Raw genomic sequence first — 144,179 nt, forward strand, 5'->3', positions numbered from 1 at the left:
TAATCAATTTCATTATTGGAAGAAGTTGAGAAAAACAGAGAACATGCAGATCTCATGTCTTTTGTGACGCGTGTCTTGATAATTTAGTGTCTGTTATCTTGGAAGAGAAATTTTTTTGTCTGTTCACAATTGAAGAAGTAGCTATGTGGTGTATCCTTTGTTGAGGTGGCAAGGTCGCCTGCTGGTTCACACTTGTGTGGATTTCCATGTTTTCCTGTACCTGTGCTGGTTGTCTCCATGTTCTCTGGTTCCCTCCTACGTTGCAAGCGTGCAAGGTTAGTTGAAGACTCTAAATTGTCTTTGGCTGCGAATGTGAGTGAGTAAGTGTGTGTGTGCTTGTTTATCCCCTGCGGTTGGCTGGCGGCCAGTCCTGGGTGTATCTCGCCTCTCGCCCAAAGTTGGCTGGGATAGGCTGCAGAGCACCTGCAACCCCACTGAGAATAAACAAGTAAGAGAATGGGTGGATTATTCTTTAACTTGAGACCAGTGCGACCAAATGCAGTCAATTATACTCACAAAGATTCCCAGCCAAAACAGAGTGACTCATCACTTTCAATTGTACATCTTTTGAAGAGGGCCGAGTGTAAACCATTCTCCAAATACATAATCTGCCCATTCATCCATCCATCCATCCATCCAGTTTCTGTACTGCTTATAAAAACCCACGCAGACATGAGGAGAGCATGCAAATTCTGCACAGGATTCAAACCCACAACCTATGAACTGTGATGCGCGCATGCTAGAGTCGTGGCAGAGTGCTCCTCAGGCTTATCATTAATTCAAGTGACAGTGTGTAATAGTTCACCACTAAATGTTGCACGCATTTGGAAACATTCACATTACAGTGGCTTAGACAGACCACACTTCACAAGCCTAACACCAATTTTTAATTTGCGTGAGCGAACGAGCATCTCGGCGAGCGACGATGATTTGGCAGCCGGCGTGAAGCCTGGCGAGCGACGCCGAAAGACAACGAAATCAGGATTTAGCTGGAACAGCTAACAAGAGTGGCTAGCGGGAGTGAGTCGGAGTCACGGGCTGCGGTGGCTAACAAGATTGAGCGTCATGTGCGACGAAGCTGCGTTTTCCCGGCAAAGCAGAGACCGCTTCTGGATGGGGGAAACAAAAAACAAGTGTCCGTCCTGACTGCTGTCTGAGTGTTCGACTCCGTTGAGTGCTACATCCGTCTTGTGTCTGCTACACAAGCACCACCCATGCTAACTACATTCAGGAAGTTGTCCTTTGGGCATCCGTATCAGCAAGATGGCGGAGAAACATGCCAGCCTCTTGTAAGGTGAGGCTACAGCCATGTAATAAAATTTGTGATTAGACCCATGATTATGTTATAAAATGTACCATTGATGTGAAAGAACTCATTTTTGTTTGCATATTATTGAATATATATATATATATATATATATATATATATATATATATATTTAATTGAATGAATTATTAGTTCACCAGTAGATGGCACTAAAGGTTACACACAGTCACTTTAAAATGTCACACTCATGCCTTTGGAAAAAAAAGGCAGCTCAAAAGGATCTTTGATTTTTTTTTTTAATACATCACAGCACGCAGTGATGTTGATTGTGTAGTCCAGTTTATGTGTGGAAGCGTCTGCATTCTGTAATTCATTTCTCTCAATGCACTAATTGATTGATTGTTTGTTTTTTTCAAATTTCATTATGATAATTGGAAAATGTGTGTATTTTAACGTAAAGTAACACTATAAAAAAGTTCAAGTCCTAATTCACTTCATCACCCCCATCCATGCTTGTGAACAACTTTGTGGATACTCCTTTTGTACCCAATCATGACACTCACCTGTTTCCACTTTACCTGTTCATCTGTGGAATGTGTTCTTTTTATAATACTGTATTCATGATTTTTGAAATATATTTTTGTTCTGAAATGTACTTCACAATAAGCAAGCAGTAAACGTCTGGTGCGCCGCACATGATGATGAGAAAAATCAACGTATGCTTTGTGCGCGCACACGTATGAAGTATGTGTGCGACGTGTGCGTTTGTCTAAACGTGAATGACAAGTTGGCAGCACAAGTGGATTTCTGACCTAATCATGTGCAGGTGGATGATCAACCCAAAGAAAGAATGGCTTTGTCATCATCTCACGTGCTTCCTGGAAACAAGTCCCTCCTCTATCCTCTATGCTTTCCCTCCTGATGCGCACCTGAAGCCACAGCCAAAGTTTTGTCCTTAGAGATTGTTTGTCTGATCGGGAGTAATGATGATGGCATTGATAAGATCTCAAACAAATTCTTTATCAAAGGGTTTCCTGTTGCACTTGTAATCTTTTCTCAATCGGGGCCTTGTTAGCTTCTACGTTGTTTGCTTGAGCAGGATTTATTTGGCAGTATTGTTAATGGGGCGATTTTTGGCTGGTGCGGCTCCAGGTATCGTACGGGGGCTGCAGGTGGTGTGGACCGGCGCTCCGATGTTCTGTTCCTTTTTAATCCCAGATGACATTGCAAAATCCCCAAACTCACTGCCCCTATATATGAGTCGAGCGCATATCATGTGTCAAACTCAAGGAAGAAGGAGCTCCACTGTTTTACGCTAAGCCGAAAACTATAGCACCTTATAGTTTGTCAATTTAAGCAGTCTGCTGACTCGTCAATGAGTCAGTCCTTATATTGCTTCATCACCACTGAATTTTAAAACATTTTAATGTGCATAAATCACTACAATCTTTTTTTATTCCCCCCAGGAGTCTCTTAGCTAACTTGGCTGTCATTGCACTGGAGAACAATGGTTTCCCAGTGCTCCTGGCCAGAAATAGTCTGAAGCTGACCGATGGCGAACATATTTCCCAGTAGCAGGTGTCGAAGTCCGTCAGTGCCTGATCCTCGCCGTGCCTGTAAATGAAAGAGCCGCCTCGTCCAGGTGCAGCAGCGCCTCCTTGGCCCTCTCGGGTTTCCCCTTGGTGCCGGACAAAAACTTTACGTGCAACAAAGAGCGACCATGCATGTTAGTTCAAAAAAAAATTTTTTTTTTTTGCGACATAACGAAAGCATTAGGCCGATTGGTGAACCTGCCGTTAAATGATTCTTTCACAGTGTCAGTCAGAATAGAATAGGCATAATAAGCTTTGCTGTATTGGATCTTGTATTAGCAACTGTTGTTTATCAAATGAATTGTCCCGTGAGTTTGCGCACATCCACAAGGTGACCATAAATGACAGCGTTAGTTTTATGTTCATGTTTTGACAAAGAATAATTAAAAACCATTAAAGCCAGTGCAGCGCAGTACTATTACAAATTGGGCTCCAACTGTTGCAGTCGGAACAAAACCCCGAAGCTAAAGAGAGTTTGAACAGGGCGAAGCGCTCGCGTTCTAAGTATAATGAGCTCTCTGATGCGCCATATATTTGCCAGAGAAATCAAGCCAATTTGTGGAAATGGTGGCCCGGGGTTGCAAGAATACAGAGTGGCTTGTAAAGATGAGTGATATCTGGCACAGCATGAAGAGAACGAGAGGTGTGCTGCCTGGTGCTTAGCTCAAATGAAAGCTCTGATTAGTGGAGCAAAGATCAAAATGACAGAGCGGTGGAGGCTTCAGCTGGGCCTTTGTTATTGATAAGTCTGTCATCTCTGCTGATATTGGAGCAGTAATGGCAGCTGATGATTAGGCCACTCCTGAGCTATTAACTACATTTCTTATCCTTTTACTGGGGCCCGAGAGGGCCGCTTTGGGAGACAAAGACCTCCATTATGAAGCTCCCTTCTTAAACGACGTACACCTGATCTAAAAGGCGCAACTGTTAGGACTTTCGGCCGCGGCCAAACAAGTCCGGGATGAGTCAGAGGTCGCCGGTTTGAAATGAAGGGCTTCTGAGTGAGTAAGCTGCTGAAAGAGGCCTGCGAGAAAATGACAGAAAATTGCCTGTTTTGTCAACATTTCATCAGAAGATTGACAGAAAGCTGAACCTCGGCCTCTCTCTCCCACTCTTTCACAGGGCTCAGGAGATTGAGTGGCCGAATTGACCGGCAAACAAATCTCCTCTTTATTTCTTTCTCGCTTTCTCTTTCCTGCTCTTGACATGACATTCAATTATGATCCTTTCAATGATCCACTGTAGAGTATATGGCTGAAGTTACAGTACATGTGATCAACATATTGTGGATGAGTTCCCCCCCCCCCCAGAGTACTCTGGAACATTGACTGAGACGAACAAAATTGGATATTATAAGGGATGTGGAGAACAACATCCCCTTTTAAAATGACATGCTTACCTTAAAAATGAGACAATGATAAATCATTCAGAGATTTTTTTTTCCGATATGTGTCGCTCAACTAAAAAGCAAAACAAAAACAACACATTTCAATGTAAAGCGAGACAGTGTCTTCGCGTTTATCTTGTTGTATTTGATTTTTTATTTACTTCATGAGATTTTTCCAGTTTGTTTTAGGCAAATCTCCTCCAGACTCATCTCAATGTCTCCGGCTTCAGCTCTGCTCAGCCTTTGGCTTTACCCAACAAAGGCCGACAGGAATCCAAGACTTGTTGCTTTAGCCCCCACTGGCTGCAGGCAAAGCATCTTTCATTAACGTCTAAAACCTCAAGAATGAGATGCTGTCCTTCCGATAAGATCTGGTAATGCAGTAACGTGGAATTATGGAAGAAGAAGAAGAAAATTGCCATTTTGTTTATAAACACCTGTGATCTCCCATGAAAGCCCCCCGTTCCGCGGGTTGGGTGAGTCCCTGGAGAGGAGAGGGCCTTGGAACCCAATCCATCCTGCAGAGATTTTCATGCTGAAGGCCTGACTTGATGGAGGTCAGGCCTGAGAACCACACAGTCATCTTCTGTGCCTGAAAGAAAGATCGATTCATCAGTTTGTGGCCAGCAAATGCTTACAGGTCAATACAAAACCTTTATGAAACATTGTTACACCATTTCATGAGTTTACCTTATACTTTGGGAAATTCTAGAGCTGCAGAGAGAATATATGGCTTGTTCCTATGTACGAGTTCCCACCACTACCTTTTGAGAGCTGTTTGTTTATAGTAAAACATGTCAGAAACAACAGAATTATATGGCATTCTGACATGTTGAAGAATTTGTATAGTGCTTCGCTGATAAACTGAGGTCAACTTTTGAATACTCCACATCGAGGAAAGAATGCAGGTGTTCAGCTTGCAGCAATGGCCTAAGGAGGGGAGAAAAAACAAAACAAAAAAATGTTCTTTGCTTCTCTGCCTCCTTCCTCCCACAACACTGAGCACACGCAAAGCTGTTTTAATGGCAGTTGTGCTTTGTAATTGTGTCTTGTAAAAATTGACGATCATTCTGTCAAAGAATTACCAACGGGGAGGTAAGACAAGGCTTTCCTCATTTTATGTTACTTAGAATATAAATAAGCTACAACGGGATTTTAAATGGGGATATTTGGATCGCCAGCTCAATATATTGCTACACTCTTTTGCAAAAATATTGGACCAGTGGGGCCGATTCTTTTCTGTTTGTTGTAGACATTTGGGTCAAGAAATGAACATTTCAGCGTTTATTTCCAGGTATTTACATCTGGCTCAGATATATGACGAGACATAACAGTGAAGGCTTCTGGGACACGCTTGTACAGCTTCATCAGTGAACAAAAGAAATATTTGAAAGGAAGCAAAAACATTTTTGCAACGAGTTTCTGCATGGGTGAACCTCAACTGAGGGGGTACAATTTAAAAATAATGCGTTCTTCCACGGTGTGTATCAGATTTAGTTGTAAATATCTGCAAATGAAGGCTGAAATGTTGACCTCAATTCATATTCATCTTGTGATGTAAAACCCAAATACTTTCAGTCTACAACAAAAACAAAGTAACTGGCCTTCCTTTTGCAATACTTTTTGAGAGGAGTATATTGCAGTGCTAATCTCAGGGAAGTATCAACATCGCTCACACAAATAGCAAGAAGAAAGTCTTGTGGTGACAGAACTCGAGTGCCTTTTGTCTCCTCTGGCTACTTTCTTCACCAGCTCTTGAAATTTGAAAGTGTTTGGCAAGCAGTCTGCGGCAGATTCTCTTGAGGAAGCCGGGAGCTAATGACGGTCAATAGTGCTGTCCGTGTTCTGACATGGACATTAGAGATATGCATATTTAATAGTGTGTTCATGTTGCTGCAAAATTCATTTCCAAATAACATGCCTCTCACCAAAATGGGATTGCTAACTTACATTCACATATACATGTGGAGTGGTCTACATATACATATATATATATATATATATATAGGTGTCAGGCAATTACAAATTTTAATCATAATTAATTGCATGACTTCAATAGTTAACTCACGATTAATTTCTATTCTAAATCTACAATAAAATGTACAGAAAATGTTTTTTTTCTGTTTTCATACTCTTCATAATCTTGTTAACATAAAAGTCTAAAAAAAAAAAAGTTAAACTAATAGAATATGAATAATGAATGTGGCTGCATCTTTTAGTCATTGCTACAGTAATTTGTTTTAAAGTTATTTAAAACAGCATGCACAGTTTTATTGAGGTTGATAAATTGTGTATCATTATGTATATACATTTACAAGAATGCTTAGTAATTGTTGAAAGAAAAACAACAGCCTAAATTGAAAAACTTACTTCATGTATTGTTGGCGTCAGGCGGAATCCCAATACCTCCAAAATCATCACTTTTGGGGAGACCCTCAAAACAGCATTATTATTGCATCGTCAGAGATGAAGCGTTTTTCAACACTGAAATTGGTCAATAATTTGTAATAATAACAACCACACGTGTGGATTGACCACAAATTTGAAATACTAAAAGGTGACTGACATAGGAGGCGTCGACCTGACGCCAGTATATAAAGTAACACAAACCGTATACGATACATTAAACAAACAGTTTCTGGCAAAAAAAAAAAAACAAAAAAAAAACAAGGTTTGAGTTCAACACAATATTTTGGAGGCTGGGAGACAGTAATTCAATTAGACAGGAATCCTCGCTGTTTCTTCAGGTCAAAGTTATCCATGTTAATCAGGAGAGACCGGAGACATATAAGCTGCTGGTTTCCTGCTGGGCCTCTTCTGTCTGTGTGCACAGTAACGAGGGTTTGCTTTTAATATGAAAAGCTGTGTCAATACAAACTCACTGTCATGCATTTGCAACTTGAACAAATCGTTACCTGAAAACGTTCAATGTCTACTTACTGTAAAGTGACAGTGTGTAATCCTTAGCGCCATCCCGTGGCGAATAATGAATTCAATTTAAAAACACATTATATATATATAAAGAAAAAAAGTTATATCACATAATTGTAACTAATTTGATATTTCATTCCTGCCTGGATGCCCACAGGACAACTTCGCTAAGGTTAGCCCTGGTGGTGCTTGCATCGAGTGTCGGACCGGATGGGTCGACCGCCAGTTGAGGCCTGCAGGTGGTCGTCCTTGAGTCTCTTTGTAAACAAACAGGTTAGTGCAGTTTCTTTCTGTGTCTAGTTTGGCATCAACACTGACACAATGCTTCAATCATATGTTCTTCTGTTGTTGTGTTTATATATACACACACATATATTAGGGGTGTTAAAAATTGATTTGGCAATATATTGCACTATTACAGCGAGCAATTCTTGCATCGATTCAATAGGCAGCCGAATCGATTTCCATTTTTTGATGTAAAAATATTCCACAAAACGTCTTACTTACCTCGCTCTGATCTGAACATTAACGAACTCAAGTCGTGTGCGCTGTATGTGCATGTGTATACATGTGATACGAAAGCCAATGCAAAAGCAAGCAGTCCAGTGTGCGTATCTCGTCCTCGTCTTGTCTTGGAATGCGCTCTTGACTGTATTTCTTCTGCCGTCGCTTTCGAGCTGCGGTGGTCCTGCGGCACCAGTCATGTGTCCACAGACACGCTGACTGAGCTCGGCCGGGCTCAGGTATCTCCACTAACCTCCCCTTTGTCCTGCTGTAAAAGAGCCCCTTTTGTCTGCTGTTTTCTGCAGGTCATTGTGAGGAGCGCCTCTTAGTGTCAGCTTTAATTCACACTTGTAACCTTAGCCGCGATGCCTCGCAACGATCCGCGCCGCCTGCCCGGCCCGGCCCGGCCCGGCCCGGCTCTCGGTTGGTCCTCGGAGAGCTGAAGCTGCATTACACCCGAACATGACTGCACCCAAGGGATGACTTTACAAGTTTGTTGCTTAAATATTTAAATAGGCCGTTAATTGACATCCGTCCGACCTTACCCAGAGCACCATTTTGTGAACGTAAGGGAAATTTCTGATGTGAGTCCATTTTTCATGAACTCAGTTAAAATATTTATGCCGGGGTAGAATGGGACAAAAAAAAAAAAAAGGGAGGGGTTATTACAATTTGTAAAGTGGTGAATAGAAAACATAATTCAGAAATTACATTGAAAGTAAAATATTGTAACTTCCTGGACAATTTTCGCAACACTAAAGTATTGAAAGTTACAAATGATCGCAGTTCCATCTTATTTCTTTTGGGTTCAATTTACATTTATTTCATATCTTAAAGGTTACATTTTTATAATGTAATCCAAAAGCCTTTCTCACAGCCGCAGCTGTCCCAAAGCCTCATAGTCATGCAAAAAGGCTGCTCTTCCAACTAAATAAATATTAGCTGCAACCAATCAATGGATTATTATTCGCAAGATTATTTAGCACAAGTGATCAGAGGATGGTAAAATGCTGATGTCACTCAAAGCCGCCATGAAGGCCAAAACTGATAAATCTGGTTAAAAAAAAAAAAAAAAAAAAGTACAGGCATTACTAATAGTATGTATGTATCATGAGCCTGCACTGGGAAGATTACATTAACATGGCAACATATAGAAGCTGAAATCTGATTGGGCCAAAAAAAATAAAAAATTATACACATTAGTTGAAACTGGACAGCCAGGAGAATGGCTATGAAATAAGGATTCAAGACTATTGAGATACATGAATGCAAAGTGTCTCAGTTCCTTGTTCAAACTGTCTACATCATTAAACATGGAATATAACATTTTTAACATTCCTAACTATCATACAAGTGTCAGAATGTAACTGCTGTATAGTCCGGTACAACTTCAAAATAATTGTGAACGCTTCCTTTGACGGTGTAATGCATTCAGTCACCTTACGTCAGTTATTGTAGTAATGTAAATTTAGATATGTGGCTTCAGTAAATATAGTAGCCAAAAATATGAGTAAAATTCCATTCGATATGACTTGAGGGGCGTTCCTCAAGGCTCACCTGTCACCTTTGATCTAGTCACTTCAATGTGAGGCCTATCAAGATGCACACGAAAGAGCCCGATTGTTGCACAGGTGCGCCTTGGACTGGTTACGATAAAACCCTCTGATGTAAAGTTCAGTCATACCACACATGCCAGAGGTTTTGGCGTGCGCGAGCTCACGGGCAGGAATGCCCACCTGAGGCCAGTAACCAGCTCATTTCATCATCATAAGCCTTCAACATTGTTTCCAAGAATTTGGCGGAACATCCAACAGGCCTCACGTGCAAAATGTCGGCGATGGGCTCAAGCCAGACACTTGCGGGTCACAAGGAAGTCACAAGTCGTTTGGGTTTGAGCAAGGTAAGTCATCTCAAGTCATGTGATAAGTCAAGTCCCAAGTCAAATCATGTTATTATTGCGCTCTGATCCACATGATCTGGTCTTCATGATAAATAAACACCAATAAGGTCAAATGATCATTTTATTGGACACTTGTATGTGCGGGTTTGTCTAACATTTGCTTTTTACAGCTTGCATTTCGCCGGCATCGGGCCGAAACATCATAAATCACAGTTTGGTAAATTTCACATTTTTCAAAAATCTATACTGTTAGTCAACACATGTGTTTATTTACTTTTTATTTGTTCTTACAAATTAATGACCAATATGAATTGTTGAAAATGGTTCTCTTTAGCAAAGGGTTTGACCTTGAATTAACAACTCGTGAGCTCGCATCCCAACATGTTATATCACATCATAATTAATGATATAAAATGAAAAAGAGTCAAGTAGTTCAAATCAAGTCCCAAGTCAAACACCCAAGTCAAGTCTCAAATGTTTTTTCACAAGTCAACAAACGACTGAGCCGAGTGGACCCGAGTCCAGTTCGTTACGCTCACATCCCCATTTCTGCCCAATTAATAAATGTAAACAAGTACAACCACACAACACAGCAGGTTTATTTCCCTGACAAGTTGTCTGAGATCAGCCAACCGGTCGAGAAGCGTTTCTTTAAATTGAACTGAACATTTTACAAGTCAATCATGATCAGAACATGACTTACCTGCCAGCTGGACTCATTATTTCACAAAATGGTTGCTGCTACTAGAGTTCTTTCTGTCATCAATTAAAAACAAGACATGACATTATACAGAAATGAAGGATGGTCTATCGATATGTTCTATACTGTATTTAATTGTACTCAATGGTGCAATCTATGTTCGGTCCCAAGTGCACAACAAACATGCAAGTGTATATTATCAAGATAACAGTTGGGGGAAAAAATACAGAGGTAATAATGTAATATTAAATGCAAATGTACTCTCAAACAATGTCAGAAGACACAGCAGTCGCGACAGGGGGTTCACTGTACATACAGGAAGTCAATCAAATCCTATGACAACTCCCCTTTTATCATTATGGGCTGCTTGTCTTGTGGAATGGAAGTTTGAGCTCGTCTCGGACCAGTTCCCCTCCTCAACTCACATTCTCCGGGTGAACCCGTGTCCCGGGGCCAGTTGGGCGGCACAGTCTCATGTCTCACAGTTCACAGTCCTCACAGTTCACTGGGCCCTTTAAAGTCAGCGCACCCACCAGGGGCCCTCTGGACTACAAATACCACAAACAACGGCTTTCTGTCCGAGACGCACACTTGCATGCCCACGCGGGCACGCGCACACCAACTCTTAACAGCCTATTTATCCCGGATAGAATAGAAAGACAATAGCAAGAACAAAGATATCACATGCATCAGTTGTTGGAAAGCAAGGGACTCGAATTTTGGACTCGACTGGCCTATTGAGTTCTAATGTTAATCTTCTTTTCAGTGGCATTTTTTCTTTTCTTTTTTTTTATTTAAGAAAAGTGATACATTCTCAAGTAGTTATGGGAGGGAAGTGTCAGAGAGGGGATCCGTTTTCAGACATGGCACACTCCGGTGAACATACTCACAAGATCAAAGCAGCCTCTTTGCCTACCGCAGCGCATCCCCAACACATCTGACAAAGTGTCCCCATTGTGTGACCCTGACCCATTACTGATAATGGATTGCCTCCAGAAACAACACCTGGTAACCCCACAGCACCCGGCCCCGCCAGAAGAGTTCTTCACCCTGAGATTGGTGCAAAAAAAACAAACAAACAAACAAAACAGTTGGGTCAAAAATAACCCAAATTAGGTCAAAAATGGACTAACCTGACTTTTTGAGTTATTTAAGCCAAAATCCATCCATCCATTTTCTTAAACCGCTTACTCCTCACAAGGGTCTCAGATTTAAGCCAAAATGTTGTGTCACATTCAATTAGAAACACAGCATCCACATTTTTGAGGTTGTTTTGTGGTTTATTTATTTGACCCAACTTTTCAGGTTAATAAAGTAAACAAAATGAATTGGCCCAAAAATGAACCGACCCAACTTTGAGTTACGAATATAAACCAACAAGTTGGGTCATGTTAAATGAATAACCCACAAAGCAGCCCAATTTTGGGGTTGGTTTGTGGGTTATTCATTCAACCCACTTTTTTGGGGTTAATTGAATAACCCAGTTGAATTGGTTCAAATATGAACTGAGCCAACTTTTTGACTTATTTAACCCAAAGAGTTGGGCCAAATTAAATTAATAACCCACAAAGCAGCGTCATTTTGGGGTTGTTCATTTGACCCAACTTTTTGGGTTAATTGAATGACCCAATTAAATTGGGTCAAATATGAACTGACCCAACTTTGTGCCTTATTTAACCCAAAGACTTGGTTTGAATGAATAGCCCACAAAACAACCTCCTTTTTGGGGTCGTTTTGTGTGTTGTTCATTTGACCCAACTTATGAGGTTAATTGAATGACTATACAAAAACTAAAGTTGGTTCCTTGTTAACCCAGTGTGGTTAACTCTTTTTACAGTGCACCTTCATGACAAAATTCCAGAAGCTTCATTTTCCATCCATTGCCACCTTTACGTAACAAGCTTTGATAATGTTGTACAAGGATAAGCCATGACATTACTTAACCATTCTTTAAATGTTTATTGGGGATTAGTCAAAGGGTGATTTTTCTGTCATGTGGGTGGGGCCTTTCTTCAGACTTTCAGTGTGGAGACTCACGCTAGACCATACACATCAACATTTACGCACACACACCAGCTCTTCTACTCCGCCACGTCAATTGCCTCAGGCGTGTTCTCAGCTCCTCCCTCCTTATAATTACTTGAGTGATCAAGGTTAGAGCAGTAGTAAAGCGCTCTAACCTTTTAGCCTTATGCGAACTCTCCCATTAGTTCACCTCGGAAGCCGATTGTTGGCGTCAAGCGTTGTCGCCCGGGACAAGCCATCGAGTCGGTCTTGGCATGAAACTCGGAGACGGGTCCGAGCGACCCCCATGTGACTCAGACGCTGCATCAGAGACAGGGGAAGCGCGAGGGGGTGAAAAATGCGGCGTGAGCAAGCGCAGACCCCCGCCTGCGCTTACAGAAACACGACGGACTCCCACAACGCACCCCGCCATTATGCCGGCCCCAAGGGCTCCTCCAGACAGCTCAGGAATTCAGGAGCGGGATCGGACTGGGTCTACAGCTGGGAGGAGAATTTCTACCAGCCTCCATTTCACGCTCTTATTGTCTGGGCCTTCCGTCCCAGTCTGGCTCCCTTGTCTTCCCAGCTCAATGTTTTGATATTGTTTTTGCTGAAGGGCAAAGTTCACACGGGTTGTGACATCTGAGTTTGACGGGAAATGAATTGCAAACAGTGATCATAATAGAGGTGAGAATTTGGGCCACGGCTGACTCGGGCAGACAAATATTGAGCTAAATATTGCCTTTGGTTATGAGCAACATTGCTAATCATATTGCTCTCCCTCCACAGTGATGAGCAATAATCATTACATTGAATAAGTACGTGATTAGTTTTCTGGCTGTAAACGTTACTAAGCAACACCACCAAAGAGTTTTCAAACATTTTCAGATGTTACTGTTGCCAGTGCGAGCCCTCAGTGGAGGCATTGGCCTGCTAAATGATTGGTCCAGGGGACTGTTGCCTTTTTACACGCGGATTCTGTTTGTGGAGTGCAGTACTGCAATTATTTTCGAGGGGGCAGTGTTGAACTGAGCGAAACAGACTCGTCTCCCGGAGACGCTTCACTCAAGGCAAATGAGGCGATTAACTTATATATATATACATACATACATATATATATATATATATATATATATATATATATATATATATATATATATATATATATATAAACCGATTTTATTTAGCTAAGCAACACAACCGGTTCAGTAGAGAGACCAAACCTTTTTTTTTGTAAGCCAATCATCTATTTGAAAACCAGGACATTTCTTGAATTCAAATATAAAACTTACAATTTTCTAAAATTCTGTATTTTATTAGTTCCATAAACACACATGAAATAACATGGTTAAAAAAAACACCTCCAAGCAGTGGAGTTTACACGTGATTTAAAATAGATACTGGATGGAGGACAAAAAGCAAATAGTGAATACAAATAAATGTCACGGCTTAATCTGAGAAATCAGCCTGGCAACAGCCCAGACAAAGTGAAAGGAGCGTTCACAGCTGAGGCCATGCTGTTACTATCACGTACACTTTGGGGCAACATGATGGACAGATGAGATGGACAGATATTAGCAGTGGGGGTGAAACGGGCCTGGGATGCAGATGAGCGTTGTCAGAGCTGGTGTGGTGAGAGGAGCAGGCTTTGTGACATGTTAAGAGTGGGTGGACACAGGCAGGGGTGTCGGTGGCGGGGGCGTTCATATCCAGGGAGACTGGGCGAGCGGCAGTATGCAGGTGGTGGCTGGCTGGTGCTTCCTCAGCTGGGCCCGCCGCCAGCTTGGCCCCCGGGTGCCCTGCATTGAATTCAGCCCTTTGTGCTGCCCCCAGGGAGGGCGGACAAATTCACGTCTCATCATACACGGAGATAGCAACGATACACGCTAATGACTCAGCTGCAATTTTAGCGCTGTCTCTTTAGTGACACAAAACAACTTATATCATGTGGCTCAATCAGCAAATATATCCCCCTTTGTTGATATAGTCATCAAAATTATTAGATTGTTACACATGACTCAATCATCATTTTTGGTAATGAGATTTAATTTCAATACTTCTTAGGAAATTCCATTAATTTCCCTTTGAGTCCAGATGGGAGGATCACCCTGATTCATTTCAGTTAGACATTTTTTTTTTTTTTGGTAACACTATTGCTAACGTTGCTCATTAGCGAATTGCTTGGTCTCATAAAGAGCTGTTCAATATGCAGAGTGCCATAAAAAACACTTTTGTTAGCATCTAGCCCTGTACAAATAATATTGAGGTACTTAAATAACATTAACATTTTAATTTGTTGCCCATCCATTCAGTCCATGTTTAATTATTTACCAGAACATCTTGGATGTAATTATGGTGAATTTGTAAAATATGTTTTCTCCTTTTGGCATGACACATGGAACAACAATAAAACATCCTTCATGAATGTATTTTTTTTTTGTGTTTATATACACAAATGACAACAACAACATAATAATAATAATAATAATAATAATAATAATAATAATAATAATAATAATAATAATGTTTTGGGGACGTCAGTGGGGGTTTGTTGGTTTTAAGCTTGTTTGTTATATTTTCTCTTTGTCTCTGAATATATGTTTTTTTTTTGTGTGAACTTGTGGGATCCATGGAATAAATAATAATAATAATAATAATGATAACAATAATAATAATAATAATAATAATAATAATAAATCCTTACTAGCCGTCCTCTTGATCATTATGTATTTCCAGTGGAATGTAGGTGAGGCCAGGTTGCCAACCTACTTGGATGTAGGTGCAAGAGAGGACAAGCTGTAATGAGAAGCAGCAGCAGCGAGGTGGCTCTAGGGAAGGGTCACATGGGTTAACTATCAAAGATGAGTGCAAACCTATCCCTGTGGAAAAGAGGCAGAAGAAAACATCACCTAGCACATGCTAAGCTCCCCAAACTGGGAGTTCTTGAGCCTAATTAATCCAAGACACCGTAGCCCTCCCAAACAAATTTTGTCTGGTTCACTCCTTGGAGAAGTAAAGGCTAACACACGGACATGTCGTTTTTGTTAGCTTGATGTAATTGTTGTATGTTCAAACTGTGTTTGATTTGTATGATTTGGAAACGTCTCGAGATTTCATTGGTTGATTATACTTCATCACTGTGAAAATTATGGTTTCATCCAAACAGAACAGAAGCGTTTGTGGATTATTTTTTTTATTTTTTTTTGCAAAACAGTCTATTGTAGCAGTATATTGGTTACAAAAAAAATACCTTTTTCCAATTGACAAAATCCTGAATATTCTACCGAGCATATAATTTCTAAATTTGTTGTCATGTAAAGTATTCTGTTTTCCAAACTTGGAAATAAAACCTAATATATATATACATCTTACACTATAACAGCAATGTGAGCGCAATGCCTGTTTTCTTCACACAGACAGCACACAACCTCAGGCAAAGTTTTGAGTTGTGAGACAGTCATTAGCGATGTGAATGTTTTTGCAGATTTGGAATGGAACAGTCGACATAATCTAAGCAAACTTTAAATAACATGCCAGCCAATAACTTTCTATTGTTGTGGATGAGAGTGTTGCATGCACTGCAATCACTGTCTTAAACATGCAATTGAACCTAATTCCCTTTTACCTTTGCAGAAAGTTTCTGATTGACAAGCACGTGTCATAGCAACACATTAGCTTCCCTCCACTTGTTGAAACAAAGCTTTTAGTGGTAATGGCCTTCCAGCCCACAGTTTCTTTGGCATGGGAGGCTCACACTACATTATTGAGCAGTCACTTTTCCACTGACAATTTGTGTACATGCAGCAACAAACCCATTGCCAAATTGCATATCAAAAAAATCCAAGACAAAAGCGATGAAAAGGAAAGAAAACGCCCCTGCAAGAAGAACAAGTAAGAGGGCAGGTCAACACGCAAGTCTACCAGCTTTTGTTTTCGGGAACATGCTGCTATTATGTTGCACTTGCCTCAGAGGAAACAAAGCAGTCTGTTCAGACATGTGCGATGCTTTCTTGCACTTTCTCTAATATCGAAGAAAAATAGCAGAACACACACGGAGATAATCCACCAATTTGCTTTGTATGATGCAATCCATTGCAGATGTGAAAACACTGGAAAACGCTCTGGAGCGAGATGTTGGGCCCACTAACCGTCTGAGGGAAGTTTTTGAACCACCTGCCGAGATTATTAATGCGTCAAAGTATCCAGCTATAACTCAAGCTACCAGACATCATATTAATCTAATCACAAACACTAAAGATGGCTGGCACCTGTCCCAGCAGGTAGTAAAAAGCTGCGGCATCCTGGCCTACTTTGCATATTTATATCTTAACTTTATTGCAACCAGCATGGTCTATTAATAATGCTCTCTCCAATTGCTAGAGTGACACAAAGAACTTACAATTCCAGCCCTTGTGTGTTTCTCATTCGGGCATACAGTTTGCGTTGCAGTCACCCCAATCAAAACACTACTCATATTCCAAAATACTACTCAAAAGTGAATTAAAAAAAAACAAAAAACAAAACTTTTAGAACCATAAAAATAGGCGTTCAATAGTTGCTTTCTTGAGGAATATTTGCTTCTTACATATTCAAGTGAGGCTAAATTTGGAGTTCATGCAAAACGTATAGAGACAAATATGATCAGAATTTGTCCACATTTGACAGAAAGGAACAACTCAGACATCCTAGACTATTTTACAAATGTCTGAAAAGAAAAGATCTCATGTGAATCAGCACAAATGAGATACTGCATTCTCTTCATTCACTTGAAAGTCATCGTGTCACGTCAGTATGTGGAGCATGCAGATGATTTGGCTCCAGATTTTTAACTTTTGTATTTTTTTCCTTTACAAATCTCGGATCCCATTGAAGTGGCATCGTCTGGATGATCTCATGGTTTCAAGGCAACTTTACAAAAATGTCAAGAGGAGACATGTACCTTAGACGGGCAGGCCACAGGCAAATGCTTCTGGCTGGTTTTGTGCTGTGTGCAGTGGCAGCTCTTTGTCAGGGCTTGCTTTTTGAACTGCTCCCTAAAAATTCATGAAAAGAAAATCAGGTCATGGCTCATCATTATGCTTGTTTTTTTCTGTTATTAGAAAAAAAAAAGGAAGCAATATTTCTATGTCTACTTGAATTTTCATGATATTGAAATGAACAGCAATACTATCAAAATTTTGTGTCCTTTGCTGCCAATCATTATGCGAGTTGCTGCCACAGGCATGTCCTTTTTAGTGGTTCTTCTTGTTGTGCTCTTAAATTTTAGTGTAGTTATTTTTGTGTTTTTACCCACAAGAAGGTTTGCTCAAATTCCACTCTTTTTGTGCAATATGTTACTAGTGACAATATTTTTCACTCTGTTGCTATCATCATTGGTTATTTGAAAAGCTGTCCTCTGTAATAGATTTTTTTTTTTTAATCACACAGCCATCTCTGTCAAAATCAGCTAATTTAATAACGAAAGCAAATGTATACACAACATGATGAATTTGGCTATGTGCTGCGTCGTATAACAGAGTTTCACTTATTCAACTGCGAGGTCCCGCTCTGTGGCGCAGCGCTCAACGCCACGCAGCGTCATGTCTGGCTTGTCAGCAGAGGAAGTCGACAAGAGAACTTTCAGTGAGGCAGGCGCAGCAAGCGCGATGACATATACGAGGGCAGGGGTGATGAACGTGTGAACTCAGATACCGCCATACCATCTTGGGAGTCAGCCAGGGGAGAAAGCCAGGGGCAGTACCTTGACTTTGAGATTCAGGAGCCATATTCAGACACGCTGCCGTGAAGGTCTGACTTCACCTCGCAGGAGATCACAGTAACTCGAGCCCGGCGCGCGGCCGCACGTGCTGATTTGCACAGCAGAAAGAAAACGCACCGGCTGGGATGAAGGAAGAGCCGAGGCAGGGATTAAGCGAGTTATTCGTCTTTTCAAAAGCACGTCTGTGTTCTTCAGTGGTGGCTCCACCTAAGTGGCTGACTGTAATTTAATCAATATTTACCTCTAATGGCCATTCTGGGAGGTCATGACCTTTGGTGTGACTAGCCATCAGCGATGCAAATGTGTTTTTGTAAAGTATGCACCTTTTCATGGGGGCATGACAGAAAATAATTGCGAAGCACTGCCATAGTGGAAGGAGTCAGAGATTTGCACTTTCAAGGAAGTGCAATCATGTTTATGAATTTGTGTCAAGAAAAAAAAAAAAAAAAAAGTAAAAAATGTATTGCACATCCTGTGTCGTGAACATAGAGCTTCAATAACACTGTCAAAACAGACACGTGGATGGCAGCACAATTTATTAACAAAGATCATTTTAAATGTTGCTTTGCCATTATAACATTAATAGTTAAACATGTCAAAAGAAAAAAATGATTTATTGCATTCAAGAATTCATTTTAAAATATATTTATGTTAAATGATGTTAGATGAAAGACGGTCTTTTTAAATATTTCAATTAAAAACAATTAATCAATAAAAGACTCATTATTTGTTTTGTCAAAAAGGTTGTTTTTAGATTTTTATTAAAAAAAAACTAACTTTATTGTAAATTGTCCCTGTTTAAAAATGCACTTCCAAATAAGAAGCAAAACTTGGTGTAATTTTTATTTGAAGTGGGGTTGTTATTATTTGATGAATGTAACTGTTCAAGTAGCTAATTGTAATCTCATTTTATATTGAAAATCAAGTGTGTGCGTGGAGGGGTCTGATTAATAAAATGCTCCAACATCAAACGTGAATCCACTGTGTATTTGTATGTACAGTAGCTGTATTAGCAGCACAAACACCAACAAGGGTAAATAAACACACTCTAATGTAGTTACTATGGTTCTCATGAATGATACCATACGAGGGGTATTTTCAGTAGAGCGATACATTTGAAGTCACATATTTTGTAACTATATTAGCAGCGACCTCCTGAAATGTGCCAACAAGGCACCGCACAACAAATACGAAGTCCATGAATAACTCACCATAATGCTAATCAAGAGTCACTCGCCGCAAATTGTGATGACGAGATAGCCTTGTGTGGGAATCCCCCATCACCGTAAATCCATATTTCAAGTGGGGCTCCTGTGAATGCAGCTTTCCTTTTCATTTTGGTCATACATAGGCTCTTGTGTTGTCTCACTCTGCCTTTTCCGTGTTACTTATTTTGCTAGCTTGAGATTTAATATCAGCATTAGCATCTTGACATGCGTCAAGAGTCCGTTAGAGACGGTTGAAGCAGAGTAAATCTGGTTGCATTTCAAAATAAAATACTTTTTTTTTTTTGGCCTAGGATAAACCGGAAGTACTGTCATTTTTCAATTGTGTTTTTATTCTTTCAACTGTGGCCCAAAGTCTGGATGGTTGGGGACCACTGTTTTATAGCCTAATGTTGAATTCAAGCTCAGACATTCACTGATAAAGTCAGTCAGTCAAAACAAATTGCTGATCGAATGTGTTGCAGAACCACTCAGTTAAAACAAATAAATACATGAAGAAAATGTAGTTGCAGCATATTATCGCTTCTTCAAACCAATATGTTTTGACTTTAAAGGTCATACTGTCTTTTCTGGACCAACCATTTCATCTTGAAACGCATCGTCATTCAATACGGAAAAGGGACAATGGCCTTCCTTGCACTGTCAACATTTAACCTCGCCAGGAACTGCAATATTGTAAAAGAGCAAATCTCTTGCCAAATTGCCCCACAGTTAATAATTAAACCATGACATTTAGGCCAGACACCAAAAATCCATATGGTGAAATTTACTAACCTTTCGGAGGCTGTTCATGTGCCGTTTATTTGGGCCGCTCTAGTCTTCATAATAAAACTGTCAAAAACACACTAAAAGGCCAGGCTGTGCACAAAGAATGATTGTCTGCTGTTAACTGGAGGGGAGCATGCGGCTAATCAATGGGCTTCAAATCAAAGCGTTATTTTAAGGGGCTTCATCTCGAGGGGAAGTGGCCAGAGCATCACGGCTGATGAATGATATTCATATGTAGCATTATGGATTATTAATTGTCCTGATGAACCGATGATGATCTAGGTGCTCGCTACAATCAAAAAAGGTCAATCGGGGCCGAGCGGCACTGACCCCTGTCTTCAAAAAAATATCATTATCATGTTCGCTGCGGGTCACCTCGGAGGTCAAATGTGACACAAAGGTCGTTAAATGATCTCAGAGCAATTGGTCCGCTCTAAGTACGGCATCAATAGTCCACTTTGAAGATTTATAGCGTTATAAAGGCCTGTATGGAATTCTTTAGATTGTGTCTAATTTATATTAACAAATGAACATGCGACATGACAGATAACTTGTAAGACACGACTTTAAGGAAAGGGGTCAAGCTTAATTTTCCAAGAAGTAATATCTTTAATAGATCAGTGATGTTCACAAGAAAGCTGCATCGAACTCATCGAGGGTACATTGTAAACAAGGCAAACATGACAGGAAGTGGGCCAAATAGAGAATTCCCAACAGTTTGACTTCGATGTTGACTTTCAGATTTACTGTCCACGCTTAACTTGCCGTGTACACTGATGCTGATTTATCAGCCTCACAGATGACTTCTGTCAAAACCTGCAGGGCTTAAATATACAGCTGAGGGCTCACCTTGTCCTTTTCAGTATCCCGTGTTTGTAGGAGTTGCTGCGGACAGCAACGTTGCTCTGAAGTCATTCCCGTGTTTCCTCTCCTCTTCATCCAGACGAGAAACGGGGAGTTAGTGTGTTTCTAACGGGAAAAAGACTTCAAAAGATTCTCTTTTTATATGCAAACCTGTTTTAGCAAGAGGAGTAACACATAAAAGTGGATCCTTATTGACTTGATCACTTGTAAATTGTCAGAGTAACCTGAACTGCACTCTGAACTCGTCCAACTCTTGTCGACAACATGGCTGCCTTTATCTCGCTCACTGACAGCTTTAATACTGCAGTGTCCTTGGACCAAAGCACGTCCATGCATCACGCAAAGACAAACATTCGAACGCCAAAAGGTAACTGGAGAGGAGGTACAATTGTTATGTGTTAGCTGTGTGTTAAGTTGTTGATTCAAATCTGCAGCTTTTCATCATGCAAAGATGTGATTTAGTCGTGGTAGGGTGAGCAGATTTTTTTTAATTAAAAACTAAGGGTTAAAAAAAAGATAGAAAAAAATACTAAATAATATAATTGGCATATTTCTTTCAATCCAGTGTTTTTTTTTATTTTCTTTTTTTTTTAAACTCTTAGTTGGTCACGGTGTTAATGTCTAGGTTGACAGTTCAACAAGCCAACATGCTCACCATTGTCCAACCTTTTTTTTTTGCTCAGTCCAAGAAACTATTGGAACCCGGCTGTGCCATTTATCTTGCGCCGGTCCCGCATTGTAACGCTGGAAATATGCCGCCAGAAGAGCTCAGCTTTTGCAGTAGTAGGACTATGTTTCCCATGAGTGTTAGACACGGGCGTAGGAAGTAGATAAAGTTGCGCCTGTTCCCGATTAGATGCGGATGAGGTTGAGAACGCAAACGTGAACGTGAAAGTAAATTGGAAGGGATTCAACAGTTCAATCGTATGAATCTCTATGACACCTGTGTGAGTGGCATACACATGGCAAAAAAAACCTTTGTAATATGGGGACAAAATGATGGGGTTGGAGAAATCTGCTGGCATACGGGACCCAAGTTCAAAAACAGGGACTATTTTGGCCAAAAGGAGACATCTGGTCACCTTCATCTGTGGGCATTTGAGAATCATGTCATATATTAAATGAGCACAGTGCTGCTCTGTAAACACACAGTTTCCCCCCCATGTAGCCTACTACATTTGATTCAATTTTTTTTAAATACGTTATGCAGTAGTTTCAGCAGAGAAAAGGTTAGGTTTAGCTTCTCAAACTTGAACACATAATCCTCAAGGGATTGTAAGATAGGTGGAAGGGGCGGGACTTGGATTCCAACATCAAGAAAGGCTCCTAGAGGTTAGAAGTGCTGGCTTGTGTTAGACCCTAAGGTCATCATTCCTTCAACTCGTGCCCCTGGCATCACCTTCCTGCTTCACTTCAAACACCCTGGCTACATTCCTGGACCATGTACCAATAAGCACTAATAATGCAGAAAAATGAAAACCAAAACAGATGGGCTCCAATAGTGAGGGGGATTACTGAGCCACTATCCGGGGCTCTATCTGCACCCTGGGCAACCGAGAGGTGAATCCCACACCAACTTTTCTCAGGACAGGGAAAGAGCTTGGCGAGAGGTTAAATCATGGCAACATATCAAATAAATGTGTGCAAAGAAGTTCAAGTTGGTTTTTTTGGTCCTCAGCACGGTGGGATAAATATTGGAATGCACCTCCTTTATTTTCACTTAATACAAGATTTTTTTTCGATTTTTTTTTCATGACAAGTCAAAATGGGCTCATGTTCTGGGTGAACCTGTGCTCCTCATGTACATTATATCCTACAAACAATGCCTCATGCGGAGGCGGCAGCGGCGTGTCGGACTCCGCCAATAAAGCTGCAAAGACGCTCATGGACACTTGGCTGAACGCTCCTTTTTCTGGTCAAACCAAACTATAGCCTGTCATGGCATTACACACCAGCCCTCAAGGCACAAAGAATATGTGTCAGCGGCTGGTTAAATATCTCCCTTTAACAATTAACCACACAGCATGGAAAATGCCCAATGAAAACAGCCGAAAGCTCCCCCTTGCTCCCACTGGGGACTCACTGTGAACTCCCGTGAACTCTCTGAAATCATGAGAGCTTTAGACTGTATCGAGCCGGAAAATATATTTTGGGCTATTTGCAGCAATTGCAATGCTGAAAAATATTCGCTTATATTGTGTGAATACCAAATACTGTAGAGACTTTTGACAAATGGAAGTGTTGCTTGCTTTTGTTGTTCTGCTCATGCAGTGACTTACATGAAATGAACATGACAATAATAACAAATCACCAGAGACAAGCTTCCCATAAGTCTGGTAAGAAAATCCAACTCCTGGTGCAAATGGACCACAAACCTCTAATTGTGTTTCGGGTAGAACATTTCAGGATTTTGACTATCTAGTGAAAATATTGTCGCTAGGCTCATTTCCTATGCGGCGGTTCCAGGACAGCAGAAGAGTAAACGTGTGAAGAGTTTACAGAAGGGCGGCTCTTAACTCTGCGCGAGTTCGTGCGCGTGTGCATCTGAGGCTGCAGCTCGGGTTTCAGCTCCACTGTTTTCATATTGAGACCACACTTACCTCAACCTCTGAGAGGCTCCTTTGGCTGATTCACACCCAACGAGCAGGCAGTGACGTTGATTATGGTCACTCATTGGCTCTACTGTTTGTCAGAATGGAAGCTCAGGGAACAGGAGGTGAGGGGAAAACATCTTAATCAGGATTGCATGTGGCGGTACAAAGGAGCAATTCACTGCACCCTGGTTGAAATTGACTTTCAAAAAGGATTTTTTATTCACTTTTATATATCAAAACGGATTATGTACAAGCTATGAAGGGTAAAACATATTTAAGAACATTTTAGAGAAAGACGCTCATCTCGTTCTGAATGCTGTCAAAGCAAGTTAGTCTAAGTCGAGTCTATACAAGGTAAGTTGCAAAATCCACCTGTTTTTATCCGTGTCAGAGGGCGGCCATTTTGCCACTGGCTGTCGACTGAACATGACATCACCGTAGGCAACGACCAATCACGCCCTGTGTAACTGTGATGTCATTTCCAGTTGTTACCAAGTGACAAAATGGCCACCCCTTATCATGAATAAACTGGGTGGATTTTGCTGCTTAATTCAGAATCCACAAACGTATCACAATACCGTGTTTAGAGTAGTGCAGCATATTATTCGAGCATATTATTGGAAAGACATTTTTTTGGGTTGCCTTCCCTTTTAAATTGAAATTCGGCCTTTTGAGATTTGGATTTGTAAGATGTTGTTTTTCAAATAATGCATTATACCTTTTTTTTCTGACCAAAATATGAAAGTACAGATGTTGGCAACTTTTTGTCTTTATAGTGTCAAAATATTACTGAGTGCTGTACGTTTATGAGCCAACACTTCTAGCTCACACTGGGTGGTTGATTTAGTTAAATGTTTGGCTTCTCCCACAACACCCGACTACCTGGGTGAAAGTTCATCTGCCCAACATGGCCAAGGACAGATTCATCCAATTGTACAGTCTATGTAATGCAAACACATCGTCTTTAGTGTAGCGTCATCCATGTTTACTGTGCACGCAGCCTTTGTTAGATGTATTTACTCAGTGTTTTGCATCTTTACATGCTTGCCTATGAACATAGACAAACTTTGTAGGAACTGGTCCATCGCCAGAAAGAGGTGCAAAGTAACTTGCAGTTGGCAAATGAATATTAACATGATTCATTTGTCCCTATGAGGAAAGTAATGAACAGGAAAGGTCACAAAAAGTGCTCAGATTCTGTACTTAAGCAAAAGAACAGATACTTGTGTAGGCTTTTAGAGGTAGACTCAATTTAATTCAACTTAGCTTTGGATTAACTTAATTCAATCGTGTGTTACCAATTGAAGCAATTTTTGAAAGTTTTTTGAGAGCTCAGTATTGTTTATTCGGAAGTCTTATCGATTCAACACATCATCATTGCTCTTTTTTGTGTGTGTGTGCATGTGCATGTGTATGCGCGTTTGTGTGTATGCGTATGTGCGTGTGAGTTTGTGTTCAGTTCACCCGAAACCTCATAAAAATTCCAAATCCTTCACCTTAATCGGATACTTCAGAGTCCCGCCAGAGTCTTGAAGTTGTCAGGAGACCAGAGGATGGATCAAAGGAAAGAAAGATGAGGCAAAGTGAAATCCGGCACCAACCAGACACCACCTTCCACCCACAAGGTTACAAAACCAGAATTTTTCACCAACCCCAGAAACCTCTAAATTCCAACAGATTAGGGAGATCTCAAGAGACCAGAGGAAAAACTAAATAAAGGAAGGAAAGCACAGACGCCAGCCTCCACTGATTCAGCGACTCGTGGGAGCAATTTTTTAAAGTTGGTCAACAATTCAATTTGTAATCTTAAATTGGTTCAACAATTCTCTTTTTTTCGAGTGTAGGGTGAAAAAGTATTAATATTAATAGTAAACTATTTTGATAAAATAAGGTTTAGAAAGTATGTTTTCAAATGAAGAGAGTAAAAGTGAAAGATTAAAGTTAAAATGTACTCAAGGACCGTAAAACAGACGTGTTCTCCAATATTTCCCACCACTGACAAACATGGCGCCTCTGGGGACGCTCACCTTGCGCTGTTACACGTGAAGAGATTTTGTAACCTGGCAGTCAGCTTGATAGTGCTGGAATGCTTCAACGTGTTGACGACGTCACACGCTCCCTTTGCTCGGGGTCGTCCTTTCGCACTGAATAAATGATGACTGCAGAGTTTTGTGAGTCTGTGTGATCATGTGACTGCTCAGACTGCGGACGGAAGCCGACACGAGCGCGGTGACGAGTTGTCAACGAGATGCAGGATGAAAGCGCGTCCCAGGTGGCACTTGCAAGGAGCCGCCATGCAGACAAAGCCTGAGGTTTACGAGGTTTACGCTCCGCTGTGCTACAGACACTCCTTCTTCTACTTTTACAGGAGTAGACCTTTTTTTTTTTCCCCCTCATTTGTTTATTATGAATTCAATCCTGTTTCCTGTTTTTGGTGTGGCCAGGCAACATTTGTGTATACAGTGTGTGCATGTGTTAAAGTACTGCATGTATTAGGCCTGGAACGGTTCACTAAATCTTCGGTTCGGTTTTCGGTTTTGTGCTGATGGTTTTCGGTTCAGTTCGGTATGCAGTGACTTCAAAAAATAAAATAAAAAATCTAATATATCATGGAGTTAATAAAGTGTATATTATTCACAGCTAATTAATTAATTAATTAATTAATTAATTTATGTATTTATTATTATTATTACTATTATTCTTATTCTTATTATTATACATACTATGTATGCATGTGTGGCCTGTCCAGTGACTATCAACACTGACCGAAGAGGCTAGCTATATTAGATATAAATTATGAGAAATCTGTTATATTAGATAGATTTAAAAATAAGAATGTTTTTGAAGCGAATAATATATCAGTTGATTATGTCGTTACGAATCACTGTGAGATGTATTTTTGAACTGAACCGTGATGCTACGTAGATTTCACTTTTAACTGAACTGGCAATTGGTGAAAAAATGTTTTTGGTCCTTAGCTGGGTTATCCTCACAGTTGTATATTTTATAATTGTACTTTCAAAACTCTGTGGTAAGTACAAAACCATGAATTAATTGATGTAGATGTCAGACTTCTGGATGTAAACAATGTTTTCATACGATAGCATGTGCGCTTTATGTGAAAACGGGTGCTCCTTCATTTTTGTGCCGTTGCAAGTGTACTTCGCCGTGTCTGGGAATTTGGCAGACCCTATTGCGTCATGCTGGGCATTTTTCTTTTGCATGCTCCTGGTACACCTGAGAATTTGGTGACTGAAAGCAGACTAGACTAGTTGATTGTTTCTCTTAGAGACAAGGATGATCAGGGTGGAAGGTGGTCTCCAAGAAGCCACTTCATTGATCTGTCATCTCCATGACCAACTTCACATCATGCGCCCGATGAATCGAAGTAGGCCATGTTCACGCCCACAATGGCGGTCAACAGCCATTTGTAACTGGGCCAAGCTATGATCCAGCCGGCCTCCATACAGTTAGATAGCTGGCGGAAAATATAGAGCCTTGAACCTCTTAAAGTTAAAGAAGGAAGCAAAGTTTTCCATGACACATTTCTCATGTTTTTATTATTACGGCTGAGGATTTTAACAACGTTAAAAAAAAAAGAAAAAAGAGTTAACTTCTTTTTAAACTTGTATGGCAGTTATGGCCATGGTGGTAAAGCGGTTCTTATTCAGTTACACTGTGAATGCTGTCTGTCTGTCTGTCTCCATACGTGCCTTGTGATTTACTGGCGACCAGTCCAGAGAGGAAAAATTCAGCTGCAACTGAGAAAATAGAAGTATGGATGGTAGTTCTGAATGATACAATACAGTACAGTATAATTTCTTCTTTCCAACCTCTATGAAGAGTAGAACAATTAATTACTATCGTTATTGTCACTCTTATCATAACTCCTCTATTTCCATCTACTTCCTGATAATGTTTGTTTCTGTTTCCAGTGTCCACATAGTGGCATAAGTAGCAAGCTTTCTCATAAACAGGAGACCGATGTCCTCATCTAGCTTCGAGGAGAGTGAATCATATAAGCCTGCTGTCAGTTTTCAAATCTGTGGGTGCTTATGGTGTATTATCTGTTGAGAAGGATTTGTGCATCGCTCAACGATTTATCTCATTTGACAGAAATGAATCAACCTCCTTCAGCAATTATGACACACAAGAAACACGAAATTTTCAATTCGGTACTCTGAATAAGGCAATTTGTTCAACATCATCAGGAGAAAGACATTGTTTATTCATCAAACCAGTCAACTTTGGTCAATTAGCAATTTTAACATTTTGAGAATGCACATGTGACAACGACGACAAAGACTTTATGGTCTGTACGAAATAAATAGCACATTGCTCATTTACAGCTTGGCTGGGGGAAAAAAAAGAAAAAAAAGGTTAATCTTCATATTAAAATGGCACACAGAGAAGTTGTGAAACTTGTGAACTCACTAATTGCTCAACAACAAAAAAGTTCTCCTTTTTAAATAAAGCTTTTCATTTTTAATATGTACCTTCAAGAGCCTGTTATAGTTAAATAAATAGAATGTTTTCCATTTTTAACATGCACATCCAATTTGCCTCGGAAAAGTATTTACATTTCACTGATCTGACTAGTCCACCATATTCTCCACTTTTATTTTTTATTTTTTAGTCCTCTTAACGCTTCTTTCTCACCACAAACTCTCAAACATATGAATGTACAGTCACGCTTGCAGACATGCTGCACCTATTTACTATTAACACAATATCTAGTACCTATCCATAGTGATCAAAAAGCTAGCGGTAAACATTGTCAACAATGTAGTGTTAAGAAGAAACAAATCCAAACACCACATCTTAACTGTGGGGGGGACGAATTAGAAAAGTTTTGTTCACAATTGATCATGTCATGCACTGTATAAATTGACACTTCTATTTGGTTTGAGAGCGTGTCAGCGGCTTTTTTAATAACTACGTGTGAAAAAAAAAAAAAAAGAGTAATACAGTATCTCCTGTTAGGGATAAGCCATCCTACTGAATGGTTTCTAACAAAAATGCTTTCTTTTTGTCCCAGGAGTCTTCACTGTCCTACAAGGGGTTTTGCAATCTCGGAGTACGCGTCCACACATAACCGGGACGCTTTCTTCTGTCGTGTCCGTGCTTGTGTACAGACCGGGCTTTAGGTAGAGATGCGAAGTTTGTTCTGTGCTGTTTTTCCTTTCTTTTCTCTCTCCTTTCATGATGCAAAATATGAATTTTGCATGGAGTAAAGGCGGTCGATTGGGTTTCCCACGCGGGCCTGCATGGAGTTGACTTCCGATGACGCCATGAAGCAGTCACTTAGGCTGGTTAAAGATGTGTCACTGTCTATGTCGTGGAATGCAGAATCGTTACCTGCGTGCAAAAAAAAAAAAAAAAAAAAAAGTACAGAAATCTGTCACCGCTAAGAAGCAGAAGGGAAGAAGCAACAAACGCAAAATCAATGTAATCTTGCGACTGACGATAGCGTTGGGAAATTATCATTACTAATCGTCACTACGAGAAATTGCGTTTTTGTGTCATCACAATTGTGAAAAGGGTTTCCTCAGATATCATCAAAGCTCACTTTTTGCTGCCCTCGCTGGGACAATTGCGCTCGGTGAGGGCGCATGTAAACAAGGGGCGTCCTCCGAAAAGATCTGGCTAATAGCAACTGTTTACGCCTTTCATAAAACCTCAACATGTTATTTCTCTAAAGGGAATAGTTAACTTTATTACACTCTGGATCTTAATGATAGTGCACAAAATGGGGACAGTGTTTTGAGACGTATCTTTTAATGCCTTGCCAATATTGTTCTTTTCCCCAAACCGAAGAAGAGTGATGAGAGCGGGGATTTCGCTTCTTACGATCAAGAAGAACTAAATGGAGGCAAATTATAAGGAAGTTATGAACTTGAGGAAATTGTCCCTCTGGGCTTTGTTGAGGACATCACTCCGAAAAGTGTTATTCCAGTAACATCCTGTGGATTAAAACTTGATTGACTGATCTGTTCCCACTCCTCTCGTTTGCAATTTAATGTCTTTGCAAAATCTGCGAGCAGTTGCGCTCGCTTCCTGATGCGCCGGCAGATACGAGCCCCGGTCTTTGTTTGCGCCTCCTCGCACGTCTTTTTAACCGCCAACATCACCGGCGACGGGTTGTCTCACAACTTGGGGGCAGAGATCTGGAAACCGCATGATGGCCAAAACACAAACACGTACGCGTACGCTCGTGTTATCTCACGTGGGAGGAGAAACTGCCGGCGCTCAAGTCAGGTTGCTGCGGCTTGAAAATATGTTCGGAGCCGCGAGGTTGATCAAGGGGGGAGGAGGTGAGCGAGTTACTGGATGCTCACCATATGGGTTCATGTGATCCCCGGGCATCTGTGGGGGGGTGAGCCCCTGCTGGAAGGGGTCCGTGCTGTAGCCGTTCTGATCCATGGCGACCAGCTGCTGCTGTGGCGGAGGCAGAGGCGTGAACGAGCTCATCATCCCCTCCATTCGATTTGACATCACTTCTGCGAGAAAGTGAACACGCGTGAGGGCAAAATTGATAAATGTTACATGAAGATGGCCTTGAACAGGAAATGAAATGATGTATTGATTCAAGATTACCAGTATATACTTACTGTGCCTTTTTTTAGAGGCACTCATTGGAATTATTTGGGTTTTTTTTCTCCCTAATTCAATATTTCATTTTTTATACTGTAGTAAATGTTTACATTTTTTGTATACTTTACATAATATTACAATATCTATATATTTGAAATTACTTTTAATAATAATATTTTCCTTATTACATCATTCTAGTATTTTTGGGGTGTCTACCCGATATCACCCATGATAGAGGACTTTTATGATGGGGAGAGTGGAGGACTTTGCCCCCCCAAGAAAAAAACCCCGTCTATTTGATACAGTTTTTGATACATGGGGTGTGAAATGATTCAAGGTTGGTTTGATTTGAAAGTGGAACGATTCGATTCAGTTGGAATCAGTAGGATTCATTCAGATACGGTACGGCTCAGAGGGTATGATGCAAGGACATGTTTTTGTCGTTTTACATACGTTTGAATGAATTTCGGTCATGTAAAATGTGCCATTTCCTTCCAAGACATATCTCTCCAATAAAAGATGGTTCGATACATGCCTTGATATATTTCAAAGTGGAACAATTCAATTTGGTTTGGTTCAATACACGCATGTTTAAAAAAAAAAAATCGTTTCAAACCGGTTTTGTTACATCCCTAATAAATAGGCCTACATGAATGAATGAATAAATAAATAAATACATATAATATTGGGATGTTGCTAACAAAAAATGCATTGATCTTTTTCCTTTATTTCTTGATTTTTTTACATTGACAACATTCAGGCCCGTTATTTGTCTGTCATTAAAGCTGCAGAACTCTGTGATGATTTATTTAGCCATACTACTGATACTAATGAAATGAAAAAAAAAAAAAAAAAAAAAAAAGGTTCCGTTCTTGTGAGATAGTGACAACCTCCAAATTCCTAACCGGCCGGCATGCCTTTTGTTAGTGTTACCGTGGAAACCTCCTGAAACTCAGTCGGCCACAGCCCCATGTTGCTTATTCAAACACTGTTGTTAGCAAAGTGACTGATGAAGACACATCTCAAGTCCAGTCAAGAAATGCCATCAATTTCATTTCAAAATACGTATAACAACTTTTCAATGACTTTTGCTGTGGTGTTGTTCGCACTTGAGCAATTGAAGACCAAATTTTTTCTCGAGTCAATTAAAGCTAATTGTGAATGGGAAAGAAACATAAGGGGAAGATCATTTTCAATTCAGTGCTTCAATGATATTTTAGTGCCACTTTAGTGCGTCAATGTTATATGATCATCATGTCTTGACTTGCTCACATAAAACACATCCCGCATGTAATATCTCTGTTATAAGGATATGATTCAAATGTCAAATTTCAAGAGATGGAAATGTTTATCATTCTTTTCTTCATTAGAAAGATTGGAACTTATAGTGTTGTGTGTAATGTGTGGAGTGTAGTGTGACTCAAGATATTATATGGCATAATCCATACACACACTTATGTGCTGTTGATTATGTTTATTGAAGAGAATATGAATAATCTATATTATATGATATTATATGATATTATATTATGAAGGAAAAACATAAGATATGTTTTCTTTGTTGACACAAAATGTTGAATGAGATTTTGTATTTTATTTTTATTTTTTTTTAAAGTAGATGTGGAGCAGTTGAGAGTGAAAGCTCGTCGTGTGTACTCAGCCTCTACCTTGCCCAAGTCTCTGTGAATTCTGTTGTTCTTGTTGCTGCTGCTGTCTTCTGGCCAACTTCTTCATCTAAACGAAAGAGTCAAAGTTGTGAGGAACTCCCAAAACTAACATGCGCCCTTGAATTTACAAAAGGACGCTTCACGCTCTTCACCCTGGCGTGAACTGCACGGAATCTCTATCGCACTGCTTTTCATTGTCAAGTATCAAAGGATTTCAGCAGATAGTCATCGGCCCGAGGGAGGGCGTAGACATTTAGTGCATCAGTGCGCTAGATTTGCAACATGAAGTGATATTTCTTTTTCGTTTTGCAGTCGTGAAAGGAATGCAGTGATAACTTTAACACGCATAGTTTTGGTGATTTATTCTCCGGGCTCTTTCTGTAAATTGACGATGGAAAAGGGCTGTTTAGGATGTACGCAAATTGGTTCGTTTTTCCGCACCTTGGCTCTCTGGTTCTGGAACCACACCTGGACCACCCGGACACTGAGTCCCGTCTCCGCAGCCAACGTCTCCCTCACCTGAAGACAGGGATTTGATTTGGAGCATCAAGAAGGATATATAAAATATGCTATTTGATGCTTTTCTACATGTATCGCACCAGCTTCAAAACTCAACGGGTTAAAACGAGACTTGAAGTCTACTGCAGCTTACTTGACTCTCGACTAGGCCAAAAATAGTGGATGTTATTGTCGCTGTGATGCAAAAGCATCTCCACATACCTTCCTGCAAGGTTTTGATGACACCTCAAAGGAGGCCTTGAAGGCTCGTCTCTGCTGAGTGGTCAAAATGGTCCGTGGTCGTTTGGGTCTCCTGGGATCCTTGCTGTCGTCCCCTTTTCCCGGGCCTCCGACACCTCCTTTCTCAGGCTTGATGTCCAATTCCTCATCGTCACTTTTTTCTGCAAAAAGATGTTTGAATCATCAGTTTGTGTCTGAACTAACGACACACTTTTGGCAGTGACAGCCTACTGATGAATGTAGTTTGGTTCTTCACTCGTTCGGGAGATTCACAAACCACCGCAAATGCATAATCAAAGGAGAAACATGTGTTTTGAGTCCGGCTATCAATTAGTTTCAAAAGAAAACTGCCACATGCATGATTGCACTCACAGAAGTCGGCATGCGCTTGCTTGGACTGCACGGTGAAGTACGTACATTTGTCAGTGAACTGGACAACGTGTCACTTCTAACATATTGCCCTCAGCTTTAGCTGATTTGCACAAAATCAATCTCCGATAAGAATACGATGTTATGTGTAACAAAGGCGATGCTTGAACATGTGGGGAATGCATCTTGGAAAACGGTGGTTCCTAACCTTGTTTGAGTACTGAACCCCACCAGTCTCCATTCACGAACCCTTCTTTATTAAAAAAATCAAATATGCAGTGTAGGAAGCCGACTCCCATCACTCAACTGCATATTTATTTAGAACACTTTAAAACAACAACTGTTGTTTTCGTAAGATGGACCCCAGGGGATACAATGAAAACAACAGAGCCCCAGAATTGAACCCTGTGGAACATCGTTTGTTCCATTATACATGTTGCACATATTCGTCCGACCACTTTCTTTTTTTTGCTTGACATAGTTAGTATGAACGGAATACAATCATTACAGAAATCACAACAGTCACAAGTTGACTACCGTGCAGCACAGGTCAAGATTGTCGCGTGATCAACTGCAGCCAATGACGCATCATAACGAATCCTATTAATCGAGTGTGTTTCTTGACCGCCGCCGAAACCATGAAACTGACTAACTGAACCCAAGCTAAGAACTAAATGTTCTATAATGAAGCATTCAAAAAAAAGCTTCATACCTGAACATATTGCTATATTTTTATTGTTGTCATGTTGGAGGGTGTCGGAGGCAGGACCCAAATGCAGGGGGGGGGGGGGGGGGGCAACAAAAACAGGGCAAGGCAGGGATACAAGTAAAAAGGGGATTTCATTCAGAAAAAAAGGTAAACAAGGTACTATGGCAAAACACAATTAACAAGGTCAAAAACAAACTATAGCGACAAAAACACAAGGGCAGCAAGGGATGGCATGGACAACAACGGCTAACTAAATCCACATGGACACCTGGGCAAGACACAAGAGGCTTGGGGAGCTGATTGGTCAACACACTGGGAAGGGAAGACACACTCAGGCGGACGTGCTTCCACATAACGAGACAAGAGACAAGGAATACGTGACAAATAAGCAAAAGAAAACAAAATCCCATCCCCACAAAATCAAAACAGGACAATTGTCAAGTGTTAGAAATGTGACAAAAACAGAAAACTAAAACTCTGCTATGAACACATTTGTAATCGAATTGTACCTTTTTGTTCCAAAATGCAACAATTTTAAAACCCAATTTAAATTCAATGAATTTAACCAAAATACGAATCAAGATTATTATTTTTTCCACATATGATGTCTTTGCGTCTGGTTCTAATATGTAACTAACTACATTTGCCCACTGCAAATATATATTCTGGTGTCTATCACATAGTGAGGTTAACCTCTGCTCTGCTCGTGTCAACATTTTCTCCATCTTGAAATGTGGAGACATGCACAAAAGCCTGCGCGATGCGAGCGAACAAGGACGAGGCAGAGCAAATATTCCCACAAGTTGACAAAAGTTGACATAGGCACAGATGTATTTGACAAATTTTGTGCATGTTGAAATGTGAGCCAGATGGTAGTGAAGAGGGAGACTTGGCCGGATGCCTCATTGTGCGAGGAGGCCATAGGCGAGGAACACTCCAGCTGATAAGAGTGGAGATGCAGGCGCTCTGCAGAAAGGCCCCAAATCCTTCTGTCACTCACTATGATACAGTCATTTTTCATTCTTTCCAGCACCGCAGCCTGCCCACGCATGGAGAGCCGTTCGAACAAGACGGGCTTGGCTGAGTCCACTTCTGATCCACTTCCTACTGTATCATAAACTTGTGCTCCCTGCTCCAATTAGAAAGCTACAAAAACAACAGATCAAGTCATGCTGGATTGCTTTCACAGCAAATTATGTCTGTTAAATTGCAGCTGGATAAAAGATTCTTTTTTTTCTTTGTTTTTCATTTTTGTATGTCTTGACCTGCGCAATCCAACACAAGATTGTGACTGTTTTGTAGCGACTATGGATTTTCTCAAAACTTTTGTGGCGGTGTTGACATGCATGCGAAAAGAAACAAAAAATGCATTTAATGCAGCTCAAATTAAGGAGCACATTCATTTTTGTTTGGAATGGATCAATATACTATATTATATATTACCTATAACTGTCAGAGCACATATTTGATATACTACAGTTAAGTATATACAAACAAAAAGGAAACCAGAGAATGACGAATGAATTAAAGATTCAGAATTAAAATTTGCTATGTAGCAAAAGGCAACCAAAATATTGGAAACTTCAAATTGTAACCATACTAATTTAAACAATGTTAAGTCAATATCAGTGGCCCCAAAAAAACTGCCTCCTCCTACAAATGTAAACATAAAATGTTAAACTATATGTAAGGCTCTAAATAATTATTTTCTTCGCGGAGCAATTTTGTGAATCAGCGAGTTTCTAATTTTGTCGAACTATTTCATTTTATGTTCCCCCCCCCTCAGGTTAAACCGAGGGACCTGGAGCAGGGGTTTATTTCAACAATAACTACATGACAAAATAAAGCAACTGAATGTATTTGTTCAATTCACATTGTGTATTAGCCGCAATCTCCACTTGCTCGTTGGTGCGGCGCAAGTCGAAACTCGATCCTTGACCGCACACGTGTCCAGCCTGCGTGTCCTCCTCATTCTCACTTTTGCTATTCAATGTGTTTTGATTAGGTGCAAAATGCAACATTTTTCCTGGCAAACTGTACTGCGAAACACTTATTTCAAGCCTTTTATATTTTGCTTGATGCTACTAGATTTGTGAGCATCCTTAATGTTGTGGCCAGCGTGCGTGTGTATATATAGCATGTGAACACCACTTGACTCCGGTTGGGACCTCTGAGCTGGCTATCACCGCAATGGCACAGCACGCACATGACCCGACACCTCGGCGTCATGTGATGATCGCACCAGGGTGCCGTTGTCACTCCGCTGCGAGAGGACGCGCAGATGGAGCTCACCTGAGTCTGAGTCATCCGGGCTGACCGAGCTGAGCAAGTCCTTCTCCCTCTCGTAGTCGACCTTGCACAGCAGCTGACCCTCCTTCAGGACAAACTCGTCACCCTTTCGCAGCTGGCGCTCGCACACGCAGCAGGAGAAGCAGTTGAGGTGGTAGACGCACTCCAGGGCTCGCATCACAAACTCTGTCGGGGTGATCTTTTCCATGCACCCGCTGCATTTGGTTGCAAACAACCTATGGATACAAAAAAAAAAAAAAAAAAAAAACGATTTTTTTTTTTTTTTCCCCTCCAAAATTCTGGTATATCAAATCATTACAGTATTTATCAACAATGTTATATGACTTTTTCTCTTTCTTTTTTTTAATCACCATATGTAGTTAATGTCCCTGTCCATGAAACCTTGTAGAGGGGAGGCTCATACATACCATTAAATATTGTTATAGATCTGGAAAAGATTTCAGATTTTTTTTTCTCGTTACTAGTTACACAACCCGGAATTTGGATATAATTATTTTAGATACCCTTTAAATCTGTTTATAAGTATAGGAGTTCAACACACAATTGGTATGTTTGATTATAAGTTATTGATTCATCTAAAGTGCTGCAACTGTCAATGCCTCAACAACTGGGCGTCGTTGAAGGTGTTCCAATTCAAGTTTTTCGTTGCATTTGGCCTTGGAGAAGGTCCGCGTTCACCCGATTGTTTTTGTTGTCGATCCTGTAGCTTTTCTTAAGAGGCTTGTGGGTTTGATAGACATGGAAATGGTGCTTCAGCACAAAGGATGGTGCCTTCGTGTCACTCTGACCAAGAGAATTCATAAGGACCCTATATACTGGTAAATGTAATAAAAAAAATAAATAAAAGAGGCCAAAGAGTAATGACCCCAAACCTTGAATGATTGTCATCAAGATTTTACAACGAGATTCGATGTTTGTTTGATCCCAACAAAATTGCAAATGTGTCAGATAACATATCAGAGTCCATAATTCATCGCCGCCTGCCGGGGGTGTCGCATCTTATCTAACTTGCGTCTCTGTGCTGGCCTCAGTCGTCCAATACCGCCATCTTCTTTTGTGGTCATTCAGCAAGATGTTTGCATTGTTTTATTGGTGACTGTGAGTCGTTTCATTTGTGCTCGCTTGTTCAGATGAAGCCACCTAAAAAAAATGAAGCCAGGAGGCAGCGAGCGCGCTTGATGCGGTCCAGCCGCAAAGCCGGATTTATTAGCGGCTTCTTTGTTTGTCCTGGTCGGGAAGACAGCTGGCAGCCGCCTATCTATTTGCGGTGAACGTCTATTTCATTGTGCGACGACGGGAGGCAACGAGAGGACTATTTAACATCGTCGACTGTTTCGGGGAAGGGATGAGCGACGGTGATGAATATAACGTGTAAATATGAGAAGAGCGTTTTGTCATGGTAATTTTGTTCTTGGTGCTGATTGAGTGCTGATAGGCTGCGTGTGTTTGTCCGCGTTAACACGTGTGCAAGCCGCACCGGGCAGCTGTATGCATGCTGGAAACAAATGCGGTTTCTATTGTTGTCGATACGCAGACTCTTTTCAAATGATTGCATCACCATCGCTCAATGGAACAAGCTTCTTATGTTATCTTAATTATACATCAGCAATTGATTGGCTATTTTAGATCAATTATAATCCAAATCATCTGTATTTGTCGGTGCACTGTATAGAACTTGTTTATATTATGAACCTTTCAGCCTTCACACAGGAGCAATCTACACCTAGCAACTGTAGCAAGGTTCGTAAAATCCTATAATCTTTCATTTATTACAATAAGTTAAGAAGATTATTATTCAGCTATGGAACAACCTCAAGAATAAGCCCATAAAAAAAAATGTAGGCACGCTTCTGAAGTGACCTGCCAACCTGGATATAACTTCTCAACAAACCACCATGTTTGTCCGCTAGAGAAAAAGGATTTAAAAAAAACATATCTAAAAAAAAAAAAAAAATTAAAGCATAATCTCAACCTGATAAACGGAATATTCGGGAACTAGCTTGACATTTTTGGAAGGATTAGTGAGTTACATGCTGGGATCAGTGGAAAGAAGTGATGAATCTCTCAAGACAAGTTCCCAGCTCGAATGTTTAGCTAATGATTGACGGCTTAGGCGAAGAAAGAGGAGCGAAAAGTTGAGGAAATGACTTGTTAGCGCGGTTTTGATACGTCCAGGATTCCGCATCCACCTACAGCCGCTCTCTCAAATCTTCTCATCTCGATGAAAACATTCTCATTCAGCCCCCCTTTTCCTTTCTTCTCTTCCGTGCAGCGAGTCTAATCTTGTAAGCCATTATTTTTCTATTTCCCCTCTCTGTCACTTTGCATTATTTTTGCTGCTGTAATTCCTATTCGTCCCTTCTGGAATCTTCCTGTCCCGCTTTGTCCTGGAGCCTAATCCGGACTTTCTGCCTGTTTTCAGGCCCCGGTCCCCATTCTCGGCGGGCTTCAGATGGAATAGCCACGCATGACGCCCCTTCTATGGCAACCACACCTCCACAGGAAGGCAACGGCGACTTTTCGGATGGGCAGAGAGGCCCTTTGAGAATCTGGCAGCAGAAGTAAATCCTTCTCTAAGGAACAAGGAGAATTAGCAGGGAGCAGTGGACTAGGGATTTAACCCTACCCCTCTCCTTTGAAAGGCACAGTCAGGCCCACTCCTGCGGCTCGCCACAATCAAACAGAAGAGGAGAGGGGAGGTGGCAGTGGGGAGAGCAGAACACAAACTCCCTGAATGACACAAGCGGCGGATTGTGGAGGAGCCTAATCCCACTTTAATACCTTTCCAAGTTCAGCTGCTCAAGAATGCTCTTTAAAACAACACCGCTGTGTGAGCAGTGAAGGTTGACCGGGAGGAGGCACGCCATTCAACCTCCCCGACATTACCTGATTAGTGGTTTGAGGTCCGGGCCACTGGGCCAACGTGCCGACGGGAGCGAGCGCACAGGACATAAAAATGATTTCACGTCGACAAGAAGCAGAACTGCGGTCACGTGACATACTGGGATGCCCCGCTTCAAAATAGAAGAGATTAGCTCAAAGTAGCCTTTCCGAATATATGGCTGCGGCCATTTTTATTCGTCGGCTGCCGGTGTTATCATTTATTGTTTACTCTAATTCATGAGCATTCGTTCAGGCAGAACATTTCGTTTGGCTCTTCATAATCATGAGGGCTATATATATTCTGCAAGTACACGCTAAAAAGATTTGGGTCAAAAAAACAAACAAACTTTAATTGGGTCAAGAATGGACCGACCCAACTTTCGGAGTTATTTAACCTTAAAAGGTTGCGTCAAATGCAATTAATAATCCACAAAAGAGTCAACGTTTTGGGTTGTTTTTCTGGGTTATTCATTTGGCTTAATTGAATAACCGGATTGAATTGGGTCAAAAAAATGAACCAACCCAACTTTTTTAGTTATATACCCCAAACATTTGGGTAGAATTTAATAATAACCCAGAGAGCATTGAATAATCCAATAGAATTGTGTCAAAAATGAAGCAACCCAACTTTGTGGGTCAAATTAACCTACAAAGCAACCCAAGTTTTTTTTTTAGGTTGTGTGTTGTGGGTTATTCATTTGACCCAAGATTTTGGGTTAATTAAATAATACAATTGTTTCAATTCCAAAATGAAACGACCCAACTTTTTGTGTTTTTTTTTACCATTATTTTTGAGTTATTTAACCCCAAAAGTTGGGTTTAATTAAATTTTTTTTACCCAATTTGGGTTATTTTTGACCCAACTGTTTTCAAAGCGTAGAATAAGTCATAATGTTGTGGAGCCTGGTGAGGATGGATGGATGGATGGATGGATGGATGGATGGATGGATGGATGGATGGATGGGTGGCCAGCCACTATATGTTGGTGTTACAGCAATAAATGATATATTTTGTATAAAATTGCTTGTGAAATTCTGTCCTAACCTGACTATGGCGACCTTCTTTGTAATAAGGACATGGTAGTTATTAAATGATTTTTAAAGACTTAACTCCAGTGTATATTTTCTGGTTGGAAAAAGGCGTATGTATATTTATTTCCAAGCTGTTGAAGTCTCTCAAACTGCCAAATAATTGTTCTTTTTGTCCGCGATTGCGTCATATTCAACCTCGAGCTGGCCGCGCATTTGCCTGCGTAACACGACTCCAAATGTCGCAGCGAGGACCACCAGCGTCAACGATTCCCATCCCGCCTTCGTTCTTCCTCCTCCCACACCTGAGCGCGCGGATCAGGGGATGAGCGCCTCTGCGGATCAATGCAAGCATCTCAAGCAGAGAGCTGTCAATATTTACCTCGGCGTCCCCGACGGACTCATAAATGAAAGAAAAAGTCCCGATCTCAGCACATAGCTCGCTCCCAGCGGACTCGTCACGTCCTTCTTTTTAATCCTGTGTCCACATACCTGTAATCCCTCGTCTGCTCTTTCTCAATTTATCTGCGATTGGGTTCATCGACTCTGACAGATGATCACGCTGGCGGTAAGGCGCTGTTTTGAGTAAATATAAAAAAAGACACAGCCGAGAGCAAAAAGTATTATATAGGAGAGAAGGCCATCAGGGAGCAGCACTTATTTTGTCTGATGAACACTTCAGGCTGGCCAAGTGCAGCTGAGAGACTTCAGCATCTTCTTCCCCCTTTTTACAGGCACTCTGGAGAACTATGCGCTCTCCCTTTGAACAGATTATAGGCAACTTAAAGTGTGACAACATCTTAAGCTCTCACCACATGCTGCCAATGATTTCCCTTCCACAGACATTACATTTAATGCTTCTGCTGCAGTGATAACCATCAGGAGGACTGGGCAGGATGAAAGCAAGTGAGAAGCAGAAAGAAAGAAGAAGGGAGACGGCGGGTGGCATGCTGAGCTGATCATGCTACATTTAGCAACACGTGCGACGCGCTCGGATTTTGCTGACCGGTGCTGCCGGAAATACCAAAACGGTTTCGGGAACAATACAAGCTCGGCCTCTTATGTCAGCGACTCTCATCCGAGCCTGAGGGGGAGAAGGATTATCCCGGCAGCAGCTGTAAACTATTACTTTTAAGATTGTTTTGGCTAGGCAACCTGCGGCCGCGCCAATCATGCTGGGGTGCGACATGATGACCGTGCGATCGCTCACAACAAGGTCTCGGGACAGGATGGGTGACACGCCATCAGTAGTCCACTAACATTTCTTCTTCTTTTTTTTGGTTCCATTTTGATAAAGCTAAATTTATGGACCGCTAACAGATTATTTTGATAACTTGTTAGGCACATAAGAACATTTGAGAAATAGAAAAAGCGGATGGACATGTTTTGAAAAAAAAAGAAAAAAAAGAAAATCCATCCATCCATCCATCCATCCATCCATTTTCTTGACCGCTTACTCCTCACAAGGGTCGCGGGGGGTGCTGGCGCCTATCTCAGCTGGCTCTGGTCAGTAGGCGGGGGACACCCTGGACTGGTTGCCAACCAATCGCAGAAAAAGAAAATCATTATTATTTTGTCAACAGTTGTCTGTGAATAGTTCCAATGTGCATGCGTGTTCGGTGTTGAGTCTCAGCATGTGTATGAACGGGGACTTTTTCCCCCCTACAACTTCCAGTTCCGGTTTTATCCTTCAGAAAACACAAATTAAGTTATCGTGGAGAGTGAATGGGAAAATTATATATTTTAAAAGAACGTTGAAGCTGAGCCACGATTGTTTGTACCTGAGCCCTGAGCAGCTGTTATGTCATTTTCAGTCGACAACAAGTAGCAAAATGGCCGCCCCCTTGTGATGGATAACAATGGGTGGATTTTGCTGCATATTCCACAAACGCAAAATTAATCTGAACACCGTGTTCAGACTAGTAAGGCTCCATAGAACATATTATTGGAAAGAAAGAAAGAAGGAAAACCTGTCCTCATGAATGTCCCACAAAAACTGATACGCTATTGTTGAAATATCTCATCGGCTGACCTTGTTTTATATTATCAGCATTTCTCTTTGGACTATAGATTCATGGAGAGTAATGAAGCCAAATAAAAAGTGCCATCCTTCTGCTCCCAAGGGCGAGCTCCAGTCAGCTCTAAAAGCTGCTTAATCACCATCCCATGCTTACAACATTAGCATAATAATGGCCTTTAAATTGAGGCTCTTTGTTTTTTAATTAAACTCCCAGCAGGTAAAAGTAAAACACATTAACCAGAGATGTGTGCACCGTTAATGGCCCAATGGTGCCTTCTTCATCACGCGGCTCCGGCCACGAGGTTCCGCTCGCTCCCCTCCCCGGAGCGCAGCGCAGCGCCGGCTGCCTCCAAAGCTCGCCGGGGAGGACTGAGACCACCCGATTGCACTTGGCGTGGCCAAGATAATAGCGGAGACGCGTCGGAAGCGTCGGTGCGCGCGTCTGCGCCTGCCTTGCGTCCAGCAGGGAGAACACTTAAGGAAAAAAAACAAAAACAAAAAAACTGCTCAACGGATCTCAACTGAATCTGCAAAAACACACGGCTAACAGTTAGTTTGGAGCCAAGTGTTTTCCAGCATCATCTATCCCACAAGTGTGCTGGTGTGAAAATAAATATGGCCGCTTGAATTCTACGGCAGCATGAGCTCCCATATTGAGGAATGCGCAGCTCCTGAGACGGGCCAAGCGGACATCGCTGTCTGATATCTGCGCATGGACACTGCACAGCTGCACAAAGAAATCCGAAACCTCGATTCATTCTTCAAATGATGTCACTTTGGCGAGTGCGCTTTTCGGACGACACGAAGGCCCCGCCTAAAACATGCAAATAGCTCGCATGTAACAGGGTTCATCACGTCAAGAGGCTCCGAAAGCCGAGAATTGCATTGCAGCATCGAGTGAGCGGCTGATTCTCATTCACATGTATCTGCTAATGAGCCTGAAGGGAAAACGGGATCTCTCTCTCTCTCTTCTCTTTCTCCCTCTCCCTCTCTGAGGGTGGAAATAATCCTGCTCCCAGCCACACAGGTAGAACAAAGCTGACAGAGTGAAAGGGACAGTGTAGTGGGCAGCAGAGGAGGCTAAGTACACATCTAAATACAAGAGTAAGCAGACAGGCACATAGGATGCTGTTTGGACAGCTGGCGTTCCCGAGTATCTGAAATGTGTGGAACATCACATTTAAGCTCTTGGTTTTTTTGTTTTTTGTTTTTTTTCACCGCCTTGGAACAAACTGCATCACAGGAAATTATGAGTTTTTCAAAAAGAAAACATTAGCCCTACACTTCAACTAAACTACAGGTGGTCGTAGTAGTAATAGTAGTAATACTTACTACTATTACTACTACTAATAATAATGGATGGGAGATCAGTATCAGGTCAATAAGCAGCCTTATTTTAAGGTATCGGTTTACGCGACAGAAGCCCTCTTGTGGCTATTTTACGAAACGAGAAAGTAGAATAATAGAATAGAAATTTGACATTCATTTCATGCAATTTATAAGGAAGACATTCTTAATTGGGATATAATATATAATAGGTATTTCATTACAATTATTTGTCATCGGTTTTTTTTTTGGGGGGGGGGGGGGGGGATTTTTTGTATCAAAAGTATCGGAACTTGGCATCAGTAACTACTCAGGAGTCCTTGTGTACTGGTATCAGTCAGAAAAAAAAGTTGTGCCAAACATCCATAATAATAATAATAATAATAATAATAATAATAATAATAATAATAATAATAATAAAACAATCATCATCATCATCACCACCAACATTATCAAAAAACAACAATAATAATCAAGGATGGGTGAGTACTGATTCCAGGTACCGTTATCAGGCCAATACACGTCATTATTTCAAGGCATCAGTTTTGAGTATCTTATGGCCATTTTATGATCAAAATCTAGAAATTAGTATTGCCATTAATTTCAATTTTAAAGAAAACATGCTATATTCTAATATATAATAAGTCCGTTTTTAACATGATCTGTCAGTGTGGGGGAAATTTTATGCATGAAAAATACTTGTGGTTGTCGGTACTTGGTATCGGTATTGGTGACTACTCAAGAGGTGAGTACTCATACTGGCATCAGTTCAAAATAAAGTGACATCGAACATCCCTGAGAATAACAATAATAATAATAATAATAATAAAGAATAATAAATGATCATGAATATGTATAAAAAGAGGTCACAAGATATTTCTAAGCACATGTGCAGGCAGTGGCGATGTATTTTTCATCCTGATTTTTTGTCTTTGTCCTCCTCTTCCCAACTAATATGCATCAGCTAACAATTGAGGGCTCGGCCTGCTTGACGAGCCACTGGGAGCAATTGCAGCTTCTGAAAGAGCCGGAGAGCACAGAGAGTGATGGCTACAATAAGGCTAATGGCTATCACATGTTATAGAGCTCCAACTGACTATAACTGCACACAGGAAACATGGTTCCCCCTTGTGCAACTTTCTGCAAATTCTGCCTTTACAACACAAGAGAGGCGTTGATTTATCTGCACGTTTCTTTTGATGTTGTAGCTCGCAGTGCCTTATACGAGAGGTGTTTAATATTTTGGCCACACCAGGATCTTTAAATACATCTTCTGGAGTACAAATGCAGCTTCAGAAAGCCCGGGCAGAAAGAATTCATTATTATCGATCAGACTTAAAACAACTACAGAGAGAAACATGAGCGGAATTGTTTTAGTGTCATGAACTAATACAAAGTATTTTAATTGTATTCACTTGTAGTATCTAAATGCTTAGAATTTACACTGAATAGTTTCAATATCTAAAGTCAAATTTAGTTTGTCCACATTTTAAAGAAGAAAAACAAAGCCTTCCATATTGTTTACGATAATAAATAAACTTCCCGATTCAGTGTCGGAATGGTTCAAAAACAACATTTAGATTGGAGGGCTTTATAATTACTATTGACCCGGAGGTTCTGTGTATAAGAAATAAAACAAACAGTAATATGAGGGGTTCTAAAGCACAAGTCTGCAAATATGCAAAGACAGGGTCTGGTGGAGAGCATCACGCTTTGGCTTCTTTTCTTCGCTCCTAATCTGGGGGTCGACGCAATATTAAGACGGCTTTGGAGCCACTTGTGACCCAGCTGTGCACTAATGAAAAATTCCACAGTGCTGCGTAGAGGCCAATGGAGCTTGACCCCTTTTCCACCACGAACCAGGCAACGTCCATCTTGAGGAGTTTACCAGTGCTGGACGATACTGGATTAATCGGTATCAAAGAAGAATGGGAGACAATCTGGGAAAAGGCTGTGAAAAGCCCCGATGCTGCCCCCCCTCTTTCAAACTTGTGTTCTTCGGGCCTATTGGCGGAAAGTGAAGTGTTTGACCAGGTTTTAATGGGCTGGGATGATCTGGAGATCATTGTGAGGGACACGAAGGATTGTGTGAGGGGGGCTCTCTTGTTTATTTAACACAGATTCAGCCTAAAACCAAAATTAGTTTGAAGAGACTGCATGTGAGGCAACCAGGAATGAGATGTTGCTCACAAGATCAGTGTTTGAATGCGTGCGATCTCGCTGCCCTTCATCCTACACAACTGCAAAGTTTATTGGTTGCTGCAATCGTACGCAGTCGAGTGAGCAGCCACTGAGGAATCGATTCCATGTACAGCATCCTCACATGGCTCAAGAAGTAGAACTAATGTTGAATTGTACAATGCTCAACATAAATTACATTGAAAAGTTTGCATTTGTGAGGAAACATTTCATATTCTTTTTTTCTCTTTTGTATTTTTTTTTTGATAACTCACCTGCATTTATATTTTTTAACTACTAATGGACTTATTTTCACAGTTAAATTATTTTGTTGGCAAAAGTACATTTTGCGTGTGCACATTCATAAATACAAAAAAATTGTTAACATTTGGGAAAGTATAGTATAGTATAGAAAATAAATTCTAAAAGCACGAAATGTTTTGATGCCATCTGGCCTTTCCCCTTTATTTTATTTTCCAGTCAATTATATTATATTGAAACACAAAACCACACAGATAATATCTACATTTGGAAATCATAGGTCAGATTTGTTTTAATTGAATTTTAATACTGGGTAAAAAAAAAAAAAATGAAGGATTTTGCAAAATTGTAGCATTTGATAGGTAAACATGAGCTGTTATCTACTCAAGAATCGATGAATACATTTCCAAAAATCCCAACATCAAATTCAGTTCTAAATAGACAAAACAATTTCAGCATCAAAGTCATCTTTCACCAATCTGGCCACACACTCTAAAAGGCGTCCGATGAAATCCCCGAGGGAACGGCAATATATATTGCAAGTTGCGAGCTGGAGGCACACGCAAGGGGATCGCAAATGAAAAATAAACAGTTGTTGAAAGACCCGATGCTTTAAGACCCGGGACTGGGGATTAACGTTCAGATTAGCATTCAATTAATATATTTGAATTTCTGATCAGCAATCCTCTTCAAAGCACAAAATCCCAAGATTAGCAGGTGTTATGCTGAAAAGATGTGTTTTTATTTTGTTAGAACCTCGCTACACTAGCCAAACAAATATGTGTGAAGAGCTGACGTGGATGTATGGCCGTAACCATGACGACCGAATGGTAGTTAGGAGCCTTGGAGAAGTGTTGGAATGTGTCAAACGGACACACACACGCAGACACAAAACCAAAAACCTGCTGTTTCACTCAAGAGTATCAGACACATTATTAAGACCACCTACAAGGTCCAGGGGTTTGGAAAGGTTTTTCTCTATCATTATAACAAGTTGTTTTGAATATACGCACAATTTAATGTGATCTAATATAAGAACACTGTGATATCCACATATCCAAAATATTATAAGTGCAGGTCGTCAAGGAAAAAATAAAAATGTGAAGTCATTTCCCATTTAATAGGGTCAACTCAAACTTTTTTTTTTTTTTTTTTAGTTCATCAGATGGTGCTGGTGGCAGTTAATGTATCATTTCCTCTAGTTTAGTCGTCCATTCCATCTTGCATGAGTCAGTATGTTTTTCATGTTTTGCATGTGAAGTGTTTTTTATTTTTTATGGTTATGATTTGAAACATGTTTCCCAAATCTTTCACTCTTAGGGCCTTATTTACTAAAGGTTAGCGCCGGCAAAAACGGGCACAACTTGATTGTGCACACAACCAGATGTGGAAGCTGAACCGAGCGCAACCAGGATTATGCCTGCAAAATGTGCTAAATTGCCAAGCAGCTCATTTTGGGAGGAGTATATGTGGAGAGATGAATTAAGATCGCACATCATGTGATTTATCAAACCCGAGGCGAACCGTGCTGGCTGATTTTGTATTTTGAAATAGTTTGAAAGGCAGATGCAAACCAGGTGCAAATCGGTGCCACAGTAATCTAAGCAAAATCGAAAGTGGGGAGAACTTTTCAGCTCTAACTAAAATGAAAAAAAAAAAAAGCCCAACATTCAACAATTTTGGAGCTTCTGAAGGATTGACAAGGAGGAAGTCACAAGAAGGAGTCATGCCACATCAACAATGACAAAAAATTGAGGTGAAATATGCAAAATGGGCACAATCACACATACTTGCTCGTTTGCTTTTGCTTTATCCACTAATACTTCCAATCCTATTGCTTCAAACTTTCTTTTAAGTTTGGGATGCCCTCCAAATTGTTCCATAGTGACAAAAACCCTCTTAAAAATATATAGAATAAAATAATACAGGGTACGGACTGTCAAGATATTTCATGTGTAAAATCATCACCATGGAGACAGCAAGCCTGGCTGTGGTCCTGCTTGTCGACAGTTCCATAAATCCATATCCATCCATGCCAGCTGAAAACACCAAAATATTTCGTTTCGACAAGGCTTTTTTTTGTTTTGTTTTGTTTTGTTGAGTGGCTGTTAAATGGCAACGGCTGTTCACCGGTGACTGAAATTTGGAATCGCAACAAAACCACTGGCCGATTTTTGGGCACCCAGCAAAAGTGCTTTTTTGACAGCAGTTCAGTCAGCTTGATTAAGCTGCGACACGCTGCGTACGCCGGCATATCTTAGTGAAAACGTATGCGGCAAAAAAGTTGGTCACTGTCAGGGTTACCTGTTTGACATCTATTAAACACAACACAAAAAGGAGAGAAGACTCAGTTCAGGGCTCGCGAGGAGAGAGGAGAGAAAATGACTGATACAATTCACTCCTGCACTCTCTGAAGATTCCTCTCCTCACCCTCTCGATTTAGTTGCTTTTCCACGCCCTTTCCTCAGGTGTTACATGGGTGTTCCAACGCTAAAAATGCTAATTATATACATGATTGACATTTAAATCAATAAAAAAAAAATAATACGATTGACATTTCACAGCGTGTACTGTACACACACAACCAAGATTTGTCTCCCTTTAAGATATTTGCTCAAACGGGATTGTGTTTTCACATTTTTCTGTTGCGTCTGAAAGGTGAAACACCTTCTTGATCAAACCGGCTAAAATTTCTGTGAAACTATTTTGCTTGTCTTGTCTTAAAGTACTCAAGCATGCATTTTGGCCTTAAGCAAGTCTTAGACAGAAGTTGGCTGCTGCCCTCCCTGTTATTTCTCTTGACTTTCTTTCACAAACCCCGACCGCCCGACACCGCCGATCACACAAACACGTCCACACCAAAGAGAGCACCTCTCTGTCATGTGTTTGGCGGTGTGTAAAATCTCATCTCTCCAGCTGGGAGAGAACAGGTTTGACAAAATTCTCTCTCCTCCACGTGGAGCCTCGGAGGCAAAGAATGGAACGGCAGAAGCATGGTACGGCACGTCTGCTCTCCGCAAACCAACTGACAATGTTTCTGCGTGGCCCCGCGGCGCTGACTTGGAGTCAGCTCAGTTGTCTTAGCGCGGTTCTTGAAATGACTGCATTATGACCCCGGCACAGCTGGGGTTGTTTTTTTTTTTCTTTCGCACCTTTGCTTCAAAAGCTACAGACTCTCTTATACTAAGGTTTGAAAAAAAAAGAAGTGTTTTCATGTCACAATTTGCGAGTCAAAATAAGCATTGTAAACACAATAGCAAAACGGAGAATCACAGATTTTGAAGTTCTTACGATAACTGAAGGGTACATACGGTTCCAAAAAGCTCAACGTTAACGTGACACGTGGCGCTTGACCGCTAACATCACCTACACGTGGGTTCCACTTACGCCACGCTAGCTAGCTAGCTAGCAACAAGGTTCGGCTGGCTGCTGAACAGTTTGTGTAGTCACTCCTACTCTTCGGTACTCATGAATGCAGGAATATTTTATTTCGGCAACAAATCAATTAATAACCAAAAAAGGAATAGGCTGACGCACCAGGCTTATTTTTGCCTATCCCTATACATCACGTCCATGGCGGCAAATAAGCTACACTTTTGATAACACTGTTATTTGTTTGCACAATTCGGTCCTGAAGTTTGATTTTGACTTTTGCGTTCTACATAATACATATTTTGCATTACAGTAGAGCACTTTGTTTTTTTTTTTTTTTAAATTAATTTAGCTTGGCTATACAACCCATCCAGAAATACTAAATGTGAACTGAAATATAAATTTGTGTTTGAAACCCCCACTTAATTCTATACCGTTAGCGTGAAGGGATGCAGTTTATACCGTGATATGAATTTTGAGCCCTACTTTTAATTAATCTCTCAAGAGGAGTCTAAACCACTCAGGGAAGCTTGGAAGAGCCGTGACCTCAAACCCATGAAATGCCTTTCAAATTATTCTGAGAACATCAGCTTCCTCGAACTTCACAAACGTTCCTCTGGATGACAAAAGTCAAACAAAACAAACTAAAATCTTTACAGCTGCAAAACTACAAACTCCATCTCTTTCTCCATTTTCACTTTTTGTCGTTGCACAGGCCTTGCAATACTTTGGTCTATATCGTATATATGAGGCATAGTTTAACGGCGTGATATGAATTTTAAAGCGAGGGCAGCAGCTGTAGTTATGCATATTGAGCTGCAAAGAAGGACAATGTAAGTCTCCCTTCCACTCATTGTTCACGTTATCGGGCTGATATGGATCCTTATTTGTCTTCAGATGCGATGACAAAGTCTCCCACCGTGGCGCCACCCCTGTCCGGCCCTCTCGGCGAGGAAAAAGCTTTTCATTCACGCACGCATTTGACACCCTCTTTGGAGCCACGCGCGTCTTTGTGTGCTGGAGAGGAGCCCATTCTCTATGGCTGTCTGAAAAAGCAGCTGTTTCTATAATGCTGTGGCAGCACTTTATGTTGCAGCATGATAAATGAAGGGGAAGGAGGAGAGCTGCAGCTGAAACACACACAAGCAGAAACAATAGCATAGGCGTGTCTTTGCATCGCAAGGATATGTCACTTCTCTGCGCGCGCACGCACTTTCGACCAGTGTTGCTACAGTTACACTAAATAAGTGACTTCATTACTTTCCTAATTACTTGCTTTAAAAAGTAATTTAATTACTTTCGTAATTACTTACTTTAAAAAGTAACTTAATGACTTTATTAATTACCTGCTTTAAAAAGTAACTTACTTTACTTTTTACTTGCATTAAATAGTAACTTAGCTACTTTTTCAGATTACTTGAATTTAAAAGTAACTAAATTAGATTACAAGTTACTTTCATAGCTACAGTGAACAAATAAACAACCCTGCTTGACATAAAAGTGACATTTAGTTTTGCCACTGAATTGGAAGTGCATTGTTAACAGTGCCATTTAACATTTGTTTTTGTTTTTTGTTATTGTTATTAAGAATAAAATCTAAGAAACCTTTTTGGTTACTTATTTAAATGGACTTTATTCCATTAAAAAAAATATTTCTAGACTTCACTTAACACAAATATATTTAATACTTGACATATAACTATTAAGATGAGACTTAAAACACGCCACTACTGTTGGAGCAGTTCGAACATGGAGAGGCAGACTGTTCCACGTTGGTCTCTACAGGTTAGACTCCCACAGCTCACTAAAAGCTAAAGCTTATGAGTGCGTGTTGCTGCCCGGGCGGCTGCGGGGGGGCTAAATAGATGAACACGGGCCACCAGCTCCAGTGCAGACCCAGGGGAGCGAGAGGTTGAGGTGGCTGTCCCACCGGGACCTGTCGCTCCTCTGTCCTCAGGGCAGTCATCTTCCTTTCCAGCACCAACCTAATGACACAGCCCGAGGCCGAGTCACCCCCGACGGGCCGCCGCTCGCCTCCCAGCTTCTCTCTTCCCCTTGTCCGACCCAGGTGCCTGTCAGAGGGGTGTCTGTTCCGCAACTGGCGTAGCCGTCCGCATAAAGGCGGCAGTCCTCCTCCTCCTCCTCCTCCTCCTCCCTCCCGCCGTCGCCTCCTCCCAATGGCCCCGGGCTCTGCCTTTCATTTTGAAGTGGCGCGGGCCAGCTCCGCGGCAGCCTGAGCCGTCCGCCTGCAGCCTCCGCCATTGTTTTGCCTCAGAGAAAGACTATTATTTCAACTCAATTTACTGTGAGTAAACACTGAATGATAAGGCGGCCTGTCCAATCCCTCACGCGCACGCAGACACGCACACGCGCGCGCCTCGGTGATCCCCCTCCCCGACGACCGTGGGCTGTAATATACACGGCCAACAAATCACTGCTCACAGGCCATTGCTATCAGCGGCTTGAGAATGGAGCTCACTAATTCACTTTCCAACACTGAGCGCCGGACAGGCCTCATGTGTTGGAGAATATGGTGCCACCACCAAGTGGCATTTAAAGGGCTTGTGGCCCTATGGTGGACTGTTGTAAATTGTACGCAAACACATTTTTAACACATGTGCGGTCATTGTAATATGCAAATCAGCAAACCGTGATTCCAGTTACAGGCTCTTGGCTCAGATTCAGTGCAGTGTCATCAATGAGAGATTTGTTTTTTTTTTTTTTTTTCTGAGACAAAGGATTAGTGACTCACAGCAACACATTGTAGCCAGGTGTATGATTTCTAGCATGCCTTCTTGTGGCTGAACCAAGCAAATGAAAGACTGTAGCAAGATTGTTGCTATTCTTTCCAAAAGATGAAGCCTGTGCTAATTTTGTTTGCAACACAAACTATGCCTCTTTTTTTTTCTTTTTTGCCGTGAGAAGCTGTGCTATGTCATAATAATACCGAATTATCAGCCCTCTTTAAATAGCTGTCGTTTGCACCGTTGCCGCCTTATAAGCTAATGTAATTATTCGGTGCCTACTTGATCTTAGGTAGAAAGAGGCTGACACAGTAGCGCACACTAATGTGATAAAAGCTTTGCATATCACGGCTTGATTCAAGGATTCTAAAGGTGAGTGTTTATGACAAGCTAATAATGCCTCGTGCAGCAAGCTGGCCTGTGGATTGGTTAGTTAAGGTATGATGGATGAGGGCAAGCCTAACCTTATTTCCAATAAAGTCTCTTCATTTCTAGAGCTGAGGATAATGAATTTGATGTAATTAGGCCATCACTCGTCTAATTAAGAATGGGAGAAACCTGACCCCGTGTGCTGACTTTAAGTGGACAGTACAGTCATGACATATGTACACTAACCATTTAAAAAAACAAAAAACAAACAGCCATCACATTAGCAAACATTTGCGCTTATCATCTTTCACAACATAAGCAGCAAAAACATTTGCAAAGAATGTGTATATTGCATGAAATAAATAAGGGCCACCGACCCCATTAAGATACAATTTAAGCAGCTATAATGATTCAATGAAAGCAGTGATTCATCATCCGATTATGAATGTAGCTTGTAGTGCTCGTATGCATTATTGGAAATGGGCTAGCTCCTCTCAGTCCTTCTGCTCCTCACACTGCCTCGCTAATCTCTTTAAAGGCCGAGGAGATCCGGAAAACGGCACCCACCGATTCCCTCTCCGTGCGTCCCCTCACAGGCTTGACACCTCTCATTATAACTGCAACTTTTCCACCTTGGAGGAAAACTCTCGAAACTCGATCACTGTGGCAGCCCCAGGTGTTGTATTTGTCATCCCGCGACTAACTGGACACACTCGCAAGCCCATGTAGGATATTTCTTTTTCACCGTTAGATATGGCGACCGACTGTGATCTACCTCAGGCTGTGTTAACAAATGCGGACGGCTGGAAAAAATGTCAAATCAGCCATTATTACTGCACATACTCGCAGGACTTACAATACTTATCATTGCCAGTTCATCTTATTATGCTCCTTGAAAGCTGGAGAAAAAAAACAACAACACAACTCGTAGATGCTTAGGTAGCATACACACCACGTATCCAATTACCTGTAATACACAGTTGAGTTTATCTCACTCCCAGTCATTATCTAAATTGCCGACATATTATTAAAGCACCTGCTTGAGACATGTGTATCTTTTTCTCTCCTAATAGAGCCCAAAGGGAGTGTTGTTTTGGATGCAAGCCTCTGTAGAGTGCAAAGGAATGGGCTTTGCAACCATTTTCCAAAACAGAGGCATGCGAGAGCGCACAACAACTCGCCATTATGCACCCAACAAAAACGTATCTGTCATGAAACAGTGAGCGGTACAATCGGGAGATTAATTATGTGTTTGTAGAAAAAAAAAAAAAAGAGCTCACCCCTCAGTCAGAGCGGTGCCTTATTACATTACCTTGGCCTCTGGAGGAGGCCAATTGACTTTGGAGGCTCATATAGCTCCTGCGCAATCAGCTACCCGCACGGCAAAATCTACGCTGATTGAGAGCAGTGACAACGATTCAAGGTGTGCCGCATTTACTGCTTTGCCGCAATTCCCGCAGCATCAAATCAAAGCGCTGAGGTTAAATGCATCATTTGGCTGCAACATGGCAGTCAATTAATGTTTTGGATCGGATTGGATTTGTTTACGCTAGGCAGACAAAAAGGTTAGCTTTGGGCTAAGGAGTATAATTATCAAAATGCATTCGATTTGAAATTAAACCGATCTGACAAGCACTTAAAAATAAGACTAAATGAGTCAGTCATCCACAAAGAATAAAGAAAAAAAAAAGTGCAACACGTTTACGTCAGCTAGGGCAAACGGTCACTACAGCCAGTAATAAGTTCAGAAATAAATCATCACAATCTTATTTTAAAAAAAAAACAAGAAAACAACAATAACGGTGCATTCATAATGAACAGTCGCCCATCCTCGCTGCTTTATGCTGTTCAAGACGTAGCGACACAAGCTCGGTGCTCCTCACGCCACACCAGCTATAGTAGCTAGCGCAAGCTTCAACTTGCTAGTGCAGTTGCATACATAAGTCACTTCTCAGTCAGTAATCATCGTGTCAATGCTGGCAAATAACGTAAGTATTATTCTCATGAAGGGAGGACGAGACGTAAACAGAAGGAGAAAACATGCTAATTGCGAAGCTAAAATTGACGTATAAATGTGAAAAACGGAAATAAGTGGGGGTTTTTTTTTTCACAAAACTTTTCAGTAAATAGCCACATTATACAAGGACATTAGTCACCTATACACATCTCCACACAGCCAAAAACCGTATCTCCTTCCTTAATCACAACATATTCACCTTTACAAACCGTAACTGACACTAACATTGTCACGATTAACAAAAGCAAAACCCCTCCCTCCAAAAATAATAAAAGTACAATGAAATAAAACATTCTAGTTTTGAACCAGGATGTTTTTTTTTCAGTTTTTTTTCTTTTCAACATTATGGTTTCTTCTCTGCTTTTCAAATTCAAGTTTTCTATTTTCCCTAAATGCATAACTTCAAATATAAGTGGAATCTTTGTTTTCAACACCACTTCAATAACGGTTTGTATTCCTGTCAAGTACTGATTCATCAGAAGGCAAAAATAGAAGTGATGCGACAAGACCTCCAACATTCAGTTTCTCCATTTTAACAAGGGCATCACAGCAAGTAAATAAAGATGATATATTCTTTTCTACTTTTAAAAAAAAAGACAACAGTTAATTATTACAGGCAGATTTGTTTTCCCTCCAGACGCTCGTTTTTTTCCAGTCGTCTGCTTGGTAGCCATGCATATTTAATGATTAGCCCAAATTGATCCAAGTCCCAAGACCGCCGCAACACACAGAAGCCGAAGCGAAGGCCGATCGCTGCTTGCATCATTCAAATCAAGTCCGTGCAAGTGAGACAAGCTCATGACACCGGCCACTCCTCGGAGAGCCATATATGCAATTGCAGCACGGCTGAAAATGTCTCATCCATAGGGACCCTCGCAAGCAATAACACAAGATGAGAGACAGACAGCTCGATTGAATAGAGCGACAGCTAGACAGGCAGAGATCAAGTCCAATCCCGCTCCCGTCACGAGGCTGGATGTTCGGCGGTCAGGCTTGGCTAATCTAATTCCTGTGCTTTGCCACAAAAAAGAAAAGAAGAAAAAAAGCCAAGTGCCACTCAGGAGAAGTGGCGGAGAGAAAGAGGGCTCGGGAAGCCAATGCGGAGAGGAGAGGGGCGCTGGCGCTGGTGCTAAGCTTGAATAATTATGAATCAGGGAGCTTAACCTTCAGGGGAGTTAATTTGAGGAGCGCTGGGGATAGGGGAGTGGGACTCTTTATTTCCCTGGGGTGCCCCTAATGCCATTGTGAGGGAATGGAGAGATCAGGACACGCAGCAATATTGTGTCTGTTAGCCACCATATGACGAGCTGACCCCCGACGAGCCGCGCTCGCGATCGCACCTGCCGTCATCGCGGCTAATTTGCTAAACATATCAATAGCGCGCTGCCGCCGGCCTTTTCTCGTCGGCTGCGCCGGGACATCGATTCCACAATACGTGACCCCGCAATCCCTCCAACCTCGGCCGACCCAACCGCCTACGACTGCCCCGGCCGCACTAATCAAATCCTTTTGATATCGGGGCTTGCGCATGCACTGGATTTTTTTTTTTTTTTTTGCAAATGTTCAAGGAATTGGTTCATATCATAACCAAAATGTAATACCACTTGGCACTTTATGCCAATCTTCTATTTGATTACTACGACGGTGTATTAGGGCCATGCATAAAAAAAAACACCTCGGAAATTTGCCACTTTATGAATTGGCAAATTTTTTGAAAAAAAAAATAAATAACATTTCCGACTTTTTAAAGTGGCCGATTTGCAAGTTTATAAACTCGAGAAAAACCTACAAGAAATAAACGTAACGTAGCAAAAGTCTCATCATTTGAATATTTGTTGGTGGTTTATAAAAGGCATGATGGAGATGGATTCATTCTGAATTTAAACTTTGCTCGTCATACACAACAACTAGAGCGACAACACTTCCTGATGCCCTATCAGCTGACTAACACGAACCAATCAGAAGCTAGCATACTTTCGGTAAATGCGAGTGCAAATGACAGGAGCAGCAGATTGGACATATCAACTTAGATACTTGTACAAAACAAAAATAGCAAAATGTATGAATGTGTAAATTCTGGAAACATAAATGTACAACTAAATCTACCTTTGAACAAATTAACTTAAAAACTCGCAAATTTGCCACTTCATGAAGTTGCAAATTTGCGAGTAATATTATATTATATTGCCCCCACGCTCGGAAAAAAAATAAAAAAAATAAAAAATTTTTTAGATGTGGCCCTAGATTACAACCAGCTTTAACCTCCCCCCCGGAAACCGAATGAAGGTCAGCGGAAGACAAAAAAGCGGACAGAGACACAAAGCCAGAGTTTGATAAATGAGATTATCCGGACTTGGCTGAGTGCGAGTTGGAATTCTTTGATTTGAAGAGGGGCCTCTTGTCATGTTTGTAGCGTGGAAGCTGAACGATGGTCGGGGGCGCCTGGCAGAAAGACCCCGTCGTGTGGCAGCGGACGTCTTTGGCAGCACGCACGTCCACATCTGGATCCAGTTTGCGGGGAGCGCACGCAGACACGCCCGACGCTGCCAACTGGGAATCTCGGCCCTTTGATTCCAACTCCCACGGTCCGCTCTAATTGTCATCCCTCATTATTTAGTCAAAAGGTGGAGGGATGAATCATAAACTATTACGGAGCGGTGACATTTCCTGATCCTCCCCTGCTCGTCTCAGCTGATAAGAGCGATGAATCTCGGAGCGCAAACATCTTTTGTATCTTTGAAGGCGGAGCTTTGCGTTGTGCCGAAATCCCACTGATACGAGAGGGGAGGGGCTGCAGTCGCAGCTCACCCGATGACAGTGTTCAATTAGGAGAGGGCGATTTGCTGTCTGAAACGTCTGCAGATGAAAGTCCCTGTTGAAATTGGGCCCTAACAGCAGCAATTGCAGGGATTACTGCAAATAAAAGCAGCATGTTTTCTGCGCTAGTGTAAGGAAAAACAACCCCCCGGGGAGCTCAAATACTATTTTGTGAGCGAATACTCACGGATCTTAATATACTCGGAACAAATGTAATTCTAGGGTCTAATTAAGAGTCTTTGGTGGATTTTAACACTCAAACGCTTTACTACTTTGTAAAAACAGGCAGTGCAGTCAGTGGCCAAAACATATTTTTAAGCTAAGCGATGAAGCAAAAATGTTGCCTTTACAAATAATCACAATCATATTTACTGGCCAAGTATTTGAAAACAAATCAATCATAAATAATAAAAAAAAAAAACTCTGCCTCATCGATCCTTCCCTCCTTCCTCTCTTTAGTTTTTCCTCTGGTCTCTTGAGATCTCGCTAATTTGTTGGAATTTGGAGGCTTCCGGGGTTGGCGTAAGACTTTGATTTTGTAACCATGGGGAAGGCAGGAAGTATTTGGTCGGTGCTGGATTTCACTTTGACTTATCTTTCTTTTCTCTTTATTTTTTCTGACCTTTTCTCTGGTCTCCTGACCATTTGAACCTCACGACTCTGGCAAGATTCTGAAGTACCTGGTTAAGGCGAAGGGTAATGGGATATTTATAAGGTTTTAGGTGAATTCATGAGTATACATTTATACGTATTCGCACGCACGCACGCAAACACACAAAAAAAAAAAAAAGAAAAAAAGAAGAGCAATGATGATAAGACGTTGAATCGGTAAGACTACCGAATGAACAATTCTGAGCTCTTTAAAAAAAATAAAAAATGTCTCTGGTCGAGCTATTAGAGTAGCAAGCAACTTTGACAAAATGTACTAACCACATTTTCTGACTACATTTACTGAGCAGTGACATCTGTGCAAACGATGTCGAGAGTCATCGAGCAGAGATAAAGAAAGTCATTGTGAGACAAATTTGACGACAACAATGCAGTAAGTCCTTTTAAATTGTCAATAATGAGTTTAGAATCTCATTGTCACTTTTGATATCTATGGATGAATACGATGAATTGTCACCGCAGTGTGATTCAATGTGATTCTACCACTGGGAAATTCTCAATAACGAGGACATTGTGAAATGAATCTTCTGTTTCGAGTGTGCTATCAAAATATTTCAGTGACTTCAAGCGCATTCAAATTGTGTACTCGATTCAATTAGTCATGAATAACACAAATAATACAGTGCAGTGCATTAGAGCAAATTATAGCTGGGCATGGGGGGGCAATGTGGATCAGAGGTAGAGTGGTCGTCTTGCAGCCCTGAGGTTGTGAGTTTGATGCCAGGCCATTTTGTGACCATGTTGAATTGTCCCTGCAGAATCCGGCGGTGAATGAGTCGACAAAATGTCGCGCTTGGCAAGGTGGAAAAGAACTATAGAAATGAAGTGTCACTTGCAAAAAAAACCCCCAAAAAACACAACAAAACTGTGCTACTGTTCCAATGGCATCATCAGGGCACAATGTGTGTCATGCAGGACAAACAAAACAAAAGTATGATTTGAAGCAACACACAAGTATTCCAGCCGTCTTCTATTCATCAGCGTTGACACGATTTAATCGTGACGCCCGAAATGATGACAGCTCCGTTTCGGCATGCAGCACTCGCCAAGTGAGAACAAGTTTTGCTGATGTAAAGTTGATCAAGGACACGCTGGAGCTTTGATGTTTCCTCTTGTTTGTTTTGGAGGCCGTGACGCGTAAATATGAATTTGCGTTTTCCTTGTGCTTGTTTATGTCATGTGGCCTGTTCGCTACCTCGGAAGAGAAATGTTTGCATGGCCCGCGCACACAAAATGACATCATTTACTGACATTAACTTATGTCAATCAGTTTCACAAACAGTCAGTTTATGGTGATTTTAACAAACAAAATATAAATGCAGGGCAATTGTTAAAGACACGTTTCATTTTTGTAGAATTTCCCAAACTGTACAAACATTATGGAGAAACAAACTGGTCTGGCCCGTATATGTTTAATAAATAGCTCCCAATTCAAACATAGCACAGTCTGTTGACTGAACTCCACCCAACAGCATAAACACAATTAAATGTGGCAAAAACAAGGATTGGCAATGCTAATAATTTATGTCATGCACAGGCTGAGCGCTCAGAGCCGAGTTCATGTCTTTAAGTGCTACATAACAGCTGTCTGTTAAAGGTGAGAGGGCAAATAGTTCAGGAATTTTCTCGATTTTGAGGTGGCCATCAGCCCTGTTGCTTGCCTCCTTGACTACATTTTTTCATTGTATTGTTATTATTTTAGTCATAAACAGTTTATTTGAATCGTTGTGTATTTTAAACTAGGCTTGTGTCAAATGTCATTTTTAGTAGGGCTGGGTTTTAAAAAAAAAAATCGCATAATCGATATCAAATTGATTTTCATTTTCGGGCATGATATCGATTCATAAAACCATGAATCGATTATTTTAATATCTGTTTTTCCCATAAATTCACAAGAAAATTGAATTTTAAAGGATGATTTTCATTTTTTTTTATTTTGCTGTTGTTTGGAATGAGGAAAATATTTTCATCTCATCCTTGCTGATGTCAATGTTTGTATAATACTTAAGTGATTATAAAACATGTTACTTTTATTAATAAACTAAACCATTTAATCAATTACTTCCTCCACAAAATTTAATTTTGAATTTAATGTTTGTGTAAGTTTTTTTTTTTTTTTTTTAAATCATGTCCTTGTTAGTTAAGAAGAATTGATGTTCCATAATTAATCAACATCAAATTGGAGTGAAGTGAATCGAATTGAGGCAGAAAAATCCAAATCAAATTTAATTGAACTCTTGTGAATCAAAATTGAATCGATTCAGGAAAAAGTAAGTCAGCTTTATTTTGTAATAGCGCTTTTCGAAGCCCAGGCCTAATTTTTAGTAAATTCTGCGAGCTGCTGGAAAATGGATGGTGGGCCACAAATGTCCCTCAGGCTGTAGTTTGGACACCCCTAAGCTATCTCCTTGTGGTTGAGACCAAAATCAATCGAAGTGACATAAACTGCATTTTCATGATTTTACACGAGTATCGTAAAATTTCATAACGTTTCAATAATAGCTGAGCCCAAATGTATCCCTCACTTTGCTTTGTCTCCTTTTCCACTGTCCATCTCTCACTCCTCATTTTTCCTATCCAACGTTGAGCCCAGCAGCCGATTAAGCGGGCTCTGATTTCCGTGTTAATTGCGCACGTCCACTGAAGGATGTGGAGAACGAGGATGCTTGCAGGCCTGTGCGGCACGACACTCATCCATCACGGCCTAACCGATCGCATCCCTGGGTAGGCTCAACACGCTAACACCATTAGCCCATAACTAGCACATCACTCACACGGCTACATGCTAACAGCATTACGGCTAATGCTGCCCCTCTAACGAACACATCCGTCAAAGGACTGCAAATCCGACAGCGCTCTGCGAATCACGCCGCCTTTGTGCCGCGTTATTTTGTGCCCCTCTGTTGTTAGTATCTCCGAACGGCGCCGATACGAAACTGCAGTTGAATGAGCTTGTCTCTGTAAACGGAATAATTCACATCTGATTATGATTGCCAATTTCACAGTGACAATCCACCTCTTGGATGATTTTTAATTAGAACAAGAATCGGTGAAATAAAAGGGGGGAAGCATCCATCCATGGGATGATTCTCTTGCTTTATTTAAGATCTGTGCCAATGTGCTAACAGCATTAATGAAGTTATAAAGAATTATGAGAGGAAATCAAATTTGCCTCGCCACTTGAGCGCCACTAAAATGCCAAACAATAAACTAGCAGATTGCAAATTAGATCAGTAAAAATATCAAACACATTGCAGTGCAGGAAAAATCCATAATTGCATTTCGCTCCTGAGGGAAGAGACACTAAAGATCATCAGCAGGCTACACGGGGGCCGCTATTGACAGAGTGGTAAAAATCGACAGGCTAACTAAATAAACACTGCAGGCTCCATTAAATATTCAAGTGCTGAGATTTGACAGTCGAGCGTGCCCGCCCCTCCCCGTCGCCTCCATTGGCTTCCCCCTGCAGCACATCTTCTCAGCGCACACACCGTCCTCACACGTACGCTTGCCCCCCCCCCCCACTCCTACGTGGCTCCTGACAGCAATAAATGATGCAGTGCCTGAGGGTGCTGTACCAGTGGGAGACCTGAAAGGATCGAGCAGGAGAGCAAAAGAAATAAAGGGGAGACAGCCTATGACCAATGGCCATTAACCAAGGACTGAGACAGGGCCCGATGACATCCTGTGATATCCGCCCCCGCAACACACACTCTCCTCTCGGGCTGGAGCGCACACACAAAGGCCGCACACCGACGAACATTTACATGCAGTCAATATTACCCGCTGGCATGCGTCAGTTGACAGACCGTTACGCAACTAGACGTCCATTTCCGTTTAAGGTCAATAAAAGACGCGATAATCTCGTCACTCGCCACAATAATAAAGTCGTCGTCGGTTTTTCACCATTTTTGTTTGTCTCTGTGTGAAAACGCCGGAGAAATCAATATAGTCAAGTTTTGCTTGATTATCGAGTGGCAACGTAAGATGTCCGCCGCACGGAGTTCAGAAGACTTTGCGAATGGAACTCGGGCTGGATATCGATACTAATTTCAATGAATTGGATTTTGAGTCACAAGAGTTCGGTTCGATTCGATTTGGATTTTTTTCCGATTCAATTCAATATTTATTAATGACGTAATGTCAATTCTTCTTAAATATCAAGGAAATGATCAAAACTCCAATAACAATAAATTCTAAATTACATTTTGTGGCGGCAGTAACAGGTTAAATTATTTAGTTTATCAATTAATGAAAGTAGCACGCGTTATGGATGACATGACAATAATTGTACATTTAAATTAAAAAGATTCTGAATTGTCTTAAGGAGCTTTCATAAATGTAAGAAAATACTTTGAAATTCAGGAACATACACAAAAATAGCCTTTAAAATTCTATTTTCCTCTGAATTTACAAGAAAAGCGATTTGAAAATAATCAATTCATGGTTTTATGAATCAATATCAGGCTTGAAAAGTAAAAATCGATTTGATATCGGTTGTTTGAGTTTTTAAAATCCAGCCATACGCAGAACACAAACCAAAAGTTCCATCCAAAGAATCCGGTACGTGTTTAGATGACCAAAACCCAGGCGTCATATTCTGATTTTTAAAAACCCCGATTTCGGCAATATCCGGCTTTTAAAAAGGTCTGCGAGACCAAAGAAACATTATTCTTGTTCGTTAGTCAGCAGGATGATGCAAAAACAATCTTCAGGAAAATTGTGACGTTTCTGAATACATAAGTCGAATACAAGATGAAGATGTAACGTTTAAAATTGGCTTCACATTAATGCAGCTTTGAAGTGTTTTCACCATTCAAATGCTTTCAGGAAACGACTCTCTATGAAAAGCTTCAGTTTGACGTCGATCCAAATTTAGAGCTGTTGCCATTTTTAGTTTCGATGCTGCGAAGACTGTCAAGCCTGTTTATGCCGTGCAGTTATGCAGTCCTCATTGTTGCTAATTTGAACATTTGAAGGTGTTGAAACAAATGTCACACCTCACTGAGGTTAACCCCTCCCTTTAAAAGGAAAAAAAAAAACCCGACAACAACAAAAGAAAACACATGCCACCGACTCTTGTAGCCTTTGGACAAGATCGAATGCATTCATCAGTTGTGGCGAGGCGAGTGACTTTATGCAAATGAGAGATGACAGTGTTATTGCGCGCGGAATATCAATGGAGTAATTACTGTTCCGCGTCGGGCTGTCGGCTGGCGTGTGCTGCCGCGCCCAGCCACCGCGCTTCATTTCTCAGCCTTGCTCTCAGGGGAGCGATGAGCGGCGGGCTCCTGAGAGCCGAGCTAATAATGGCAGCTCGGATACGGGCATGGCTTAGACCGGCCCCGGGGTCCCGTGCTGCAGACTGCTAAACGTTGACGGGGTCTCGAGAGAGCCCCGCGGCAAAGATGGAATGATTAAAAAAAAACAAAAAAAAACAGCCCAACCTGACTGACAAGCTGACCAGCTAGCTACAACTCTTGCGCGGTGGGTCAAACCGCCACCTTCAATCATTACAGTGAACATTAGCTAGCTATATGGGACCATGACCAGGATTTGAAAAACACACACAATATTGTTGCGTTCGAGGGAAGGTAGCTGATTATAGATTTTGTTTTTCATCACTAAGCAAGGCAGTTGAATACACGAATACTCGGTAAAGAACATCATTTGTAAATAAAGACAGAACCAAAACAGCCTGCTCGCCAAAGTCTTTCATTAAATCCTGAACTATATTGCAAGTGTATTTAAGTCAAGTTGGCATGTTGCAATGAGTGCTCGCGCTGTGATTATCCACGAAGCAAGTGAAGCGTCATCAAATTTGTTTGGGGCTTCAACATAGAATTCTTTTCTGGAACACGTCAGCGTCGTCATCGTTACACGTGAGGCAACGTGTCGTAAATCAAAGCTGGCGAGGGGCTGAAAGTTCACCTGGTGTGAAGACGCCAACGAACAAAGGTGGAGATAGGCCCTCGAGCTTCGTGATTGTCAGCTCAAGGAATGCTTCTCCCACACACCGTAATGGGGGAGGGGAAAAACAAAACAAAACTACAGATTTAGGATTTGTTTTTCTCTTTTCAGTTTAAGCTTGAACGTTTCCTGATATTTCTCTCCAAATATTCTGACCAACAACCAACGGATGAAAAAGGAGCTCCCCGCGCTGCACTTGTACCTTCGCAACATTCATTTCCAGGTCAGGTGCATCTGTCACACTTGTCCAGACACCTCGTACATCTTGCAGGAAAGCACCAGCTTATCTCCAAACTTTATCTGGACGGCAATAATTCCTACTTCAAGCTGTAGCCGCTAGCAAATGGCTGAACATGAGGGGAATGGCAGACCCGGGTGGTACGCCACTCCCACCCCAGCAGTCATGCAGACGCTCCAATTTGCCCAAATCGGCGGAATTTCAGCCTCTAAACGGTAAAGATGTCGGTCGTCCTCCATGAAAGCAGACTGATTATTTTTGTGTTTACACAAAATAAGACATTTACAAAAACAATGATCAACGTTTTTGTTCGTTTTCTGACACGTTCGGAACCAAACCAGTAACTGAATCATAATCAATCCAAGTTTGGGCTACACTGTCAATTTGAAATAACGTCATGTTTTTGAATGAAGGGATCAATATTTAAAAAGGCTTTTTTGGTATCTACTTAATCGAAGACTCAAAAAAATAAACAAATAAATAAACAACCGATTAATCAACTATTAAAATACTAATTAGTTGAGGCCGACCCATGGGGCCAGCCAAAATAATAATAATTGGCCAGAGATTCACCAATTAAACTTAATAATAATGATTACAATAACTAATATTATTTCTAATCAAACAGTAAATGTTGTTGAGTAGTTCTGGGCAAGAACTAAAGCACATGAATAGCTGACAGAATGTTATTCTGTGTGAAATTGTGAATTACATCTCATATGCCCATTAAGATGCAATGTCTCCAAGTATATCCATAAAATGATATCCAGGCTGAGGATGCATTATCAGAGTTAAAACTGGCTTCTATTTTAGGTCAAGTCTCTATCTGTAAATCGTACATTTCAAATGCAACTCTTGTCAAAGATGACATGTGAGAAAGGCGCCTTTGGTATTTATTTTGAAGTCATCACTTCATGGTAAAGAAAATAAAGATGTAGAATATATGTTATTTAATATTAAAAGGCCTTACGCATAAATCACGTTTTATGTTACTTATTTACTGCATACATTTATGGACTTAATTTATTTATTTATTTTTATACTTAAAACTTCCTCTCTGTTGTTAAATAATACTTGAGGACAAAGGATTCATACCGTTGTCGTTGTTGTTGTAAGTGTTTAAGGGGCACACAAAAAAAAAGTACTCTGCATTTAAAAAAAACAAAAACATATATTTCAATGCCATATCTCGTAATCGGTGCTTTTTGCATGACAGAAAAGAAGAGCAGTGAAGACGCCGACTTCTGCCGATGATTTTTTCTTGCATGTCATACTGCAACATGCGCGTTTGACCAACTGGCACTTTTGTTTCGAATTGCCGCCCTGTTTGCTTTACATCCTCTCGGCACAACTTTGATCCCGCTAACCTTACGTGTGTTCGCCGTAAACACGTACCTTCTCCAGACAGTTTAATCACTGCATAGCTCGATGCCAGGCATGTTTAGCAACAGATGAACTTGCCAGTTACCAGCAAAGGCAAAGAGGACAAAACAGGCTCCCAGCATGAAACACATTGTTGTGATATTTGGTTCTGGACCGGTCGGGATATTTAATTCAAGTCTCTTTGATGGTTTATGAGATAAAATTCCTTGGGCTGTAACACATTTTTGTCAAAGCTAATTTTTTTGTTTTTGTCCATTTGTACAACAACAATAACAAAAAACACTTTGCTCTATTTGGGGAAGACGGAAAAATTTCATTTTGAATCCAGACAAAGGTAATCTGGCAAGACCCAGATTAATAATGTGAAAGGAGTTCAACACAATATCAATCTAGGACCGCCTCCAAAATGATCTGCTTGGGAAATGCGGGACATTCACTACAATACTATGATCTGATTGGGCAATGTGACAACTTGTGCACGCCTACCAAACTTTAGCTTTGCCCAATCACAGCTGTCGTAGGTTAAAAAAAAAATACACAAAAAAAGCACAAACACATTTACCAGCTAATAATGCACAAAGCGCCTCGAGCTGTTCTTCTTTCTTTTCTTTTCCTGGAAAATACAACTGCTGAAAAAAACGATCAAAACAGACTCAGGCATCTTATTACTGATTTATTCTTCTTATTAAAAATAAAAAATCGCAAAATGTCCAACTTACATGCTATTTGAATTTGGCTTTGCAAAGTGTGCAAATGACTTTATAATTCTCCAGCAAGCGTCAAGCAAGTAAAACAGAGAGTAAAAATACTGATAGTCTGTGTTTATCCATCTTTCCACTAGTGACTTCACCAGGTTTGACTGCAAACCCGAGCAGAGGTTAAAGGCCGCCACAGGGAGCAAAAAAAAAACGTTTTTATTTTTTTTTTATAAACGTTTCAAAGAATTTAAAGTAATCTATTCTCCAGAGTAACAGCCCTAATGTACATAATAATTTTTAAAAAAAAAATCATAATGAATTCATATCGAAGATTTGATTCTGATCTTTCGGCTATAATTTACGATGTACTTCAAAGACAAATGGGTGGTTCTAGTAAATAACACAAATAGAGGACCTCGAAAAGAAGAGAATGTAACATTGCCGGGTAAAGTAAGATTTTCCGTGAGCGTTTGCCAAAATACCATTAAATGTTATGGGCACACAGCATGTTGGTCAGCACAGTGGGAGAATGACATCTTACACTGTGCAGGGCCTCTTTCTGGACCATGCAGACGGCTTCAAAAGGAACTTAACTCTCAGGGAAAAACAGCCTACCGGCTTAAACCATGGTTAAAAAACAAACAAGCAGAAAAAAAAAAACACCACTCACTGTGAGATTTTGGTGTACGTATTACGGATAGTTGTGCAAGATTCCTTTCGTATAAACAACAACAAGCTGATCCTAATAAGGAGGCAGGGTCAAAGGCTGTTAACGAGGAGAATCAGGCCGAATTCTATAAAGCTAATGACGCATGGCGGCGACACTGTGACAGAAATGATGGAGTTCTGCTGCCCATCAGGGATGCTTCAAAGCCACTCCAACACTTGTCAGCGCACTTTATGACTTCCTTGAAATATCTGTAAAGGAGGAACCATTGAGCAAAAGAAAACTGTTTTGGAGCTGGCGGCGTAAATCTCTTTTAATGCTGCTGAAGCCTGCGTTATAGTGCCGCTTCCAGAAAGCCGCTCGCTGTTTCTCCTTCCCCACGGTTCCCTCGTTATACACCGTCCTGAAGAAATGGCTACCTTTTCACTTCGCCCTCTCCGATATTGCAAACTGTAAGCACTTTCCAAAGTTGGAACTGCCGCCGCCATTGTGTCAGCCAAGAATCTGTCAATTGCAGTTAAGTTTTTCTGCTCTTTTATTCCTGCGGCTGTTGTTAAAGGAGGCCGCGACACAAAGCCAAACGTGCGATACACAGAGGCATGCTGTTTAAGTACAAACTTGATATGGATATTGGTGATATCGTGCAGCCGATTCTGCTGGCTACTGACTGACTAAGTCAACTTCACTCAAAGTATCAGCGCTCCCATCGAGCTTTGGATGTTTTGTTTCGTGCAGAGAGGAAGGATTTAGACGCGAGTCCTGAAGCCCTCCTCGAGCTCGCCCCCAGGATAGGTTAGTTGCTCGTGGGATGTTTTTGCGCGGAGAGGCCAACTCTCTTTCTTATCTTCCCGTCATCTCTGTGGGACGGCGGGGCATGACTCCTTCTCTGGCTCCAGAGCCGCAGGCTTCCCCCGGACACCAAACCGCCGCGCCTGGCTCCATGCACTTTTTGTGAGGGTGGTTGTTTAGGGTGTGTCAGAGCCTATTAGTGCCAGAATGTGTGAAAAAAGCAGAGCTGGGTGAAGCAGAATTTGCAAAAAAGTTTTTATGGCTCATTTTGCTCGTCTTGTGCGCCAGCGGTACCGGCATGAGGTAGTGCAGGCGGAAAGAAACTTTTTGGACAACCATGAAAGCGTGCGAAGGTCTGTTTGGTCTGTTCGGGGATCTGCAGCTTACCTAAGACCATCTGAATTTTTCTGACTTGGTAAACCACATCCCACTAATGTTTTGATCAGATCAAATAAATTCAAACAACCATTAACACACATTTTCTGGCCAACAAATGTCATCTGGGTTTCTGTACGGCGATATCAGTTATTATGTCTTGTAATGAAGAAAACAGCAAACTTTTTCCGTCTTTTTTTTACAGAATGCATGGAAAATTGTAGTCAAAATGAAAACAAGGTTCGTACAGGTTTTTAGGTATTTTTAAGACATAGTTAATACAGTATTTTTGTTTTGTTAATGCCAGTATCACAGGCATATTTGCAGAGGAAACGCAAAATCTGTCAATTTGCGTACGTAATTTATTTCTCGATGTAAGACTGCAGCATACTAAATAGGCTAAATCTCAGACCATTTTGAATCTTGACCACAGACAACAGGCCTAGCAGAGGTGTGAAAAATCAACAATTTTGACTAACACTGATTCTTTTTTTATTTCTTTTTTACATGGGGTGCATTGTTTTTCCCATTAGCTAGTTAATTATCTCATGGTAGTGATATGGGGAGTACAGAGTCTCTTAACAAATAATATAAATCAGAATTCACGGACTGCGGTAGTGGGGGGCACGCGCCGGGAGTGACGTCACGCAGCCGACACATTTGGCCTTCGGAGGACCCAGCCTTGTGAATTCTGACACAGGCACTGTTACGCTAGAGGCCTATGCAAGCTCGGTGCTCGGGACACACACAAGAAGTGTTATTGACAAGCCAGGAGCTAATCAATGAAAGAAACCCCTTCATTACTGATTGGCGAGAATCTAAAATTCGTCCACAGTTTATGAATAATATTATTTTTAGTAGTAGGAAGGGTTCTGTTGCATCTGGGAGAACAATAATATGGAAGCAGGACTAAAGTTGCCAAAACAATCTGGTCTGCACCAAATGTAGGTAAAAGAAACTCTAACTTAAATTTGCCTAATGTTGTGGAAGAAAATTCCCAATATCTTTGCTATAGATAGCTTCCGACTCCTGCATCTATGGTGCTGCTCCATGTAAAATACGTATCGACTTTATGTCCTCTGTGCCACTGCTCTCTGTACCGTGCACTGACACTTTGGACCCGGCTCCCACATCTGCGACTTCTGGTTAGCGTAAGCAGTATGCAACTGAAAGCTACCAGGTCGCCTTCATGTGATGTTTGCGGGGAAAGATGGACCAATTAATCGGATTAGAGCTGCAAATCCTCTGACATGTAAAGGCCCTTCTGTTGCCATGTGCAGTGCAGATGTGCATGAGTCAGTATGTACCTGTGCGTATCATAGCGAAGGTATGGCTCCGTGCCGGCTAAAAATATACACTACGTTCTATAAGATTTATGACAAATGTCAAATGACATTTTGCAAATATGAATCAATCTGATAAATAGGCATGGGGTTGTTGACGCAAGAGATGTAAGGAGTTGTAATGGCACATGAGCAAAAATGTGGCCGTTGTTCACAAGGCCAAATTGAAATACGTGGTCAAACGTGGTGTGTCAAAGACTGCAGTCTGTTTAAAAACACAACATGGCTTTAAACAGTCGCTTTTCATTGGCAAGTCTATATGAAAAGGGCGATCCTTACAATGTCAATCTTGAGATGCGATTCAGTCACAGCTCCAGGACTGAGTGAATGTTTGTACCACTGACTGCAGCCGTCTACGAGGGCTGCTAAGGAAGTGGAATGGGGAGCTGACAGACAGAGCCCGATACGGCACTTCCACTCGGGTCCAGTCCCAAGCAAACCCCGGTGCTGACAGCCAGGATATAGCACTCATCCACAGGCCACAGCCCAGGCGCTGGGGCCCAGGAAAGGAGACGAGTGAGAGGGTCGTTTGGCCGATGATAGAGACAAGAGGTTTGCGGTGGGAACGGGGGTGGGGTACAGTATGGCGCTTTGGTGGCACGCACCGCTTACCGCCTCCCAAGCAACATGACCAGGAGGAGAATCCACAGACGATGTCGCCTGCCAACAGCATGTCCAATCCTTGGCCAAGTGACAGACCTGCTTCACAAACACGCAAGCGGCAGCGCTCCTCACCAAGTCGTTTGGTTACGCACACGCGAGCCATTTCACACAGGAATGCAAAACACACGATCAAATGCAGAGATAAACACAATGTATTAAGAAACTGCAAAGATGCATTCAGTGCAAAGCCTCTTTAAGTGGCGTTTTTCCTACAACCATATTTCACGGTTATTGAGCAGACTCAAGTTTGAGGGGGAAACTTTTGAACGCAGTCATAACAGATGCTCGCCCCACTGTAGTCTCACTGGCAGTCTGTCATTACTGACATTAAAAATCACACAAAACATGAATCTTAAAAAAAAAAAAGGAACATTTTGGGTCGCTGAAACTTTCGAGCCAGATGAGTCGATAAACATGACCTCATCAAAACTTCAGCCCTCTGGTATTTGTTGCAAAGCACATCCTTAGAAGTGACTGCGAGTCAATAAATAATGTTGCAAGTGTGCGCCGTGCAGAAGCACTACGGCGCGATGGAGGTTGAGAGGCCACCGGTGACCTCTGCCGCACGCTGCGAGAGGGCTCCATGCAGGGCCAGAGATGTCTCTCCAGCTGGGATCACAACACAACTTGGGAGCTCCGGTTTCACGGAACAGCTTCGGCCCGGGCTGGGACGGCGCAGCCCTGCCTGCTCGGGCCTGCAGGGCTAACGTGAGGCAGACAGATACTCGGGGGGCAAGTGTGCTTACTCAGCCCACCTACTCTCAGGAGGAGGTAGTGACATCTATAGAGACCAAACACTGATTGGGGGCTCCATGAGACAGCGTATTTTCTTCTTTTTTTTCTAAGTGCTGTGGTAGAATTTTCTTCAACAGTCGTCCGTGAGCCAACGGCAGCTATTTCCGTTGAGCCATTGAACTGCCCTTTGGAGGGCAGACTTGTGGAACTATTCTTATACTAACAAACTAAATTACACACAATATGGCCAAAAATGTAAAGACAAAGGTACTAATCTATTAATCACTCCAAGTTTGTGCTGCTCAACCACATTTGGGATGAACAAGAAAAGAAATTGTGATTCAGGCCATGAGAGCCAATGCCTTAAGGTTTAAAAAAAAAAAAAAAAGCTCCACAGTCCTTGATAAAAATGTATATTAATAGAACATATAAGCCAGCTCTGACTTCATAGCATTTTTAATTCTCATAGCCATACACTACATGTTGACAAAGCGAGCTGGAGAAGATCGCATGCGCTCAAGAAGCATTGAAAACTCTTCAGGTTTTATCCCTTGAATCCATCAGCCTCTCAGAGGCACAAGATCAGTTTGCAGGAGTGATGGAATTGCCCCAGAAGATGTATTTGAAGCAGCTTTCAGAGAAACATTAATACGCTGCTAGCAGAAGAAGAAAGGTAACGGCGCCGGAGGAGGGACAGCAGGGGAACGGTAGAAGATCAGAATGGTACATTAGGATGAAATCCCCTTTCAGATTTCCACTGGTTGTTATGTTGGGTCTTCCGATGGTAGTTGCCTGGTTGAGGCTGGAGGAGGGACACTCATCTTCTCGACACCCTACTCCCAACTCCCCCCATCACCGAGGCTTTAATGCAGACTTCACATCTGCCTTGGCTTACATCAGCTCCTACCAAGTCCCCAACATCTCTGCCTCCCTCCCGTTTCTTCACTCCCCCTCCAGGATCATCCAAATATTTCCCCTGGCTGCTTTTTGAAGCTTCCATGGGTCACGGGACCTTATACACAAATCATGCTGGCTTGCTGTGGGGGGGCGCTGGTCACAAAGGAGCGAAGTGAGTCAGACTCAAAGAAACCCAATCTGCACTCTTTTTCTTACAGGGTTACTTTTCTTGCCAAGATAGCCATCAACAGTCAGTAGGCGGATGCTAAGCAGCGTATTTTGAGAGCTGTCACTGTTGATGCCATCCTGGCAGCAGATTGCAGCCATATTCCCCAGCCACACCAGGCGGACAGACAGAGAGTAAATTCAGCCAGTGTGACAGCCTGCAACGGTTTAACATGGGGTTTAGCCCTAAATACATGCTCTGGGTTTATGTTGGTGGATGGATAACCAAATCCATCTCATTGTTGGCAAGAAAACAGAGATGTTCGTTTTTACACTGTGACACCAGGCAGATATGATGATCTACTGAGAAAGGGTCTCAGACAAATGCAAACTTAACGAATGTGCGCTTCTGTGAGCTCCTCATTAAAAAAGAAAAAAAAAAAAGTCAAACTGTAAGACTTATAGAAATACATCGAATCCTAGATTGTGGAACGATGATTCAGCGTGAAGCGTTCCGCCGTCCTGCAGAGCTCCGGTTGAGTAGGAGATGTTGGGCAGGAATCTGCAGTGCCGGTTAAAGTAATCACATTGGTCTCACTGCATCTGATCTGCAGTCTAACAGACTTCCAAACAGTTGAATGAGTAAATAAAGTGCCCTGGGGGACTCCCGCGGGAGATGGATTACCACAAGGGTGTGCACACAAAGGAGCTGATGCCCCACAACCCGATGTGAGCTGAAGACAAAAGCCAGCGCCGGACCTTGACCGGCGAACCGGCAAACTTTATTAATCTCAACGTTTTGCATGGTTTTGCATGGTTTTGAAAGTCAGAGATGAGCACATCATCATCTGTGGTGTGCAGCCACAAACTTGGGAGTTACGTCAAGGGGATTGGATGCAAACACAAAGACAAAGGCAACACCTTCCTGCCGACATTTCATCATCACATGTCGGCGTTTACATGTCCGCTCGGGTGCATAGACCACATAAGACGCGTCTCGTGCTCACTTGGCTGTGGAGGCCAGGTCTCGGGGGGTGGGGGGACTAAGGGCTGTGGCATTCTGTGGCCGGCCCCATTCTTCCCTCTTTTTGGGTCTGACACAAATAAAAGGATTAGGAGCCCCCGTTTCCGTCAGAGCCTCTTTTCAAGACAAAGCTCCGACCAGCTTAGTGTCACACTTAATGATAAAAGTGCAGATCTCTGTCAGTCACTTTGGAGCTGGAATACTGGTTTGGGGGGCTAATCTCTTTTGGTGACGATTAAAAGTTGCAAGGAAAGACAAAGAAATGTGTTTTGTCGTATCTGTACAAATGATCGCGAATGATCTCAAATCTCGATCTAAAATGGGGGCCGATGGAAGGAGCTCAGATAACAGACAAAGAAGGATGGCGGGGGGGGGGGGTTAGTGCACGCACACTTGCCCACACCCTCACCAGATGTGGGGTGCACGTTGGCAAACGTGCCGCTCTGCCCATTGCCATGTCGAGCTAGAATGTGTGACATGAGTGTGAGAGTAAGCCTTGAGCACACAAGAGTCTGAATGCAGCACTTGCCACTGTGATGCCAGTCCTCTCGAGTGTGTCTGCGAAAAGCCGACGTGTTGGAAAAACATTCCAGGCTGGGATCACATATACTCGGCTGGGGCCAACAGTGACACCGTGAGCCAGCAGCAGAGGCCGGCTCTCCATTTCTCAGGCTGCCTGAAGACACAAGTGGGGGCCGTTTGCAAACAAATGTGCCTCGGACGGGAGCAAAATCAGACAAACGGATGCGAAATGTTAGAGCAAATGTGGCAAAAAATTTGCACCGGGACACCCATGACTATATGAAGCATTATAAAGCATTATAAAATCGTAATTCTCTGGGTGGCAAATTATAATGGAAAACATTTGCTCAGAGATGCAGAAGCAACATTTCACACATTTCCACAAAATCTCACTTGTGAATTGCTTGAATGGTTTGCGGTCGCTTTCGCTTTTGTTATGAAAAGTTGTCATGCTGTGAAAATAAACCTGAAGGCCTGAGGACTTGGAGCCAGAGATGAAAATGACTCTGTTGCCAAGCCGGGGACTTTCTCTCTCTCTCTCAGTGTCACTGATTAGCTTCCCCGATTGACTGACATGTCCCGCTGGCTGGCGAACAGCCGGCTTTAGGAGATGAGGTTAAATTGTGGCTACCAACAAATTGCATGCTTGAGTTCCTCCGCAGCCTTCCACTATCATGCAGTGTAATGTGAGCACACCAGGCAGATCCCTCTGCAGATCCTTCTCCTCCCCTGTACCACTGCACCTACCCACCCATCATCCATCACACACGCACACACATGGCCCTCTTTTCCACATCCTTGGCCACTCGTCTGGCCTCTAAAGTGGTGATGGCATTACCATGGCTGAGCCTCTGCGGCTTCACAAAGCATCCTGCAAAATGCTTCGTCTTACAACTGGAGAGCACACGCACACACCTACATAAACACGCACGCACACGCGCATACATAAACATATATTTGTATTGATGTCCAGAAAAAACACTTAATTTAATAATATAAATAGCCTACTTTTCATGATTTTTCAAAAAAATCTTTTTGTCACCTTATTGCTTCCACATAGCAAATAACGTATAATGGATAATATACAGTAACACGGTATTATTACTTAAAATGCTTGGTCAAAAATAACCAATATTGGTCAAAAATTGGACCGATCTGCAACTTGGGTTGTAAAAATTATATTTATATATATATATATATATATATATATATATATATATATATATATATATGTATATACAAAAAAACATAAAGTTGGTTTAATTTGACCAAAGCCAGGCCGGTCCAATTTTTATTTTTTTACCAAAATTGGGTTATTTATTTATTTATTTTTTCACGCAGCCGATTTAAGTGTGTATTAAAGATGAGGATATTAAATTATTATTTCTCACTTTAAAATTCGTTGGGTCAAAATAACCTATTTTTTGCAAAACTAAAAATAAAATAAAATAAAACAAAACAAAATAAAATAAGATAAAATAAAATAAAAAATAAAATAAAAAAGGACGAACCACTCCTCAGGTCAATTAAAAATGCTGCATTAAAAATAAGCCAATTTTGGTCTTTGGTCAATAATTGGACTGACCCAATTGTGGGTCAGTTTGACTTTTTTTTCTTTCTTTTTTTTTCATTTTTGCATAAAAGGCCCATATTTAAAAAAAAACAAAAAAAAACACACACACACACACACAAAGTTGGGCTAATTTGATCAAAATTTGATCCAATTTTTTTTTACACAGATTTGGTCAGTTTGACCCAACGTTCTATATATATTTTTTTTTTTCTCCATACAAACAACCTAATTTTATGTACAAAACAACCAAAAGTTGCAGTGGTTCAGGCCGCCATTTTTTTTTTTTTTGATTATTTTTGCGTTATTGTGTTATTTTGTACAAAGCAATCCAAAGTAAACCAAGTAGCAGGTCAGTCTTTTTTGTTTGTTTGTTTGTTGTGTGAAGGCTGGATATTTTTTTTTTTTTTTTTTTACCCAGCGGTCGCTTGCTCAATATCCCCAAATTATTTAAGCTGTAGCATTGCACATAATACCAAATACGCCTAAATGTGTAGCATAAAAGGAGCAGTTCTAGCGAAGACGCATCCGAGTGTGCTGCTTGGACAGGCCAGGCCATGTTGACATAGAACCCAATACTTCCTTACAGAGGAACGGGGTCAGTTTGCGCTAGCTGCTCGCCGAGCACTAAAAATCCCAGCAAGCTGAAGCAATATTATGCAGCTTAGCGTTTCTAACATTAGAGTGCTCTCATTTTATTTACCCAGGACCAGTGGTTATAGACACTTTTTTTTTTTTTTTTTTTTAATCCTTTTTAGGGTACATTTTGAAAAATCAAATAGAAAAAAAAAGGGTTTCCTCCGAGGAACAAAGATGAACTTAGAAAAATGCTTGGTTGTTTCTGTAGTTGAACGGAGGCCAACCTTTAATTAACTATAAAACTAGCCCACTGGGTAGGCAACACAAAGTTGTTGTTTTTTTTATGTTTTGTTTTTGGTCTATGGGCAAAAGCATGTTCAGTGTCCTGGACTGAGTAAAAAATAAAAAATAAAATAAGAGAGACACACACATCCACAGAGTGGGCCCGCTAAGAGAGAAAGCAAGCCGTCAGCATCTATCCGGCACACTGCTGCAGCGTCACAAGCTCAGCTAATTAAAAAACAACAAGTTCACAGGAGGCTACTCCAAACAGTTCTAAAAAGGAAGCTCTCAGCACACTTGGGGATGGTCCAGCACGCATGGGAGGTGAGAGCGATTGTGGGAGCTCCACTTTTATGGCTTCATCACTTCTGTTTTGATCGACTCCTCGTGCTAGCGTGACCTGATTTGAAATTTGGCTTGCAGAAAATGTTGTTGCTGTTGCCATGTTCGGCTTGTCCCATCAGGGGTCACCGCAGCGAATGCAAGATTTGAACACACAGCTTGACGGTAAAACATTATCTACAGGTGCAGTTTGTAAGTTATTTGGTGTAAAAAGGCGAGGGTGACATTTGTGGATGTGGCCCGTGGCATTTTCTAACAAGGCGGTCTATTAGAGGGGTGTTGCCCGACACCTCGACCCACTGAAGGCCTCACGACGTGGACGCCTGCTTAAAGGGAAAAGATCTTCTTTCTAATGACGCCCGATTGACCTGCGAGCAGCAAGGCGAAAACACAAACTCGCCCAGGTTGGTGAGCCTCGTTCAAGCTTGTTGACTTGCAAAGATCTGAACATGATCCCCCAAACAGGTTTCTCTTATTTGAAAAGGCCCCAATCTCTGTGAAGTACATCACATTTCTGTTTGGCAATTTTGATGCAAATAAAAGACATTTCACCTCCACGTTAATTTCAATTTCCTTCCATTTAGGTCAAGACGACAACAATAAACAAACACGGGTCAGCGGCAAGGTCTTAAAAAAAATGAAAATCGTGGGATAAAAGGATAATCAAATCCAATCTTGTTACTATATAATTGCACTATATGGAGCAAAACAGGTTGAACCGTGTTGGTGGGAGTTTTAATAACACGGTACACAATTGTTTTCCCCCGTCTGCACTTAAAGCTGTACCAAAGGTGTGAAAAAAAGACTGCTTGCCAATTCCTTGATTTATTATAGCTGGTGAGAGCTGATTACGGAGCATGAATCAGTTGCTGTAGGAATGTAATTAGGCAGCAGGAGAAGCTCGAATGCTAGCAGCTCTCCTTCGCAGCCCCGAGCCGTTTGTGGGCTGACAAATGCATCTTAAATGGATGTCATAAAAGTCAAAAAGGTGCCAATTACATCCTTAAATATCCCATCACTGCAAGTGGAATCAACAGGAAACGGGGACAGCGTCCGTCCGCTTCGCTTGGACCGTAAACGTGAAGGAGCAACGGCCTGAAATGGGTGCGAAGAATTAAAAGATGTGTTGAATAACAGAACGCGAGAGCAGGATGGCGCCCAGCGGCTTGTTGTTGTTCCGCTCTGATTTGAAGTGCCACACAAGCTGACACGGTTCCAAACAGCAAAAAGGTAGCAAGGACAAAGGGAGTTGTTATCATGAAGTGGAAACATCCAATACACTCGTGTAAAATTCCCTCTCATTTCTTTACAAACACGACTACAACTAGGTGTAAAAAAGGAGGTCTGAGGAAGAGATCATTGTCTCTTTCTTTCTCTCTCAGCTTCCGCCACCTCTGAGCCTTGACGCCATGACTGCGGTCTCCCATAGTTACTTGCTATGATTCTTTTTTTTTTTTTTTTTTACCCCCATTGTTATCCTGCAACTACGCTGTCACAAAGCTGCACACACACGGCCGTGGATGGAACTCTTTGTTGCTCGCAAGATGTCGAGCAGAGAGCCGCCATGTCCCAGTAATGGAAGGTGAATCGTTCAAAAGGCCGCAGACAAAAAGCTGAACGTTTGAAGACAAGCATGAAAAGCGCCCATGCGATGAGAAACGTTGAGCACCTCAAGGACCAAAAAAAAAAAAATAAAGCACTGTTAAATCTGTTGCTAAATGTTGTGTGATAATATGGAAAAACAATCATTTATAGCAGAGAATATGAAATGTAATAAAAGCTCTGCATTTCATTATTTTATTTTAATAAAACTAGAGTTGGTCTTATATAAGAAATTATCAAATCAGTGTGACTATTATTGTACCTAAAAAGCTAAATTTCACGTTTTTATTATTATTATTATTATTATTTTTTTTTTATGGGAACCTCATAGTCTGAATAGTGACCAAGTCGTGCAAACTATATTTTAATTACGACACAGATTTGTGAAGTGGTGCACGCGTGCACAGCACTGGAATTCTACATTTAAATCAAGAAAATCGTGCAAGTGGTTGACAATTCATAATTGGTTTAGTATAAACAATTAAATGACTCACGTGCACCTTTTGTCCGCCGCGTGTTGAAACGGATGAAAAAAAAAATAGGATTCAATGTAATTTAATTTTAAAAAAGCCATGCAAAAAAAAAACAAACGATTATGCATACTAAATGTCTTACAGATTTAGGCGAAAAGAAAAACGTAAATAGGTTTACAATTACAGACGCATTTTTATTTTATTTTTTTAATAGCATCAAGGAAACGGAAAAAAGGCGACGCGAGTCCTGCATTATGTTAGGCCGGTTAATATACGACGGTGGCCCTCTTTTTTGTTTAATGTAATAATAATAATAATAATAATAATAATAATAAATGAAAATATCTGAAACCCATTCCAATTCCAGATTAACACAATTTTCTAAATGTCTAAAACTGTCCATCTAAACTTCATTTGCTTCCGTTAAAATTCTTGTTTTAATTCAAATAAAAATATCCAACATGTTATAGCACATTTCACGAATGAGACCTCCAACATAAGCCAAATCATCAGCAAGCATCCCCCCCCACAAAAAAAAAATAAAAACGCGCTCTCACAAGCAGGAAAAAGGGAAGAGACGTTTAAAAAAAAAGAACAAGAAAAAAGCACTTCATTCTTACTGTTGGTAGTCGTGCTTGCAGTAAAGTTTCCTTTCTCTGAAGTAGCAGCTGGTGATGAGAGGCTGTTGACACACCGTGCACTGCAAACACTCCTCGTGCCACGACGACTCGTTGACCCTCATCAAGAAGCGGTCGGAGATGGGCCGGTGGCAGCCTTCGCACACGGCCTGATGCTGACAGTCGCGCCCTGCATGGGGAAACAAGTCCGAGGCTCATCTCATGGGTGGGCAGTCCAAAAAAACGCCATGCAAGGCCTACAGATTCACAACGAACGCAAAGCAACACAACTAGCTTCATTTCATGTGCACGATGAAGTGTGACATGCAAGGAGCTCGTCTTTAATTGTGCCGGTTCTTTTGGATGAGTCACTCACCGAGCATGACATCGAGCGCTTGTCCCGATCGCAGCGGATGTTCTTCGATTTTGATGCCGTCCAACATGATGCGCGTCTCGTCTCGGATTGTTCCCCCGCGGGAAGTCGCTCCAGTGGCACGAAAGACCTGTTGCAAGATCCCGAATACACACAAACACATGCAAGGCGCAGTCAGAGCAGAGAATCGACCCACAACTCGGAACCTGTTGAGCAGCCGCAACTAACACTTTGAGCGACACATGAAAACGTCCACCTTGGGCCGTGCATGCGTGCGTGCATTTGTCAGGTACGTCAAAATAAAAAAGCACAAAACAGGAACGCTCGCTGTCACCTGCAAAAAAAATCAGAAGCGATGACGCGTTTACGTGTTGTTGATTTGAACTGATTTGGGGAGGGGTCCAGTCAGAGTTGGTCCAAAGACAGCAAGAGTGGAGATGTCCCGGCACCGAATCATGCAGGAGGTTCCTTCCTTCCTTCCTTCCTTCCTTGCTTGCTTGCTTGCTTGCTTGCTTGCTTGTGTTCGCGTCGCTGTTCAAGTCTCTGATCGTGATTGAGGCGAGTGGAACCGCCCACTTGCATGCTTGGCTGCACTTTTTCACAAACGTTGGGATGCTGTTGGAACAAAGTGCGTGCACATCCGCGCAGCCAACAACACAAATATTGCAGCAAATCGAACAATATACTACACTTAAAAAAAAATAATTGAATCTTGAGTTCAATAGAAATCACAATAGCTCCGATGTGTCATTCATTTCTATACTGATATTTTGTAGTTTCGACTGACGTGCGTAATGTGAGATGATCAAATGTTTTTTTTTTTTTTGTATGGATTATGTTTCAGATGATGTCTCCTTTCAGAGGATGCACCTGGTGATCACAAGTGATAACAGGAAGGCCTTGGCTCAACGACAAAACCCCAATAATCATAATAATAATAATAATATAAACACGACGCAGAACATTCAATAATAAGAATTTAAAAAAAGCTGTCCTGCCGTCATACTTGTTTACATCAACTAAAATCATCTGGAACGAATTAAGCCTATAAGATATGTTAGGACAAGCACAATTTAAGCACGTGCAATTCAGTTGCTCCGATGGTAACATTAATTTTAATAAAAAAAAAAAAATCGGTGATGATTTCCATTTATAGAAAGAAAAATGCATAATCTAAAATTAAGGGTCTGACTGTGATCGTTGCAATGATCACATAATGCAGGATTACTACTAATACTACTACTGATAATAATAATAATAATAATAATAATAATAATAATAATAATAATAATAATAATCAAATGTGCTGTGTTTTGATTCAGTCTGTGTGGTTTTTCGAGGCCTTCGTGGAGCATCCATGCAGACGGTGACCTGCACTTTCCAAACAGTGATGTAGATTGGTGGGCGCGCCCTCTGCTGTCCACCACAAGAATTGCAGAACTCGTGAACCGTCTGGAAATGCCATCCACGATTCTGCAATAATTGAATAAGAAGGTGGTTTCATTGAAGGGCACAGATGCTCCTCCAAAATTTGCCAATCTGACATAAAGTGGAGTCCCTTCATTATTTGCAACACTTTTGTCGATTCCGGCTGCAGCCTTCCACGATATTAGAGTATGGGGCCACTGAACAGCATTTTATGAGCTGAACATGATCAACACATTTTAATCAATCCACTTGAAAAAAAAAAAAACAATATCTACTCACCGACATTCAACTTTGCAGGTCACTTGTGTGAATGAGATCATTAAATCAATAAATCAATCGTGTTTTAATGAGCCCCCGCTTGACAAGCACATCACGTGCACTTTACACAAGGCAAAAAAAAATAAAAAAAAATGTAGCAGCAGCATCAGCAGGTGTGGGGAACTCAAGTGATTGCTAAAAGTTGAACCAAAACGTCCTGCAACTGCAAGCAGCCCCAACTGCATTTTATCTTGCGTGCAGACATGCAGAATTAAGGTAAGAAAACGTCTTCAATGCAGTTTTGAGGACAGTGCACACATGCATGCAAGCAAGAATTTCACGTTTAAATGCAGCACTTGCATGCTTGTATGATTATTATTATTATTATTATTATTATTATTATTATTATTATATATTCCGACGGCTATAAATGCACATTTAAGGCCAAGCATTGTTATTTATTTTTATATTTTTTTTAAGAAAACGCGTGTGATTTGGCAACCAACAACGTTTTAACATATAACATTTGTTGAAATCGGTGGTCAACAATTCGATTCAATGAATAAAATGAAGAATAACATATATATGTAACTGCATGTAAAATATCGATTATAACTTATAAGCAACAATACCCCGAGGCGAGGATAGTGTAAAAAAGTCAAACATAAACAAAAAGAACGTGTCATGTTCAAATAAAACAAAATATGCAATGCAAAGTCATGTGTTTGTTTTGAATGATCTGTCCAGTCCTAAAATGAAATACAATTACACAAATGAGCAAATGTGTGGAACCTTAAATTGTATATAGAGCAAGCGTGAATGACGTTTCAAATCACTGTGATTTTTTTTTTTTTAATTGTTACAGTTGTAAAACAGACAGAACTGCACAATCTATTATAGCACTGAACATCTTCAAAACTGATTTGTATTTTTCTTGCTATAAATGTAAACGTACTTACAGGGCTGTTTAAAATAGGCTACGACTATAGGCCTATATACATATTTGTCAAAAAAGCGAAAAAAAAACAAAAAGTGTTGAAGGTTGCTATTTTTGTCATCATTCCTGACTGCACTTCTCATCTCATCGCGAATCAGCGCTGATGCCTCTTGAAGGTTTGCTGCAATTTGTGACGAATCGGCTGCAATTGGATCAGTCCTTTGCCAATAAGTCACCGAATATGCCTTTTTTTTGTTTTTTTATAGCCACTTTAGAACGTCTGACCACAAAAAGGTTCTGCCAAACTGGGCCCAGTAGGCCAGAATGTTCAATTCTGATGTTTCACCTGGAAGAGGAAAACATTTTTTTTTTTTTTTGCGCGCGGTTCGTTTGAGTTGCAAAATATGGACAGAGTTGTTTTGCACATCAACAGCTTGCATGCGAGCGGCCATTATTCTAAACATGCATCTTGGTGTCCTCTCAATAGTTGTGCGACACAAACGCGTGCAATCTTCATTGGACCAAGAAAGGCTGAAAAATGAAAATCACCTCCATTTGATCATCCTTTATGGAAGTGTGCTTGCATGTTATTGCAACACTTTTTTTTTTTTTTTAATTTCTTTTGTCCTCGCTGCTGTAATTAAAACGCGTGATGTGCACATGGACATTGAAATGTTCGTCACTGTAGACTACACGGAAACAGAAACAGATCCCCACATATGCATTTCAATCCAAATAAGTTATGATCGTCTGAAAATAATAACATTTCCACCTGCATATTTTATAGGGTCACGAATTTATTTATAAGGAATAACACTTGTAAATATAGTCAAAAAAAACCCCAAAGCTTTCAAGTCGATTCATTATTTTAGTTAGAAAAGAAGTTGTGCTAAATAGTGTTTGGGTTAAGTGTATTTTATTATTATTTTTTAAACTAAAAAAAGTTTTAAAGTCACATTCTTGTAAAGTTTTTGATATAGTTTTGTGACAGTTTGATTCGATATGACAACGTTATTTGAAGCCATATTTAATTAAACTGATGTCTGAATTACAACATTGCCTCCTGCTGGCCAAAGGTCGATAATACAACACGTTGTGCTAGTAGTGAAACAACTGGAGAAGGCTGCGACAATTCATCTTTGTCAAAACTCAACATACTAAATAAAACCACGGCCAAATCTATAATCAATTTTAAATTATATCTTTGTATTGTATCTTATTCCACCGCAACACTCGTGAATAGGACAAAACATTGGCATTGAAATAAATAAATAAATAAATAAATAAATAAATAAATAAATAAATACATAAATAAATAAATACATAAATAAATAAATAAATAAGTGTTTTTTTTTTCATACTCTAAAGTGGTAGTTGGAAAAATGAACTTTAACTCAACTCAACAACTTCATTTTGGCAGTCTGGTTTATTTTCAAATGTTAAGCAACATAAAATACTAAATTTATAAGAACATATCAGTCAGTGAAGACACTAGTATATGAAAAATGATTCTAATTAAGCATTTTTATGCCACATTTGTATGTCAACATCATCCATGCTGAAATAGCCAAGCATGAAGTCCTATTTATTTATTTATTTATTTAGAATATTGATTATTTTAAAATCTTAGGTCATCAGAGTGAACACAAGCCAAAGATAAATACACTGATTTCATGGCAGTCATATGCAAATATAATCTGAACGAATTTCTTAAATTTGTTTGGGAAAAATATAAACAATGTTAACATGTTTGTTGATCGAAACAATGACGTACAATTCTTGTCTTGTAAAGAAGATCAACGTGCATAATGTAGTCAAAAACAGCGTCATAGCACAATTTACATGCATTGTGCATAAAACGTAAACGATCCCAAATGTTCATTAGTCCTTCAACAAGAATGAGACAAGAGTGTCTTGTCTATGTATAACAATGGCAAAGAAATGTTCTGATTGACAATTTTACAAATTCAGACATACCTGGCGAAATAACTTCATAGTGTGACTGCAAAATGGCTGCGACATCCGGGCACTTCAGCTCTCAGCTTTTTAATGATGCTCCCTCCAGTGGTAACAACGGTAATGACAGCTTAAGTTACATCGAAGGACCATTTCTATAATACCAGTATGCAAATAAAAATAAATAAATAAAATAACTCTAAAGGCATAAAGATGTATTTTTGCTTGTTTTCATGGAAATGCATAAAGCAAAGATTGGGGGGGAAATCATCCATCCATCGATCCATTTTCTTGACCGCTTATTCTATGACATGTAATATTAATACATAAATATAATTATCACCCAAAGAAAGCATGTTGCAAATCGTGAAAGTTCATTTGTGACACACAATGCTGAAGACATTTTTGTACTAAAAGTGTGAAAAATATTACTAAAAAAATACATAAAAATAGGATGTTTCAAAAGTCACTTGTAGTTTTGTCTTACTTATTTTAACATGAATTGATACATAATTGACAAAAAACCCCACAAAAAGATTAAATTTACAGGGTAAAACCGAGATTCGTTGAGAATAGTAGCGGTACCATATTTGATTTGTAATGTTCATCAATAAGTCAGTGGTGAGTCTCACCTCCTTTTTAGCAAGCAAGCCAGCCCAGAGTTTGTTTGTTTTTTTCCATCGACTTTCAACGATGTAATCCAACAAGATTTTTTATTTTATTTTTTTAAATCATATGGTGTGAGATCAGGTGAACGAGGAGCCAATTCCATTGGACCATGTTGACCAATTCACAAATTTGGGAACTGCTCATGCAAGAACCCACAAACCTCATACGAAGAATGTTCTGCATGCAGTTACCTCGGCAGGCTTCAGGAATTCTGTCAGCGCTGCAGCCAAGTCATTTGCCAACAAGATGCTACCCTCAAGAAATTGTCTTCACAATACTTCAAGTACACACAACCATAGCCAAACAAGTCTCTATCTGGACACACAAAGAAAGACCTGCAGCTGGATAATTCCAAATGGGCTCCAAATGTCTCCAAGATACACACACCCACGTGCAATTTGACTTTCTTTGACAGCTGATGAGTGAGTGCTTGAAGAATCTTAAATCTCTCTCGAACAATATGTAGCGTCCAGGTGTTAAGTGGAAAGGTTACATTGAAGAAAAGCAAGGCGGCAAAGCTCATTGAAGACTTTCAGAAAACACAGAAAAACATTGCACAGGCTACTGTGAGAAACTTGAATCTGTTCTAAAAAAGAAAAAAAAAATGTTTTGCTTCTTTCAGCATAATCACATTCCTGATTTGTTTGCATATAAGCAAAAACAGGTTTGATTAATTTAAAAAAAGGGGGGTTGAAAGTGATTTTAAGATGTGTGCTAGTAACAAAAAAAATTCATAAAAAAAAGTACATCTGTACATAAATTCTGAAATAAAACTGATTCCCTTCCACACCCTACAACATCTCCACAATTTATTGAGAGCCAATGTAAAAACGGTATCAAAGAAATGAGACCTCAGTTTTGTTGACAAGTGTGAGGTTAAATGAGCAAAAATTCCACCATTATTCATAGAAGTGAGCTGTATTTCAAATATTTGGCCTCCTCACAGGCCAACTGGTTGAATCAGAAGTCCGTCCGACACCACCACTGGCAGCGGGCGTTTCCCTTGCTTCCGTCGCTGAGCACTTTTACGCATTCGGTTTTCTTTGGTCTCTTCGTGCACTTCGAGACCTGCTCCATATGCAGCCTCAAACATAAACAAATTGTGTTGAGATTTGGCGCCGTTTCAATAACATGGAAATAAAATTGAATTAGCTCGCTGAATTAAGTACACAAAATATTAGAAATGCTCCTCACTATCACTCCGTTAAACATTCCAAACAAATACTTTGTGATACAGAATTTGTGGCTATCACTAGCCACACTATCGAATGTTGGATTGGAAAATAATGTAATACCACAATACAAAGTCCAAATCCTTTCAGGAGAATATTTTGCGACAAGTACAGCGTATGCACCCGTATGACTGCAAGTATGTCTTAAGAAAGTAGAAATCATCCAGATGTTTCACAGCTGCTTGTATCTGGTGGTGAAGATCGAGACGGCATCTGTCACAGGCTCAGGCCATTTCTAATCTGTCCGCAACATTAGGCAGACAATACGAAAAAGCAGCTCACAATGTGCTCGCCAACGGGCTTCACGTTCAAAATGAAAGGAGAACACGTGAAGTGATGAATCGCGCGGAACCTTACAGATGCGACGATTTTAAACACACCGCTTCTCTTTTCAACTCTCACGAGTGGAGTGAGGGTGATGGCGTTGAGAAAAAACCCCAAAACAAAACAAAACAAAGGCTAAGTGAAGTTATGAGGGCAGAACGCCTCAGGCAAGAGACAAGAGAGCTTTGAAGTCGAGGTCCAACGCAGCTTATTGAGGTCAAGATCTGGCAAACGCCAAGCACAACTAATATCATTAGAATCTGGACACAAACAACATTTGGACTGGAGTATTTTCATGAATTGACTTCTACTTGGTACCAAAGATAGCTACTGTATGTATCTAAATGTGTTCTCAAGAGAAAGTGATAGAAATAAATTGTGTGAAAAGGAAAGCTATACACAGTATTAATAATAATAATAATAATAATAATAATGCATCAGATTTCTATAGCGCTTTTCTAGACACTCAAAGACGCTTTACAATGGATACATTATTCATTCACTCACACATTCACACTATTACAGAACACTGATTATATATATATACATTCAGATGAATATATATTAGTGAGGCCGATTCCGATATTTATCATTGGACTATTATTTAAAACTAAAATACAGAAAGAATAAACTAAATAAAGAAATAATAACGAAATAGGACATTGGTTTCTGAACTTTTTCCCACCACAAAACGCTGCTAATAGTATCGAGATCGTTATCATTTCAAAAAGAAATAGAAAGAACAAAATATCGTACACAGGAAGCAGCGAATCTGAAATTCCTATCTCGCCGTGGCCGCCGCCAAATTTCAACTGACACAGCGATGACACGAGTGCGCCGCCGAGACGTGTTTGCCAAACATTCGAAGTTTGGGAATGTTTTTTCCCTTCCTGGGTCCATGCGGCCAGTTAGCAGCCGCTCAACCTTGTGGCCTCGTGAACTGACCCTGTCCTCCCTCCGCGGTTTGAAAGCAAAAGAAAGCCAACTCTCAGGGGAGAGCGCCGACTAACAAGAAAAGCGCTGGCCCGAATCTCTCAGAAGTGCTGTGTTTTCCCACCGGACCACTTTCAGCTTAATAAACATCTTAACTAGCCAGAGGTCCCGCGGGAGCTGCTGGGAAATCCTCTCGGGCAGCCAGAGCTCAGGAGTTGGGCCTTTATTGCATCCAGGTGGCTGTTAAAAAAAAAATGCTGGCCAGCCATTAATGTCAAATAAAATGCAAGTGGCACCTTCCAGGGTGGACAGGCTCAGTGCACCTGTCGGTGGACCAAAGCGACATGGGCATGTCCAAACTGTTTGTTGTCGCAGTCTTGCTGCGCTTTGTCACAACAAGTCCAGTGGCGTATGTAAATACGTACCAGTATGCATACCTGGCAGTTGAATGGAGGAATGATGTGGAAATGGCCCCCATTAGGGTACTTCCTGTTTGTTTCTGTCCGCGCCAGTCCTAACGTATGTGCAACAGCGAGCTAATTGTCCCGCAGGTTGTGGAAAGACCTGCGTGGTGATCGAGCACTTTGATCAGACTTGAAAGGAGTTCATTGATTTCTGTGTTAGAGGCGGGGCAAAAGATGCTTGCTGGTCATTTGACAAATATCTTCCAGGGGGGAGGGATGAAGAGAGAGATCACATCACACCCGACTACATCTCCGCTCAATTAGAATAATTTGACTCACATGTGGCGGCCGCAGCATGGCGGTGCGGAGGCTGTGTTGGGGGCGGGGCCGGGGCCGGGGGGGGGGGATGCGTGTTCTGCGAGATCACTCATGTAACCTCATATTTGATGTCCTGCTGGAGTGCAGCCAGGAGGCTTGTTGAGGTGGCGGTGGGGCGGCGACCACACGGATAACCTCTCACTTGAAGTCTCTGTGGGATGCGTCGACGTTGGATGATGTCAGAAAGAGAGAGAGCAAAGAGTCAGATGGAAATAAGTCCATGATACAAACAGATGAAGTTTTTACAAAGCATTTTGTGAGCATCCAATGACCTCTTGCCCTTCTTGTATGCGCTCACAACCACTAGGGGGCGTAGTGGGATGGAATCTAAACATTTTCAAAATACAGCATAGTCCACGTGATTTTCTGCATTTGCTCGCCGTAGGTCCAAGTCTGGCCATGCAGGACCTGTTTTGACAGGCCTTCTGCCTTTCCTCCCTTCGCCTCGATCAGTCTGCGGTCACCCAAGCGCAGGGGGGGAAACGGGACTGTCGGAGGGAGAGTGGCAGGTATAAGCCCGTCTTAACACAGCATCTCAAAGCAGCTCATAAATCCGGGCTTCCTTTTCCAATTTCCAAGCAGGCCATCCGCCCCTGCCTACATGCTTACACACCGCTCGGTGTCATGCGCTCGGGTGTGAGCGTAAAAATGACCACGGGACATCTGGCATACTTGCAGAGGGCGGAGCTTTGATGTGCTGCTCACCAGTTCAAGTCAGCCTCAGTGAGCCAAACCCTCGAAAACACTCAAGTAGGCCTGACGGCCGAGAGACAGCGAGGAAGCCTGGAAACGGATCTGCCGAACCACATTCAATTATTTCTTTGCTATTTCAATTTCTCCTCAGCGCAAGCTCACACATATACCCACACGCATCTATTTTAATTTTCAAAGTGTGGTCCAAAAATCATTATTTGCCTCGTCAAAAAGGCGTGAATAGAAAATGGAAACCATCTGTGGCAGCATTTTCTTTTTTAAAGGGGATAAATGATTCTCGGCATGCAGTTCTGAGGACTGTTTCTACGTGCCCATCTGCAGACTCGACCTGTTCCCACCAGGACCTCCATTGTCACACTTTTTCACTGACAGGCCATGCATACGCTTTCTGACACGTACACAACAAAACACGTCTTCATCTCACCACTAAAAAACAAAAACGCAAATGTGCCACGACTGAACATCTGGAGCAGTTCAGAATCGATAGTTATCTCAAATCCATCCATCCGTTTTCTTGACCACTTCTTCCTCACAAGGGTCGTGGTTCAACAATTCTCTTTTTAGAGTGTATGTCATTTGTTTGTCATTTCTAAGATACATTTAGTATTTAGGATATATTACATTTAGTATAAAAGTAGTCTTTTTGGCAGGGATGTGTTTGTAGAATTTAATACTGTAGTCAATGAGGAAACATGAAACATCATTGAAATAGTTTTTAGACAACAGAGGCACAGATAAACTATGTTCATTAAGTGGTGTGTAAAAAAAAATAAAATAAAATATATATATATATTTTTTTTTTTGTCTTTTTGCTAATGCTAAAATGCTTGTCGTACAATGATGTTTTCATGATGGTGTACTTGTGTTTTAATTACACATGTTCCTCATATTTCCTATCTGTTATGAATTACTGTCCTCCCAGTTTACATAAGGGAGGAACGGAAGGAAATCGAAAAGTCAATATTGACATTATAAATCCATTTAAAGCTCTTCACTTTTAACGTATGCCAGTGGCGGAATATATTGCATGCAACTCCAACGGTCTGCAAGTGGATGTGAATCCATGTGGCATGCAATATACGCACTGCATGTACAGTATGCAGATCAGATCGCTTGAGGGAATCGCTGACATGAACTTCACCTCAATACGCAAGCGTGAAAACGGTTCCCTCTGCAGAAGAAGAATCTTCAGACTGTCACTTCTGCTCCAGCAGCAGAACTGAAACGGTAACGCAAAACCGCATCAAGGGATCCTCAAAAGCGAGACTCAGGCAAGTGGAGTCTTCTTGGTGGTTCCATTTGTTGGTTCAGTGAGTTTTGCTCCCTCAGTGGCAAATAACTGGTGCCAAATGTCAACGTATAAGACAACTTCAAAATACACACATTAAGTGGCTAATTGGATTTATTTTTGAGCATTTATATACTTTCCTCCCAAAAAAAAGATGAGAAACTGTTTTACAAAGTCCGACTGGCAAATGTATTTGAATCTAAACATTTTTAACATTGAACAAAGCCATGCTAATACAAAAAAAAAACAAAAAACCATCACGTTTGCTCTTTATCAATTGATATCAGATCGCTGCTTTTGTCCACCCGTTATGTTGAAGGAATTCAGAGAGTTGTTATACAACAATGCTTCTTTCCGTGCTGAAGTTGTAGTGAAACTGTATGGGGAGGAAATACACAATTAGAGAACACGTTATGCTGCAATGACAATACACGCTTCAATGCATGTTTACACTCAAATCAGAACTTCAAAACACAATACTGTCAAGTTATTGTTATGTTGTTGTTGTTGTACTTGAGCCATTTTTTTTTTTTTTACAGTAATGCACAGCATTCCGAACACAGAATAGGGAGAAAACAAAGTTATACTGCCCCCTTCTGGTGATTAAATCATTCATTGTCAAGTAACATTTACTGAGCATATCCTACTGTATTTCCATCAGAAATTTATCAAGGCAATATATCTAATAATAATAATAATGATAATAATGATGATGATGATAATAATAATAATAATAATAATCACACATTATAAATTATGTATACATATATATAATATATATATATATATATATAGAGAGAGATAGATAGATAGATAGATAGATAGATAGATAGATAGATAGATAGATAGATAGATAGATAGATAGATAGATATTCTGTTGTGTAAATGGTGGAGCAGTTAATTGTTCTGCTTATCACTATATGTTACTGTCAGATAAATGGACATAGATATATTATTTGTATGTTTAGTTTATAAATAATACTAAATAAATAAGACAGTTTAGGCCAATTAAGCTAAAGTGGATATCAGCACAGTGGTTGGGAATCACTGCCCTAGAAAGACACAAATCATGATTATCATAATTGTAGTTGTTATTACGTCCAATGGCACTTCTTTCCAATTTTGGTCACAATTGTTTCTATATTCTATTGTGCAAATCTAATTAACTGATAAATGGTATATATACAAAACACAAATCACACAAAATTATAATTCACAAGTAAACATATCAAAACTTAAACATCATTCTTGTTCACCTTGTTGCTGAGGTTTTATTTTATTTTTATTGATTTTTAACTTTGCTGTTAACGTTTCTAATTGTGACGTGTCTCAGATAGTTGTACTACTGTAACAATACACTAGAGGGTGCTATAAGATCACTTGAATTATTGTTCCAGCTCTCTCACAAAAGCAAATGTGCACTTTCTCTCACTGAGCTGAGGGTTCTCTCAATCAGAACACCTCACATTCTGATTTTCATCTACTTCACGGTTCCTCGGAACCTGTCCCTGTTCGTGGGGGTCATTCAGGCCCCCACCGCGCCAGAATTCACTTTCAACAGCTGGCACAGCAAATAAGGAATACCGTGCAGCGAGTATACGTCTGTATGTATTTCTGAACGTATGTAGTCCATGTATTCAGATGTGTGTGGATGATGGATGGGGGAACGGGGTGTTATCGGGGCGAGCATGTATCAATGTCTGCCACTTTTCCACACGGGCTGACAGGACAGTGACACACTCGAACATGGGCGGCGCTCGCTCGCCCAGACGAGCCCGGCTTCATTTCCTCTTCCTGCTCCACTGGCAAAAATATGTGACATGTTGTCTTCATTAATTCCACCTCCATTTGGAGCGCTCCCTTCTCACACCATGTGCACCTCTGTGGCTCTTCGATGCAAGCACGCAGGAAGAAACGTACACAAACGCACAGGCCGAGTCCCAAAGCAATGTCGAAAGGTCATCATGCTGAGGTGCTCATGAAAAATCCTGTCATGTGTGCACACGCTCCCCAAACTAAAATCATTAAGCCAAATCTCCGCCAACATCTTTCAGCAGAGCAAACCACATCAAGACGTCACTTTAAATTGTGTACTAATTAACACTTAAAAAGACACAAATTAGATATGCGTGGCTAAAAGCAATTATAATATCCGCAAGTTTTGCGAGTCATTTGGGAAATGAAAAGAATGCCTAATTGCTGGAACCAACAGCATTTTTGACGCCTGTTAGGAATTGGTCTTATCTACAAAAGTGTGGCTGCAGTCTTCAATATCACGTCAGGGAGCACATCAATTGCAGACATCCATATTTTCAAGGTGATGGACATCAAACAGGAACAACTTCTGGATGAGAAAAGAAGACAAATGTAGCAGTGTTTTTCTCCCAGTCAATATTCATTTATGTATTTATGTATTTATTTATTTATTTATTTATGAAAGACTCAAGTACACACCAGTAAAGTCTTTAAAGAACACTTTAAAGACTTTACTTTAGTGGAACGAATCAAATGTACATCACCATTTGAAGAGAAATTTTGTGTGAATGCTGAATGAAAAAAATACAGAAAGAAATTGTGAAATTATTGAATTAAGTGGAATGTTGAAAGATGTGTATTGAATTGTATTGAATGATTTTGGAACGATGTTGAACAATATAAAGTGACCTTGAATGGTAGCGGTGAAAATGCATGTTAAATTATGTGGAATCATATTAATTATAGTCAATTAAATAGAACTGGTGAAAATGTGTATGTAATATGTGAGTGAAAAATGTGGAATTTTTGGTATGTGGAATTGGGGCTTGTGGGAAGGTTGACAATCATTCTGAAGATAAACTGAATGAGCTCCAAATTTTGAATGCAGAATGGGAACAAATTGTTGACTGTGCCATTGAAAATGTATGGGGATTTTTTGTGTGTAAAAAAAAAAAAGTAGAATTATATGGAATATTGAAAGGTTTTGTGTGGGCGAAATATATCATAGTGAGTGGCAAGGTAAATTGAATTAGCAAAAATATTTTCAATTTTGAATAGGAACAATACGATACAATACAAAAACGATACTCTCAAAATGAATGGGACATTTTTTTGGTTTAAAACATGTGGAATTTTGCAATTTGGCAATAGGGGGAATATTGAACATTGATCCCAAGGTTAAATGACCGAGCTAAACATTTTGAATTTTAAATGGGAGCAAATTGTTGAACGTCTCATTGGCAATGAAAGGTGATTTTTGGGGTGAAAAACGTTGAATTGTGGGAAAACTGTGAATGTTTGGAATGAGAAAAATAGGGTGCAAAAAGTGAATTTTTGGAGCATATTAAAGTCGGACTGATTTGAATCGGTTGAGAAATGTAGAAGTAGTGGAAAGATAAGAAAAAATAGAAAAATGTGTGAATGCTTTTAGCATGATAATGCAAAACAAAATTTTGCAAATTTTCATAAAACTTGTCGAATGGGTCAAGGGATACATTGCAAAATTTTGATGTTGATCCTGTTGTTCCAATTTGGGCATTGAAAAAAAATGTTTACGTACTTTTACTGTGAATAATGCATGCATGTTATTGAAGAATATACGTGAGTAAATGTTTGGATTTTGAATGCGCTGATCCAAAGGAGGATTGTTTGGCCTTGGAGGAGGTCTCCGCTCCTCTGATGCGATTCTAGTTTGCTATGAAAAGCAGCACTTGTGCTACGTTTTGTAAAAGTCTCACTAATGCTATTTCTCTCCTGCTTCTTCTGTAGATATCATCCTGGGATAATAACAAGAGGAGAGAGAAGTAAAAATAACACAATTGTGAGGGATGCTTCCACTCGCAAACTAATTATCAAGCTAAGCTGCGACTTCATCCTCATCAGCCGGGCCCCGCCATTAATCTTGTGCTGTCGTCCACTTCACTAAATCCAGCGTGTTACACTATCTCACATTTACTTCATCGGCTCCAGTGCGGCTGTAATTAATGATTTCTCATGCCCTTCCCTTCCCCAGCTCAGCTCACCATGTGTCCGCCTGCTAATCACACCCGCTGAAAGGAAAAGCAGGCGAGGGAGCGACGAGTTGTGGAAGGAGAGGAGAGGAGAGAGCAGATCGGATGAGCAACCAGGTTGGGCTCACGCACGCGCGCACGCGCGCACGCACGCACGCACGGCTAATGCCGACTTTGACAGTGAGCTTCAATCAGATGACCGTATGACAGCGTGGCGACTGTGTGATTTGGATGCTTTGTGACAGAAGACAGAGGCAGGAGTGCAGAACAGACACCTGCTTTGATGAGCGAGCGTTTGCTCCGGAACACATCTCAAACCCAACAGCACCTGTTCTTTTTACAGTGGTCTGTCACTTCCTGGCACTACCGTGCTAATGAGAGAGAAGGGGGGGGGGGGGGGGGGGGGGGGGGATTTCCCCATTTCCCCTCAATTTAAAGCGCACCTGTATACTGTACAACAACACACACATACACAGGGTCTTAATTCCTGGAGTGTGGAGAGGAAATTGAGCATGTTCTCTGCGCTGATTAGGAACTAAAAGAAGATCAAAACTTGAAGAACCGACAACATTCCCAGAGATGTTTGATTGAACTGTTTTGGGGGGAAGAATTAAAAGTCAAGGGCTTTGGAACAGTTAGACAAAGCTTTTAAGAGGAAATGGCTGCCTAGCCAGGGCATGCTTTTATTCAATTGGGGCTTAGTGGAGCCAACAGGGTCTCGCTGTCTCAGACACTTAATTACAAGCCCGAGACTGTTTGCTTTGCATTCCGGGCCAGCGGCGGCAGCTGCAGCCGAGCGTTGCAAGCCTCTACTCACTTCCTCCTCGATCTCTGCCAGGGATTTGATCGTAATGCCCATTAAATTGACTTGCTGCATCTGAAATCAAAAGCATGGAGAGAAGGGAAGAGGGGGGAAAAGAAGAAAAAAAACAAAACACAAGAAACATGGCGGTTAGGCTCATGGCTAAGTAAGCATGCTTAAAATCTTTAATGCTCTGCCTCTGTGTCAATACGGACCGGCTATGGTGACAACCGCCGCCAGCCAGCCAAATGGACTGCATTGAGCCAGCGCTGCCTGACTGCATGCATTCATCACTCGGGGCGAGGGGAAGGAAAAGAGAGCAGATAAAGGGATAGTAGAAGAAAGGAACGCCAAAGAAAGGAGTATGGATGAGAATTGAAAGGACAGTGGAAGGAACGGAAAGAAGAAGAAGAAGAAGAAGAAATCCTAAATATCCTTATCGTGCAAAGAGTTCCTCCTAATGGCCAAAATCAAAGAACATTCCCAGAATCATGTTTTCTTAGAATTTCTCCTAAAGTGAAGAGTAGATCCTATCCTAGGAAAGGTAAAAGCTATTCCTTAAGAATGCTTCCTCTTAAGAGCGCACTTAAGGTAAGATCTGCTCAGAGACATTTAGAAGTTCCCTAAGTAGAGAACAAAATGGCCAGACGTGATGATGTTTGGAATTTTTAGGTTCAGATAGGAACTCTAGGATGTATTTATTTAAAGGTAAATCAAGTTAAAAAAAAGTATGCCCCTCAATTTCAAATCTTGACGTGGCTATTATGTATAGGTGCAAAAAGGACAGTAGAAAATTTAAGAAAAAAAACTAATAAAAAACATATCGTAAAATAGGAAAGTTCTATCTTCAAATAAGCAAAATTATCTGCCAACAGAATAAGAAAAATGTATTTAAATTTACCTGTAAGATTTATAAAAATAAAAATAAATAATACTCTTCCCATATCAACCATAGCCGTCTTGAAAATAGTATTTATATATATATTAAAAAAAAAGTTCTGTTGACTTTTTCCAAGCTGTAATAAATAGAACTATTTTCTTAAAATACATATGTATTTTTTTTTTCTCTTGGGTAAACTTCACCTGAGTGTCAAGCAGGGAAGTAACAGGTCACATTTTTATTGTCTATGGTTTGACCCAGGCCAGGATTGAACCCACAACCTCCAACCTCCAGTCTGAGGTTGGTACTCCACCACTAGACCACAGAATTTGGATATTGGAACTTTGGAAAGATGAAAAATGAGCTTAGTAAATATAACAAACCTCGCAATTTGTTTTCATACTTAAAAGAAATCTTAAAATAAGAAAAATCATCTAATAAAAAACCAGTTCGGGGCCTTTCATGTTGGTTAGTCGTCATCTTAAAATGTGGAAAATGCTCGTTTTAAGTCTCACAGTACTTAAAACTGGCTGTTAACACTTAAGGCTAAGACACCTTGATCCAATAATAATAATAATAATATGTAAAAATAAGCACAATGTCCTTGTCTGACAATTTCATTTGAAGTAAAAATAACAAGCAAAATCAGCAAATTTAGGTTAAATTTAGGAAATTATATCTTTGTTAAGATTGAATATACTTTCATACACTGTACACTATACTGTTTTTTTTTTTTTTCTGTATTGTGTATGATTTTACCTCTTTTGATGTATCACACAATCGCCGCGTGATCCCAAAGGGCACATCATCCATGGCTGCAAAAAAAAAAAAAAGACAAAACTTTTTTTTAAATGTGACTTTTTCTCCCAAGAATGTCATAGTTTTCTTTATTTTGAGTGTTTGAACAAAACTACATGTGGCATAATGAAGCAACAAAGCTATCAACATCTCCAGGCTCCCCGACACAAACCCCTCCCACCAATCCATAGAGACAAGATGAAAGCCTTTTCTTATTCTTTGCTTCTCTCCTCCAAGCCAGCCCTTCCCAACCCTCTTCCACTTTAATTACTCTTGATTATTGCTGATTGGGTCTTGTCAGAGAGATGTTCACCTCACAAACAAAGACACACTTACACCCGGCGCAGAAAAATTGAAAGAAGAAAGACAAAACGCCGGATATCAAATTTGCATGAAAATACGCCACAGCGTTCAGCCCACAAAAAAAAGGTAGATTGAAATGAGGACTTGCCAAAAGCACGGTGGTATAATTAGCATTTGACCAAACAAACGAGCTTCAACAGAGCTATAATTAAGCAGGCCTGTAATTAAGTGTATGCCCTTTATCATAATGATCGTGGTTAAAATGGTGTGATGGCTGCCAGTTGATTATTAATGGTGTAACCCAGTACTGCCGGCATCCGGCACTGGAATCAAGGTGTCACCACTGTCAGGCGAGAGTGCTGGTCTTTGTTTAGTAAGAAACATCAGGGCACAAATTAACACAAGGTGACAAGAGATACAACAAAGCTTCTCGCTTACGGCTGAAGGGGGAAAAAAAAAAAAAAAAACTGCAGCTGCTTGGCCTCATTAAAAAAAACAACAACAAAAAAAACCAACTCTAAGAATATGGAGTTCCGACACTTGCCGCAAAGTGCTTTGACAGGGGCCGACTTTCCAAATGGTGTTCTTCAGCCAGTTGGCATGGAAAAATACATTTACAAGTGTAAACTGAAGCTGCTCCTGACTTGCTTTGCTTCTTTGGTCGTGGAACAATCTCATCTTTGAATGACGCTCGGCTGCTCGGGTGCGGGTAAGCTCGTTTATAATTTTGGCTCTACGGTGGGAATAAAATAACAAGCTAGAATGGCAAGCAAGAGTAGACCTGATAATAATGAAAATTGGCAGTCTGTGATAGATTCCAATTATACTGTGGAAAATGCTATAGATCTTTGTGATTTTTTTTATTCTACAACTAAATGCTATTTGTTAGCCCATCAATGGCATTTTGCATTGTTAGCATTAGGCTAAACGGTTTGCTTTCTGACAAACTGCTGCTTGTTATGGATTTCATGCACTTGTAAGCAAAAAGTCCACTGAACAATTTACCTTATGTTAAACAGCTTTAATTAAGTGTTTTTTTAATTTTTATTTTTATTTTTATTTTTATTTTTTATTTTTATTTTTATCATTATCATTTTAAACTTCCTTATGTTAAATTTTTTAAAGTTTGTTGAATAATGTTTTAAGATTGTTAGTTTGTAACCTATTTTTATTTATTTTTCTTCCTCTGAATGTTAACTACTGTTTCTTGATGCTTATGTGTTGTCTTTCCTCGTGTAAAGCACATTGAGTTGCCTTGTGTATGAAATGTGCTATACAAATAAATAAATAAACTTGCCTAAAAAAAAAAAAGAAGCCCATATTTAATTGAAACTGATGAGTCTAAACAATTCTCCATAGTGAAAACCAACTACAGTAAACAGGTCGCGTGTGTTTTGTAATTTTTAGTACAAGCACTTACTATTCAAGCCCTTCGCTTCCTTTCGTTAACCGAAAAACAGTGACTGTGTACGTATTCGGAATTGACGTATCACTATTGTGGTATCACACGCTGCTCATTTGTCAAATATCGCTATTAACAAACACATTAAAAAATGGTGTCACTTTTGACTGTTTTCAATACCTGACTTCAACTAGACTAAGTGCAATTTATGGATAAATTGCGTGGGAATGCTGAAAGCTGAATGCTAAGCCAGTGAGTTCTGGCTTACTGTTGTCTACTCGTTCATGGTTTTGAATGATATTGATGAAATTGTAATAGAAAGTGTCTGCATCGTGTCACAAGCAAAAAGTGCGCTCATCTCCCATCCCTCGTACGTAAGACGACTTGTTTCTAAGTTCAGAAAAAAGAAAATACAAACAAGACAATCCACACGCACGACTACCATCAGTGGGAGCAGAGAGAGGGAGGGAACACATTTGAATCAATAGGCGGCCGGCCATGGAGGACCGAGATTGCAGCGGCTGATGGATCTGCGTGGCGTGGACAGATGGCTGCACAGCGCTGAAGGCCAGGGACTTTCCTTATTGCATTTAAACCGGGTCTCGCTTTGTATTCCACCACCATCCATACTAGCGGGGCTATCTTGCACCCAGATGAATGGAAAGGTGCTGAAGATGACTTGGTGTTAAGAAATGGATATCTGCACCCCGCTAGAATCTAACACAAAGGGCAAAAGTAATGTAAATACAATCTTGTGGCCAAGAACTCCATTACCAAGCAGGTTGGAGCTGCTCAAATGGTCCATTACCTCACGTGTATGGCAGTGTGGAAGGATTGGGTAGTTACTTGGCATGTGGAGTATGTGAGAGCAGTCAATAGGAAAACGTCAGCTCGGATTTTTGGCGCGGCGGCTGCGATGATGGTGACGATCATGGCGGTGAGCACGGAGGTGGCGTTAAGTAAGGAGGACCCTGCGGCTTGAGTGATTGTAGTGTAAAGAACGGAGTCAGCACAGGCCCCGTGCGGATCATTGCCTTATTAATGGCTCCGTCAGGTGCGATGAGCAATGGCTGCATTGTCATCTCCGATCCCTGGGCACAGATGAATGGCTGTTTCAGGGCGGGAAGGGCTCCCTCGTACGCCATCTTGAGCACTAATCCCTCACCCTTCCGGTGTTGGATGCGCTGTCGCCCAGGACTTGAGCAACGCCATACATTGCCTTTCCAGGGCTCCAGCGGACACAGCCAAGCGCACACGCGCTTTATTGCGTTGCGCCCGGACGCTGACTGATGGCAAAATATGCGCGGTTGATCGAGCATGACCCGCATTACCTCAACCACATCTTACGGGTGAAGCTTTAGGAATGTTGATGAACTTTTATTTTACACTTCACTAATCCAGCACAACTGCATTGATCTCTGTCTAGTAGTTTTTACAGGCTGACTATTTGATGAAATTTGATGAAAATGACCCCAAACCAAAACTACAAAAAAAAAAAAGATCTACATTTTTTTTTTTTTTTAACTGAAGTTTGTCCTTTCTGAACAACAAGCCATACTTGAATGGGTACTCAAAATGGACCTCATGTCACAAAGCCGTTGAATGGTGTGCTTCCTCCCGGTTAGCAAATAAATAATTATGAATGCAGTGGCACCTTGATTGACACATCTGCAGAATTTTTGTTGTTGTAATTTTTCCCCCTCCAGTAATTGGCCCCTTTTTTCCCTTTTATTTATTTATTTATTTATTTATTATTATTTGTAGAAATTGTACAGTATATAATGTTGATCAGCATTTTTTAAAATTACATTTCAGTGGGCGGCAATTACCGGTATATGCAGATTTTTGCTATTCAAATCGTCATCTCGTTTGCAATTGTTTACTATCTGCTAAATGCCGTTTGTTGTGAAGTGAGTTGCGTCACCTGCTACCAGTAGGGACATGTACATATAATATTGTACTAGTTGTAGTCTACATAAGTTTTGGGGGGGAAAAAAAGTCCCACAAGTACAAAAAAAAAAAAAAGTTTCAAAGTAATAGAGTGAGTGCCCTATAAAGTGCAATGTTGACATGCATGTTACATGAGACGAATTTGCAAGTAAAGCAACTGGGAAAATATATTTATTTTATTCCAACAATGTGCCTGCTCTCCATGTGCAGCCTCGCTAGACAATGCACTCGCACTCATGTCACCGTGACTCTCAATTTGAGGGGGATTCTTTTTGCAGACCATGGAAATGCTATTCTAGTAGCAGAGCCGGCACTCTGTCACCTGTGCAGATAATGGTGAGTGGAAGCAAAGTAAGCTGGAAGAGGACCCCCCTATGCCCACTCACAGCCCTTCGCCGCACTCTGACATGAGAAATGGTGGCCAGGCCTGACAGCATCTCGGAGACATATTGTCGTTTATTTTGTCGCCTGGGCATGCCATCTGTGCCATTCCGATGGAGGCTGTGGGCTCAGGCTGCTGAGAGAGGGAGAGGGTGCCAGGCTCCGGGTCCCTCAGTAGCTCCGCAGCCGCGGCAGGTCATTAGTCAAATTGCCTAATGAGAGGGAATACAAATAGCCCTCTTGCCTGACAGGAGGAATTTTGGAGGTGTCAGAGCTCCTGACCCACACGACCAGAACAGATGATCGCTAGTTGCTATTTTCAGACTCTTTTAATGACTATATGGCTATATGCAATCCATTTTTTTATTGTTTCATTACAGTTTTCCCCGAGTCACAATGCCAGTGTGGCATTTCAATTAATTAAAAGTCTATTTCAAAATTATTAATTATTCAAATATTTTAGTCTTATGAAGCATCATTTCGCACTTGAAAATTGATAAATGTTGATGTCCAATTAATACAAGTAATTACTTTTTTTATTTTTTTATTTAGGTAAATACATTTGTGTGCTTTTGTCTATACAGGTACACGATGTAATGCACACAGTGGTGCACTTTAAGCCTTCTGTTAGTTTGATTTCTGACGAACAGCAATAATGATCCCGGGTCAATTTGACCGAGGTTATATTTAATGATACAAATGCATTTCAATATACATTATTAACCATCGCCACATTTCATTCCAAATATTTCATACATGAACCATTTATCAACTAATGTTCCATCATAAAATACTACTATTTGTAGTTCTTTAACTTTTGGGTCAGTTTGACCCGAACTAATTTTAATGTTCCAAAAGCACCCTGATAATAAATTTATAGCTCATGATGAACAGATTTCAAAGCAAATATGTCAAAATGAACCATTTTAATTTGATGTAAAATTTGTAGTTCTTAAACTTCAAAATGGGTCAATTTGACCCGTAATCTTTAACGTTCCAAAGCCAATACAATAAACATTGCTCTAACTTAATATTAACTGTTTTCATTGAACATATGACAAACTTAAATATAGTTTGTTGATGTCAAGTTTCATAGCAAAAACAATAACAACAATAAACTATGTTGGGTCAATTTGACCCGGTATTTGCTAGATGTTCTGAAAGCATGGGGATTTAATAATTTAATAACAAATATGTCAAAATGAATTGTTCTGAATCTGTTAGTGCCAATTTTGACAGCAAAAAGCTAATATTTGTACTTTAACGTGAAGGTGGGTCATTTTGACCCAAAACATAACAAGACGGTTAATGTTTGATGAAGAGAAAACCTTACATTTTGTAACATAACTCTACTGTTATGATATCAACTGTTTGGATGTAATGACTTGAATGTATTGTTATGGTGATTAGTATCTAACAATGTGGGTAGAAAAAAATGTACATTCACGCTCAGAACTTACAAATTCCAATTCCCAAATTAGGATTCAACGTGCTACCTGAGAGATGCATCGAGAAATCTTATGTGGAATGACCCACTTACCTCCCCATCTGAGACCCACATTTCTAAAAAATCGGGATGTAGGAAGGGAGCCAGGAGGCAGTCCCAGTTGGACTCTGGCCCATCAATCTTCCAGAAAGTGGGCAGAGGCAGTAACACCTACGGTGAGCTTAATGCTCAATGCTCAGAGGATTTCGGGAAACTGAAAAACCGCAGCACTAATTATGTCTGAATAAAAGAAAAGAGGGAGAATACATTCATTTCAAAGGAACAAAAGCAGAACAAAACCCTTTGAACCCTTTTCCAATCTGGGCGATCCCTTGTCCCCGTCTCGCCGTTGCAAAATGAAACGGACTACCAGACTTTAATCAGCAATCAGCAACGCCGTGTCTTTTCCGACACCGCCATGGCGCTGCACCGATGGCCAGCTGCGGCTGCTGGTAAATGTGCAGCTGAATGTCTGTATAAATGGCCGGCGCCGCTCCGGACAAGTGTAAAAAGCTGGCAGAGGGCTGACACTAAATTGCATGTGCCGGATGGGACACAGCAGAAGGCACAATTACACCAATCCCCTCTTAATTAGCACTTCCGTGGGCAAACTAACCAGTAATGATGCGAGGAATGTGGCGAGCTAACAAGAAAGGCCTACCAATGCGGAACACTTGCTCATGTGGTTCTGCTTCTCCTGAACGAGTGAGTGACGCCAGAGACCTTTTGATCAGTGCAAATACCCGGGTTGGCCCCGTCTCGGCAACCCTGAGCCCTCGGTGAGCGACTTGCCCTCTGTTCCGTGGAACAGCGGGACCCGCATGCTTGCGGTTGGCATTATTAAGTTCTCCATGCTCACAGTACCGGGCAATGTAAAGTGGCATCTCATGCGGTGAGTAATGAACGGTGCCAGAGCGGAAGCAGGAGGGATGACAGCCAAAGAGGCCTCCTTGCCAGACACTAACCTGGGCATGCACCAATTTATCATCCCTTCCAACCGATCCACCAATGCAGTGCTGCCGTTTGTCATTCATTATGCTAAGAAGAACATGATTTTTCTCCACTATAAACAGCCAATACTTATTAGTATTAAAATGTTTCATTGTATGACTTCAATAGTTCGCACACGATTAATCGCAAATTTTATATCTGTTCTAAATGTACAATAAAATGGAAAATATTTTTTTTCTTGGTTTTCATACTCTTAACATAAAAGTGGAAAAAAATCTTAAACTAATAGAAATATGGCTGCATTTTTTATTCATTGATAAAGTAATTTCATAATTGTGCTGGCTCTTGAAGAGCCATGTACTCTATTTTTATTTTTGTTTCTATGGTTACAGTTGTTTTATTTGGCAAAGTAAAGTTACATTTATTGTGAAAGGAAAACCGGATGTTGTTGGGTTTTTAGGACTTCCTGTTTAGCATCATGTCAAGAAGCTACACAGATTGCAGCTTGCAGATTGCTGCAAGGGCAGAATAATGATGATTCATAAAATTGAGTTAAAAAAAAAAAAAAAAAAAGTATTGTACTGTACAAGTGTGATATTGATTTGTGTTGAGATCCTTTTTCTGCCACTAGATGGCATTGGAATTCCCCCAGTCCAGACTTTCAGAGGTAAGGGGCAGTCATTACTTGCATGCTAAACAAATAAATGAACTCAAAATGAACGCACTCATTTGTCTACCCCTCGTATAGACACACTATTATTACCAGTCGGTTTTCTTAACACAGTGTTCATTCAAAATGGTAAAACCAAGAGGAGAACATTATACTGCTACAGGATTGTGGTTTATTTAGAACTAAAATCATGCTTGAAATTCTTAACAGTCGACTTTTACATTCATTGCCGTTTTCCCTGCATGGCTCCATCCAAAAATCACACCAAAGTATGTATTAGAAAATCATTCATCACAAACTTAACAAGTCAGCGCAGCCATTAAAAGATCTTTAAGGCATATTTGATCATAAATCTCTTGAAACTATCTTTAATGGGCAGACTTTGTGAAATATTTGGATCAAGTTCGAATTAGATGTGTGATAACAAACCCTGCTGTACACCAGGCAAATGAGGGAGCCGTGACAGGCTCATCCATTGAGGCTGTCCACGTCTGGACGCCGGAACTAATGGAGCTCTGCTTCTATCTCAGGGATGGAGAGAACGCAATGAGGGATGAGGCTCTGGAGTCCAGTAAGGGCTGCGGAACCTTACAAGCGTTTCAAAGTCTCTTAGTTGACCGTTAAAAGGGACCGAAATGCTTGAGCTGATGCTTTATTGCTCATGAATGAGCAAGTAACAAAAAAAAGAAAAGAAAAAAAGTTTCACACAAAATTGATGCACAAATTCTTACTGGCACTTCCAGACTAAAATTGATCAGATTTTTTGTTTTCAATTAAACATATTATTAAGTAAGTTAGAACTTTGCTAATAAATGTTCAATATTTAACTGCCAATCTATTAGGTTATAAAGTACACAACTATTTTAGAATATGGATGTTCGATACCACTTTTCTCACACTGATACTAATATGACAACTCTTTACCAATACCAAGTACTGATAAAATTTTAAAGAAAGACCTATATATCCCAATATAGCATTTCCCCTTAAAATTGCATGACATTAATGGCAATATATTCTACTAATTTCTAGTTTCTGATCATAAGAGAGCCACAAGAGGGAGGAGTACCAATACCTTGAAATAAGGGCAGGAATCAAACTGATAGCAATACTTGGTATCAGTACTCTCCGATCCCTATTTTAGAATAAATGCATTTGTCTAAACATAAAAGAAACAAAGGCAATGGAGAAAACTAGTGTATCAAGTTTATATATATATGTATATATATATATATATATGTATATATATATATATATATATAATAACAAAAAATCACGTTTTAATCCAGCCATTGCACACAATGCTGAGTGCCAATGCAACATGAGAGGCTTCACCAATATTAGAACTGACAAAACTGGACGACTTGGAGATGACATGGTGATGAATAAATAAAGTGGAGTCAAAGAGATGCCATTGTCCTTATAAAAAGGCTTCAAGCAATATTTTACCATTGTAAAATAATAATCCATGACTTTGTAAGTGTATCAGTGTTGTGTGTAAATATTTCGATTGTCCGCCCGAGCGACTTTCTGCTTTCACTTTTTGCTGACCATGGAAATTAGGAGGCAAAGCTTGGATTTTAAGAGCGTTCTTTTCATGTCTTGATGTAAGCTCTGGCATGACTTCAGACATCAAGATTGGTTTCATAGAAGTCCCATTCCATCGGAACCAAAAGCGCAGCAGTAAATCTGCTCGAACCACCCCCATAACGCTTCCATAAATGATTCCGTTCAGCCGAACTGATGCAAAACAGAAAGACGGCGAGCTGCGGCTGCCGGACTCGTGTTGCAAGTGGCGTACGATCCCGTGCAGTGGAAAGGACGACGCACAAGAGAAGGACATTCACTCATAAGAGGTTTTGTGGCACTAGACAGAGGTTGTATTTTATTTTTAATCCCTCAGACTAAATAGCTGTGTTATTCGAAAATATTGGCCCGGCAGTACAGGAACATTTGAGATCCATCACAGAGCGCGATAAGGACTCAAATGATCGCAGCCCCCGCACAGTCTGCCTTAGAACTGCACAGCAAAAAATAAGATGGAACTTTGGTTTGAAACCTGATGAGAAACCTTTTAGTGAAAGTGCTACGCCAAAATAATCTTTTTTTTTTTTTTCCTCCAAGTTAGTCAATCAAGCGATGGTGTAGTTTGGGGGGAAAGAAGAGAAAGGAAGTCATTTTGCTTAATCAGTGAGCACCATCTGGAACAATTAACCAAATTCCACAGAACTCAGAGGATCAGTCATATTGACTTATTAAAGATCCAGAATTATACAAGTTATAAATCCTTGGAAAAACGGAGCCTACGCCTGCCTGTCATGACTATTTTAACTTCAAATACAGTGGAATACTTGATAAGGCTGAAAAGAGGAGATTAATATATGCAAATGATGTTGAGCATTTAAAAGCCCCCCAACAACTGTCTTGCTTTTTTTCCTGTCTCTTATTACAGGGCTTTATGTTTTATTCATACGCCAACTTACCTGTCATTCCATAAGCTGCAATATTACGAGGGTATTATTAAACAGCATAAAGTGGAGCTTTAATTGGAAAGCGCCATTGCATTTTCCAATTATTTGCTGCAAATTAAATGAAGATGCGCGCAGTTTAATAAGAATTGCAATATTGTTTCCGGAGACTCAAAAATCACTGTCATCCTGTCAAGATATTTTGCAAACCCAAGTTCATTTTGTGCTTTCAATTTTTTCTCCTCCTCTTCCTCTGAAGGATGAATTGTCTTACGTCTGTTAATTGAACTTCCTCTAATGGATCGGGAAATAATTGCACTCCATATTACTCTAGATGAGGGCCAATGTCAGGATTTATTTTTGCTGAATGGGACAGATATGCAAATGTATGACTTTTTATTAGAATAGGTGGATGCTTGCTGAATTCCGTGACTTTCTCTGTTATACGTTTATTTTTGGTTGACTGTATTATTTTTTGACATATTTCAAGAATGCCGTTTCATTATATACAATTTTCCATCATAACAGACCTAATTGGGAAGGTAAGGATCAAAGTGACGCGAGCACAGAAAAGCATATACGGTTGCTATGAAAACTCCTCAAATGAACTTGAACTGTCAAGTGAAAAAAAAAAAATCACAACGGAATGTGAATAGGTTTTAATATTCTGGTAATAAATGTCAAAGCGCCTGCACATCACATCTGTACATAATGTGAGTGCTGATGACACATTTCCCAGACATGTTACCTCTCCTCCCCTCGGCCGGCTTTTCTTTCGCGTGTTGGGGTTTTTGTTTAGTTGGGAAGTGACGGAGGGTTTAATCAAGAAAGCAGGCAATTCATCAATCCTAAAGAAGGCGCCTGTACGAGGCTGACAGAGCGCACATGCTTTTCCAGCAACTCCAACCTGGCCAGCTGTCAGCCTGCGCACGCAGACTCCCACGCACACACAGCACAGCTACCGTCACACTAACAGTTAACAATTAAATAGGTTGTTGTCGAGGTCACGCAAGGTCCTCGGCCAATCACTTTGTTAATGAAGCTAAGTTCTTTTCACTCATATTTTGATGCTGCTAGGGAAAAAAAAATGCATATTTTCGTATTCACTTGCAAACATGAAGACTTATTTGATTAATTAGTCATATTTATGATCAGTGAAACCATATTTTGACAGGATGAGTGAAAATTGTGTTTATTATTTATGAAACGATTTGAATGGGGTTTGGCCAAACAGCCTGAAGCTCGGGGGTGCCTGTGCTTGAGCAGCAGCAGGAATCTTCACCACACGGTGTCTCTCTCCAGCTAGATAAAAAAAAGCCGCCTGCCTCGTTCACCTCATGTCGTCACACAATCTGCAGACTGGAGCTCAGGTTCCACTTGGAGGTTCTTGTGCAGCTTAAACTTTGCCTCGAAAATGGAAAAGCCTCAGGCTGTCCATGCCAAATAATGGGATGCAGGCTAAATAATATTTATGTGGTGTAAGTAGTAGACTTATAGAGAGCTGTTTTTTTTTTTTTTTTTCCGTTTGTTTTTGCCATTGATGCTCCTGACTTACAAATAACAAAAGGTTTCTGGTGTGGCGTGTCTTAACAAATCCCACAGAACACATCTAAAAACAAATTAAGAATATATATTTATTAGAGTGGTAACCTCTATTACCTCATGTTGTCAATTATCACTACAAGTTGTTTTAGGGGGCATTTTCATCTTCCTACTTAGAATGCCCATTTAGAAAGGAGCATATTGTTGTCAAGAAATTCTTTTGGTTGACTTCCCCTTAACCCCTTAAACGTATGCTTTTGCTCAGGTCACCTGCATTAACTCATTTGCTCCCAAAAACGTATAACCATGTTCTATTTGAAATATTACCATGGTCCCAAAGACATATTTATCCTTTTTTATTAATTATTTATGCTAGCGCAGGCTTTGATGCAGCCTCTGAACTGAAGAGAAACTTAAAGCAATGGTAGTTATTACAAAAACAGCCAGCAGGTGGCAGAAGAGTATAAGAGATCAACCAGAGCCATGTTGCAAAAAGGCTTTTTTTTTTTCTCAAGTGTTTTAAACAGATTTGTGAATAATGATGAAATTTAGCTATATTCAAATGCTAAAGGCTGCAAAAAAAAAAAAAAAAAAATCAGTCAAAATCCAGTAAAACAATCGGGAGCGAAGGTGGTTGCTTCAGTGAAAACGATTGGGAGTGAATGAGTTAAAAAACAACAACTGCACATTATTACTTTTGTGCAACATTTTCATCTGGTTACTTTTGATGGTACAGCCTACCTAGAATGTGAATTTATACAGGATAAGACTTTTTGTACAGTTAATCCCCTTTGACTCCTTTTCCTGCAATGCCACAAAACTACATTTCCAATGATTTTTTTTTTGGGGGAGGGGAAACGTCTTGTTTGCAGCTAAGTCTGAATTTCCATCAAAATGTCATTGTTGACTACAACAATAGTAAAAAAAATGTGTTTTGATTTCTGAAGAGTGAGAAAGGCTGTACCTGTCTTGGCGTAGCCGCCACTGCTCTGTTGCTCATAGTCCGGCCTGCTGACGGCCCTCCTGCTGTCAGAGAGGAAGAAATAATACAATGTCAGTCCATCAATACTATACTTCACTGAGTGCCATATTAAATGGAAGGTTGCCATGTGTGTGAAATTGATATTCCTATAGCCTTTCATGGCATGTGTTTATATGTAGCAGAGGCGCGGAGCGTCTCCGGGAATATTAAAGTGTCTCCGTCCAAGAGACAGACCGGAGCTGTGAAATCAAAGTTTGAGTCTAAACGGGGAAAATAAGGCAAAAGTTAAACCCGCATCGCTCGCCTGCGGGCTCGCGCAGACCTTGGACGGGGCTTGCAGCAGGATCTTGTTAAGTCTGGACGAGCCACGGGATTCCATTATTCAAGGGAAGTCTGCTTTTAGCGTTTCATGGCCTTGTATTACAGAAAACAGCACTGAATGCACTTTGCGGGCAGTTGAAGTTAACAAACCATATAAGATTGAAATCCTCATCAATCAAGCTATCACAAATTACACCCCCTGCCTCACCCCTACGGATCGATAAATCCACAGCTAGTGAGGAGGAGAAAAAAAACAAAAAAGTGCTTCAAGAGAGCTGCAAAACATGACGTGCCTCGGAGGTAGCTAAAGAATACAGCAGCTATAAAACAAACGATCTCATAATGATGACGCAAAGTAGTCAGTAATATCATTAAAGTGGGAATTGCTATGATTAGAACGCGCAGACGTTATACAAGAGTCACTGTTGTGCTATAAAGGCAGATTGTGGCGGCAAATGATGAGGAGCGGTTTGCTCGTTTATTAGCGCACTATATATGTTTTATGCGCACAATACATAAGTTCTATTCATGGATAGCTGTATTATGCTAGTTGGGAGGGATTTCAAATTGAAATTCTTCAGTTGAAAGGTGGAGGCTGTACACAAATTGCACCTTTGGAGGTCTTATCTTATCCAGTGAGAAAAATGAATGGAATAATTTCTATCAAGGCCAATAAAACAAGACTTCTGACTTGCTGTGGTATTGATGAGTTCAAACCCGCAACTCAAATTTCTTTGCAATGAAAGGGTCAAACCCCCCCTTTCATTTACATTAGCATTTGGCCATGTTGAATGCAGACCAATGGTGAATTTTTAAAAGGTTGGCATCAATCTTGTGGGGACGATTGCCATAATGGTTGCGGGCTTCTTTACCTTGCAAAGGTTGATTTCGCAACTGAAAGGAAAGCTGCACATCTGTCAAATCACACAGACTTAAAGCACACGGATGAAGTGTTGGTGAAATGTCTTTTTTTTAGGAGTCGCTGTTTGATTTTGTCAATCAATACCCAGAGGCAGCATCAGAAACTCAAAGAGAAGTTGGGGAAAGGAGAGAAGGCAGTTGTTGGCATTGAATAAAGTTTGTCCAATGATGTCAATTGTATAAATGATCGTGCGGCATGACCAAAAACAAATAATCAAATTGGGACTTTTATTTTGAAATGCCGTACTTTTAAAGTCAGGGTTAGGGTTAGGGTTAGGCATTTGTATCATCCAAAACCCCAAAGGTGCAGCTACTTTTAACTGGTATATAGTGGTCATATTTGGATATGTGGCATCATCTGAAAAAAACAATAATAATAATAATATTAATTTTGTCCAACAAATATATATTTTCATTCTAATTTGACTTGTGTGACTAGATAGCCTGTTTAGTTTAGATGGCTAATTGTTAGAATTAAAACTTTGATTTAAGTTGCATATATTATGTGGTGTGACTCATGTGACCATTGTAGAAAGCTTTCCATGATAGATGTAGCCTATGTCCTAAATAACAATAAAGAATAAATATTTTGTGTTTTTATATAAATTAACTGTGCTGGATCTGCTATAATCCTAATCTGTCAAAGAGCCTTTTACATTTGTAAATGAAGCCCTTCCACTCACCATGCAAGCATTCACGTGTTTACAATCATGAAGCTTTTCTCAAATAAATCTCGAGGGTTGCTTTTGCCATCTGCTCGCGTCGCAAGGCCGTCTCACTCCAAATTGGAATTTTCCAAATACAATTTTAGGTGCATTGGAGAGGCCGACATATGGCAAATCAATTAGACAACTAATGCCCAAAACAAAAACATGGCAAGTGCATTTGCTAATCAACAGCAGTGTCGAGACTCGTATTATGGCGGCCACTGGAGTTTTGACAACAATTAATCCTCATTTCAGTCAAGGAGAGCCATATTGACACATATTCCTGATTCCTTGGAATATTGAATTATAGTGTACTTCCTCATCAAATTATGGTAAAACTGGGAACACAGCCTGGAAGATTTACACAATTACAACACCGATCAGGAGACTTCTGCTCCCACCAAATATGTTCGTGTTAAAACCGTATTAGCGTTGAAAAGCACACCACAAGCTGTTGTAGCCGTTTCAGAGTTTTTACATTTGCCGTTCAAATCTTTTGTACAAGGTTCTTTATGTTGCTGTATTGTCAATGTCAATGCCATTGTCTAGTTGACTGGCGAGTACGTTCAAATGTATTTGCAAGTATGATATAGTACGTATATATATATATATATATATATATATATATATATATATATATATATATATATATATATATATATATATATATATATATATATATACGTATTTCGCAGATATGTTCAAACATACTCGCATGTACTTTCAAACTCGCGAGTAGGTTCAAACATACAAATACGTTCGAACACACTCGCAAATTTGCGTGCACACACGAGTTTGAACATACTTGTAGGCTAAATGTTACAAACATAGCATATTTTCCCATCATGGCACGGGATGTTACTTGAAAAAAATGGAGGAATGCTGAACTTTAACCATGTCCTACAATAAGTTACAAATAAACATTTTTCTAAGGGACATTCAGGGATTCCTAACGCTATCTAGTGGTCAAAGAATAGCATTAGAAGCAAATAATGGTGGCTCAGAGAGGCCAAATTTCGCAAGCCTACCACCAATTCTTATTTTGCGTGAACGAGCATCTCGGTGAACGACGGTGACTTCGCAGCCGTTGTGTAGACCGAGCGAGCCGGAATTAGCTGGAGCAGCTAATAAAAGTGGCTAGCGTTAGTAAGACGGAGCCATAGGCTGGAGTGGCTAGCAATAGCGGCTAGTGGTAGGAGCTAGTAAAAAAAAAAAAAAAGGGGCTAGTAAAAGCTTGCAAGAGCAAAGCAGAAAGTAACAAGCGACGGCCCAAATCATGGGAGTTAGTGATGACCACCTGCAGGCCCCAGTGGGGAAGGTAAGCTGCGGTCGACCCATTGGGTCCGACACTCGATGCAAGCAACATCCGGGCTACATGCGCGAAGTTATACTTGGCATCCGTAACAGGAAAATGGAAGTATTGGTGAGTAGACTTTCAAATGTGTATAAATACACTTGAACATACTCAGAAGTCACAAATGTTTCGGCAACTCCACATTGGCAGTTCCATGCTTCCGTAAATGTCAAATATATAATGCAGGAGAAAATAAAGTGAAAGACAGCGGCCAGCCAAGTGGTAGTTGGCAGAGAGGCAAGATGATGACAAAAGTGGTATCAGCGAAAATGGAAAACCTCAGAGTTCACAGAAAGTCGAAATCTCTTGTTTTGACACACTTCCAGCCTCTCCCATGTCAACACTTGCGCACCTTCCTCACCGTATGCCGACAGTGCTGCTTCATAGGTGGCGCCATCATTATCCTCCTTTAAGCTCAGTGTCGGAGGCTGAAAAGAGCCACTCCGATTTTGGTGGCAAATCGCTGAATAGTATGAGCTCATCAGATCTCCGCCAATCATTCAGTCATCCGTGGCATTGTTTCGAAACCACTGCACTGATCTGCGGCACTTCTCACAACTTTCAGAATGTCGCAAAGAAATGTGAAAAAAATGAAGTGGGAATAGATTTCAACACCTTTGATAGGCTGTCTGTCAGGAAACACACACAGAAACACAGTTTGGGTGTGTTTTTCTCTCGACAGGACGGCGTATTCGGAAGTCTTGACTAACCAGCATGCAACACAAGCTGATCTGAATCTCCTGCAGAGGTGCTTCAACGCGACTGTCACAGCCAGAAGGCAGCCGGATCCGGAATGTATTGAGATGCCAATTCTGACACCGACGACTCTTTACTTGTCATGTGCACAAAGTCGGCTTTGCAATGGAGAAGAAGAAAGGCATATTCAGCTTTGGCATTTTTATCACACTACAATTTGATTTAAAAGGTGCCCGTGTGTACATTGGGCTACAATTGTAATAGAAATGTCAAAAACTGTGATCCAAGAGAAGCAGAATCAATGGTAATATTAGGACAAGGCTAATTTATGCTAGCAGTCAGTCGAGGGGTCAGATAGCAGCCTTACCAATGACAGTTTTATCAGAAGAACAAGTGGAAGTGTGGTCATAATGATGAGTGGAGGAGGGGGGTGAAGGGGGGGTGAGCGTATTTACTGAATACAATTCAAGGTTGCTTGCATAGTGCAGCCAGTGGCTGGCGGTTCTGATTTTCAACACAGCTACAAAATTTGTGGGAGAAAAAATTGGAGTGGTGTATTTCAAGTGCTCGCCGCATACACATAACACGTAAGGTTATCTTGATTTGATTGAATATTGTTCGTCAATAGAACAATATCGACATTTTTGTACGTAGGCCACGTGTGGAAATATATGGAAGTGGAACATGTTCAAGATAAATAAATAAATAGATTTCTTTAAAATGAACTTGATGTTACTGGACATCATCTAGATTATAAGTATCACTGCTTTATTTTTGAAAAATAAAGAAAAATGTCAGTTTATTTAGCTCACTTGTGAATACTCGCAACAAACTAAATTGCTTCTGCATTTGTACAGCAGTAAACTCAACAGCTTTGCATCCTAAACATTTTAGTGGCTCAATATGTTGCAACAGCCTGAGCCAATAAGAACTAACTATTGCCTTTTATCCTTCATTTTCCTTCAGCCTCCTGTCCTAATTGGCGAGATATAAAATATCGCTTAAAAAATGGAACTCCCCGACACTCGGCAGCGATGCTTATGAAGGCCTGGCAAAGCTTAACCCTATAAAAACATAATTGATAGCTTTCGGTCCATATACAAACAGACCCCAGCCTGAGGCAGATTAACATTTAAGAGGAATGAACGCAGCTTTCAAAATTATCTTGGTAATTAAAAAAAAGAAAAGAATGATTGTTGAGTACATTTAAAACATTTTTGTGATGATTGATAAAAACAGTAATTGAAGAGCAAGCAGGAAGTTTTGTAGGCAGGTGTGAGTCAATAATAAGTCACTAGAAAACCTGTTGCTGAATATAAAGAAAAGTACAGTTTGGGATATTGTGTTAATGTGTCCTCATTGAATTATGTATGGTCCTCTCAAAAGAAGAGCCGACGTGCGGAATGAATTTGAATGTTAATCCAAAACCAGCAGCCTGTGATCTCAGCAGGCAAGTTGCTTGGAGGTGCAATTCGTCCCAACTTCTGATCCTCACCAACTTAAAAGCGGGCTTCAAAAAGAGCAGAAAATTCACAGGTAAGCGCTGTGAAGGCCTGTTCACTTGCTCTGAATTTGTGGCCTTTTATTCAATGTACTTATTTATTCTCATTTAAATATATGACCATGTGAAGATTTTCTGACACGCTGCAGCTTTTATGTGGCTTTTACTCAGCTCAGCAAACGATGGCAAAGCAGAAAGCCTGGCGCTCTGGCAAACGTGCCAAGATTCTCTGCCAAGCTCGCCGCGACATCGTCTCAGCTGTTTATTTACAATTTGCAGTGGAAATCCCCAGGTCTTCATTGCGATAAATAATTGAGCTTATCAGCCTTGGAGCTCAGCGCGAGGCCCGAGGCGGAGGATGCGGCGGCAGCCTGAGCAGAGAGCGGACACGCACACTCCAGCATGCCAAAAATCTTGGAGCGCTCCTCCCTTCCTCTGCAGCTGTTGCTTCTTTCTTCGGGCGACTTCTCCCGCTGTTTGTGTGCACAACACTGCTGTCGCCCAAGTCGGAACGTGGCCTGTCTCTGCCTTGTGTCGGTGCTGAGCCCTCATTGAACTTTGTGCAATTTAACCTTCATTGAGTTGACTCACTACAATTTGCATTGAATTGCTCAGGTGAGATTACGTAATGATAAATTGTGCTGCACACTATATGGAAAAGTGATGACAAAGAAAACAACAACAACAATCATTTGTAGGTATCAGCACATCTAATTTAATGCAACTTAAAACTAAATTAATGTAGACATCATACTCATACATGCACACACATACATACATATATGCATATGATGTGTATATATTAGTACTGTCAGTTGATTAAAAATATTTAATTGTAACAAATAGCATGAGTTCCATAGTTAACTCACGATTAATCGGAAATTAATCGCACATTTTATATCTGTTGCAAATTTACAATACATTTTTTTTTTCATTCAATTGTTCATTAACATAAAAGTCAACAAATATGGTTACCTAAACAGCATTTTATAAGTAACTCATTCAGTGATTTGAAGTTACAAATATATACTGAACAGGAGTGTGAAACTTAGAGTCATAGAAATATTAAGGTAATTTTCTTCTACTAGATGCCATTAGTTTTTCATGTTGGATGTTGGTGACAGGAATAGCATTTTTTTATTTATTTTTTTCAAATTCAGAGCAATTGATATTTGGAGCATGAAGCAACTCGTGGACTCCATGTTATTTTTTTTTCACCATTCCCCACAAATACGTAACTTTTTCCTCACATTTATTGTTGCTTAATTGTGTTATAGTGACTCTTTTGCACAATGTTGTATTTGAAATAAAGTTTTTGCACCAGCGGTATTGAAATTTGCTAATGTTCCTGGACGTTGTACTTCATATTTTTTTTAATGCCATTTAATGCTTTACTTTGAGCCAAATTTGTTGAAATACATTAAATGCTTTTTAATGACCCTCGAAAACCCAAAATCAACATGAAATAAGAATCACATGGAAAGCGATCGTCAAGTATTACCTGTCAGTGTCAGTGGGGGAATCATCGTTAACTCTGCCGGAATTCTGCTGATTTGACTGCAGATGAGGAACCGCTCCTATTCGATACCATATCGACATGTTATTGATCTCACTGAAAAACAAAAAGGAAATTATACGCAGTTATCAAGTCTGATTGAATGGATGTGAGCCACAACATCCGTCCAATCATGGCTGATGCTGTTGATGTCCAATCATTACATCATCAGTGTGCACCCACATCAGGTTGTTGTCATGGTGACAGTGGGGTAAAATTGAGAGTTTACCATAGAGGCATTGAATTGGGAGAAAAAAAAAGAAAGTCGTTACCCGGTTAACATGAGCACAGCACAGTTCTACTTGCCCTCCATCACTTAGTGTATGCGTTTGGCTCTGGAGATAGCGGCCGTGACTGCACGGATGTGGTTGCATTCAAATCAGATCATTGTTTATTCCTATTGCGATCATAGAGGCTGCTGAATATCAGAATATCTTTGGTTGCGATCACCATTTTTAAGCTACGCTGGCCGATATTCCGCATGATATAGAAATCTAACATGGACAAACTTACGAAAGAACTACCTGACCTCTTGATTTTCCAACTCCGTTTTTCTCTACTTCGCACAAGGCATGCTGAAATACTTGCAGCCAAAACAGTGGGCAATGTGCAGTTCAACTAATTTCAAGCTTTTTATATTAATTCCGCAGGTTATTTAAGCCACTGTTAACAACTGTATAACTAAAACTAAAATCAAGTAAACCTACTCCCTCATTGCAGACAACCAAGTCTTCCTTTTCACGGCAATCGTTAGCTATGATTTTATGAGCTGCATGTTTTTACATTTTGCGCAAATTGAGAAGTATGAAAACTTTATTTTTGACTTCCTATTATTTGCAGTGTTCGCCAACGTACCCCAAGCTGGTGTAGTGAACCAGCTGATGCTTGGATTTGCCAACGATCTGGAAGTCAAATACAGCAGTCTCCGCAGCTTCACGTGGGCTCATTTTCACACAAAGCCTCCTCTTCCTCATGGCAGGCTCCTCTGATCAGGGAGACATGAAGGTGTCAGACAGCGTTGTCACCATGTATTCACATTTTTTCAAGTCAAAAACATATCCGGGGGACATATTTTCATGCTTAGCGCGAGTCTAGCGTGTGGCACAGTTTAACTGTGCACCTGGGTGGATTTTTCTTTCTTTTTGTAGGGAACACAGCTGACTCCCGGCTAACCGAAGAGGCTCCTCTCATTAATACAGCATATTTTAATTCAGCAGAGAGAGGCATATGCAAAGCCTTTGCATGGTAAACTAGACTTTCCCCCGCATAAAAATTAAGATGAATTTGTTTTTATACCGAGCGCCTGTCTATGAAAATATGGCCCAAAGTGTTTCCCATCCCTTCAAACTTTTTTTATGCTAATATATGATTTTCTTTTGTCTACAGTATTAGTTGTTGAGAGACAATGGCTTGATGAATCAATTTAAGAGTATCACATAGTAACCCAATTCAAAGTGCATTATAAAATTTTTGTGTAAAAACCAACAAATCCAAAAAAAACAAAACAAAACAAAAAAAAAAACCTACAAGACGACATGTGCTATGATCATTTTGTATTATTTCATTGGCTAAAATGAAAGAAGCAACAAAGTCCTCCTTCAGCATTAACGCACGACAGAGATTTAAACCGGTTTTGGCTGAATACAAACACAATAAGTTTTGTCACACGTACAGGACATTAAACATACATAAAGTAATTAAATATGAAATTACACCGTAGACAAAAATAACGTAATGTCTTTTGTTGTTTCTCACAAGAAATGCCATCCTTCTGTATATTGCTTCTGTGCTTTTCTCATTTATTTCCCCAGCAACACTGTGAGTGCAGCATAAATGGAATGATAATAAAAATAATAAACAAGCTGTCCTTGCTCCACACACCCAAATATTATTACATTTCCAAGGCATGGATGGTGAAGGGGAAATACATAGCACTCAAAAAGCACTAAAGCATTGGGGAATGCATTTCATTAATATTAGATAACCCCCATCCACTCGTCCTCTTCCCAAATAAATACATAAATAAATAAGGCCCTCATAAAGAAAAGCACAGCTCCAGCTTAGATAAACAATGACTCATGATTCTCTCCTGTTATACCTCTGGGGTAAAATGTTTATTTTATTCCCACAGTCTACGATAAACTAAGCTAACCTGCGCCCATAAAACATTCACAATCTCAAGCAAAGCTGCCCCGTCCATTTGAGCCGGTCAGCGAGTAAAAACCGGGCTCGGCTTTTCTTACTTGTGTCCGTCGTTTCTTGGACTGCAACGAAGCCCTCTGGCAATGCATCCTTAATGTCAGTCAACTTTACACCCACAACAACATCAGGGCCCTAAAAAAGACAGAATCAGACGTCAACGTTCATAATGAGGGACGGTGAGCAATTGAAAAGGTTGATTTGTTCTGTCAGTGGTTGGCTAAAAACAAAACAACACATTGAAGTTGGGGTTGACAATATAGTTGAAATAATTACGGGGGTTTAATAATACATTTTTATCATTGATTAGTGTACTTGTCATGCTTGTGATACATTATCAGCTGTGTAACATATGGCTTGAGAAAAGGAAGCGTTATCTGTGAAAGGATGCTGGTTTAAGAGCATTCCGGGGATGTGTCATCTCGTCTGACATTTTCAAGCACGACTCTTCCATGACTCCTTAACATTTTCATTTTTGGTTGGGCATAATCAATTGCAATAATACACCACCGCAGAAGAAAGTGGGCTGAACCAGGCGTGACTCGATGGCTGGAGTTGCTTGACAGTCATTGCCATTACAGATATTTTTATTCATAGATTTCGTCTGACTTAAGGACGAATATGGATGAATGTTATTACTATGCATGGCGGCTTTTTTTTTTTTTGTATTTGCCTCTTTTGCTGGGGATTTTTTCCCCCCATCAGGACGTGACAAAGGGGGAGTTCATCTAGTTTCAAGCAGAGTATGATAAATCGCAAACTATTTACTTCCCACCCATATAATTCAAGGGATAATTTTACAGAATCTGTTTTTGTCGTAGACAATTATAGCGGGAGCTCCTTTGACTGGCAGATAAAATAGCTTTTGTTGAGAGCTCTGTCGTGTTTTATTTGTGTCAAAGTCTTTAAAACGACGCAGGCACACGTTTTAAGATAATAAACAGGAACAAGGGCAGAGCTATTTGTATGCTATACGCTAGCCAGCAGTCCAGATTGAACTTGGGCATGAGGCAGCTGCTGCCACGTTGTCTGGATGTTAGAGGACATTCTGTAAATAAACAAATAATCATGTCAAAACAGTCAATATGCAGATTTTGCAGAAAGTCGTTCATACTTTACAATTTTAATGCCACTTCATTAGGTGAACATAGACAAGAGAACTGAATCCCGATAACAACTCAAAGTTGAGTTTTGTTTTTATTTAGCAAAAATATCAAATGGATTTTTGAGCTCAGTAATAAAAGGACATATTGGAATGTTAATGGACCAAGTATAGAAAATCAAGTGCACTCTAAGATACAAACAGAATTGAATACAATTCAATGGATATAAACCAATCAAACATATTATTGCACATTTATTAGCATTTTATTAATTAATAAAGAAGCTGCTGTTGTAATTGTCAATTAATAGCACTTACACCAGCCCTACATAATGTGGTGTCAGTTTCTATTATAAAATGAAGCATTCATTTCCAGTAATCATAGATGCCATTTTCTCAACAGATACACTTTTGAATGACAAATAGTTAAAATATAGCTTATTGTTGTGTCATCAATAAGCAAGTAACCCCATGATGTCCAATTGCAAGGAAAATATTACAATGAGGTATAGCACAGTGCACACTTAGACAATGCAAGAAATTCCATCCATCCATCCATTTTCCTGACCGCTTACTCCTCATAAGGGTTGTGGGGGGTGCTGGAGCCTATCCCAACCGGCTTCAGGCAGTAGGCGGGGTGCACCCTGTGAACTGGTTGCCAGCCAGTCGCAGGCATGCTAACCCATTATGTAAAAAATTCAAAACTGCGCTGCCAGCGCTCAAAATATGTTAAAAGCATTCTGAGATTGTAGAACTTTCCGAAAGTAACAAAACAGAGACAGACAGACAGACATATGCAGAATGCACAAGGAAAGTGATACTTTCCATTCTACCACTTACAGGTTTTCTGGTGAAACAAAGGTAGCGAGTGACCTTGGATTTGAATAAGCCGTCCTTCCACAGGTCGGCATCAGAGCCATCTGTTGTTTGTGCTACCTACATCGAAAAAACAAAACAAAAAAACAAAAACAAGGAGGGTGAAAAAAAAATTCAGGCGGTGGGATAAAGTTAATGTATGTAAGCCATGAGCATGTTGCCATTGTCTCTTCCTTGCATTCTCTCCTTAATTAATGCTTGCCTACACTCTCGCTCCATCTCATTAGAGCTCTGCATGGGCAAAGGAGTCTTAGCCTCCAAAAAGCTGGCTAAAAATATCATCCCTTGGGAGAAGGCTGATTAAAGATGCCCTGACAACAATCCGCTCTAATAAGGAAACCATACTTCTCCGTGCTTCCTTGGCAAAATAAGGATTATATATCCATTTTTAAAAATGGAGTAACCCCTTAGCAGGTGCAGGTTAGATGAGAAAACGGCACCTTGAAGTTTGACTGCTCTGCAGCCTTTGTGGATTCATCCTAGTATTTAATGAGACAAATATTCCAACAGTAAACTGCTGAGGATAGAATGCAATTGAACGAGTGTGCAGAAATGAGACTACGCCCCAATAAAGGAGCATCTTGTCCTTGTATAATAGGCTCATTCATAGTTATAAAAGATTGACGCGTGCAGTAAGAATAATAGATTGCATCATATTGACAGCATGTGGCTGCCACAAGTCAAGCTCAAGGTCCTAAACAACGTCGCCGCGTGTTGAGCGGGATAAAATATAACCTGCAGACTCGTCTATCGTTGAAGCAAATATGCTTGGTTGAAGCGTCATGTTCCATTGGTCACAATGTGAGAATCACCTAAATAACTGCCAGGGTTATTTTCGAAAGGGATCCTTTACAAAGAAGAGTCAATCTAATGAGGTTCATTCAAATGAAGAAGTCATAGATCTCTGCACCCACCCACACGCATTACCCCCCTTGACAATAATGATGAATGACCCCGGTGAGTGGGTGGGGGGAAACATGGCACAGGGAGATTCATGCAAAACCACCACAGACAAGATAGGATGGGGGGTTGATGCAGGGAGCAGAGATAGTGAGGTGAGAAAGACAGAGCGAGCATTGGATGAGCAGCGAGCTCTTCCCTGGCTGGGCGTCACCAACAGCACTTCAACTAAAAGTCCCAGAAGGAGCCCATACATCACGGACCCTTCCTCTTCTTTACAAGACAGGCAGGCCGTCTTGGCCGCTTTTTCCAGGTCAGTAGTCACAGCATTCTGTCAGCATAAGCAAAGGTCTAGTTTTGTGAAAGCCAAAGTCAAGTTGAAGAGTAATGAGGGCACGGTCCTCTTCGGAGGCACCTCAGGCATCATCCTGCCATAGGCGGGGGCAGCTCCACAACGACGCAGCTTGAATGTGAAAGGCCAACTGCTTAGTCGTGGCAGAAACAATACGGAGCGCTTCGCCGATGCTTTCTTCCGCTTGCTCTTTGTTATTGCAAAGTGCTCAGTCAATGAAGTCGGTCTGCTACGTGTGAACGTCAACAGATGTCAACTCTCTGCCACTGAAGTCTCCTGATTTCAAAAGCGATGACAGTTTCAAGTGTGACATCCCAAAAAATGTCAACACGGATAAGACATGTAAACAGGTGCTGAATTTTCTAATAAAAGATCTCGGGAGACCGGCACCACAGCACAGACACGCAGCTGTACATAAAACAGGACTCGAGAGACAGAAGCCACCGAGGGAATTCATAGAGGAAACAGAATGACAAAACTGATGAAAGTCTTCATTTTTTTTTTTAAAGCAGAGAAGAAAAGTCAAAATAAAAAATTCTAGTTAGGATCATTGGCACCTTTAGATGCTGATTGTGCGATGCATTGTGAGCTGCAATGCATGAGAACCAACCATTTTGCTGCGCCACATTATTACACAATTTTAATGAATTGTTCTTCAGTAATGACAAACAATAAATCTTTGTTGGTCTATTTATTTTACACCAGCAAGATCTAATGACATGCAGAACATTTACTAGGTGGCAGAAGGTACCATGAACCTGTGGAGCTACCGGTTGCCATTCACACAACTAAAAAATTGTATTATGCCCAATTCACACTGACTGCGGAACGGACACAGTGCGTTTTCCGTACGGCATCCGTACGGACGCCGCAAGAATAGAAAGCATTCGAGTCTGCGTGTCAATTTACACCAGCTGCAGTGCGGTGCGGATCCGATTGGATGCAGCGCGATTTTCATGAAGCTGGTGAAATTACACAAGCCGGACAGGAAGTCGAGCGTTTCACAAAAACGTGCTCAGAATAAATGAAACATAACCAAATAACACTATTTAAACAAAAAACGTACTTACCAATGGTAGAAGTAAATAATAGCCAAAATATCCAAAAAGCATATATCGATGTGACAACAGATAAGCATGGCTATTGTTTACCAATCTATACACGGTTGTTATCGCGTGAACTCAACTCTCCAGACACGGACATGGATGTCGTACATAAAACGCTCCGCAGTCGCTGTGAATTGGGTGTTAGTTTTCAATTAAAATGGCCTTCACACTCACTAAAATGAGACCAGAACTATTTGAATAGACAGTACAGTATATACTTTTATTTGGTGTTGTGCTGTGAGACTTTTCCAATGTAACACTATCCAAGTTTATGCCAGAAATAGATGCAAATTTTCGTAATGAGTTTCAGTCAAATGTTAGTAAGTCAAATGTTTGCAAATGTGAAACGCAGCCCTATCCCCTTCGCAACCCCGGCACAGTCGACGTACGCCTGAGTGGCGTTTGATGTTGGGTGGCTGCTCATACTTGAGAAAAGCTGCAGATCCCAGTGGAACACCGTTTGATCCGGGCTTGTGCTCTCTTGTGTTACAACGATCTGCTGAAGTTCAGAGATGAAAACACACAGCGCAGTGCACCATCAGAGAGCAAAAGACTTAATCAGCCCTTTGATTTACTGCATAAAAAATAAGGTCATATTGGGAAGTAGTCGGGTTTTTATAAGGAGCCTTGCATGGAGGGCTGAAAATCAATACAGGGATGTAGTATTCCGAGACTGCCCTGACCATTGCTTTCTATGCATTTCAAATGTACAGATAAAAAAAAAAAAATGTTTGTATGATGTTCATTAAGATTGGAATATTATTTTGAGCACCATGAAGGTTATTGCTCATGCTAAATTAATTGCAAAGGAATTGGTTTTTAATAAACTATGGATACTACATGCAAATAATATTTTTATATAAAGTGCCACATCACATTCATGTTTTTGGGGCTTCAATGTGGTGACATATCCAAATACAGAGAAACCACCAAAGTCAATCACAATTCTCCATTTTAATGTGTCTGGCTGTCCTGAAAAGTATATGTAAGTGTCATTTATTATTACTTCAAATGAATTGTTTCTAAACATTTATGTAGTGAAGGTGTGATTTAAAGATGGGTTACTTACAACATAGTAGTCATCCGGAGCCTTTCTGTGTGAAGAAAGAACTCCGACTGCAGTGATAGGCTCCGTCGGCATCTGCTCGCTCGCCCCAGACATGATAATGTTCTGACAAAAACAGACGGAACTCAGACATTTACAATGTCTTCTCTCCATGTATGTACTTGCAATATGATACTTTAGAAAAAATGGTCCAACGTATACAATTTGTTACAAACAAAAGAAAACAGCATCAAACTGCAGACAGTTGAACAAATTGAGCTTTGCATCATTAAGCTTCATTACACAGTGAGTGGACAATGCTCTTCCTGGCTGAAAGGTCTCCAACGCCACAATATTGACTTCTCAATGAGGCTTATTGGGATGTAAAAGAAAAAGTGTCCTTCTAGCAGAGGATCAAATGACAACTCGGGCCAAAACAGCATTTAGAGACCACCCAATTACTTCAACAAGTCACTAATTAGACAGAGCAATCACATATTTTCAAGGAAGTCCCCATCAATTGCTATCTATCCGTGTCTAAGGGAATTTTGGCCTAATGGGTATGCAGGCCTTTTACAGGGTAAATGGCTTTGCAAAGGTTTCTGATGCAACTTTATTCAATTAGCTCGAAAGCATTGTTGTACTAACTGACAAAGTTAGTGCGTTCAATCTTGATGTTTACACAATCTATCCCAATTACCTTGATCAAATTAAAGAATTCACTCCAGAAACAGAAACAGCTGTCCCCTGACAAATGTTAGATTGCTGCCAGTATTCAAATGAAACAGAATGGCAAATTGACTAATTGAAGACAAATCTCTCTGGAACACGAATTTCAGTCTGAGACTCAGAACCTAAAAGCCTATCCCTTAAAAACAAGGATTTACTGTACAAAACCTCGACAAAAATAAAAAAATAAATAAAAAAAATAAATTAAATGTTTTACTTTGTTTCAGAGCATCCATTTTTGTTATGCGGAGAGCTACATTTATCTGTAATGTATCTCAGCTGACTTCAGGCAAAAGATGGACAACACCGCCAACACCCTGGACTTGTCCCGGTCAATCAAAGGGTGCATATACAGCCGCGATTACTGTATGAACATTTGGAGTTCAGCGAAATGTCTGTTAAAATATGCTCTGGAGTTGGATTTTTATTTACCTGATTGAAGCTTTCTATGTCCCCTTCGCGCTTTCACTTTGGACTTTGTGCCTCCAACCTGCAGGAAGTCACAGCCTATAGGGTCTGCTAAGAAATCATTAACTAATATCGCTCTGGATATGTTTTTATGTAGCCGCCCCAAGTTTCTTGAGAGCTTAAAAAAAATAATAATACAAAATCAGGTGCAGAAATAGGCGGAAAAAAAGTCAACTAAAAAATTACCAAAACACGGTATTTTTGGAACTGATGAAGAGTTTTCCAACATGAGAACTTTTTTTTTTTTTTTATGAAGAAAAGGAAGCGTTTGAAAGCAATTAACAATAACCCTCCATAATATCCATTTGTGTCATGTATGTTCCTATCCATCCATCCTTCAATCCATTTTCTTCCGCTAATCTGGGATCAGCTACATGCATGCATGTTGAATTTTTTGTAATAGCAGCAGCCTAGAATGGACAACCCATTCCAAATTGTTTGTAAATCCCTGTTTGAACCGTGTCACAGAACAGATTGTGATCAATGTTAGTTTCCACTGTTTTACAACATAATACGATTACATTGGCTTGTACAGGAAAGCACAATTCATACTAGCTTGAAAGCCTCTATGTAACACTGGGAGACAATTTACCAACTAAATATTTATCATATGTAATCTGATCATACAAAATAGATTTCATTTTGGAATTATTTTCCCAATTTATTCAAATCAGACAACACTGTTTTCTGGTGTGTTGCCTCTGTTATTGTATTGGGTTGTTGGGTTGCACTTGGTGTGATCACTTTTCTCATATTGTTCATTACAAGAAATTATTCTATAATTGGAGGGAAATGCTCAGCGGCAAACTGCCAACTCCTATGACCTGATTTTTCATGGGTTCATGAGACGCTTTTCACAATATACAGACAATACAAGACACGTTAACCAATGACCATGTGGTCTACCACTGAGCCACGACGGCCTGAGAAAGTGTTGGAAAGGGAGCACTAGCATTTGCACCTTGAATAGGTTGAAAGGCATGCATGAAAATCCAAATTCAAAGAACCCTCTGAGGGAGTAACATCATCATTTTCAGTGCATTTGAGTACTCGATGGCCGTAAAAAACAATTTGTGTGGGTTTATTTTTTTTATTTATTATTTTATTTTATTTTTTTACAAGCTGGAAGTGCAGTCCCTATTTTGCGTTTGCATCAGCTAAATACAAAAATGTTAAGGTTTAATGCATTGTGTGTTGAATTACGGTCACGGATGAAAATGTCTTCTTCGGTCTTGTCGAAGGGGGAACAAAGGCGCAAACATCTTACCAGCTTGTCCTGCAATTGGTTGGCAACCAGTTCAGAGTGTAAACCGCCTACTGCCCGAAGCCAGCTGGAATAGGCTCCAGCATTCCCCATGGCCCTTGTGAAAAGTAAGCGGTTAAGAAAATGGAAGGATCTTAGCAGCTAGAAACGCACAAATCGCCTTTCGCTGTTCAACATTCAACAAAGAAACTGAGTAATTCTGAAAGAACAGAATTAATTGCAGCATCCATTCGTCCATGTTGGTTTTTTTGTTTGCGTCGGCGCTGGCTTCCTGGTTTTGTCACAGCTGCATGTCCCACAGCTGTGTACTGTTTTTGTAGAACCCACCCTCCTCCTCCTCCTCCTCCTCCTCATGCCACCCTTTCCAAAAGTTCACAGCCCGTTCTTTCACATCAAGGTGTTGCCATCCTTCTAAAATAGGCGTGCTCATTAAGAAGCTCCTGCGCAATGCAGACGTTGCGATCATGAAATGTCGGGTGTGGAGACATGCGGACAAAACATGCTGAGAATAGGTGCACCTGCTAGAGTATTTGACTCATTATAGAAAAGGTGATAAAACAGTCTTGCCATACCAACAAACAATACATTATAGTAGCTTTGCTTACGATTATATATGAAGATGTTGTCATTGTTGGCATTGCGGCCTGGAATTGTAACAGTGAGGTTTGCATTTTATTTCAAGTATATTTTATGGATAGATCAACAGTGATCCAAAATCCACGGGATTGTTCAGAGTGCACAAACGGACACATCGGTTGAGTAAGTAAGTAGTGGGTGACCCTCTGATTCTGCACCGAAAAGATTTGAAAACAGTGATGGTTTCCTTGTTTCCTGTTTAAAGCTCACCGGCGATGTTTTGTAATTTGCTGACACTCATCTTGGAAGCCAAGATGGAGATTTCTGTGTTGCCACCTCCAGGGTACCAGTAATAATATCCTTATATCAACTTGGGAAATCTAGTGCGCCCCCCAATGTCCCTGTCACCTGTATGAACCCATTATGGACGGTGTCGAAATGTGCGGGGCTCATTTCAGATATGACCCTCAGCCCCTCCTCCTCTTTTTTTCTGTCTACGCATATAAAGCCCCGTGTCTCCTGAATAGCTTATAATAACATGTTTTAAGAAGCCTGCCCTTAGTGCCCCCATAGGATAGAACCTTGCAAGGCTTTATAATATCATGCTTTTCTCTAATTAAAGGTCAGTTTGGTCTCGTTTTTGCTTTTGCTGAGGAATTTGTGGGGGGAAATGCTGGTTTTGCCATGTACAGTAATCTGCCAAAGTAAATTCAATTCAATTCAGATTTTTCCCTGATATTATAAATTGTATTTAAAATCTAAACCTTATTTGGACTCATCTTGATTTTTTCATCCAAAAAATCAGATGTTGATCAATGGAAATGAAATCCCATTAGGAGTAAATTCTTATTAATAGAGAAAGTCTCTTTTTGTCACGGTGCTGTGCAAATTCAAGCAATAATTGCAAAAATGATCATGAATTGAAAAGTTCCAGGTGGATAACTGGTTAGCACGTCCGCTTCCAAGTATTGAGGGTGCAAGATTGAGTCCAGGCTCCAGCCTTCCTGGGTGGAGTTTGCATGTGGGTCTTCTCCGGGTATTCTGGTCAATATTGCGTGAGTTGAATATGAGTTAAGCAGCAAAATCCAGCCGTTTTTATTCATTTCAGGGGGCAGACATTTTTCCACTTGCTGACAACTGAAAATGACATCAGTGTTGCTCAGGTCTCAGGTAACAACCAATCACAGCATAGCTTCAGAAAACGAGTGAGCTCTGATTGGTTGTTGCCTGATCCCCGAGCAACTATGATGTCATTTTCAGTCGACAGCAAGTGGCAAAATGGCCGCCCCTGAGATAGGTCAAAAACAGCTCGATTTTGCTTGATAACTCACATTCCAAAAATGTAATATTAATCAGAATGTCATGTTTCGACTAGTGAGGTCACATATAACATATTGTCAAGAAATGTTGAAGGTTGACTTCCACTTTCACAGCCAGTGAGTGTATTTTCAACAAAATTACTCAGTTGTTTGGAGCATTTACAAGCATTTCAAGATTGTTGAAAGCATTTTCTTTCGAACAATATCCCACATTACACCCACACATACATGCACAGCACACCTCTTCTCCGCATACTTCTCCCCGTCTGGTGGGGAGTCTGGACTGCTCCGACTGACTGCGCCTCACTGCCCTTGTGCAGTGGTGTGCCAGTTGTGCCTTCCCCCATTGCTGCGAATGCCACCATCTGGCGTGCCACGTGGACATCATAATCTCCCCTTAATTACATTAGCAGTGCAATCAGTTACTGCATTACAAGGCCGGGCAAAGAGCTTTTAAATCTTGGAGGAAATCATAAATAATTGCACTAACTACCCAGCGCCAGATGTGCGTGCCAACTTGGCTTCCATGAAATCAATACTAACCTCAACAACGGTGTTGCAAATGGACAAAAACGCAAAGAATGTGTTTTTTTGTCCCGCTCACGTCTGTCCCCGTGCTTGATATCTTTGCGTTCCCTAGATGAGAGATGTTGAGGTTTATTGACTGTACAGTCAGCAACCTGTTGCAGCAGCTTTTCTACAAGTGTCGCGACTGACGACATCCAGGAAACACGGCGTGCATCGTTTCTTACCATTCTGTCCACTACTGCGCCTCTCAATCATATTGCCGTCAAAAATTGAAATGCAACTATTCGCCGCCGTTGGATTAAAGTACGTGAGTGCGTGTGTGCGGTGTAACAAGACATCGCACATTATGAGATGCTATCACTGGCGCTCCTCGGAGGGGATGTCGTCTTGTATTGCTTGCTACTTTTCACTCATCTTCCTGTCATGTTCTGAGCTCGCAGGGCTTCTCGCACTGACACACATCTCGGTCAGCTTCTTGCCAGCTCGGAGCACTTCTTCCAACCACTACGAAGTGGTGCTGCTTTGGAATATCATAGCGATATAATAACATATTGTTTTAGAAGTACAGTATCACTAAGGCAGGCGTTTCCCCCCCACATTCGACTAAACTGATTTATAAGAGCCATTTGATTTTCCATCAGCCTTGACTGTCCTCAGCCAACATGTTAAGTTTCGATAACACAAAGGTTATAGTCCTAAATACACAATCTTCCTGTTTTTCGAGAAAGTCAGTCTATAGCTGAATATATGTTAGATGATGAATATGATCTGTGTGTCAAATGTTAGCTATGCCGTAGTAGCAAAAGTACATCAGTATACATTTGTGATGATTCATTTTGATCCAACCACTCCATAAACAGAGCTAACGTTATCTGGTCATTCAAGTCTTTGTGCATAAAAAATAAAAAAATAAAAAAAGACATTGGCTGCACAGATCTTCATATGAATATTCAAGATAAACCTTTCACTGCCAGTCAACGCATCTTTACGTAGGATGTTGCAAATGGCTGACGTGGTGCAGCATTGTCAGTTTGAAAGAAACACTTCCCTGAGTGGCATCCCTTTATTTTTCCTCACACCATTTACATAAATAAGATATGAATTCACAAAACAGCACTTTGACAATTTATCTCAGAGAGCGAGATATTGACGTTAACATGTACAACGTCCATTTCCATTTGATCACAATCTGGTCTTGCAAGTGCTATTTAAATGAGTGGATGTCATTGCAGCTGCACATTGCGAGGCAACAAACGGCAAAGTGATGAAAGAGAAGTGCGATATTGACTAAATATGTCTTATCATTTATCATAATTTATCCATCCACTTTGTCACAGCTTCAACATTTAAGGAAGATGAATGGCACAAGATGTTGTCCTCTCTTCCATACTTCCGCTCTCTGGGAAGTGTGTTCAATATCAACCCACTTTCCTCTTTCCAACCAATGTCGGCGTGCGTTTGTCTCCTAGCAAGTTTTTCCTCCACAATATTCGGAGACATTTGGAATTTGGATATTTAACTTGGATGGATGTATTGAACAGCAACATAGCCTAAAGCGGCTGGAATATGGCGGCCATGCAACACGAAATATTGGCACTTTGTGCAGTTTCACTTAGGGATGTACTCACTTTTGTTGTCGGGGGTTTAGCTAACAATAACATGACACTGTTATATAAGCTGTCCAGTTACTACTTTTTATTATGTCATATTGTCATTGTTTGTCCCATGAAAAGAAATGATTAAATATCTGCAGAAATGTGACGGGTGCACTCACTATTTGTAAAAGTAAAAAGCGCAAATTTGACTTGATTCACCATTTGTTAGTTGTTTTTTTCAGTTTGCTTTGAAAGGGCCACATTAAGACACTGAAGTGTGACCTTTGCTTTTTCCCGTGTCGCAAGGTGCTTTGCCCAGCTGGGGCTATTAATACCTGAGAGGGAACATTCCCATTGCAAGCGGACTGGGTGTAAGAGGTCCTGCTTCAGCATTGACACCTCCAACACGAAAGTTTCAAAAAAAAAAAAAGAAAAAAAAGTGCTGACTTGCTCATGAGCTCGCTAGTCAGTACCATCTGCTTCCCTGCCCACTAATGCAAAATAACAAGAGTGAACAAATCTCCTGGAGGCTTGTGATCTACTGTCCAATTTTTACATCCAAAATTAATCGAATCACACGTATGCGTCACAAATGTGCAAATAAAACAGGGCCTTGCAAAGAGTTATTAGTTTAATAAGATCCAGTCATCGGCCTAACCTATAACAATATGTCTCCTGTTTTACATCTATTACTCACACAGGATCCTCTTTGTCACTCAAGTCTCTCATGTGCGGCATGCGAATGTGCTGTTTGTCTGCTTTCCTGATTTACTGGCAACATTTTATCAATGCTAGCCAAGCAAGCCCGGTCTAGCAGGGAGACAGACATTTTATAAGGGTATAAATAATCAATGACACTGCATCCGTAATGGCCTGTAATGCAGTTTGCTAACCTCGCCCCGCCTCCACCCGCTATAGTGTATTTGTTGGTCAGACAATGGAAAAAGATTTCTGTGGCTAATTGATACGACAGGGAAATCGTTCAAACATCATTTCTATTTGTGTTTAGTGTTACTTACTATTGGCCAGGCCGCAGAAGCGTAAAAGTCCCACATAGTAACCGCATAGAGCAGGGCGATGCAGAGGGCATGAAAGAAAGCCCGTTTACTGACAACGTGTCACTGAGCAACTCGGGCGAGGGCCACGCTCAATACTGTATGACACAATAAAGGCCTCCAGCAGACTAGATTACTGTAACGGTCTTCTGACTGGACTCTCTCAAAAGAACATGAGACAATTGCAGCTAATTCAGAACGCTGCAGCTCGAGTTCTGACCAAAACAAAAAGATCAGAACATATTACTCCAGTACTTAAGGATTTACACTGGCTCCCTGTCAGCTGTAGAATCGATTTTAAAGTTCTGCTACTCGTCTATAAATCACTAAATGGTTTGGGTCCTGAATATATCCAAGAAATGCTGATTGAGTACAAGCCCAGCAGGGCTCTGAGATCGACAGACTCGGGCCAACTAGTGGAACCCAGAGTTCGAAGCAAACATGGTGAAGCTGCATTTAGCTATTATGCTGCACACAGATGGAATAGGCTACCAACAGAAGTGAAGTCAGCCCCGAGTGTAAATGCTTTCAAATCCAGGTTAAAAACTTTGCTTTTTTCTTATACCTTTGATTAGGGACTTTTAAACAGCTTTAATTAAGTGTTTTTTTTTAATTATTATTATTATTATTATTTTTATTTTTATTTTTATTTTTATTTTTATTTTTATTTTTATTTTTATTTTTATTTTTATTTTTATTTTTTATTTTTTTTATTTTTATTTTTTATTTATTTTAATTTTTTTATCATTATCATTTTAAACTTCCTTATGTTAAATTTTTTAAAGTTTGTTGAATAATGTTTTAAGATTGTTAGTTTGTAACCTATTTTCATTTATTTTTCTTCCTCTGAATGTTAACTACTGTTTCTTGATGCTTATGTGTTGTCTTTCCTCGTGTAAAGCACATTGAGTTGCCTTGTGTATGAAATGTGCTATACAAATAAACTTGCCTTGCCTTGCCTTGCCTATATGCATACAGCATAGCATAACAGCATAGTCACAACACACTTAATAGTTATACACACACAACTATATGAATAACAATACAGGATCTATGTGATAAAATAAATTAAAACAAAGCATTATCATATTTGTAAAGCTCTTTTGAGCACACATTCACAAACCAAACAGACAGCGGTGTTCCTAGACTCACCTTGCCCCCCCCCCCAAAAAAAAAAGAAGCATGATGACGTTACCAACTTGTCCCTCATGACCTAAAGTTGATTGGGGAAAAAAAAGATAAAACAACCAAAATAAATAAATACATAAATTAAAAAAAATAAATAAATCTGAGGCCTATTCCGAAAGGTTTGCGTCACCTTTGCACCATGCTAACCGGCAAAAATGGAGCAATCTGGGAGCACCTAATTCACTAAACACGCGCAGATGGGGAAATGCGTCACTACGTGCTCTGTCAACCAGAATGCGCCACTGTGCGCCGGTGTTATTTGCACGTATGTAAATTAGGTAATTTGCATACATTTGACGCAAAATACCCCGATGCAAATGAGACTCATTGATATGCAACGTCTAATTCACTAACAGCCACACCGCGTTTGCATGATGCAAATAACGTTTTTGGAAAGCATGTATTAACCTGACGCAACCTCGATAACCGGGATCATGACAGCAGTGCAAGGCACGGTGCACCGTCGCTCTCTGGCTGTTCACGCAGAGAGAAGAGAGAGAGAGAGAGAGAGAGCGAAGGGGACATTCCTCAATGTTGGTTTAGGACAACGTAACCCGGTATCCCGACTGATTGGTTTATTTCCTGTGTTCTCCACACGCACATACAATAAATCAGTGAGACATCAACCCATGCACAGTAGCAATTTCTGGTATGTGCGATCTGTGCAGCCACACAAGACGGACATTTAAAAAAAATCAAGTAGGCAAATTGGTCTTCTATTGGCATCATGAAAGATAAATCATTGGAGTTTGTATGGGAAATGTACAGGAGTCCTATGAGGGAGTTCCTGCCAGTGAAATGTTATTGCATGGGACAATGTCAGTCGCCTTCAGGACGAACCCTTCTGCTCTTGCCTGCCCCGTTGCACGTCTCTGCAAACAACATCCATATTTTAAGTTTGACCCCTCCCCCATTCTCACCCATCAGTCTGTATTTCCATTATTATTAATATCTGCCCGTTTAATTTTCAGCTCTGTCATAATGTGTCGGCCTAAACTACAAGAGACAATCTCTTATTGATTACTTTCCCAGCAGCCCTGGCGCACGCCCCAGCTGATCACGCCTCTCATGCAAAGACATCTCATGCATTTTCAGATAATAAGCCTCTGCTCTGGAGATGAAACAAATTGGATGTGCAGTCACTCACTGTCCAAATGAATCATGTTGCAGTATGTCAGTGGACTGCACTTGGATTATCATCTTACCCAAGTGAAGCCCAAATAAAGTGAAGGAAAACTGCCATGATAGTGTAGTACAGTAAATGAACCATTTTTATTAGTATTTTCTTTCTTTTCTTTTTTTTGACAAAAACTTCATATGAAGAATATAATTTCAACATTTGGACATACAATTAAAACAATATCAACTTACCAACTTAAGTTCTGAGTCGTGGATGAAACCTTTGCTGGTATAACAGTAAAACCACATAAATGACATTTCCGGTTTCTGCACAACAATTTCAGACCTGTCGGTATCTCGCTTTCTCAATAGAAAGGAACGCAGCGCCTGTGAAGTTACTACATATGCCGAAACGCCACGCACATGCCATCCTGTACATTGCCAAGGCGGACACGGAGCCATAACGAGCGAATGTCCAACAAGGAACAATACAACCGTTGTTGTTTACCCACATGGGAATGTGGAAGAGGAAGAAAAATAAAGCATCCTGTCATGCTGGACTAGGCTGACTTTCAAATGGTGTGCATTCTCACAAATCTAAAATGGACATTTTTGGGAGTTGCATGGGAGGACATGATTAATAATACATCAGGATTATAGAGCGCAGACTGTGCTGCACCGACTTTAATGAGTCCACGGAGGGAAAACAAACCCAGACAGAAAACAAGTGCGCACACATCCTTGAAAACATCTGCATTTAAAGCCTCCTAAATCTGTCCCCTCCTTCCCTACAGCTTTAAGTATTAAGTTAGCGGTTTGTGCACGGGCAAGGAAAAGCAATATCCTATTTGATAATCAAATATTGATGCAAGTAGTATGAGCTATGTAATTGTTCTATTTTGGAAAGTACACCTGAGGTGGTTTGCAGCAAATTCGGAGATGTACAATAATTGGCACCCTCGTGTTAGCCTCCCCCTGTTTGGTGCCAGCTGTTTAAAATATGGATGATATTGTTTTCATTCTTTGGCTTTTATTGAGTTTCACTTGGGCCTGTGGTATAATCTGCAGACTCTGACCTTTTCTGCCGTGTCAAATAAGAACAGAAATAAGGTGCTGATGTATTCCCTTGTTTACTGGTTGAGAAGAGCAGCGGCTTTGGATTTCTGGAGAGAGAGAAAGAGAGAGAGAGAGGACGGTAATGTCAACTTTATTATTTGGTGCGTTGCATTTACTTGCATTAAGGATTTGATTCGATCATTCAATATATTAAAAAAAAAACATTACAGTTTTTAATGATATAAGTATTAACATATTTAGAAGCATATTCCAACAATACACACATTAGAGCTATAAAACAGGTACAGTGTGTCTCTGAAATAAAATGTCAGACTGTTGGCGGGTGAGCACAAATAATAATAATAATAATAATAATAATAATAATAATAATTATTATTATTATTATCCATCCATCCATTGTCTAAACCGCTTACTCCTCACCAGGGTCGCAGTATTATTATTATTATTATTATTATTATTATTATTATTATTATTATTATTGAAAACGTTCATCTTGTCATCTAGTTTATACAGTCATTCATTTTTTTCTTTTTTTTTTTAGTAAATTTCAAACATGTATAAAAAGAAAGCAATTCTAAGAGTACATATAGAAAGAAAGCTGATAGAATCCGACTCACAGCTGTCAGCTTCTGAGGAACGAGAAATGAGAAGAATAAAAAATTGCCATTAATTTCACAGTTTTACACAAAAATGCTATAATGGACAAATAAATATTTCTTTAAAATGATCTATCATTGTGTTTCGGGGGAAATTTGAAGTATCGAAAGTACTAGTGGTGTCAGTACTCGGTATGGTATTGGTAACTGCTCAAGATTGAGTACTCATAGTGGTATCAGTCTGAAAAAAAAAATGTAGTATTGATTCATCCACCCATTCATACTCCAAACCATTTATTCTCACTAGGGTCTTGAGTGTGTTACAGCCTTCATTATTGTTATTATTATTATTATGATTATAATCATCATCATCATCATTATTATAATTATTATTAGTTGTAGGAGTAGTAGTAGTAGCAGTGCATGTAGTATTGTATTGATGTAGGAATGACAATCACAAGAAAATGGTTATAAAACAGAGATAACATTCTTAAATGGTAAGTCGTACTTTTTCAAATAATCCAGAATTATGAAATACAAATGTGTAGCACATGTTGTATATGTGGAAGGACACCATTTTTCCACTTAGCTATTGTTAATTCTTGCATAAATAAGAAATTGATCAAATTGGAGTTAAGTCTTGCTCAGTGTTAACTGTCATCTTAAATCATGCAGAAATGTGATAATTAGCCACACAAGGCAAAAAAGGGCCCATCACTGCCACTTGAAATCCAATAAACGCCGTGACCTGATCACTAGAATTGACCATCTATCAGGGTCATTGAGGAGTCCGGTGCTGCTAACCGCCGTTTATAATTCCTCTTGATCATTGCTAATTACAGAAAGTGGGAGAAAGCAATATCGCAGATACACGCAGACAGCTGCTGCCTGCGTGTTCGCTGAGGTAGGATCGCATCTTTTATTAATGATGAGCTGTGAGGCGACATACATTCACTGCAAGTCATATTATCAGAATGAGATCACCTGTGCTCCTGTCTCACGTGGCTGATTTCAATGTATGGAGCTGGATCACCATTGTTTTGTTTTCTTTAGTTAGGAAAATATGAACATTTAACAGTGGCTCAAACATTAAATATGTTTGCTTCATCGAATTAGGTTCAGTAGAAAAACTACACAAGAGATACAGTATGTTTCAAACACACCTGCATTAGATAAAAATCCTCAACTTGGAGAGACTGTAAAAAACAACTTATTTGTACTTTTTTGTAAACAGTTGTTCTCCTCAAATTACCACGAGGGCTAAAGGCGAAACAGTGATATAAATAATGCATGCCAGTCAACGGTAACTCTAAACGTTCAAAAAGTCAGAAATATACTCACAACCAAATGCATCATTCTCTCTGCCCTGTGGGAACAAACAACGTCTTTTTAAACGTGCTACTGTATTACACTGAAGTTGTGTCTCTCTGTTCCAGCAGTTGGTGACGAAACAAGCCCCCAAGAGGCACATTGTGATTTCCTAGCAATGTTATCAAAGTGATCATCTAAAAATTGAGCATGATCAGTGCACAGATGAATATCATTAAACGTTAATGATAATAAAAATGAAACACGTGTTATTTCAGGAAAGCATATCAAGCTGGTAGCCCTTCACATAAATCAGTACCCAAAAAGTAGCTCTCAGTTTCAGTACGTACAAGCGGAATTCATCAAACGATGATGATTACTTTTGCAATAATTGGCACTCCATTTCTTCGGATTCGGTCGTCGATGAAACGTAGAGTCTATTGAACTTTTATGGTAAGACGTCTCCCCCTTTTCACCACTGTGCAATTTCATAAAAGCCATCCAGCCCTTGAGTAAGCCTTTTTATAGTAACTCATTTATTCGACTCCGGTCACAGAGGGGCTGCGTCTGCTGCCACAAACACTTGGACATGTGCGTAATATGGCGTGAGGATGAAATCCACAATCGGCTGAAGAGCGCCGCTTTCGCCAAGACTCCCTCTTTTTCCTTCAGAAGCACATCGTAAAATATTCCACACGACTTTTACTGCGGAGTTGCACGTTTACATTTTCAGAAAAAAAAGGAATGACATAACCTTGGATCGTTTGGGGATTTCGAAGAGATTCTGCTTCATAAAAAAGCGTAGCATTCAGATGGCTTGTTTTAGCGAGAGGAAGCGTTTGAGGATGGGCAGGAAAGGAAAAGGAGGCATGACAATCACGCCCCAGATGGAGACATAAAAAGACAAAAGAGATTGAGTGACGGGTCAAGATTCTCACTTGAGATGACTGATAATTGCAACAACATTCCACAGCAAATCTTAAACCCTTGGAAACCTTTGGAATGGGAAAAAAACAAAAACAAAACGACTTTGTCTTCAAAGTACAAAACTAGTGTAGCATTTTTCCCCTCCCTGAACATTGCTCACATCGCCGTTCCCTGAAGCTTGAAAGCAAAACATTTCTCAGCCGGCTACTCCCACTGGGACAAGAGCTCACAAGATGGAAACGCAAAGATAGTTTTATTGCGCGGCTGCGGACAAATAAATCTTAATATGTATTTTTGTCATATTTGTGTGCCAACTGCAACCCGAGGGAGCTGAAATGTTTGTGATGTCATATGTAAAATTGTGTGACATGTTATGAGGTCACACCTTAACAAATCGTATTTTACTGACTGAAAGTCGGAGAAGAAAGAAAAAAAACAAAACGATCACAAACTAGAGAATGTACGTTCTGGAAAAATTGTGTGTGAAGGCTGAGAGGCTGAATGGAAAATTGTGCAATGACGTAACAACATAAAATGTTGAAACATGTTGAAGTTGGAATTGTAGTTGAAGGATGAAAAACAGTGGAATTAGGGTAGGAAGGAAGGAAGTAGGGAAGTAGGAAGCAAAGAAGGAAGGAAGGACACAAGAATACAAGTACAGTACACACAAGAATCTGGGATGTATGTAGTGTTTTGACCATTTTGGATACCTCATTAGGAGCTCAACAGTTTGGAACAGTTATAATTGGTCAAAAAAATAAGAATAAAATAAATTATAGGACAAAAATGGGGGGCTTAATTCTTTTTATTTTTGGTGGATGGTGAAAATGTTGAATTCTTGGCAAGTGGAGATTTTTTGGCATTAGAAGAACAGTTTTAAGTTGGAACGGTTTGAGTCGATCAAAAAATGTAAAAATAAGGGGATGAAAAAAAGTTCATTGTAGGCATTTTAATGATGAAAGTGTTCAATTGTTGGTAAGTGGGAAGTTTTGGAATGTTGCAAATCCTTCGTAAGAGGAATTAAATAGGTGACGAGATGGCATTCTTATTTTAACATGAGAACAATGTAAATGAGTAATGTTGAATGTGCCATTGGGAATAAATGGCGAATATTTGGAACATGTTCAAGTTGCAATGTGCAAAAAAATGCGGAAGTAATAGCAGGACAAAAAAGTGTGAAGAATAGAATAAGAGTAAGAATAATGATGACAACAACCAATATTAATTTCAGTAATAATTACCGGGCTTAAGTTTTCCTGAGTATTTACTAAGGTTTTGACCCTGAAAAACAGCATCTTTTGTTGTGCGAACAGCACATCGCTACGGCAACAGCGCGCAATGAATTCAAAACATTTCAATATTTTCTTATAAGGTGTGAAGACAATCAGATACATTTTGTAGGAAGAGTTTGTTCAAATAGGACCTCAATAGAAGGGCAAGAATGGCACAAATGCCCAAAATAAATTCCAAATGATGGACTTCTTGTTAGGATTAGCATATGGCTGCACATGATTTTTCTGTCGTCTTGGGCTGTTTGTTACATGTGCCTCCCAATTTTCGTAGATTGAGGTTCAACTTTCAACCAGGGGACTTGGACTCCAGTCATGGTTATGCTCATGGCTGGCAGTAAGGCACAAATCAACTTGTCCAGAGGTTGCAATGGTGTTGGGGGTGCAGCGGTCCCCCTGGATGAAATAGTTTAGGCTCACTGATGTGCGTGAAAGAAAGTCAATGCGCGGTGTCAATACGAGGGCATAAGGTCTGTGATTGACGTGCCGCATTCCTGGGGGCTTGTGTGAGATATCAACACTGTGCACACCCTTAAAATGTCGTCATAGAAGCACCGTGAATTATGGCTAACAACCGATTATGTGTCCCAGCCACTGTGTGCAATTTCACTTTAAAAAACGTTCCATGTTGTGTAGTTTACATGCTGACCTTCGTCTTTGCACCAGGTTAGATTCAAACTTCTTAACTTTTGCATGATGTTTCTTATTGTTTTAACATGACATTATTGTCTTCATAAATTTGGTGATAATTATTTTCTCTCTTGACTGGCCGGTCGTCCATTTTGAACTCAGAAATGAGCATTCATGACAAGTTTCCCAGACACATTTAATGCAGTACTAATGCTAAACATGCCATTGATTTGAACCGGCATGGGGAAATACATTTTAAAAAATGCCTTCAGAGGCGGCACAAACTTTGGAAATAAAAAGTAACTTGTATTTTTTTCTGCCACATTTGACAAGTGAGCCATGCAAAAAAAACAAACATGTGTGTCTAATTATTTATTTTCAAGTCCATACAATAAAAAGACTTCACGCGTTCCTCTTGCCAGGGCGGGGACAGAAAGGGGCGTGGCCTCCACACATTCCCTCTCAAGCTTCTGACATGTCTGCATGTCAACATTCCAACTTTCAAGACATATTTTGTATTCATGAAAGCTATACAGGAAGTACACAAGCAATACATATTGTAGTGACATCTCAGTTTCAGTGCACCAAAAATCTCTTTACTTCAATTAAAAAAAAATAATTTTAGTAAATTATGGACTCACTCCACATTAGTTGACGTGATCTTCATGATATAAAAATAATCAATACCACACAAGAGTACTAATGCATGATTTTTTTTTGTATTAAATCAAAGCCAAATTATGCTTTACATATTTGTTTGCATTTGATGTCTTGTCTGAGTACAGTGAAAATCCTTTTTGGTTTGAAATTCTTCTGCTGCACTGCGGTCACAAGGGGGTAGCATTGACACAGTTGTACGAGGCCTTTGCAGGCAGCTCAGCAGCAGGACAAACTGCCTTTGATGTAATTGAGGTCTCGGACCTCTTCCAAATAGCACAATATTGGTTTGTATGCGGAAATGCTCAAGGAACAATGGATTTCCATAAGTGGATGTAAAATGCTATTTGGAGCATCTCTGGCATGTTAAGCGCTCTCTAAACATCAGGCAAAGAGCTTTTTCGAGTCGGGACAGGTAATTTGAGGCACTTGGCTTGAAATAATGGAATGCAGCGGGAGGATTAAATGTGTGACTATAACATTCAAACTTGACTAGTTGATGCCAGTGCAATTTGAACTATTTCAGGCTTAGTGCAGAAATGCAACACACATCCTAATGCAAGTCAGCAAGCGCCATAAAAACACATCATCTTTTTATCATCATTTAGAATGACAAATAGAATTACATGATATATGTACCTGGAAAAAAAGCTGTCAGAAAAAACCCATAATTATGACCTTTAGCCAGCATATTTTGAGCCGCTAATTATCAATCATTCCGGTGCCACCCAAGTATTCCCCTAACTAACATTTTTTTTCGATCCATCTTATCATTGGAAGAAATGCTTAAGAGCACGAATGTGGCAGAGACCCATAAATAAAGGTGACCTATTTACATATTCAGTTTATCATGAATATTGCATACTCTGTACATAAAAATTCAAATGCAGCATTTATGAAATATGATCACGCTGCAAATGTGAGAAGACATAGAGCACGACCCGTCCATGCACACGGAGATTTAGAGCTTCTTCGGTGATTAATAAAATTGATGTCAGCCCAACCTTGATGAACTCTTATTTGAAGACGTTTTTGTTTTCAGCTCTGGAAAATTGATCTCAACTTTTATTTTCCCTCTGAAAAATACTTGACATTTAACTTGGCAACAAGCTAAAAAAAAAAAAAAAAAGCGTGTGAGTATATGACCACATCAGAACACAATTCACATACGACTTCTTTATGTTTTACACGAAGGCAGCAAATGTATGCAAGCGCGACAACATTCAGTGACTCCTGCAACATCGCCCGCATGCCTGACAATGGCTTTTTTGTTGCGTATTTCAAGTAGCTGAGAGGAATAAGACCATAAAAGGTGCAAACGCCGCAGCAAGTGTCTCATCTCCTCTCGTGAACTAGTTAACCTGAAAGAATAGCGCCGACAAATGTGCTTGAGCAAAAGCAAATTACCTGGCTTTTGTGGAGGGGAACTAATCTCTCCAAGCATGACAGTGGACAGGAAAGGCCTCTTACTGTTATTATGATGTGTCGGCTTGCGTTAGATAGAGGGCCTTGATGGCCGCATCAGGAAGGAGCATCCAAGCCCTTCCACCGTGACAGCGTTCTGATGGATGCATGGGTGGCGGATGGAGGTTGGAAGACTGGAGATGAGGACGAGGAGGAGGAAGATGATGCTTACATGAAATACATATTTACACGCTCACGTTGGTGGCAGGCTCAAATTGTCTTCAATTCATTCTTAGAATTTATGATTTTATTAATAAACATTCAATAAAGCATATTCCGAAAACTAATTTTTTTTAATAAACAGCCCTTACTTGCTTGGAAAGCCCGTACAGGGGAAATTACAGTCACAATGCAGCCGACGAGTCCACATCAAAATGTAGCTGTAATAAATGTAATAATAATGCATATGTTTGTGGAGACTGCGGTCAAGTTGTAATTTGCAATTTTAAAAATGTTTCCCAAGTTAATTCATGTTAAAGATTATGTCACTCTTATTCACTCGCAGCCATTTTCACATTTCGCAATCCCCTTCACTCTGTTTTACTGGATTTTTGACTGATTTTGCAAGGCCCACAGAATATTGTGTTCTATTGCTATGAAAACATGGAGCCTACCAAAAGAAAGATTCAAGTCTCTTCTTTCATCAGGAAAAAAAAAAAAAAAAAAAAAAAAAAAAAAAAAGCAATTAGTATTAGACTAGCTAAGTTTAATCATTATTCACAAATCTATTTAGAATTGTGAGTAATTTAGCTCTTTTTCAACATGGCCCTGGTTGATCTCCTTTGATGTGCTGCCACCTGCTGGCCGTTTGTGTAATAACCACCATTTCTTCAACCGTTCTTTGCAGTTGAGAGGCTGCATCAAAGCCTTCTGTATGCTCTAGCATGAAAAAACATTAAAAAAAAAAAAAAAAAAAAAAAAAAAGACGTATAAATATGTCTTTGGGACACGTAAACATTTAAATTAGAAGGTATTTATACATTTTTGGGGGCAAAATGAGTTTTAATATAAAAAAGAAAATGCACAGAGCTGTCACCAATGTCTTACAAATGCAATTTTGCCATCTAGTGGCAGAAAAATGACTGCAACACAAATCAATATCACACTCGTTTTTTTTACAGTACAGTACATCTAACTCAATTTGAATAATTATTAAGAATTGCTGTAGCAATGACTAAAAGATGCAGCCATATTCCTATTGGTTTAAGATTTGCTTTTGCTTTCTTAATGAGTATGAAATTTTAGAATTTCATGTTTTATTGTACATTTTATTGTATATTTAGAACAGACATAAAATTTGTGATATCGTGTGATTAATTATGATTAAAAAATGTTACATACATATATATATATATATATATATATATATATATATATATATGTACTCACACACAGACGCAAGCACTTGGTGTGTCATTATTCTTTCCTCATTCTGAGAATTGACGTAACTGAGGAATCTTACACAGTCTCCATACTAAAATATTAATCGCCAGAATTTTCCTGTGTGTCAGCAGATGGTAATTTGGTTTCCGGTGAAGAAATGCAGCTTTAGAAGTCAACAGCAACCCTGAGCATTGGTCCTTATCTTGCTCCTTATTCCCAGGAGACAATCAGTTGGGGGAAGTGTTATGGAGAGAGCCGCTCTTCCTCCTTGGCCCGGTAAAGATGGGCGGGGGCGGGGGCGGCGCACGGTCGGACAGGTGTTGTGAGCTTAACACGCAAGCTGCAGTGGCTGGCCTACATCCATCTCTGTACCAGGGGAGATAAATCGAAAAATGTGACCCAAACAGTCGAACATCCCGACTCGGGCAGGAAAGTGTTCCAACAACAACGGCGGGCTTGAGGAGGGCTCCCCATATCATTACTAAAAACCAGGCCCACTGCAATTAATTCCAACTGGAAATGAATGTCTTGTGCATGCAGAATAGCTCTCTGCGGCCACCAGAATACATTAATAGTGCAGAATAGGGGAAATAATGGAATTCACTCAATGCTGCTGAGAAAGTGGCCTCAGTGTGGGCTCATTTCCAGATCAACATTTTTTTTTGGTCATTTTTTTCAAACCTTCATTTTTCAGCCTTTATTGTATAAAATGGTGTGATCTTTCGACTGCCCTTTGTCTTGGAAGAAAAATTAATTCTCATTTGCATTACCACGTCTAAATGTCAGCCACCGATATTTTGTTAGACATTAGTAAAGCTGGCAGCCGGAGTCACGGGATAATTGCACTCAGCCTAGCAGAGGGATTTACATAATTTCAGATAGCAATTAAAGAATCCTTGGGAAATTTCTTTCTCTCCCTCTCCGACTCTCTGTGGCTCACTTCAACAAAAGAAGCATTCGTTTACATTAAGCTCCATGCTCCGAGCTGTTCATTTGCATGAAATTAAAGGTTTTCATGATCTTGAACAGTGGGGTAACATTTAAAATGCTGTTTTAAAGCCCCCACCTTGGAATAATGAACCATTTCTATTTTTCACAAGTCAGTGGGAGTTTATTGACTGCTTGTCCACAGCAAAAGTTTCTTTTCCTGTCAAGGAAACTGTGCAGCGTAATTGCCCGGAATAAATTAAAAATCAAACTTTTGCATCTTTTATTCTTGCTGACGACTCGTCATTGGACAACAACATGAACGGAATAATAAATAACTGCAGAAATAACAATACAGAAATAAATCTGCACCGAAAACCTTTTTTTTCCCAGGATAGAGCGACGTGGAGACATTTGCCAGCGCTGTGGAGATAAACCTCCTATGTACTGTATCTTTAATTAGGTCCCTGCGGGTCACACTGTTATCTGCCATGCTGATTAAAATAAACATTAACTTGCCTGAGCTCTGACTGTGATAACATTCATCGGTGTGTGGAAAAAAGACAACATATGGTTTTTGACTTTAAAAAAAAAAAAAAAAGTGGGGGATTTTCACTATTTTCAAAGCAGAAAGCAAATCCATATTGGTTGAAATCCTTTGTGCCTATGGACACATTTGATATGAGCCTGGATTAAACCAAACCCTTCTCGTGGGAGGTCTGCATAGCTCAGCAGTCCAATGTGCATAATATATCTACTGTACTTTGGAGTTTACGTCTGGCTCGCTCACATCGTGTTTGAGCCCTCTTTTGTATTTAATCAGTCTGCTTTGCGCTCACCAATCAAACACAAATGCCGAAACAATTATTTGGGAGGGGAAAAAAAAAAAAAAAAATGTGATTAATAGCGTGGCTTTGTGATAAGACAATAAAGCTTTGTCACAAAGCTGAGAAACAAATAAAAAGCCTCAGCAGCGCAATCCCCTTCACACTTCTTCCTTGATTCCGTCTCCTTTCTTAACGGCATCACAGAACATTTTCACACTAGTCGTCCCACCGCTGTAAAATAAATTGTGACAGTAACTCAATATGAAGTGAAATAGCTGAGAAAGCCTCGAGTTCACTTGCGCTGACAGTGCTGTTTAATTCCATCTTGTGCCAGCCTGACATTTCTGCTGCCACTAAATATTAAACATGTGTACCCGTTTCATTTGCATCTGGTAATGAGGTGGGAGACGGCGCCCGACTGGTCAAGCCTCTCCCTCTCCCGTGCAGCCTACGCTTTTTTTTTTCTCTCTTTGCTGCCTCCAACACAGGCCCATAGATGAGCGTAAACAGCCACATACGTAAGTGTGACAGGAAGTGCGCTTATAGACAAAATGGAAGTAAAAGGCGGAGGGAGGGAGGGGCGGGCTGCAATTCTACCTGGGGTGACTTGCCTTCTAAGCAGT

General features: G+C 40.4%; 2 protein-coding genes and 1 long non-coding RNA gene across 7 annotated transcripts; all 3 read right to left on the reverse strand.

The window, feature by feature from the left end:
* Nucleotides 1–13,602: 13,602 nt before the first annotated feature.
* On the reverse strand, nt 13,603–19,485 carry LOC144019300 (uncharacterized). Its single transcript, XR_013283622.1, has 4 exons — nt 19,255–19,485; nt 17,225–17,318; nt 14,990–15,113; nt 13,603–14,108 (listed from the first exon to the last, which is right to left on the reverse strand). It is a non-coding gene; the product is annotated as an uncharacterized LOC144019300 (long non-coding RNA).
* Nucleotides 19,486–28,111: 8,626 nt separating this feature from the next.
* Nucleotides 28,112–83,505, reverse strand: lmx1bb (LIM homeobox transcription factor 1, beta b). Of its 3 annotated transcripts, none has more exons than XM_077521952.1 (9): nt 83,474–83,505; nt 78,877–79,003; nt 78,504–78,690; nt 35,865–36,097; nt 32,477–32,655; nt 32,198–32,275; nt 31,757–31,823; nt 29,834–29,995; nt 28,112–28,853 (listed from the first exon to the last, which is right to left on the reverse strand). In XM_077521952.1, exons 1-9 carry the CDS (start codon nt 83,489–83,491, stop codon nt 28,696–28,698), a joined length of 1,209 nt encoding a protein of 402 aa, XP_077378078.1. In that variant the 5' UTR covers nt 83,492–83,505; the 3' UTR covers nt 28,112–28,695. The 3 variants fall into 3 exon arrangements, with proteins under 3 accessions (XP_077378078.1, XP_077378079.1, XP_077378080.1); XM_077521953.1 differs by lacking the exon at nt 83,474–83,505 and adding an exon at nt 79,208–79,438; XM_077521954.1 differs by lacking the exon at nt 83,474–83,505 and adding an exon at nt 79,102–79,137.
* Nucleotides 83,506–89,512: 6,007 nt separating this feature from the next.
* mvb12bb (multivesicular body subunit 12Bb) lies at nt 89,513–123,822 on the reverse strand. 3 transcript variants are annotated; one of them, XM_077522735.1, is made up of 10 exons: nt 123,792–123,822; nt 122,655–122,756; nt 119,192–119,287; nt 117,294–117,384; nt 115,906–116,035; nt 114,997–115,107; nt 107,978–108,039; nt 95,822–95,877; nt 94,198–94,257; nt 89,513–89,770 (listed from the first exon to the last, which is right to left on the reverse strand). In XM_077522735.1, exons 2-10 carry the CDS (start codon nt 122,745–122,747, stop codon nt 89,729–89,731), a joined length of 741 nt encoding a protein of 246 aa, XP_077378861.1. In that variant the 5' UTR covers nt 122,748–122,756; nt 123,792–123,822; the 3' UTR covers nt 89,513–89,728. The 3 variants fall into 3 exon arrangements, with proteins under 3 accessions (XP_077378861.1, XP_077378859.1, XP_077378858.1); XM_077522733.1 differs by lacking the exon at nt 89,513–89,770 and adding an exon at nt 91,634–91,735 and having other exon boundaries at nt 107,978–108,036; XM_077522732.1 differs by lacking the exon at nt 89,513–89,770 and adding an exon at nt 91,634–91,735.
* Between the last annotated feature and the right edge of the window lie 20,357 nt (nt 123,823–144,179).

The sequence above is a fragment of the Festucalex cinctus genome, chromosome 5 (genome assembly GCF_051991245.1).
Source record: "Festucalex cinctus isolate MCC-2025b chromosome 5, RoL_Fcin_1.0, whole genome shotgun sequence".
In the NCBI taxonomy this organism is placed as follows: Eukaryota; Metazoa; Chordata; class Actinopteri; order Syngnathiformes; family Syngnathidae; genus Festucalex; species Festucalex cinctus.

Excerpts from the sequence above, each read along its gene's own strand:
- mvb12bb (XM_077522732.1), bottom strand. The coding sequence starts at position 122,747 with ATGTCTGGGGCGAGCGAGCAGATGCCGACGGAGCCTATCACTGCAGTC. Across the intron at positions 115,108-115,905 it reads GTTCACTACACCAGCTTGGG|TGAGATCAATAACATGTCGA; the intron begins GTACGTTGGCGA and ends TTTGTTTTTCAG. Across the intron at positions 91,736-94,197 it reads TGGCAGAGATCGAGGAGGAA|TTGTTCCTGTTTGATGTCCA; the intron begins GTGAGTAGAGGC and ends CTCATCCAGAAG.
- lmx1bb (XM_077521952.1), bottom strand. Across the intron at positions 32,276-32,476 it reads CATCAAAACCTTGCAGGAAG|GTGAGGGAGACGTTGGCTGC; the intron begins GTATGTGGAGAT and ends CCCTGTCTTCAG. Across the intron at positions 31,824-32,197 it reads TCCAGAACCAGAGAGCCAAG|ATGAAGAAGTTGGCCAGAAG; the intron begins GTGCGGAAAAAC and ends TCTTTCGTTTAG.